This window comes from Squalius cephalus, assembly GCF_949319135.1.
Source record: "Squalius cephalus genome assembly, chromosome: 14".
NCBI lineage: Eukaryota > Metazoa > Chordata > Actinopteri > Cypriniformes > Leuciscidae > Squalius > Squalius cephalus.
The window spans coordinates 4773579-4917757 of record NC_137135.1 but is presented as its reverse complement, the minus strand read 5'-3'; the positions used below and the strand labels follow the sequence as shown (position 1 = coordinate 4917757).

The window sequence follows — 144179 nt, the reverse complement described above, 5'->3', positions numbered from 1 at the left end:
TTAATACATATACACGTGTGTGTGTGTATATGTGTATGTATATATACAGTACTGTGCAAAAGTCTTAGGCATGTTAATGTTTGGAAATGTAAACTGATATTTCCTACTGACACACTACAGCAAAATATATAAATAACTGACTTAAAGGAGACATATCATGCTTTTAAATCGTTCCTTTTAACATATAAATCATACATTTGTAGTCTATATAAAGCGGAACTGCAATGCTTGGGTCTGAATTCCTCATTATTATAGCTCCACAAGCCCCCTTTCTACCCCTTTTCTGATGTGCGTCTGAGAGCAACTCGTTTTGGTGCGGTCTCTTTAAATACAATTGAGACACGTCATACCCCGCCCCCTCTCCAGTTTGCAGAGGTTCAACTCCACCCCGTTCGGCCATTTTTGTAGTTTGATAGCAGAGATACGATTATAGCGGCACAGAAACTTTTTATTCACACGTTATTAACAAAATGTCAACAACGGAAGACTTGTCCAGCCAGCCTTACATGTTCGAGCCAGAGTCGGAGCCGGAGCGAGATGAAAATTAAGACGACGAACCTGCAGAACAACGTCTTCATATGGCTGTATCGCAATGGTGTGTTACTGTATTTACACATGAAACTTTGGTCTTCCGACCTTTTACCACCGTGTCGATTTATTTTGATTAATATGTGCGAGGGAGAGAGAGCAAGACAGCGTCTAGTTTGGAGACGGTGTCTTGTTTACACTTTCGCCGGGCTCCGAGAGAGAGAGAGTGTGCGCGCGAGACCGGGTCTCTCTCTCTGCTCGTTCTTTCAGTTAAACATGCGCCCTGTCACAAGCGCGGCAGTTCATCTACATTAGACGGTGTAATGAAGCGTGTGGGTTACTACATCCAACAACCGAACATTTTAACTTACCCTCTCGTAACTTCTGCATCTTTTAGCTTGGACTACAAAATTGCAGCGAGAAATAAAAATGGCGGATTGCTCGAAGTGTTGGGCTGGAAGTCAGTGTCCTTATTTGGCAGTTCCGCTGCAAATACTGTGACGTAATAGTTCACAAAACGTCATAGATAACAGAAAAATCTGAACAGGTTGAAAAATAAGGCCAAAACAGAATATAAAGATATCAACGAAGCACCTGAAGAGAATAATTTCAACTTTTCTGTACTTCTAAACACTCCAAATATACAACAAAATGCATTTAAGGGCTAAAAAAGTGGATTTAGCATGATATGTCCCCTTTAAAACCATTTTTTTTATATTAACGAACATTAACATTTCATATTAACATGCCTAAGACTTTTGCACAGTACTGTATATATACACACACACACACATAAGCCATTCCATTTGTTGTCCATCATTGTGTCTAGATTTTCATTACTAGAGAAATTGCAAACGAGAATTTTGAGAGGAAAAAAATGTTTAATTGTCATAAATCAGAATGCAATAGTTTTAATAAATAGACTTCATTTCTTTATTTTTGCTCTTGTGGTGGAAATGACCAGCACATTTCTCTGTGAGATTCACCTGCTTATTGCAAAGCCTTAGTTCACATATCAAGTTGACATTTCGACTGACTAATCAAAAGACTTTTGTAACAAAGAAACACGTCCAACAGTTGCACTTCTGCATCTGTGTGGAGAATCTTTCCATCATGTAATCGAGAGCTGACGTAACATTTCCTCTCTGTAAACCCAGACGTTTGGTACCTTTATTAGCTGGAACACACTATCCAGTATCAGAATGAACAAGTTCAGCAGTTTGTGTACAGGAAACACAGTGTTGCATCTATTTCCATTTCACAGTGTACCAACAACCATGTGATGTCCGTCAACAAAAACTAAGTAACAACAAACATGTCTTGTGTTTTACATGTATCGCAGGCAAGCGGAGGTGTGTAAACAGAAACACGGCTACATGTGACGCATTAATGCCAGTGACAGAAAGCTGTCAGAACATCAGGCTCTCTCTGGTTATACTGAGAGCTGTAGCACAGGTGTAGAAAACATTCATATTGGGCGGAAAGCACTAGGAAATGAGTCAATATTATAAAAGATAGAAGTGAAATAAGTACCTATTAAATGCACTAAAATAAAAAGTGCCCTCTAATCAGGGTCAAAGGTCAGTGCAAGATACTGGGTACCATGTGCTTTGGTTTCATCTCAACACTGAACTGAAACTGAGGAAAGGATGGATGCGAGTGATCAGCTGACCTCTCCGAGTCTGCTGTCGACGGGTGTTGTTGAGCGGTTCAGAAGCGAACTGTGCGTCTCCTGAGAGTCCTTCAGAGAGACAGATGTGAAAGCCCAGAGTACACTGCGCTTCTTACACGCGTGTGCTTACGCCACTTCATACTGCGCTCTGGGAAGTTTCATCTTCGTCCAGCGTCTGCGCTATTTTTCTCCAGAAGTTATGAGCGTTAAAAATGTCTTTGTATTCTTCTAAACTAGAGTTGCGTCTATCTCATATTCATAACCCCCCCACACACACAAACACACTGCGGGCGTCCGGTGGTGTTGCAGTCTCCAGGATTTTGTTTTTGTTGTTTCCGCCACAGAATAAAACATTTTAAAAGATAATTGCGACTTTTTATCTCACAATTTTAAGTTTATGACTTTATATCTCGCAATTCTGAAAAATAAAGTCAGAATTGCGAGATATGAAGTCAGAATTGCAAGAAATAAACATAATAAAATAAGATAAAAAGTTTATATCTCACAATTCTGACTTTATAACACGCAATTGCGACTTTATATCACACAATTCTGACTTTATAACACGCAATACGCTGATTTCACGCAGCCGCCATTTTGAAATCGAAAGTGAGGCTCCGGTGGGAAGAACCCCGGAAGTAAAGATAAACAACAATGCCTTGGACTACCAACCTGAAGCTGCTGCCGCGATTTACACTATTGGATGTTAATATCCATTATAGGATATGTATATAGTTCATTCCTGCTTCGTTTTTTACATTCTGAATTTCTGAAATATTTTATTTATAAATGAATTTCACTGTATATAGTCTAAAGTATGAAAGAAATGTATGTCCAGTTTTAGAATTGACACAACATCATTAAACACAACAATACGCCATCGCATTCACGACTCTCCTGTGATTAAAGGCGACACTTCCGGTTTTCTTCCCACCGGAGCCTCGCTTTCGATTTCAAAATAACGGCTGCGTGAAATCAGCGTATTGCGACTTTATATCACACAATTCTGACTTTATAACACAATTCTGAGATAAAAAGTCAGAATTACCTTTTTTTTTTTTTTTTATTCTGTGGCGGAAACAAGCTTCCATACTTTAGTTTAGTTTTCTTCTGTAAAAACAACGGCCCGCGACAGTGTTGCCACCTAGTGGAACTTTTAGTAAAAAACAAATTCAGTGTGCATGTGCGTACAAGTAACGCACGGTACAAAAATCTCTCGGTGCGCAAACTATTCTAGTGACAAAATTTGCGTTACGCGCACTTTAGGCGGACCCTCGCATTCATGTAAAAACCGCAGTATACTTTGGGCTTCACCCTCAAACACACACACACACACACACACACACACACACACACACACACAAGACTTTCTCTCTACAGCACAGCCTTCAATTAGACATTGTAAAATTGCTCAAATATACACAACACAGGCTGACAACTGAAACTAAATTATTTTTAAAAAAAATAAAACAAAAACAAGATATTTAACATCTAACACCAACTCTCTGTACCTCACAAAACCAAACAAAAAAGGATAACTTCGATCAAAAGAAAAAGAAACCAATTATTTAATCTTTTGATATTAGAAGAAATTCCCTTTCTGTCTAAAAAAGTAATGTTGTACCGATGCATCTCAGACAGTCTGTTAGCAATGTGCTAACCTGAGGTTGTGTGTTTGACCACACGTACCATAATAGGGTGAATCTAACGAAGAAATGGTCATATTTCATCCCAAAATCAACTTTGCATGAAGAACATTAAGGTTTTTCTTCCTATAATTCATTCATCCTGTCTGGACACAATTATTTTTTAATAATTACTGAAACCAGCATAAATTTAAGCCAATACAAAAAAAAAAAAGTTTAAATAATGGTATGAAACATTTTTTTTTTCATATTACAGTAATGATCATGTTTTTTTTTTTTTTTTTTTTTTTTTTTTTTTTCACATTACGATAATGAGAATGTGGTCAAAATGTGGTCAAAATGTGTTATGATAAATAATATCACAACATGTGGTGAATTTGTGGTGAAATATGACCCAAACAAATTCTCGTCAGACTTCACCCAAATAACTTATGAGCAAAATAAATAAAAAATGCCTTATTTCTTTCAATAACACATAAACACCCTTTCTCTCAAGCAATATTATATCACTGACAGCAGCGGTCAGCAATGTGTCACTCTCTGGGGTTATGCATTTTAAAACATCAGACAAAACGAGTACCACAACATAGTAAGATGGTGCATTTAACACAGCAGAATGTAGAAGAGCGGCCGGATCTGCGGTGAGACTCGTCAGACACCAGAAGAGCCTCCGACTGGGGAATGATCAGGGATTGGGCGCCGGGCAACGATTCATCGCGATTAATCGCATCCAAAATAAAAGTTTGTGTTTACATAATATATGTAACTGTGTATAATTATTTTTGTATATAAATACACACGCATACATGTATAGCCTATATTTAAGAAAAACGTGTTATTTATATATAAAATATTTATTTACTTTTATTTTGGATGCGATTAATCGCGATTAATCATTGCCCAGCGCTATTGTGCCAGACTGAGGAGAGGTGAGTTTGGGTGAAATACATGTAGCTCACGAGACGCGTCCGGTCCGGAAAGCTCTCAGGCACATCAGCAGGAGAGTGTGAGTCCACACGGACTAGTGTTGCCAAAAGTACCGACTTCGGTACCAAGTTGATACTGAAATTTAAAAATTGTGACTCTTTGAGCGGTGTTAAGCGCCTCTGATTGGCCATTGTACTCGCGCGCTCATTAAATATGTCTGTGATTGGCTACAACGATCAGCGTTTCAAAAACATGTTGTAAATATAAATCAATGACTCTCTTCAGCGAGCGCTTGCACAGATTCACACGGGAGCGTTGTAAAGCAGGCGTCCATCAGCAGATCGGTCCTGCTAGTGCTTTCAAAACACTTCCAAACGCTCCCGTGCGCTGATCATTGTAGCCAATCACAGACATATCCCATGAGCTCGAGAACACAACGGCCAATCAGAGGCCTTTATGACTCCGCTCACAGCGCTCAAAGAGTCACATTTTTTTAATTTGGTACCGAAGTCGGTACTTTTGACAACACTAACATGGACAGGAGCAATTCGAAAGAGACCTCAGCAACAGGACGAGCGAGACACTTTACGGTTCCCGTGAAGGTCGATGGAGCTGCTCAGGAGAGCGTGATCAATGGGATCCTCGCTGGCCAGGACTTCCCGAACCGCAGCCTCGAAAGCCGCCCCCACGTTCATGTCGTCTTTAGCGCTGGTCTCGAAGTACGGACAGCATCCGTTCTCCTCGCACCAAGCCCTGGCCTCGTCCTCCCCGACCTCGCGCTCGTCCTTGTCCACCTTGTTTCCCAGCACCACGAAGGGGAAGCGCTCGGGGTCTCGCACGTCCGAGTAGTACATGAACTCCTTCTTCCAGCAGCCCAGGTTCTGGAAGCTCTGCAGGTCGTCGACGGCGAAGGTCAGCAGGCAGCAGTCGGCGCCGCGGTAGAAGGGCGTGCGCAGGCTCTTGAAGCGCTCCTGGCCCGCCGTGTCCCAGATCTGCAGGGTCACCAGCCGGCCCTCGATCTCCAGGTCTCGGTTCAGGAACTCCACGCCGATGGTGTGGAACGACTGCGAGTCGAAGCGGTCGGTCACGTAGCGGTTCATGAGGGAGCTCTTGCCCACGCCGCCGTCCCCCAGGAGAATGACCTTCAGCAAGAGGCTCTTCCCACTCATAGCGGCACGCGCTCAGTGCAGCCTGACAAACACACGCAGACACAAGCATACACACTACATGAAGCACAAGTGCAAACACAGGGACACAACATTAGCCAGTTTCACACATTAAAGGAGTAGTTCACTTTTCAATTAAAATTTCCTGATAATCTACTCTCCCCCACGTCATCCAAGATGTTCATGTCTGTCTTTCTTCAGTTGTAAAGAAATGAAGGTTTTTGAGGAAAACATTCCAGGATGTTTCTCCATATAGTGTCTTCAATGGGGTCCAACAGGTCGAAGGTCCAAATGTGAGTTTCAGTGCAGCTTCAAAGTCTAGACAAACCATCCGCCATTTTATAATCACGTTGATTATATTCCGGTTCAAAATTCTAGGATAGGGTGAAAAACTCCATCTCATTTTCTCCTCCAACTTCAAAATTGTCACCTTTTATTTATTTATTTTTTTGTAAATGGCACTTCACTTAGCCTAGTCTTTCCACATTTGCTTTGTAAACACTAGGTCTGTTCTTCCGCGTGACCTTTCAACGTGATTACGAGCATTTGTGGTTAAAAAGTATATAAATGTGTATTATTTTAGAAAACGAGCTATGGTTTGTCTAGATAAGACTCTTATTCCTCGGCTGGATCGTGTCGAGACTTTGCAGCTGCACTGAAACTCACATTTGGACCTTCGACCTGTTGGACCCCATTGAAGACACTATATGGAGAACAATCCTGGAACGTTTTCCTCAAAAACCTTCATTTCTTTTCCACTGAAGAAAGACAGACATGAACATCTTTTAAATGCAAAGCTGTTTTCTTCATTCATCATTTAGAGTGACAGGTGTAAAGGCCCGTTCACACCAAGCACGATAACTATAAAGATAACGATAAAGATAACTATATATGCGTCCACACCAACGACCGATAACGGTCTTTTTATTCTAAGCACGCGAGCGCCCGGATGATCCAGATCCATTTTAAATGCGCGAGACCTTTAAATTAGAATGGATTCTGATTGGCTGTCAGTGTTTTATCGTTCGACAGCTGATCGTTCTAAATCGTTCTGAAAGTGATCCCAACGATATCGTTCCTCATATCTTTATTGTTATAGTTGTGGTGTGAACTCTGTTATTCTTTAATATGGAGAACGATTTTTAGAATTATATCTTTATCGTTATCTTTATAGTTATCGTCCTTGGTGTGAACGGGCCTTAAGTGATCACACAATGTGGTTTTAAAGAAAATCCAGCTTTTAATGTTGTTTATGTGTCTATGTGGTGTTTTTAATCTGCTTTAAGGCAAACCATGTGTAAATTCATAAGTCGACACCATTGCTGAGTATTTCCTCCTTAAAACTGCAGTGAACCAAAGACAGTCTCAAAAACACGCTTTGAAATCGCTGGTGTTTCTGACGTCACAAACTACCTTGTAACCAATCAGGTCAACCAGTGGATCTCTGAGCTGAGTGAGTGAGTTACATTCAAGATATTTTATGGCATGAAGAATTGTTTTTCAAGGAAAAAACGTTTAAATATGCCATTTTGGTGATCAAAGATGAGTTTTAATGGATAAAATTATTGACTACAGGGGGACTTTAAGTTTAAGGTCCTTACACACTGAGTCCGAAGTTTTCGAATTAATTATCGTTTTAATTAATCCGTCGCGAAAAAATTCACAAAACAATAGAGTCTTCAAGTAGTGAGGATGATTTTGTTGTCCTCTCTCTTTCTAAAAAGAGAAAAAAATGAGGACATATTGGGTCCATCATCCAATCCTGAGATTGCACAGAGAGGAAGGAGAGTACACTGCCGGATTATCCCGAGCGATTCAAGGTTCACTTCAGGATGTCAGTGGCTCAGTTTGATGCTTTGCTAGCGATACTGGAGCCACATATTAAAAACAGATCCTGAACAGCTCTGGATTTTGCCGTTCGCTTGTACGGTGACTCTGCATTGTCAAAACACCTTTTAAAATGTTTGCTACAAATTGTGAAAAACGCAGAAAATGTAATCCGATCCGAATTTTTTTATGACGGACGAAAGTTTCGGAGGAAGTATGTAAACGGCATTGACAATGTGAGGTCGTATTTATTTTGAAATGTGCGAAAACTTCGGACTAGAGAGTCTCGATTGTGCGAATCTCGAGTGCGAGACGCTGCGTGACAGTCAGACATCCGACTAACACCTTTATATAAAAAGACTTTTATCCACGATAACTTGCTGTTTAGTATAAGCAAGCGCTGCAGTTTCATCGCCTGTCTCTTTAAATGCTCAAGCTCAGAAGGTGAATTCTGATTGGCTGTCAAATACCTCAATAAACTCCTAAAAACTGCTTATTAAAAGTAAGTAAGGTAGTTGTTAAGTTTAGGATTAAGGGATGTAGAATAAAGAATAAGGCATTAATATGTGCTTTATAAGTACTTATAAACAGCCAATATCCTAGTAATATGCATGCTAATGATCAACTAGTTAATAGTGTGAAGTTGACCCTATGGAAATTGGAAAATGCCAGAACTGATTTACCTGTATTTTCGAAAAGGTCCTGTTCACACAAATGATCTCTAAACTCTAATATATACAGTAATGTAAAAAGTCTATGTGTTAAAGGCTCATATGACTTTCCAGTTTAAATAAACAGACATTGATTTGACCGCAGATGAACTCTGAACGATCTAAACTTCTTAAAACAGTGAAGAACAGATAATGGCTGGTGTGGGACAGATGCTCTATCACTGACCCTGAGACTCTGGCCAGGACAACGCCTTCTCTAAGAGCACACGGATTGGTGAAACACGGGATTGTCACCATTCTTCTTTCATTTCACCTTATAAAGACATTTTTTTTCTTTTATATCTTGTGCAAGGATGAATTAGGGTAATTTGCAACCAATAGGATCTGCTCCATCACAAGAAAGACTATTCTAGCTGTGTCACCATGTGATCGCAACAACAAAAATCAAAAAATAAATCTTTGATTACCCTAAATGCCAAATCACACTGTACAGACCAACGCGGACCGCCACCAGATTACAGTACGTCTCTTCTCAGACATTCACGAACCGATAAGTTATTAGAATCATTACATTAATGTTACATATTGTTCTTAGTCCTTTATTGTAGGCTACGTTTAGGCAGGCCATTGCTCTGCACTGCATTATCCATCAGCAGGCCCTCAGCGCCAAATGCCTGAGGTTTGACAGTGTGATGTCTGCTGTTGTGAAATGCATCAACCATATCAGATCTAGGGGCTTAAAGCACCGGCAGTTTGTGAGTGCTGCCTATGACAATGTGAGGGCATTCTCCACAAAACTTGTGTAATGGAAAGCCCAAACCTCTGCCATTTTCCAGCATGCACGGCACTCATGGATGTGGGCACACCGTTCAGTGGTGAGAAGTATGCTGATGCCATTATGAAGCTACAGGAGGAATTTGATCGCAGACTTCAAGACATTTTCAAGACAATTTTTGCTGACCCCTTCTCCTTCGATGTGCAAGATACTCCTCCTGTGCTTCAAATAGAGCTCATGGACCTGCAGTGCAATTCTGAACTCAAAGCCAAGTTCAGGGAGGTGTGAGTGGAAACGCAGACAAGCTTGGACATTTTTTGAGAGAATTGCCACCCACCTTCCCTGAGCTCTCCAGGATGTTCAAGCGGACCGTGTGCCTCTTTGGGAGCGCATATCTATGTTAAAAGCTCATCTCCACCATGAACTTCAATTCAAAGTTCAAGTCAAAGTACAGGTCCAGACTTACTGATGAACATCTCTGGGGGTTTCAATTGTTTCCTCCCTCAAGCCAAATGTGTCTCAGCTGTGTGAGAGGAAGCGCTGCCAAGAGTAGGCAAGAGAAGCCTATGCTCATGAAGAACCGTTCATGTTCAGAAGGAATGTTCAAATTCAGAGGAACAGTTCATGTTCAGAAGAAACATTCATGTTGAAGACCTGTTAATAATAAAGATTGAGAAGATTGGATCAGTTGTACTCCTTTCTGTGTAATACTTGATGCGGCCCAGCCTGACCCAGACTCTCCCTCCGGCGGCCCCCGGGTAAGTTGAGTTTGAGACCCCTGTTTTAAACCTTTCAAGCCAAGACACATTGATCGAGTTCTCTTTTGGCTTGAAGTTGAACGAACACACGTTTTGTGGAGTATCCTCATAAGAGCAGACTGAGCTGTCTTAAATTAGTTAAATAAAGTCTTAACTGAAGGCAGAGAGTTGTGAGAGAATGAGACGCGTGTGAGATCTGCGTCTCTGTCGGCAGCGGATGGTTTTAAAGTGACAGCAGCCAATAAAGCTTTCTGTCAGTGAAGTTAATCAAAGAACAAACGTAACAGAGAAAAACACTCGCTGCTCTTGACTAAAGAACTTTTGTAACTTTAATAAGGATTAATCTATATATAATTTAAAATGTATGCAGTGCAAACTGTTTGATAACTTTATTCAATTTCTGTATATTTCCTACCAGTTAGACAAATATTTAAAATATACTGTCTTTATGTTGTTTCTACATTCATTTAGAGATTAACTGTGAAATTGTTACATTATAAAATATATTAAAAACGTAAGTTGTTTTAATCTACTTCATTTTTGCAATCGATAAAAATAAATAAAGAAGAAACATGAATAAGTCTTATTCATGTTTATTTTTATTGAATATTATGTATTTATTTGTTAATATCTGTGCAATTAATGTGTATTTAGCCTGCCTCTGCCATCCAGCACCCCCATAATCCCCCCAAGTCTCCCGTATTTTGGTACCCAAATGTTGACAGGTATGAGCGGGACATAGGGCAACGCTCCATCCTTTTAAAAATGCCGCTCTGTCCAAAATCCGGCCGCTTGCTCCCGCTCCACTCCGCTCACATGCTCTGGTCCCAGGAATCCAAAATATGGATGCGGACATGCTGTCCCGGGACAACACTCCCCCCGGGGTCCCTTAACCCCGAGACAGTCCATCTGATCTGGAGTGTGTTCGGCAGGGCGGAGGTCGACCTCTTTGCCTCAGAGAGCAACACTCACTGCACAATGTTCTTTTCGAAGAACAGGGATGCTCTGGCCCATGCCTGTCCCAGACGCCCGCTCTATGCGTTCCCTCCCGTTTCGATGATTCCTCAGGTCATCGAGGGACCAGAAGGAGCAGATGCGCAGTCCTTCTAGTAGCCCCCCTCTGGAAGACCCAGGTATGGTCCCCAGAGCGGGCGCAGATGCTGAACACAGCCCCCTGGCCTATACCTATGAGGAAGGATCTCCTCACACAGGTCAACGGGACGATTTGGCACCCTCGCCCCGACTTGTGGGCTCTCCATGTGTGGCCCCTCAACGGGTATCCTGGGACCTCCCAGAGAGAGTCCTAGATACTATTACTGAGGCTAGAGCGCCGTCTACGAGGCTCTGAAATGGTCGTGTTCACCAGCTGGTGCACTGCTAGGGACCTCGCACCCCATTCATGTGAGGTACCAGTGGTGCTCTCTTTCCTTCAAGAGCTTTTGGACGCGGGACGCACCCCGTCCACGCTCAAGGTGTATGTGGCGGCCATTACAGCCTACCACGCTCCTGTGGCTGGCCAATCACTAGGAGAAGCGACCTCGTCGTTCGCTTCCTCAAAGGGGAGGATGAACCCCCTCTGCCCCCTTCTATACCGGCTTGGGACCTCTCCACGGTCCTTGGGTCCCATTTGAGCCACTTCAGTCGGCTGACCTAAAGCCACTTTCGTTGAAAAACTGTAATAAAACTATAATATGGAGGTACCCTGCTTACAAGCTCGAGTCCTCTCCGTTTAACGAGTCTGACCTGACGGTAGTCTGGTGTTATCGATCTAAACACAAATTTACTGTCCATAAGCACAAATCTGTCCTAGGAAGTAATGTTGTTCACACGGAGCGAGCCTGGCCCCCGGAGGCTCCTGCCCTCCTTATATGTCATAAGGATCCGACTCAGGTCTGGACCCCGTTGAGTTCATATCCCTATCCGGAGTTTTTTATTAGTGGCTCGTGTCTTACTGTGAATCTCGGGCTTGTTGCCCTAGGCTCCAATTCAGGACGGAGTTAGTTGCTAATAGTGCGGTGTTTTACATTGCGTCCCCACTGCGTATTAGCTACGCGATACGAAGTGTCCGTTCTCGAAAGCGCAGGGAACGAAATACACAGGGACTGTTATTTTGACATGTCTGATGCTTTGCTAATTCCAGCTGCTCATTCAAAAGGAGACATAAAATAAACAGAAGATATGATCGACATTAAAATGCGCACTCTTACAACCATCTAGAATGTAAAAACCATAACGTAAACATTGACAGCTCATCAAAGCTATCGCTTGACTGTTGGCATAAATGTGTTGTATTCACTGCCCGCAAAATGCTCTGAAACCACAAAGCGCTCACATTTATTTAATGACATCATAGACTTCTTAAGTACAATAAACCTCTGTTTTGCCGTCCCGAAATACTTTTTAATAGTTTTATGGCCTTAAATTTGATCAAACCAAATTTAAGACTTTTTAAAAACCTAATTAGTTTATCAGGTACAATAAATAACGTTCAATTGCTTTTATACACTATATAGTAAGTTATACATATTTTAAATTAGCCTAATATCGTTCGTATGTAGGCTAACGTACTTAGTATAATCATTAACCGACAGTTGATAGAGATCAGATTTCATGGGAGGACCCAATTTTGACCTGACACATTATTACACAGGTTGAAATAGCTGATTTCTCTGGATTTAAACATTTTTGGGGACATTTGGGATAATGAAAATATACACAAGTCAAAATATATAACACCGTTTTAGTGATTTATTGGATATTTTAATCCAAAAACCTTGTATTATGCCTTTAAATACACCAAGAGCAGGAAACATATGATCGCTCCCTGCGCATGCGCACACGTGCATGACAGCTGTGTTTTTAGCATACGAGTGTTCAGGCTATGGTTTATCTTTATTACTCTGTCTGTTATTACCCCAACTCAGCTCGTACTATGACTAATAAACACAACTGATATTTTTATGTTCGCCTTTAGTGTCATTAATCATTCACACATCCTCAGCCCCGTTAGCTAGATATAGCTCCATGACTAGCACAGTTTTGGATGCTTTATTAAATTAACTTCATCACTGTTACACATACGCGACCTTACACACAGGAGAAATAAGACGCTGTGGAAAATAATCACTCTGGTTTCAAAAGACTTCAATGATGTAAAATACTCTCTGAATTACCTCATATTGTACCGCGAGCAGTGCTGCTGTCTGCAGAGATTTCACGCGCTTCGTGCGCGTACGTGTGTGTGTGAGAGAGAGAGAGAGAGAGAGAGAGAGAGAGAGAGAGAGAGAAAGAGAGAGAGAGAGAGAGAGAGAGAGAGAGAGAGAGAGAGAGAGAGAGAGAGAGAGAGAGAGAGAGAGAGAAGAGAGAGAGAGAGAGAGAGAGAGAGAGAGAGAGAGAGAGAGAGAGAGAGAGAGAGAGGTGTGTGTGTGTGTGTGACTGAGTGCTCAGCAAATTTCAGAAACTGTGGTTAAAAATCCTGTAATTCAAGGAAGGTTTTTCTCCATCATGTTGTTTCTGTACAGATCAGTCAGAAACAATCTTACTCTATTTTTCAGTTGCACTTATAAAAACATAGTCCAAAAGGCTCATTATTTTCATTAATTTTGATGTTTTTTTTTTGTTTTGTTTTTTTACAATATCATGGTCCTGTTTATATAACATGATTCCGGTTTATTGGAGATGGACAATATAATACATTTTTGAAAATAAAATCATGTCAGTTGTACCAAAATAAGACACTGTTTCCACTGACTTTAATCTTTAATTCCACTGACACAATAATCTCGATAAAGAACAAACGTAAAGTGAGACCTCTCTGCTGTTGAAAAAGATAATTTATGTATTAGATATATGACCGATTTTGGTAAAAAAAAAAAATAAATAAATAAAAAATGAAAAAGATTAGATTTTTTTTCGCTCTGTTTTATCCTCCTGAGGCCCAGAAATTTTTTTTTTTTTTTTTAATTATTTTTTTTCTTCATGTCATCACATTGTTTAGAGCACAAGAAACAAATGGTAAAAAAAAAACAAAAAACATTTTTGAACAATAATATTTTATTCATACATTATGCTATGTCCTCTGTAGTGGACACCAGGACTAAGTTGTTTAAAAAGAATAAAATGACATGAAATTATATGTATAGGCAAAAACAATGGGATTTTTTTTTTTCAATCACCAATAAATTTGGGGGTTTCAGGATTTTTTTTAAACAAAATTTGTATAAAGATGATTCTCAACTATGTTATGAAAGATATAACGGAATGAATTGATACACCATTTTACTTTATGCAATATGTGGGTAAAATGGCCATAAATTAATATCCCCATTCAATGCAATGTATCCATACACTGTATCTAATTTGCACATTAATGTGTTCTTGGAGCAACATTTAATGAAAAAAGAAGTGTAATAATTGGAGTAATAATTGGCAACATTTTAGGAATATTGATGTATAATTTATTTCCATATCCACTTGTTGTGTCTCCTAAAATGCCTGATAAACATGCTTTAAGTCCTGATGTCTCTACAGTGGACACGTATGAAATCAATGCCCTGTTCTGGAACAGAAAGTCATTTTTTGATTTGAAACCCCTTAACATTTTCCTGAGATGTTGGTTTATGAAATACAATTTGAAAAGTAGTCTGATTTATATTATTATTACAATTTATTATCATATTTCCTACATTTGATCACTAAATTAATGTCAGACATTTTTAAAGACCAAGGAGTAGTTGTTTTCTTGTTGAAACCTCCAAACATTTGGTGTCTCTGAAAAGCCCTGCTGAATGTGCTCTTTACAGGACACCCAGGTTGTGTCATGTGACATGTATGATGTCAGAGAAATTCACTAAAATATAATGTCCACTACAGTGGACAAAAGTCTATTCCTGGGTCCCATAGCTTTATGTGTCTCCAGCTCATCCAGAACTGTAGGTGGCAGTAATGCTCAGCTTTTCCCTCTGGCATTCCTCAAAGCAGGAAGAGCACTCACACGCCACAGCATCATTCCTGATCCTGATCCTACAGGAGGAGAAACAGTGGGAAAGCAACAACACAACATGCGTCGGTCCTGAGCTAAAGTAAGAAAGCATGGAAAACGAGCGGCTGTGTTTGTGGGAGATGTGTTTGTAGATTCTTCTTTAGCTGTGCTTGTAACACAAAAGGCATTTTTAGAAATAATAGTTGCATATGATGCCCAAAATTATTATTATGTAGGCTGATTACTGAATTTTGGTAGTGTGATACTCAAAGATGTTGACTAAATGCGGCACCTAGTAGGTTTTGAGAGCACAATGCCCAAAATGCTGTAGGACAGATGACTGTGTTTACACATCTTCTTCTGTTCGGTCACTGCATGTTTATTAAGTCACTTCATTAAAACACTCTGAATGGTTAACAGTGCTCAACGCTAAGGGTTATTTACTCACACGGATGGGTCAGGGATTCAGATTTTTACTTGCCCAAAGTTTTCACTGGCCCTGCTAAAAATAAATAAATAAATAATTTAAAAATTTGTTTTCGTTGTTTTTGACCCATGTAATCTTGTATCCTGATAAATAAGGTTGTTATGACACTAAAATGTTAGATACCAGTGTAATTTCTCAATTCTTTATTTCGATATACCAAGGCAAAAACTACTAGGCTAATATGGTTAAAATGAACAAATTACAAGAAATAAGACCAATAAATACAACAGAACGAAGATGCAAATTAAATAAACAGTGTTTTAAGTTCTTCAGGTTAATCTAACACTACAGAAATGAGGGAACGAATTGTTAAAGGGGCAGTTCACCCTAAAATTCCAACCTGTCACTCACATGAGATCCACCAATAGCAAACCACAACCATACAATCTATTCCCCACAGACAAAATGAAGCCCCGCCCACATTTGTTCTTGTTTGAGAAGCACTCAGTTTCTCTCGGATATACGGCATAATAGTGCAACTTCTGTTTCATGCTGGCTTTAATAATATTCACAGTCTGGTGTAGATGAAGTTTAAGGGTGCAGGAAGTGTGACTCGCGTGTCCTTTCCCTCCTCAGGTTGGCTATGGCGCTCCGCCTGTGGATCATCGTGGCGTTCCCGCTGTTCTGCGGGGCACAGGGGCCGGTGGACGCAGGGGACGGGGGTGTTTTCCAGCCCCAGAGTGCCCTCACTGACATGGAGTTCGCCTCAGTCAGCTCCTACCGCGGCCCTGGAAACACTGACCCTCGGCCCAGCAAAGAGCTGCCCATCCTCCTGTGGTGGAGCGCCAATCTCTTCCCACACTTCCCAGGAGACACGGAGCGCGTGGACTGTTCCCGCTCGTCCTGCCTCGTCACGAGCAACCGGAAAGTTCAGTTGTATCGTCGCACGGCATCCGTTATTTTCTACGGCACAGACTTCCGTGCGTACGAGGCTCCGCTGCCACGAATGCCCCATCAAACCTGGGCGCTTTTCCACGAGGAGTCTCCCATGAACAACTACCTTCTGTCGCACAGTGTCGGGATCAGGCTGTTTAACTACACGGCCACGTTCAGGCGGGAGTCGGACTATCCGCTGACGCTGCAGTGGTTGCCCTCGCTGGATTATCTTCTGGCGCCGACGGCTGTCCCCCTGCTGGAGAAGAACCGCTGGCGACGGGCCGGTCTCGCCCCTGTGCTCTACATGCAGTCCCACTGTGATGTGCCTTCAGACCGGGACCGCTTCGTTCAAGAGCTCATGAAGCACATAGAGGCGAGTACTCCCTGTAGTCAATCAGTTATCCCTTAAAACTCCAACAAAATTACATATTTAAACGTTTTTCTTTAGAAAAACAATTATTCATGCCTTAAAATATCTTGAATGTAACTCGACACCCTTGCCTCATTTAGTATGCGTGGTTCTATGAATATGCAAATGAGCCCCGCCTCCACCCACTCACTCAGCTCAGAGATCCACTGGTTGACGATCACACGTTGATCTGATTGGTTACAAGGTAGTTTGTGACGTCAGAAACACCAGCGATTTCAAAGCGTGTGTTTGAGACTGTCTTTGGTTCACTGCAGTTTTAAGGAGGAAATACTCAGCAATGCTGTCGACTTATGAATTTACACATGGTTTGTCTTAAAGCAGATTAAAAACACCACATAGACACATAAACTACATTAAAATCTGGATTTTCACCACAGGGGGACTTTAAGAGATTTCAAATGCAAAACATCAGTTTTTATTTTTTCATACATTAGTAAAAATATTTAAATGGAAAGTGCCTTAGAGACCTCAAGAACACCTTAGCCCCAATTTGCTAGTTTCCGATTTTTAGCTTCAGACTTTGAGTCCATCCAGTCAGAGGTGATCAAATATGTTTTTGTTTTTTGTCTTAAAACACTAAAAACGAGTTCACACCAAGGAGGGTGACTATTATGATAATGATAAATATTTAGGGCCAGATTTACTAACATCTCGCTCCAGTGCAAACCCTCTTTTGGCGTTCGAAAACCACTGTCAGGGTTTACTAAAGAACGCAGTGTAACTTGTAGGGCTGCACGATATTTAATATATTTAAAATTATATAACCTACATATGTGTTTCACATTCTTTTTGTGACAAGAAAACATCTCTACAACTCCTGAAAGTGAAGATCAGTGTTTTACTGCAGCATAAGAAGTGTTATTTTAACATCAGTGTAAACCACAGGGTTCAGGGCTTCAGGTTATCCTACATTAGGATTATTTAACAACACAAACTGAATAATCAAATGTAAAAATAAAACACTGCTTAGTTTTCACATTATGCATTATATATATCCTGATTCTTATTAAAGCTATAAAAGTTATTCATCCAAAAGCAGTGAGTGATTTTCTCTTTGTCTTTTGATCATGACCCCAGTTATTACAAGCCGTTGTGATATGCATATCACTATACATTTGCAATATTTCGATATATTGTGCAGCTCTAGTAACTTGTGTCTCCTCCTCAGATTGACTCGTATGGGAAGTGCCTTAACACCAGACCCCTGCCCGAGCACCTGGAGGACACGAGCACAGCCACCGGGGAGGACGCGCGCTTCATGCGCTTCGTGAGCCGCTATAAGTTCCACCTGGCGCTGGAGAACGGCCTGTGCCCGGACTACATGACGGAGAAGCTGTGGCGGCCCATGCACCAGGGCTGCGTGCCCGTGTACCGAGGCTCGTCCTCGGTGTCCGACTGGCTGCCCAACAACCGCTCCGCTATCCTCGTGGATGACTTTCCCTCTCCTCGAGAGCTGGCGGAGTTCATAAAGGCTCTGGATCAAGACGACGAGGCGTACTCGCGTTACCTGGAGTACAAAACGCCCAGTCGCATCACTAACCTGCGTCTGCTGGAGGGGCTGGAGAGCCGGGAGTGGGGCGTCAATGACATGAGCAAACCCAACTACCTGAACGGCTTCGAGTGCTTCGTGTGTGACCGGGAGAACGAGCGGCTGGCGGCGGTGAAAGCGCACCGGAAGAACCCGAAGCTGAACCCGCCGCCTCAGCCGAAGATGGCCAACAGCTCACACATGGGCTGCCCGCTGCCCAGTCCTGGACACGGACCGGTGGAGAGCCTCGACCCGAACGACAGGTGAACACCGCTCTCAGAATCACCATATGATAAATCTGTGCATTTCACTCTTAAAGACCCACTGAAGTGTCTTGACCGCGCAGCTCTGTGTGAGGCGTTGACGTAATTTCCACTGAAACAGGAAGCTAAGGTGTGACATATTGAAATGGCTCCTCCCCCTTTTCAAATAGCCAATAGCGTTTAGTTTCCCTCAGTAACGACAGCACCATGGAGGCGAATCCGAGCGCTGATGATACGCTGGATTCAATAGTAGAGGTGAGAATAAATTCTAGTCATTTCATTCTTAACCAACGAGTCGGAAAACTGAATAAAACTCGAGCGCTTGAGCAACCGAACACACACTCCAACACATGTGACCCTGGATCACAAAACCAGTCACGAGTCGCACGGGTATATTTATGCCAAAAATCATGAGGATATTAAGTAAAGATCATGTTTCATGAAGATATTTAGTACATTTCCTACCGTAAATATATAAAACATTTATTTGTGTGAGTGAATGCAGCACAATCGGCAACATAAATGCACAACTTTAAAGGAGATTTTCTCAATGTTTTGATTTTTTTTTTTTTGCACCCTCAGATTCCAGATTTTCAATAGTTGTATCTCAGCCAAATATTGTCCTATCATAACAAACCATACATTAATGGAAAGCTTATTTATTCAGATTTCAGATGATGCAGACATCGCAAGTTCAAAAAAATTTACCCATGTGACTGGTTTTGTGGTCCAGGGTCACATATTTCTCTGTGACGTGTCAACGGTCGCTTTGGCCAGGTGGTGTTTATAGCAGAGGGGGCGGAGCTTTAGACTCTAGAGAGCATTTGATTGGACAGAAGATCTGATGAGAAGCTGAAGTCATAAAACTCCCTGATCCTTTTTAGCAGAAGTGAGGGACTGTAAGTTTTGAATGTCTATATTATCTCCTAAATGCAAATGTTGTCATTGTTTTGTAACACACCTGATTATTCATAACCTTAAGGCTGACATATTCATACTAAAATTTTAAAAAAATGACATTTTTATTTCAGGGGGCCTTAAAGGGTGTGTGCATGTTTGGTTGGATTAAAACAAACTCTGGTGCGATTGCTCTGTTCTTTTGAAGAAGTGTGAACGCTGCCATCTGAACCCTGGTGCGCACCAGACTAACTCTGGTGTGGTTCGAATCAAATATGAATCCAACAATGACCAAAGACACCTAAACGAACCAAAAACAGGACGTGATGTCACAAGATACGACGCTAAAAAGGACAGAATGCTCAAACATACCTGGTGTTTCTCATCATTGGCGCTACTAGGGGTGTGCGATTATATGTTGTCTGCGATTAATATATATCATTTAATATAGTTAATCAAAATCAAAAATCACACTGAGTGCCAATATTTTCTCCAAATATCAACATGTGATTTTGATTCACAAGCTCAATAAACAAGTTAATATTAAGTAATATTAACATTTTAGACACAATATTGCATGTTTTTGCTCCATTTCACTGTTTTGCGTCTCTGAGAAACACATTACTGAATGAGCGAATCAATAGGCTTTATGCCCAGCTCCACTACTTCCTGAACTTCAGCCAGCTCCTTTGTTTCCTGTCTGCCATTATTGGACAAACTGATTAATCCAGGTGTGCCTGACCTCAGTAGTCCCAACAACACTAATCAGACACACCTGGATTAATCAGTTTGTCCAATAATGGCAGACAGGAAACAAAGGAGCTGGCTGAAGTTCAGGAAGTAGTGGAGCTGGGCATAAAGCCTATTGAATGAATGATTCAATGACTCACTCATGAACAATGAATTGCTGCCACCTACTGGCAGTTTACATTTCACATTTAAAGGATCTTTTCAATATTCAGCATTTTATGTTTAAAACATGAGAACATTATTTCTGCCTGTGTAAGTGCAGGTTAAACACATCGATGTTCCTCTTCATTAAACAGTCTGAACTTCAGATGCAGCGTCTGTGTTTCCCTGCAGTGCAAACATGTTGTTAAAACTGATTTGATTTGATTGGTAACAGCACTATAGTGCCTTATTATTCTAATAGAATTTATTGATTAAATAAGATCTTTATTTGAGATAAAGATGATGCATACATTTAATTAGGTTAAAAAATGGCTTTATAAAGGTAAAAGATCTATGTAATCTCTGCTCTGACCACCTCACAGAATATGAAGGAGATCAGGAACTTTAGGAGTCTCCGTCCATGACAGAGGTACAAACACAATAACACTCAGCAAATTATGGATATTGATAAAATCCCAGAAAGTATTGAGATATAATTTTTTGTCAATATCACACACACCACTAGGCGCGATGTTGCCCATCAGAGTTCGGTTCAGGCGTCAGAAACGAGTCTCGTCGCAGCAAATCTTCATTTGTGAGCAAATGTTTTACTCCTTCACACATTTTATAAGCTCTTCTTGAGTTCTCGATCATATGAACATGCATATGAGCAGCATCGTTTTGGACATTTGTGTGTGTGTGCTCTGTGTTAAAAATGACAGTGGATGCTAAGAAAAACACGACAATGTATTATTTTCTTTTTTTGGTCCTGATCAGAAGAACCAAGAGAGCTGAACTACTACAAGTGTGAACACAGCCTAAAACACATGTTGTGACTCCTGTTTGATGTTGCTGTGAAGCATTGGCAGCTGATGAGTCTGTGGTGTGTGTGTGTGTGTCCTCAGCTGGCTCCAGATGTGGCCGCAGGACTACTGGCAGAGTCTGGATCAGGCCGAGGGTCTGGAGTCGCTCATCCGACACAACGAGTCCGAGCCGTCGCTGCTGTGGCAGCACATCCAGAGCATCGCCGTGAGGAGAGCCAGGCGACCCTGAGGTCACGCCTCGGGTCAAGCTCAGGACAGGGGAGTGTGTCTGGCAGCGGTCGTGATTCGGCACCCATGGCGGATGAGCCTCTCTTCAAGTTTGTGCACATATTGTGATATTTCTAACTAAACGGACACACTCACAATCGGTAATCTCATTCCATGCCGATATTTCCCATCAGTATTCTGCTTTATATTCACTATGAACGCATATGTTGCTCTGAGGGCGTCTCAGTCGCTCAGGCTTGCTCACAGAAGGATCTCAGTTATGATCAACATTTATTTGCATGATAGTTTTTAAGAGAATCTCACGAAACGCATCAGGTCACATTTTTAGGGATGCCATGTCACCATATCGGTATCGGCTCGATAAGAAAATTTGTCCGATAAATAATGGATTATTTTCTTCTCTTCAGATGCGCACTGTTCATCATGATGGTTTTAAAATGCTTGAAATATGATTGAAATCACTTCAAAAAAAGGAAAATACAGTTCAGTGCAACATGAGCAGCGCAAGTCTGTCATATCGGCTGCATACAATAATAATGAGAACATCATAATTGTGTGTTTGGGACATGGATTTTAATGGTGAGACTTTTATAAAAACAAAATAATCCGTTTCTCAAAAATGATATAGCCTAAATATTTGGAATTAGATTTATCGGCTTACAAACATAAATAATTATCGGTGTTGGACTAAATGTTCATATCGGTGCATCCCCACACATTTCACTTCAAAAATCAAAAGGAAAAGATTGTTTTTAGGACTTATATGTGTGTGTGGAGAGGGGGTTGACTTTGTCATGAGAGTTATATATTATAAAATAATAAAATGCGTCCTTTATGTATTGTATCTGGATTATTTTTTTTAATGGTGATGTTCGTTTTTGAAAAATGCAGCATTTCTGGATTTTTTGTTTTTTGTTTTTGTAGCATTTTTTCCACATTCCAGTAATGTAGATTTGTTGTGGATGAGGGGGAGGTTGTATATTAAAGTCCTGAATAGGTGTCAATAAGCAAAATGTACTTTTTCCTTTTGATTTTTGACTGATATTTGACCTGCAGTTGTTGAATTATTCATGCGATTTTCCTATGAAACTCCTGAGACCTGTTGTTTATATATCTTAACTGTTTGCATACCTCAGTATTTTTTTATATTTATATATTTATATTTTCTACTGCACAATCTTGTAACAAAACAAATAAAATGAGAATACAACTTTATTCATGAGAGTGTTGCTTTACAGTAATTCTGATTAGCGATGCAGGATACATATTTTCATAATGAATCATGACATCAATAAGATCATTTCTTCAAAATGGTTTCTGATGATTAAATAGGACGACGACACATGCATTCTTACTGTCTTGATGGCTAAACATTTAAAGGAACAGAATAAAAAATATCCAAAATAGCGTTCCTACTATCCTAGCTCTAGAAAACCTTGTAATGAACGTTCAGAAGCTTCTCCACAGTGTTACAGGATATGCAGTCTCTCGTATCAGTGAGGGAAAGGAGGGTCAGTAAACAGTCACGTGTGTGTGTGTGTGTTGTGGAGATGTTTGGGGCAGATCTCCTCACACATTGGAGTAGCAGCTCTCGCAGTGAACCGTCCCGCGGTGGAGGAACATGTTGTACAGCAGATCTCCCATTGGTTTACTGCAAATGCCACACTAGGGTGGGGAGGGAAGACATTCAATACATATTTTCATTATAGCATGATGTCATGTGTACAGGGTAGTAGGGGTGTAACGGTACACAAAAATCACGGTTCGGTACGTACCTCGGTTTTAAAGTCACGGTTCGGTTTATTTTCGGTACAGTAAGGGAAAGAAATGCAAACATTAAACTGCTGGTTGTTTATTACTATAAACTTTTTTTAACAATTTGTTTGCACTTTTTTAAACACTTTTTAATAAAATATAATAAAATAGATATAAAATAAAAAAAAAGAATAAGAAATAAAATAATGCTGCAAAGTTCTCCACTAAATAAAATACTCTCAGTCTCAAACCAATATCACATAATAAAATATAATGAAAAATATAAATAACTATGATTACAGTGCAGCATTACCAATCCCAGCTTGTAGGCCTGCTCATATTTAAAAATTAAGGCTGGGAATCGATAAAAAAAAAAAGAACCAATTTGCTGTAATTAATTGCAATTCTTCCAAGCTTGTAATCATCAATAATTAAACTTATAATCACCTAATTAAATGAAACATGGGGAAAAAAGGAACAGAAAATAGCCCTATATTAAAATAATATTAAGCATAAATATATCAATGTATTATTATTTTTCAATAATCAATCAACATAATCAATTTAAGATTTTTTTTTTCCACTTTTTTAATAATTATCAAAATAAAATATAGTCCAAAGCTATAGTAGCCTACGAAGCTATTATTACCAGAGCATGTGATCAGAGCAGGTCATTTTACCATTGTTGCTAGCATGACTATACCAGCTCAGCAAACAGAAGTGTACTACTGAGAAATTTCACCTTATTTGAGCGGACTTTGCTTTTCCAGTGCGTGATCGGTACATGACTGGAGTGTTTGGGCCGTTAACGACAGAGCAGAACGCGCAGCGCAAACACTGACTCGAACATTGAGCAGAGAGCGCAGCGGGCCGACACACACACACACACACACACACTCGCGCGCGCGCGGAGAGTGCGGCGGCGCACACGGAGCGGAAAAGCTTTTTTTCGCCCTGCAGTTGATTTCATTGGTTTAGGTTACAGTGACGACGGATAAAACTTTAGAATCTAGAATCAGCTGCAGGGCGGGATTTGCGCTGAACGCGGAGACTTCCGCCACTTAATATGTTCGTGTGGAAACACGAAAATGTACCTATGTTCCGCACACAAAATATTGCATTCAGTCATTCGGTACACACGTGCACCGAACCGAAAGCCCTGTACCGAAACGGTTCGGTACGAATACACGTACCGTTACACCCCTACAGGGTAGTGTATCTCAAACAAGCATCCAGCATATTGTGCCATACAAATGAGAGCGGAGTCCGGGGAAGAAAGCGGATATGGGATCTTACCTTAAAGCAGGACGGGTGACAGGATATGTTCAGGTGTTCAATGGTGATCTTAGCGTCGTTTCCCACCGGCTCTCCACAGAACGTGCATGACGTCACATCTCTACTGAAGACAACATGAGGGCGTTAGTTCGGGCTCATGTGACTAACTAAAAGACACTTTCTATGAAGACCATGCTTAAATTATAGCTCCGTAAGTATTACTATTTTATAAATCTATTCATTAAGACCTATACTGCATTATAAGAACAGTTAAAGTTACATTTATATTATTTTTTATAATTAGTTTTAATGCATGCATTTACTTTTTTAATGCGCATGCTCATAATCCATTATACACTGATTTATGAGTATTAATTAGCCAGTCGTATGGTTCCATGAATGCATTTATAAAGATGCAACCTGCAATGCTATAATGTTATTATATTATAGTTACAATGACTTTTTTAGTAATTCAGATTTTGGGTCAAATAAGTGAATATATTGTTATTAATAGCTGTGTTGTGTTCTTATAAATACTTATTGTGAGTGATAATGCAGTTACTAACTCTATAAATGCATCATTAATGACTTTATGTAAAGTGAAAACATATGCAATTTTCCTAAAGCAAATGTAAAGAACTCATGAAGATGTGCTCATCATACATTTAAGTTGTTTACTTGTAAAATGAACAATACTAATGAACTAATGAACAATAATTCTTGTAATAAAAGAAAAACTGAAATAATTGACAATTTACAATAAATTGATAACTAATTGGTACAGCAAACAAGTGTCTCTGGATCTATTTTCAATATCAATGTATAATGGATGAGCATTTGTATTAAAAAAGAAAATGCATGACTTATAAGTAATTATATAAATAATATAAATGTAACTATAACTGTTCTTATAATGCAGTATAGGTCTTAATGAGTCTTTATAAATATATAAATAGAATAGTAATACTCATAAGTATATAGTTCATTATAAGCATGGGCTTCATAGAAAGTGTAACCAAAACAATTTCTCAACCAATTTCACCTCAGAAAAGCCATTCAATGACCATAAACTCAATGTTTAACAAGAAAAATAACTCTAGAGAGCATTATTTTGATATTATTTTGACATTATTTGGAGCACTATATTGCATATTCATTGTATTTTCATCTTCAATATTTAATGTATATTTGAATAAATCTGTAATGTTAACCACCATTCAAACATTTATTTTCCAAAAACATAATTATGTCGTTAAAAAGTTATTATTATAATGTTATTATTATAAAAACTTCCTTATGTGTAATTTAAGTGCCTATACAAATCAGTTTAACCTTTAATAGTGATGTACCAACTGGGGTTCCCTGTCTAGTCTACAACATTAGTTGAGAGAGTTTCTGTACTGTACCTGTATATCACGATTAATCAACCTTGAATCAAACTATATCGGGACTGAATCGAATCGCAAACTTGAGAATCAAAATTAAATTGAATCGTGAAATGCATATTGCAGTCTGTATAATCATACATAATACTATATTGTGCATTTCCCACAAAAGGCATGAATGTGCGTGTGTGTGCATTCATAACTCCGTTGAATGTGAATGTGTGTGTGCATTTCTGGAGCTGCTGTATGTTATAGAGGTGTACCTGGAGTAGTGGCTGCTGGGACTGCTGTAGTTGTAGCTGGAGGATGTTGAAGACACATAGTCGGAGGAGCTGCTGTATGAGGGAAGAAGGGAATATGGTAGATGACACTGTATTGATCCAGCATGATGTATAACAGTCAAGATAAAAACAGGTCACAGCCCAGACAGCAACAGGCTGCGTTCACACTGTCAGTCAAAATCCGATTATTTGTGTATCCGATTGGAATCTGGGGCCGTATTCACAAAGAATTTTAAGGCTAAAAGTAGCTCCTAACTGGCGAATTTAGGAGCAACTCCTAAAAATAATGGGCGTGTCACTCGTAACTTTAGGACTCCTAATTTTTTTGACTAAGAGTAATTCACGAAGCATTTAGCCCTAAAAGGAGCACCTAAGCCTGGGACAGCTTAAAAGAAGTCGAGAGGACTCCTAACTCACTAAGACCTTCACAAACCGCTTTTGTGGCATTTCACGTTACGATGTTTTGAAATGCGTATGCGGCGCTACAGGAGCTTCCCATCGCGAGGAACAATTCTGCATTGTAGGCATAACTAGGGATGCAATAACGCCACCAACAACAACCAAAACTAGGCTACTCATTGCATGTAAACTAATTGTAACGTTTCATTGTGAATCAAATTAAAATGTTCTTCTCTTTGCAAACGTAGGCAGAGGCATATAGTGACAGATTAATTCAATAATGTTGCAAAGATATTGCATCAATCCATATGTTTCATTAGGCTACTAGGCTATTTGTTTAGCCTTACTCTTTATTCATTTAGGCTATTTATTCAGTTATTCATCATCTTCCGTCCTTCGCACTACTTGTGTAGCGCACGCATTCTCAGACCTGTCACCTGTCACTCATCCTCGTAGGGGCGGGGTTTGAATCATTCCCGCGTTACAATCATCAGCCAATCAAGGTGGTCACTTCAGTCAAGCTCGTGCACGAGTAATGACGTCATCCATAGCAACGAAGACTCACTCTTAGTTTGGGAGTTGTCATTTTTCTTTACTAAGAGTAGGTCTGAAAGGCGTTGTGAATAACTTCTAAGAGAAAACTCCTAGCTAAAATCTTTTAGTGCGATTTTGGCGTACTCCTAGTGGTAAGATAAAATGCTTTGTGAATACGGCCCCTGCTCTAAAATGATTGATGTCCACACGTAGACAGCAACAGTGTCGGCCCAGATCCGGTACACGTGGATTCCTCACAGCCCAGATGTGGGCCGGATCTGGGCCGACACTGTTGCTGTCTGGGAAGTGTGTATTGCAACTGCTCAGATCCCATTTGTGTGTGCATGCAGCTCTTTCGTTTTCCGGAATATCTGCATTGGTTTCTATGGCCATGACGTTGAGTTGGTAGGAACATGGCAATAACAACAACAACATGGAGGAGTTTGCAATAGAGATGTTGTCTTGTTTTACAGCATGGACGTGTGAAGCCGGCGCTGGACTACTGTGTTTCCTGAGGCAGAGCGGCTTATTCTGCGCTTGTCTCCGTCAGTTCACAAATATGTCTCCGTTATAGTGTCATTTTCTGCTCGTCCGGCTCTTTGCAACAACACAGCATTGTTTCGGCGGTGAAACTATTTCCTATAACAATGTTTCCTATAACAACGTCTGACATTTACGTTTTACGTGTCGTGAGAAAGTCACATAAACCACATGAAATCCTATCAGAGCGGTCAGACTGATACAGATTTCCAGAAATGTGATTTAATAAGGATTGCAAAGCACATATGAATGAGCTGTAGCTCGAAACTGATTTTCTGCTGTTCACATTAGCTAATTCTGATTCATTCGGATTTCAATCGGATATGCACACAAATCGGATTTCTTCACCCATGCATTTCATGGTCATTTTGATTCTGATTTTTTGAATATTTCTGTTACTTTTGTATCAAATGCAAGCCATTTTTTGGTACTGTGTTGAGTCTTAAATCTGGATCCTGAAGAAAACCAATTGAGAACCGAATTATTCTAATAAAATAATGCCTTCAGCTTACCTGTCATCAGGTAGTGCATTATTCACATATTCCTTAACAAAGACAAACCCCCTAGAAAACAGAGAGCAAAGGAGATCAGGCATTCAACAGGACAACAATAATCCGGTTAAACAATCGGCTTTCGTTGGAAGAACACTTACTTCCTGGACTCAGATTCGGGTAACTTCTCCGGGACCGAACTCGCCACTGTTTTGGAGCTGGTTTTGTTACTACAAGACAAAACAGTGAGTTTGTGAGTGATCTGGTCTCAGACAGCACGACACATGCACTCACACACACAACTGTGAAGCTTCTCCTGGACTTTTATGTAAATCATGTGTAATCACGCATAACTGTTTAGTTTGACTGCAAACATGCGATCTATGGTGAAGATAGGAGAGAAAGGCGGCATTTTTAAAGTGTGTGTCTCTGTCAAGGCATATTTCAGTGAGATCCTTGAAGAAACAATGAGTAAGCCAAGGCATAAAGCAGGGCTTTACTTATGTAGCTGTTATCCAAGTAAACCTGGCCTACATTTCTCCAGTGCTAAACAGGAAAAGCTAGTTTAACCCTTTTTAACTTCCAAGGAGGACATAAAAAAAAAAAAAATGAAAACTCCCCCCCTCAATGATTATTATTTTTATTGAAAAACATATAAATCCAAATCTTGAATCTTAAAGAATCTCAAAATGAATCATGTTTAATTCATTTATTATATCAACACACCCAGTTTATGTTGATAAGAAAGTTTGACGATAAAAAGCAATGATATAATTACATCAAAAGTATCAATTGCTGTGACAGCATGTGTAGTTTTCTTCAATTACCCATATGATTACTGGGATTTGCTTGCATTATTGTTTTGGGAAGTTAAATAGTGAGAGATAAAACAATGTTTTTATGAGTTATCAAAGACTTTGTATCATAAGAAGAGCCTCACTTTACCTGTCCATGACTGTGCTCCAGTCGCTCCTGTGAAGAAAGAGTGCAGTGTTATTCCCCGCGAGCGAGAGCACACATGTGAACGAGCGCTCGACAGTGTGTGTGTGTGTGTGAGTGTATCTGCCGCTCAGGTGCAGTGTTAGGGTTGGGTTTGCCTCTTCCACCTCCGGCACTTTAACCCATTATGTTATTGACTTTTCATAGCAAAGATCTCAATGCAAACAATATGAATCAACACAGACATGATTCTCAAGAAATGAGTTGTGCTAATAATAATTAAACGAATTACCTTTTAGTGTCAAATGGAACGACATCTTCATCCAAGGAAACCAAAACATCTTTTGGCAAACTATTAATACAATACAAAACATCTAGATTAATATTACTGGTTAATCAAATGCATAGTGTATAATGACATTCTGAACTTTAATATTATAAACAGGGCTTGACATTCACTTTTTTGCTCATCAGTCACTGTGGCTAGTGGTTTTCTAAAGTTACGAGCCACTCAGTTTTGACATCAATACCATGGGGCAAATCTGCCACATAGATATTTTTAATATTATCACATAATTTGTCAGCAGGAATATTAGGCTGCTGTCACTTTAAGACCTGACTCACTGATCCATTATACTGTTACACGTGTTTTCTTTCTCAACTGTTTACATTCATTTAAAACACTTAAAACTGACTGTGTTTACGTGAATACTCGCCAAGACCGGCATTTTGACATTATTTTGAGTGTATTTCACCGTTTAAGTGCAATAAACAGTGAAAAAGAGCTTAATTTAGTCCTGAGAGGCGGCTTTATGTGTGTGAACTTTGGGTTTGAGCACAAAAGCTGCAGGAATGAGTAAAATTATGTGCAAAATACACAATCTCACGCCGAAATTCAATCCCTGTAACAGCAACAATATTCATCCGGAGCAAATGAATGGAGTGAGTGAGGAGAGGCGGGTTTGTGTGTCACTCGCTGTCGGAGAGAGAGAGAGAAAGAGACGCTGGGATCCTGTATATTCTGTGGAAAATTAGCGTTTCAGATATTCCAGTATCGATATGTAACGAAAAATCTATATCTTTGACAACACTACATTACACTTAGTTTATTATTTCAGATCCTTTTTAAAAGACTACAATTGAAAAATGTATATATTATATATATAATTCAACCCAACAAAGTGGCTAGAAGGAGTGACTGCATTACACGCCACTGCTGAAATACACACGCGTTTGGCGGGTGTTAATGTCAAACCCTGTTTATAAATGAAATAAGATAAAATATAGTCCATGTGAATTGATTTAAACACTCACTTAGCAACCAAGTCTGTAGGATTCTGAAAATCATTGAGTGTATCTGTGGAACTGAACATTAAAATATACACTATTATGACAAACTGTATCATGGCACACATAATGATCATGAAGTTATTAAACTGATCTGCAGAATCACCTCGGGTCCAGTACAGGAGGACGGTACCATTGAGGACTGAGAGACACAAGCAGACAGAGAGAGAGACGTGAACACACAAGACTGATAAACACTGGGAATACACACGTTCACGTCAGATTCATTACCTCTTCGTGGGCTCACCCTCCGTCCGTAATGGATCGAACACATCAGCTGAGCTGAAACATAAACCATTTCACACAGATTTAATGCTGAGCTCAGGAACATATGCAGAGTGGATGTGTGATGTGTTGAAAAGGGTTAATTGTGCTGAGGCTGTAGTGTGTGATCAACGTATCATCTCTATAATAAAGCCAATAGATCATGAGAATCTGTGTATGTTTGGGTGGGTTTTATGGCAACTTCTGAGAGAGGGAATATGAAACTATTACACTTCAATGGTTCGGCGAGCTTCTTTTATACTGTTTTTGCACAATTCTTCAAAGTGATGAAGAAAAGGTGAAGATGAGCAGAAGAATCACCTGGTGGTTTTAGTACTGAAGGGAATGAGTTCATCAGCAAGCAGATCCAGACTGTGTTGAGTTTTCTCCGTCTGAGGAAGAGGACTAGAGGAGAAACATCCAGATCATTCAACTGATGTGTTCTATACAACTAGTTTGGAAGATTTTACCCATGTAAATAATGTGTTTGTGTTAATAATTACTGCATTATGCCATCTCAAGCATTATGAATACATGTCAATATACTATAAGTGATTTAGTAAGAGAATAGGGTTGACAGTTTTAGTTTCATTTAACATTGTGCTCAAGTGTCAAAGTCTATAGTAAAATTTAGCCTCAGCATTCGGTTCAACTCATTTTATACACATATTTCTATGAAGCATCCATTTTGCAGAATGACCATAACCTGTGCTTTGCATATTACACTCCTCGGGCTTGTAAAATATAATGTAAATAATAATCATAAATGCACACAGCCCCTCTCACCTGTTGTCCATGAGCAGATCCCGACTGAGCAGATCTATTCCTGGATCCACTTGGCCAGAACTGAAGGAACAAGAAACACAGGAATAATCAAGTCTCTGATAAAACTCTTGTGTCCTCTTGTGGTCTATTACAGAACAGCACGTTTTAAAATGCTCTTTAAAGCAGGGGTTCCCAAACTTTTTCATTCTGGGACCCACCTAGACAAGTATAATCAATCTCAAGACCCACTTGCACTGGTGCTACCAACTTTCTCAGTTGGTCGCACCAGCATGATTTGGTCGCACCTTTTTTTTTTTTTTTGCTACATGCCATGGGATTAATCAATGCATGCTGATGGTCTTAATCTGCATACCCTAGTTTTGCACTGATGGAATAAGACTGACAGTGACACAAGACCTCATGTTAGCAAAATATTTTAAACTTTTAACTCTTAAAAAAAAATTAAAAAACATGAATGTTCTTTAATGTTTGATTATAATGTTACCGTCTACACATAGGGATGGGAAATGATAAGATTTTATCAATAATAATGCCACTGACGATTCTGATTATCGATCCAATTCTTTAACGATTCTCTTATCGATTCTTGATAGCACTGTGTGGAAAAATGTAGTCATATGCTTTTCAAAAAAAACAAGGAGTTTTATTTATTTTAAAGCTTATGCTTGAGTAAGCAAACTGTACTTTTTATGTAATTTATGTAATAAATAGAACCTTATTGTAAAGTGTTACTGATTATACACCGATTCAGAGTTCACTGTTGGAAAGATCAGTTGTTTTATCCGTTCATTAAAATGAATCGGTTCAAAGGAGTCATTAGTTCGCGAATTGGACGTGTCGTGCGCGTTGTGTGATTATCCCAGCAGTTAGGACATGGACATCCAAGATTTGTGTCAACACAGAAAACATTTCATCACTGGATAGTTTTATTCGTTTAATTAAAGTGTTGTTTTATGTCAGCTGAATGTCGGGGACGCCTTTCAGAGAAGATAAGGCAACAACTTATTTAGCACAATTCACCCAGCGGTAATTAAGGGAAAAAAATCTCTGAATGATCCACATGAAACTTTGTCTTTCGACATTTTACCCCCGTGTCGATTTATTTTGATTAATATGTGCGAGGGAGAGAAAGCAAGACAGCGCTTAGTTTGGAGACGGTGAAGACTTGTTTACTCGCCTGGCTCAGAAGAGAGAGAGAGAGACCGCGCGCGCGACCGAGTCTCTCTCTGTTTGTTCTTTCAGTTAAACATGCACTGTGACTGTCACAAGCGCAGCAGTTCATCTACATTAGGCTACTCACCAATCAAATAAGACTTTGGCGGGACAAAAATTAACTTTGGCGGGCGCTAAAACTCACTTAAGAGTTGTTTGGTCATTAATCGGACTGGTTTTGTTTCACTCATCATAACGTAAATTTAGCTGCAGCTAAGTGCCTTTGTGCGACCCACATTTTCTCACTGTGTGACCCACAAGTGGGTCGCGACCCACAGTTTGAAAACCACTGCTTTAAAGTCATGCCAGCAGACCTATTGCTACATAATTATAACATGTCTGGCAAATATTTAGAGTAGGCCTAGTGAATTACAGGTTCAACCCTGTTACAGTAAAACATTTTGAAGTGATACCTGACACTAAAATTCTGCTAGAATCACTCCAAAACAAAATATTAACCCACCACAATTATCACTGAGTTGAGCTTATCAATGCTATGATAAAAAAAAAAAAAAAAAAACATGCGGGTTTTCCCGCGGAATTGGGCTTCTTTAAACTGCCGCGGGTTGATTTTTATAGGTGTGTAAACGGTAATAATGTGACATATCTCTAAAACGCTGCAGTAAAATTGTTTCATGTGAGGTGTGCATTTAGTATGGGACATCTCCTATAAGAACTTATAGGTATACTTGAGCGAAACGATCGAGGGCGCCGCCATCTTTAGAATATTGTCATTTAACTTCCGTTTTTGCGGTCGCTCTGTAATGTATATTTCTATGGCATTGCTGTCCAGGAGTAATTAGCTTTTGAAGTGGATTTACTTAATGTAAAGTTAACGAAAGTTATCATGAGGATTGTAATGTTTAAAGCAGATGTCTTAACAAATGTCAGTCGACCGGGAAGATTTTAAAACGAGCAGTTCATTCACGCAAGATCGCTGTGAAAATACAGACCGGAAGTCAAAAGACAACGAGCGCAGCGCTGAAAAGGGGCGGGGCTACATATTTTCTACTTGTTAATAATTAGGTCTTTATAGGTGTATTAAGCAGGGCCGGAGTGGGGCCACTTTTCAGCCCGGGAGTTTCAGGCCCAAGACCGGCCCACTTTTTCCATGGTGGAATTCCAAATTAGCACTTTTTCTAAATTGGATAAATGAAGCAACAGTTCAGCTCGTACTATTGTGTAGTTTGTATCAATACCATGGGTTAACAAATAATGTAGCCTAAAGGTTAAATAATAATTCACTTAGACTTTAAGCAATTGCGACTTTATTTCACACAATTCTGACTTTATATTTCACAATTCTGACTTTATAACACGCAATTGCGACTTTATATCACACAATTCTGACTCTATATCTTGCAGTTCTGACTATAGGCCGAAGCAATTGCGACTTTATTTCACGCAGTTCTGACTTTATAACACGCAATTCTGACTCTATATCTCGCAATTGCGACTTTATAACACGCAATTCTGACTTAATATCTCGCAATTCTGACTTTATAACATGCAATTGCGACTTTATTTCACGCAATTCTGACTTTATTTCACGCAATTCTGACTTTATATCTCGCAATTCTGAGAAATAAAGTCAGAATTGCGAGATGTAAACTCGCAATTGTGAGATAAAAAGTCGCAATTATCTTTTAAAATGTTTTATTCTGTGGCGGGAACAAAGCTCCTGGCCTCTTCCTCCCATCCATCCTCCCTGACGCGTACCGTTACGGTAGGGCCGGCCCAGCTATCGGTAGGCGCCGGCGGTGCCGCGGTAGCCTACCTGAGAAAACGTTTTGGAAAGACGGGCTATGGACCCAACCAACTCTATAGGAGGGGAGGGGAGAACTCCCTCACATGGTACAACCCATGCAGAGGCTGCGCGCTGCGGTGTCAGAATGCGGAACGTGTGTAGTGTGACATCATGTAAACGTGACATTATGTAAACGTGACATTGAAATGTGAAAAAAAAAAAAAATTAATTCCTCGACCGGCCCAAAAGTGAAGCGGCCCACCGGGAATTCTTCCGATTCTCCCGATTACCCACTCCGGGCCTGGTATTAAGTGTAATAATGTGACATATCTCCAAAACGCGCCATTGGCCACTCGTTTTTTTTTTTTTCGCTAAATAATACATTATATTTCGGATTGTTTTTTGCCAAACCCTATCACACGTCTTCAGAACACTTGAAATATTAAGCATGGGATCGTTTTATATACAGTAAAAGAGGGTCACCGTATATGAACACGCACAAGCAGGGCATTTTATAAATAAATAAACTCTCCTTTCGTGTTTGAAAAAAGAAAGAAGGTCATATGGCTTCAGAGTAAACAATGACTGAACTTTCATTTTAGGCCTTTCCTTTACAAAAGAAATGGAAAACCATATAAAGCATAACAACGAACCTATTGTTGGTAGTATAGCTGTACAAACTAAAGCACTAGCCTATTTTCTCTGAATATGTTTGTGCATGAAACTAAATACACATTTCCACAATTATAACTAATGCTGCTTATGGACAGTGTATCCATATTCATATCTCTAAGAGTGAGTGTGTGGATCTGACTGCATTTTACTATCACACTGCAATAAATGGACATGACAGTGGGGTCAGAGGTCAGCAACAATATCAGCGCACTCACTCATTAATACTGTATGATGTATGAAAGCCCTTTACACATGAATGACACTGAGATTAATGAACGTAATCTTTGTATGACGGGGATGATATATATTAATGGGATGATCTTGTACCTGGCCGGCTCTGTGCTGAAGGATATCAGCGTGTCGGACAGCTCGATCAGGCTCTTAGCACTGCTAGGGATTCAAGAAACATCAGGAAAATGCATCAACAGGATGTAGTGCTGGATGAGTTTATCTATAGACACATAGGCTTATATATTTACATTAGATATGCAATGATTTAAATTCAGTTAATATGAATATTTATAGAGCAAACCTGTTCTCTGGAACCGGCTCCGGCTTGGATTCAGATGCTGGTTTTGTTTGCGTCACTGGTTTAGGTTCTGATGTGGGTTTAGGATCAGTTGCTGTGTTAGTTTGTGTCGTTGGTTTAGTTTCAGCTGCTGGTTTTGGTTCAGGTGCTGTTATAGTTATAGTTGGAGGTTTAGATTCGGTTGCTGTTGTAGGTTTAGTTTCAACTGGTTTAGGATCAGTTACTGTTGTACTTTGTGTGGTAGGTTTAGTTTCAGCCACTGGTTTAGTTTCAACTGGTTTAGTCTCAGTTACTGTCTTAGTTTGTGTTGTTGGTTTAGTTTCAGCAACTGGTTTAGTTTCAACTGGTTTAGTCTCAGTTACTGTCTTAGTTTGTGTTGTTGGTTTAGTTTCAGCCACTGGTTTAGTTTCAACTGGTTTAGTCTCAGTTACTGTCTTAGTTTGTGTTGTTGGTTTAGTTTCAGCCACTGGTTTAGTTTCAACTGGTTTAGTCTCAGTTACTGTCTTAGTTTGTGTTGTTGGTTTAGTTTCAGCCACTGGTTTAGTTTCAACTGGTTTAGTCTCAGTTACTGTCTTAGTTTGTGTTGTTGGTTTAGTTTCAGCCACTGGTTTAGGTTCAGCTGGTTTAGTCTCAGTTACTGTCTTAGTTTGTGTTGTTGGTTTAGTTTCAGCAACTGGTTTAGTTTCAACTGGTTTAGTCTCAGTTACTGTCTTAGTTTGTGTTGTTGGTTTAGTTTCAGCCACTGGTTTAGGTTCAGCTGCTGGTTTAAGTTCAGATGTGGGTTTAGTCTCAGTTACTGTTGTACTTTGTGTTGTTGGTTTACTTTCAGCCACTGGTTTAGGTTCAGATGCTGTTGTAGGTTTAGTTTCAACTGGTTTAGGATCAGTTACTGTTGTACTTTGTGTGGTAGGTTTAGTTTCAGCCACTGTCTTAGTCTCAGTTACTGTCTTAGTTTGTGTTGCTGGTTTAGTTTCAGCAACTGGTTTAGGTTCAGTTACTGTTGTACTTTGTGTTGTTGGTTTAGTTTCAGCAACTGGTTTAGGTTCAGTTACTGTTGTACTTTGTGTTGTTGGTTTAGTTTCAGCCACTGGTTTAGGTTCAGATGATGTTGTAAGTTGTGTGGTAGGTTTAGTTTCAGCCACTGGTTTAGTTTCAACTGGTTTAGTCTCAGTTACTGTCTTAGTTTGTGTTGTTGGTTTACTTTCAGTCACTGGTTTAGGATCAGTTACTGTTGTAAGTTGTGTTGTTGGTTTAGTTTCAGCAACTGGTTTAGGTTCAGTTGTGGGTTTAGTCTCAGTTACTGTTGTAGTTTGTGCTGAAGGTTTAGTTTCAACTGGTTTAGGATCAGTTACTGCCTTAGTTTGTGTTGTTGGTTTAGTTTCAGCAACTGGTTTAGTTTCAACTGGTTTAGGATCAGCTACTGTCTTAGTTTGTGTTGTTGGTTTAGTTTCAGCAACTGGTTTAGTTTCAGGTGCGGCTGGCTTGACCTCCTTCACCACTGGTGCAGTGGGTTGTCCAATGCTCGATTTAACACTGTAAATACAGTAAAATTGCAATTGAGACCGTGTAAAACAAGAAATAAGAGCCTGCAGTTGTATAACTGACAGATGATGAGTAGTTTACCTTTGCTGAGGCACAGACTGCACAGATGCTGTAGTGTCATCATCCTCACCACTGATAACTACCCTACAATCACGTCAATCATATGCACAAGGAATGAGGATAAGGGTAAACGTAATAGAATACAGGGGTTATACAGTGGGACACTTGAACTCATTGCTCATTTTTATTAATGGAAACATATACACATAATGATTCAGCTTAATTTCTGCCATATCATCAGCTGTGCCATTTCACCTCTTTCAACCCTATTTCATTTAGTCAGTTTGTCCTGTTTAACTCAGAAATTTCCCACATACCTTTTGGCAACAAAGGATGTGCTCGTCTCATCAGAGTTGTCTGGTTTCTCCAAAGATCTGGAAATATTAGATGTGAACATTGTGCAGTGAGGGATGGGATGTGCATTCATCCTAACATTTTCACCAATTACTAGTGGTAGTGGAGCGGCTAAGTGCTTATGTTTGGCAGAATCGTTCTGTTTATGATACAAGCGTGAAAATTGGCATGAGCAGTCTCCATGGGTCACTTGACAAGAAAATTGTCCGAGCCACTTGAAATTTCAAGATGGCGGCCATTTTTCAAGATGGCCGACACCTTAGTGGAGCAGTTAAGTGATATAGTGGTTTATTTGGTGATACAAGCATGAAAATTGGCATGAGCAGTCTCAGATGGTCACTAGACAATAAGCCACCTACAGCTACTTGAAATTTCAAGATGGCGGCCATTTTTCAAGATGGCCACCACCTTAGTGGAGCAATTAGGCTTAAGAAATCATTTAGTTGGTGATACAAGCATGAAAATTGCCATGAGCCTAATTGCTCCACTAAGGTGGTGGCCATCTTGAAAAATGGTTGCCATCTTGAAATTTCAAGTAGCTGTGGGTGGCTTATTGTCTAGTGACCATCAGAGACTGTTGATGCCAATTTTCATGCTTGTATCACCAAATAAACCACTATATCACTTAACTGCTCCACTAAGGTGTCGGCCATATTGAAAAATGAAAAATCTTGAAATTTCAAGTGGCTCGGACAATTTTCTTGTCAAGTGACCCATGGAGACTGCTCATGCCAATTTTCACGCTTGTATCATAAACTGAACGATTATATCACTTAGCCGCTCCACTATGGTATCTACTATCCAGAGTGGCGATACACTCTCAAGATACAACAGCTGTTATTAGAGAGATACACATATTTACTTTATTTAGCCCTAAAGGGAACATATTATCACCTAGAGTGCAGGACACAACCAAAAATTATGGCATTACCCTGGTACATTTCCCCAAAAAACATTTCATCTCTGTATTTCAGCGATTTCAGAAGACATATTTTTTAACAAGGCACTTACCCATATTTCTTTGCAGCAGATGTTACGTACGAACGGCGATTTGATGCCGAACTTCTCAGCACACCGATGGCAGCCTCTTTCCTACACACACACACACACACACACAACAGAAAGGTTATTTTATGAAGAAGTCATCTTGGATTAATCAGCTTGTAGTGTGTGGACTCTCACCGCTTTTCCATTTCTTCTGGATCCAGAGCTGGTTCAAAGAGCGCTGTCTTTTCATTGCTGGGCCGGATCGTGTGAGGGGCTCTGGGAAATTAATATTTATGGAAATAAATCTTATTAAGGTGTTCTAAAAATGAGCTTGAATGTTTTTTGTGCGTGACCCATACGCTTGAGTGTTTTCGGCTCACTTACATTTTCTTGTAACTATCAGATGGCTTTTTGGTGAAGCTATTTACTCCGCTAAGGGAGGAGAAACAAACAGCATACTATTAAAATTCATGTACTGACATCCACATCTTATATTAGCAATGCAGTTTATTTGCAAACAAACTACATCTATATGAATGTAATGATGAATATGATGTTCTGAAGTCAATAGAAACTAGTATGGTTTCTGACATGAAAAGCGAATGCTCTTACGCATATCCGTTGGTGGAGGGAGTTGATGTTGGCTTGGTATCGGTTTTTCTGAAAACGCCTCTGCAAAAGTAAATCATCACACATGAGGGAAAGCGATACACAAGCAGTGTTAACCAAACTCACTCGATAGACTGAATATTCTCATTACCTGATTATGTATCCAGATGTAGGTGTTTTTGTTCTGTGAAATTGAAAATTGAAAAATAAATATTGACATTTTTAACATGTAAACAGACAAATTTTAGGGTTTACAGAACATCTTTACATCACAGATTTATTGACCCTATCCTCGCATTTTCTACAAGCCATATCTCCTAGTATCAGGTATCCACTACTTAAAAAGCACATAACCTTACACTAATAGGGCATTTCAGACACTTTTTTTCACTTTCTGTCCTCTTTCTTCTCATAGAAAAACCAGCTAGACAATTATCAACCAGGCTTCAAAAGCAGATATTCAATAGAAACCTCGCTATCTGTCAACAAAGCCCTGTGGTTAGCAAGAGCTTCCTCTCAATCATTCATCCTCATTCTGCTGTGGCAAGATAGCCTTGGACACAGTAATTCACCAGGGGCCTCATTTATAACCGCTGCGTCACACAAAACAGGCCCTGACAGAGGCGTACGCCACTTCCCACGCATAAGTTGTGGTTTATAAAAACTAACTTGATGGGAAAATTCGTGCACATGCACACAAACTCTGCGCCATGCGTACGAACATTTGAGACGGAGCCGTTTGGCGACACCGATGGTGACAACAGATGAAGGAAAACCACTTTTAACATTCATTATGAGTCCTAATCATAAATATAGTGCATGTTCACAATAAGAGTTTAAATAAATAAAATAATGATTTAAACTCTGTTTTACATCTGATATACACATTTATATGCCATTCTCATTAATGGGGTTAAGCACTTAAATTACGTGAAATCATTACCGAGAAGTTACAACATTTTTTATTTTCTAATAAATAGAAATATTTGTAGTGGATTTTGAACACTTTTTCTGTGGCATGCTGTGTTTTAATGTTTGCTTAGCGCATGATAATATCGGAAATAATGGTCTGAGAAAATATTGTCGCGCTCAATAATGCACAATAAAGCCCATCTGTTTCCATTAAAAATATAAAGCAATTAAAAATACTATTTGGCCAGTGGAAAAGATTGAGAAAAAATTTCTCTGAAATGTATTTTATACTATTTGATTTATTTATTCAAAAACAAGGCAAGGATAGGCTACTAAATGATTTTTAGCAATGTGACGCACATCCGTATCTCTTATTTTCCTATAATGTCTTGTACCAGTAAACGTGGTATCACGTGGATGAATATACATGTATGAATATATGCAAATGATATGCAGATGAGGATATGCATAGTAAAACTAGGCATTGTAAGCTCATATATGGTTATTTCAGGGTGGAGACGCATGTGCGCACAATCTTCTGCTGACTGGGATTTATAAAGGGAATTTTACGCAAGTTCTGGCATTTTTTGACGTACGCCATTTTTTGTCTTTCGGGCGCACATACACTTTTAGTAAGTGTTTCCTACGCACAGTTTATAAATGAGACCCCAGATCCTTCTGTCCACCTTATTGTTCAGAGAACTGCAATCTGCTGGTTTGAGTATTACTTCACAAATCCATTCTTCATGGCATCTTGGTGTTAACTAACTTCTGGAGTACCTCAGGGTTCGGTTATCTGCCCCTTCCACTTCTTGAAATACACAATATCGATGTGACCTATCATCTAAACACATCGATTTTCACACTCATACTGGCAATTTCCACATTGGCTCTGGCCTGCTAATTGAATACATGTAAATGTAGAGCTCATGGAGACTAACAGCACATACTTCTCTGTGTCGGATCCGGGCTGGGGTGCTGCATTAACCGTGGGTGAAGATTCAGAAACAGGTGTTTCTTCAAACACACCATTTGAGCGGGTTGCTCGCACCTCAGCGACCCTAAAAGGGAGAACGTGTTAGAAATATTGCACTGTGAACTTTTAACTTAGGGTAGTTTTTCAAGCTTTGTTTCTTTTTTCACCATGGTTTCTCCTTCTTCTCCTCCTCCTCTCTCTCAAGCTTTGCTTGCTGTTGTCTCTGAATCCAGCTGGCGTCTCCTTTCAGAGCGGTGCGGACCTTTGTGGTCCGTAAAACCGACTGTCTGTCCCCCTCTGAAATCAACAGAAACATAAAGACATCTTTTGAGATCGTATTTAGTTTTTCAGGGGCCATTGCTTCAGGGGTAATACACGCAGTTGTTTGAGTATTTAAAAAAAAGAAGTATGGCTGAAAGTTGAGTGTGTTAAGCAATGTGTGACATGTGGCACGACAGGATTTGATGCTGTGACGCAGGACATAATTGTTTTGGTTGTAAGAGTGGAATGCCATGATTAATAGCTGCAGTTTATGAACAAACGCTGACAGTTTGACCCGTGTGAAACTCAATAAGATAAGACAGTGGATCGAAACACTGGACACTGTAACGTACCTTTAGACATTGTTACTGTCAATCAAGTGAAAGATCTTCCTGAGAAGACACCTGGACATTAGAAAGACATAAAAAAATATATTATTCATTGTCTTTAATTTTTCATTTTCATGTGGTAAAACTTGCTTTGGAATGCATTGACAATATGATATGCATTGAGATTGATATATAAAGATATAAGAATTTTAAACGAATTTGTAATAAATTACAATATAAAAGATTTTAAATTGTCAAAGCTGACCCCAGACTTTTGAATGGTGGTCTATGTATATTAACCCATTTAATCCCACTGGTAACTTCCATTTTTCTATAATTTATGTCATTTTGTCATCATTTTATTTGATTAGTTGTGCCGTACTGCTGCATAGAAATGCTATTTTGTCCTATTTGAAAGTGAGCCTTCTTTGTTAATGGAATAAAATCCTCATTTCAACAATTTAACCCAGTCTTTGAACTAATTGCTGGAGGTTTGTGAGTTTGTAAATGCATTAACACCATAGACCTTGACTCTCTTCGTTCTACTACCGGTCAAATTTGTAACCAGACAGAAAAAAAAAAAAAAAAAAAAAAAAATCATGGAATTTTCAATTATTTTTTTACATAATTGTTTAATATCCTTACAAATACCATACAAATTCATATATGTAATCTCTGGGAAACATTTGGAATTAAATGGGTTAATATGAATTATTATTATTGCTGGAAGCACTGCATATTTTGTAAATAATGTAGGCACACTATTTATTAAATAAAGGCGTATTGTTGGCAACTTAGGCAACCACCTACACAAAAAGAAATACTCATTGTGGGAGTGTCTCACAACTTTCCTTCAAGAAATTCCCACGAACTGAAAAATTCATTCAGGTAATTCTCCAAGAAACTGACAGATTCACAGAAAACAGGGAAGCTGAGGAGCCGTGTTAATGGCAGTCTCAAAGAGTTTCAGTTACATAAACCAGATTACTGAAATAATTCATTCCTTACTACATCATGAATATCTCAGTTTATTTAACAGATTTATTTTGAACCTAGGAAATATATCTAGAGATCTGTAACACTGAACCATTATGCAAAATTCCTGAGTTTCTTTTCTAAACCATGTAGAAGAGCCTGTCCATCCAGACAAAACACACACACACACACACACACACACACACACACACACACACACACACACACAGTCTCTCTCTCTCTGTAAACCATGATCTCCGACCATCTGATCATATTTACATAACACTTCCCTTACGTTATATCCTGAACATTAACTCACCTAATCTGATGACACCATTCATTAATAATAGTATTATTATTATTAGCAGGATTTTTTGTAAAACTGACTTAAAAAATCAACCACCCTTAGTGTCCATAATTGTTTGTTTGGTTGCCAAATGAATATCCCAGTGTGTACATAAAGCCCAACAATCCTCCTGCACCACGGTGACACAACATGACCTTCATGAGTCAACAGAGCTTGAGCAAGAGGAAACATGTCTGAATAGTGATCGTGACAGTGACAGTGTGAAAGACAAATCAACGATATATGAGGGCAAAAACACTTTCACTGCACCGCACATCACAGTACAGATGACACCAGCAGATATTATATATATATATATATATAAGAAACTGAAATAAAAATGTCACCTCAAGCTTGCAATACTTCAGATCAGTCAAAGATTTGCCAACACCAAATAGCCACATTAGAAATAAACAGTTTGTGGATCTTAATGAACATGAAAAGAGGACTTACCTGATGAATATGAGTTACGCTGCAGTCGAAGGCAGATGCACTGGTGATTTCAGCTGACTGATTGAGAGCTCACACACACACACACACACACACACACACATTGAGGGAGGTGTTGCAGGTATGGGCGTAGGCACAGACCTGCCCAGCCAGTCGGGTAGGCCAACCAAACCTATAGGTGTGTACCTGCATGTGTGTGTGTGTTTCTATGTACTTCATGCTTTGGTGTGATTCTCTCCCACCTTTATTTGTTGAATTCTGTTTTATCTGCGTTTCAATACAGGCAAACCTGAGAGCAATTACTGGAAGTGATGTCACATGACACTGGTGCCCAGAGGGATGGTGCGAGACCATAAAGAGGGACCGTTCTAGAAAAGCTCCCAAAAATAACCACTCGTGCCTGAAAATGCACTCTGAAGACTAAACATTTACTGTTTAATGTATTTTTTTTAGTATTATTTTTCTTTGTTCATTTTCATAATAATTTCAGAATTCATTTTGTGAAGTCAGAGTATGTTGTACATGTGTGCTGATGAGAGCTGGGAGAGTTATATATATTGCTTAGAGGTGTGTGTGCAATGCAACGTTCACTGAGAGATGTCCACTGATGATGATACAGAAAATGTGTAAAGTTGGTATGTTCTTTACAAGCAAAGGAATGTTTTTCAGCTGATGCAAATGTGCCACTATATACACCGAGGAATAGTTTCTTAATGTGGAAAGTGGATTGTATCATGTGTAAGCATGAGGTATACAGTCCAGTTTAAACATAAGCAACATGTTTCTCTACCTTACAAGAAAGTTGTAAGTCCCTCAGTGGTGTATATAAGCTCAATCTTACTGTCCCACCTCAGAGAAACAGAGAGGCGTGACGGGGTGAGAGGAAAGAGAAACATAGAGGCAATATCAACAATATTTTTGGGTATTTGAAGAGAAAAACAGAAACAAGCTAAGCTTTTGAACAGAAATGTCTGGTGTTAATGTGGAGATGAAAGTAGATCATTGTTCATTGTTACAAAATTTAAGTTTTGTCTGAAAAAGAACAAGAGATAAAAAATAAGATCATAAGACTGAAGTTAAGGAATTACTTTGAGGTAAGATCTATGATAATTGTTTTTTATAGTTAATTGACAAGTACAAGCTGATGTAAATTATAGATAATGACTCCAAAAGACGAATATAAACAAAGATGTTTATTTGAAGAAAAAAAACATGTAGAATGAAATTATAAAAGTTATGAAAATGCAGAATTACCAGTTCGAGGCATTCTGGACTTTCAGTTAGATTCTGCTATTTGAGCCCGAGTCATTAGTAACAAGCTATTTATAGTAAAGCACAGTATCTCAGTTGGAGTTGGAAATTATAGACACAGAGATGTTAAAAGAAAGTCATTTGGTAGTTAAATGTTTTAATAAATAATAATATACCTTAAATATTGGTTGTAATAACAACCCGGTTGAAATAACTAAATTCACTGAGTATAAACTCAGCATTGCTATGTTGATGTTTGAAGATGTCTAATGGATTTTAGTGATTAAATACTGTCATTAATTTGTCTCCATGTTTACACTATTAACATGTGCATTCAAGATGGCTCTTGAATGCACTTTCCTGAGCTCCGGAAAATACCAGTTAGAAATGTCCTAATAGGAAAGAGTGGTTACCAGTGAGCATGAGGTGATTTCTCAAAGACAGGTAAGATCCTCTTTTGCAGAGGGCAACCCAAGGCAGGGGGTCACCGCCACTGGGCATCTCCTGACGGGGGTTGTTAGACGTGAGATAGGTACGGTTGAGCGGATGTTTGTCAGGCCAACAGCATCACTGAGGGTTCTGCCCAAAAAATGTGAGCTCTTCATGCCTGATCAACAGAAACCGCATTCCTTGGATGGCTTGTTTATCATTGTGACAAGTATCATAACTTGATGTATCTATGCTAAGGGAACACCCTGAGGAAAGGAGATTGTTTACAAAGAGCTGATGTGAAGGGGTTTTCAGGACCTAGCTGAGACCATGAGGGTGACTGTCATTAATTCTGCGGAGACCATAACAAAGCTTATTAATTGATTTTAGAAATATGATGTTGGTTGCCTTATGGACAAAATTGGCTAAAAGGTTTAGATCCTGAATCTGTGATGGCTGTGTGATACTGAATTAATATGTCTACCATAGTTTTCACTTTTGCCGATCATTAGACATGGCATTGAATAATTCCAAGACATGGTGGTGTCTAAAGATGAAGATCGTTTGCTAATTCAAGAGAAGTCTGGATAACAGGGGATACATTAATTCACCATTCACACTAAAGATTTCTTTAGAAATGCTCCTTTTGATAACATATGGATAAAACCGAGAATGGGAATAAGAGTGAAATAGGAGATTTTATCTTACAAAACACAACCTCATAATCAATGAACAGTTGTTTACTGATTTACAACCCCAAGGGATAGGATCCTTTAACATCAATGTTTGTTTTAGTTTGTTGGTTTGGCCAGGAACTGGAGGAGTTAAGCACTTAACGAGTCGAGGCACTGGTGGAAGATTTATTAGTTTTTCTTAGAAGTGTGTGTGCAATGCAACGTTCACTGAGCAGAGATGTCCACTGATGATGATACAGCAAATGTGTAAAGTTGGTATGTTCTTTACAAGGAAAGGAATGTTTTTCAGCTGATGCAAATGTGCCACTATATACACCGAGGAATAGTTTATTAATGTGGAAAGTGGATTGTATCATGTGTAAGCATGAGGTATACAGTCCAGTTTAAACATAAGCAACATGTTTCTCTACCTTACAAGAAAGTTGTAAGTCCCTCAGTGGTGTATATAAGCTCAATCTTACTGTCCCACCTCAGAGAAACAGAGAGGCATGACGGGGTGAGAGGAAAGAGAAATGGGGAACAGAGAAATCTGGAATGAAGACCACCTCTCATGTATGCCTGTTTCTCTCTATTTTGAATTTATGTACACAATTATGTATATTTACATTAAATTCTAGACTCCCCAATATATAGTTTGTAATTAAAAAAAAAAAAATGTGTATTGTTTTATACAAATAAACAATCTGTATTTGTAAACAAAGTGTATTTTATTTATTAAAATAATTTCATATATAAAAAATAAATAGTTAACTCTACTGTTGGGTTACTTTTAAACCAATGCATTGGGTTAAAATAACCCACAGATAGGAAGGCGCTACACCACCCCATAGATGGGTTACTCGTTGGGTTATTTTTAACCCAACATTATTAAGTGAGTAGACTTGCACAGTTGGGAAACATTAGGGCAGATCTTATGAAGGCGAAAGTAAGTGCTGTAAATGAACAAAGTTTGGCTCATGATTCGATATTGAGGCGCCTCTAAAGATGAACAGACGGATAACCTCTCCTTCAAGTCTTTCTCCCTTTAAATGGTAAATGGACTGCATTTATATAGCGCTTTCACAGACCTATGGCCACCAAAGCGCTTTACATTGCCTCACATTCACCCATTCACACACCGACGGCGGTCAGCCATGCAAGGCGCCATCCAGCTCGTCGGGAGCAGCTGGGGTTAGGTGTCTTGCTCATGGACACCTCGACACTTGGTCAGGTGGAACCGGGGATTGAACCACCAACCTTTCGGTTTGTAGACAATCTACATGAACCACTGAGCGCACTGCCACTAAACAGAAGAATCAGAGTGTTTTCTATCTTCCTTTAGAAGAGCTTCAGAGATTTCTATTCTCATTTCTAAATATCATTATTAGGTAGATTACATTTCTGTGAAAATGATATTTTAAAACATGCCAAATTCTTAAAATGCTTCACAGGTTTTAACAAAATTGAACAAAAGATCTGATTTAATGACCCTGTTGTGCTGCAAACGTGTTTCACAAAGTATTTGTAACAAATGAAAAAGTTTTCCTGAGGTTATTCTCACATCTGGTCTGCAGGAGGAGCAGGTCAACAAACATTTTTGACATTTTTCAGTCTTTATTCAGAATTCTTTAGTGAAACTGAAGATTCTAAGGATTCTCAATAGCAACGTGTACGTGTGTACGTGTGTGTGTGTGTGTGTGTGTGTGTGTTTTCACATCTGTGTTGTGTTTTATTCCCATTATTTTTTATACAATTTAATTTTTATAATTTACTATCACTTGTCATTTATTTGATTTATCATTATTATTTGATTCACATCATATAATTATTATTAATTTGTCATTTTATGTTGTTATATTATTTTACTAATTTCCTTACTCTTACAAAGCTTGCTATTGTTGTTTAATCTTGTGATTGTGTGGTTTGTAAGAGATAAGAGAATGTCTCCAGGTTTTTAACTTCACAGGACGATGTTGTGAAGCTGTCATTTTCCTTGTTGGTTTGACAGTCAGATGAACATATGCAACGAAGAGTATTACAAAAGCTCTCTTTATCATCATCACTTCATGTCCTTCTGCTCCTCCTCGTCTTTCTCAGTCAAACTCTCAGGCTGACAGAGACTGAGACTAGAGCTCTGATACCAGACTGGACTTTGTGTTGACAGGTTTTACTGGTTTTGGACACCAGATAAAACAGATCTTCTGGCAGGGATTCAGCATCAGATATATCAATATATTTCTGACGTGGAGATCCATTCGATCTAACAAAACGTAGGAGAACTAGCAAACCACACATAAACGAGAACCGACAAAGAACTAAACTGAAACAGGAGTATATATCCAAAGCAAACAAAGAGACCAGTGCAAATCATAATCAACCACAGAAACAAACGTAAACAAAAGAGGAAACCAAAACTGAACAGAGTGGGGAAACAGGAACTAAAGGAATTAAAACAGAACATGAAGATGAAGATGAAGCATTTAATGTGTGAATTTCAGTAAATTATCAGTCTGTTTTATGGTTGTCCTGTCATATGACAACAACACAGCCTGGTTACACAACACTGACGTCAGAGGAAATCATTTTGATGGACAATTTTGTATTTTTTTTTTTTTTAAATATTAATATTTTAAAACAAAATTGCTTCACTACATATTAAAAAATCAATATCATCAAAAATATTATTTTATTATTTATTATTATGAGAACAGTAGAGCTATACAAGCTTGACATTTTTTACTTCATACCCCACAAAAAAAGGAAATAAACTTTTTTTTTTTGGTCAAAAAATGTATTGTTTGTAAGAACATGTTTTTTTTTTTTATGAATTAATAGATTCTAGGGGTGTAACAATATATCGCAATACAAACATGAATCGCAGAGGTGTATGGATCCCCAAGGAAGAGAATTCAAAGGACATCAGTCAGTTCAGTGTCGTCAGTCATCAGACGTGTCCACTAGTCTCTCCCTTTCTCCTTCCCTTTACCTCTGTAAACGTTGTCAAAATAGTTCTGGTTCACATGGCTATGCGGAAGCGATAAATAATTCTGTATTATACATGTTTAAGGCCAGACAAGTAATTTGTTGAGGTCAATTTGTAAAGAAAGACTACACGCCTGCGCACATATATATTCAATCGCGCATAAATCGCAGATCTGGAGTGCGACAGCCACCAATAAGGACAGAAAGACAATAAAGACCTGACAGTCACCACCACATCCGTACCGGGCAGCAGTGGATCCTCCAAGGGCCAGAGAAGCTCATCAACTGGGCAGGGATGGGCAAGATGTGACCCTGGATCACAAAACCAGTCACATGTTGCACGGGTATATTTGTGGCAATAGCCATCAATACATTGTATGGTAACACTTTAGAATACTGTATCTTACTTACTGCATAACTAATAAGTAATTATTGAAGAACTAATAGGTAATTATTCATTAACTACTTCTTCACTACTGTTAACTACTAAGGAATTTGTGTTAACTAATCAGTATGTAATATATTTTTATGATTGTGTTAAGTAACAGTTAGTTAATCAATAAATAATTAATTCTGTCATAACTCTTGAAGAACTACTACTAATTATCTACTAATTAAGGTTCAAGAAAAATAACTAAGAAGTAACTACTAATGAACAGTCATACAAAACTAACCTCAGATTAGTTTTTATATTTTATATACAGTACTGTGTGTGTCTGTTTTCCTCAGCATAGAATGCCATTGAGTAAATTCATGTTTGAGGCAATGACTGAGGGAAACTGAAAATATAGGGAACTTATTAGTAATTCATAAATAATTATCAAATAATTCTGCAGGAATTACTTAGAACCTGGAACAGCATTAGTAATTAATAAATAATTATCAAATAATTATCTAGGAATTAGGCTACTTATAACCTGAAACAGCATTCTAAAGTGAACATATAAGGAAATTAATTGGTAATTAACAAATAATTATTAGATAATTCTTCAGGAATTACTTGGAACCTGGAACAGTATTCTAAAGTGAGAATATAGGGAACTCATTAGTAATTAATACAGAATTACCACATACTTCTGACTCAAATCAAACTTACTGTAAAAAACACATTATTAACGGTATTATCTAAACCTTTGTAAAATAGATAAGTTATCATACATTATGATACATTTTGCTAATTAAATAAAAAGTTTGCTTATTTGCAGATCAATATATAGCCTAGGAAATGTCTGCCCTTATCTTTCTTATTAGTGCTGAAGAATGACTAAAACTGGCTAGAAAATAAAATAAAAAAACATTGATCAGTGCTTTTTACTTTTCAAGTAATTACCTTATACTTTTACTAAGGTAATTTTGAAAATGAATAGGCCAATAGTTTATCATTTTACTGGAGTAATATTTTATTGGGTTATCTGTACTTTTACTCAAGTACTTGATTTGTGTACTTCATCCACCACTCCACTGCTAAAATAAAACGGTTTATTGTAGTAACCCACTGTGTATGACTGTTCATTAGTAGTTACTTCTTAGTTATTTTTCTTGCACATTAATTAATAGATAATTAATAATAGTTCTTCAAGAGTTATGACATAATTCATTAGTTATTGATTAACTAACTGAAACTTAACACAATCATACAATTCTATTACATACTAATTAGTTAACACATCTTCCTTAGTAGTTAACAGTAGTGACTTAAGTGTTAATAAATAATTATCTATTAGTTCCTCAATAATTCCTTATTAGTTATGCAGTAAGTAAGATACAGTATTCTAAAGTGTTACCCATTGTATGGGTCAAAATTATCGATTTATATATTTTTCTTTTATGCCAAAAATCATTAGGATATTAAGTAAACATCATGTTCCATGAAGATTTTTTGTAAATGTCCAACCATAAATATATAAAACATGTATTTTTGTGAGTGAACGCGGCACAATCGCCAACATAAATGGAAAACTTTAAAGTAGTGATGTAGTACTCGAGTCCAGTCTGCTTTCTCGGACTCGTCTCGGACTTGTTCCTTCAAAGACTCGGTCTCGACTCGGTCTCGACCCTTCAAAGACTCGGTCTTGACTCGGCCTCGGCATAGGCAGTCTCGTCCCCATCATTAGTCCACTAGAATACATACCACTAGAAACTTTTAATTTGCTCTGCATGTCCTAACTATGATTAAAAAAGTCAGGGTGGGCTTAACATGTTGATGACAGAGCAGCACTGTTGAAGCAGTTTAGAAAAATAGGCAGAAGATGATGCATGTGGTAGGGATTTTTTTAATGATAGTAAAAGCATAGTCCATATTAAGACGTTAAAACTGCTCCTCTAAACAATTCCCAATCTAGCTTAGTCTGTAGGCCTAACTGTTGATTATTAACTGGGGTGATATTAAATCATGAATATGAAAACTGACATGTTTTATGGTCTTGGTCTCGACTCCTAAAGACTCGGTCTCGACTCGGACTTGCTTCCTCAAAGACTCGGTCTTGACTCGGACTCGACTGTATTTGAAAACCAACGGACTCGGTCTCGACTCGGTCTCGGCATAGGCGGTCTCGTCCCCATCACTACTTTAAAGGTGATTTTCTCAATGTTTTGATTTTTTGCACCCTCAGTTTCCAGATTCTCTGACAAATATTGTCCTATCCTAACAAACCATACATAAATGGAAAGATTATTTATTCAGCTTTCAGATGATGTATACATCTCAATTTCAAAAAATTTACCCATGTGACTGGTTTTGTGGTCCAGGGTCACAAATGGGAAAATGTTCGGCAACGTAAGATCAACTGGGCCGACATCTAATGGGTCTACGAATGTCCTTCCAAGTCCAGTAAACCTCCATATCTGGGGCAAAACTGAGACACCTTCCTGTCCCCTGTGTTCAGGAGGGGGATCCCTAGAGCACCTCCGTAGTAGCTGTCTAAATCCTTTGGAGACGGGCGCTATCGCTGGCGCCGAGACCAGGTGCTTTTGCAGAGCCACAGACGTTAATGCCACAGATCAAGGACCATCACGTTTCTCAGAGCCGGAGAGAAAGCCCTTCCACAACGGAGAGCAAAGTCTGGCCTCCTCACTACCGCCACTGACTGGCAACTGGAAGTGGATCACGGTAAACAGCTAAAGATAATAACCCCAGGATACTTCACTGAGGATGTGTCTCAGCGCATCTGCATGGTGTATACATGTATAACTCACCCAAAATGAAAATTACTGTGTGTGGAAAAATTCAGGTTTTCAGAGTTTTAGTGTCAGTACTACATTAAACTATTGTATATAATGTTGAATATAATGTATAATAATGCACTGGGGGAATATGTGTGTGTCCTGATAATGCCAGATGTCTGATGTTACCAGTAAAAGTGGCCGACATTATTTTTAATATATCTAGTCAGTGAAAGAGTTCAAGCATATTCGTCTACAATAATCCTGTACTTTCATCTTCATCTTCAGAATCATGAATATTGTTATTCTGGTGTCTCTATTGTCCTGTGCTTTGGGTTTCAGCACCAAGTCCAAGAATATTCATTTACACACACAATGTAACACCAAATTTACCATTTTAATGTGCATTATTTGTTAACCTTTTATCATGTGTCTTGAAGTATCGCAATAATATCGTATCGTGATATGTATCGAATCGTGACATGAGGGTCTCGTTAATAGATTCACATCCAAGTGAGTTTTTATTTTTATTTTAATTCATTTTGAATTCAGTGATAGTGAATCAAAACCACTCAGACACAGACGTTTTACAGTGATGCCTGGCTAAGCAGTAACCGCTTACATAAACTTGTCTAAATGCTAACTGGAGGATGTTCAGTGGAGGGGAACAGCTGAGTCAGAAGATGTGTGTGTGTGTGTGTGTGTGTGTGTGTGTGTGTGTGTGTGTGTGTGTGTTCGGTCTCCAGGAGACTCACTAACCCAGTGCCCAGTGTTCTGCAGACTCATCAGCACTGGTTTCACCCTGGGTTACACCTACAGCTCTGGGACAGGAACAGGTCTGACCGCTGTGAGTCACACTGATAGCGATTCACATCTGCGGGTGGGGAATGCGAGCTATCCGAACGAACAACACCCCTATCCCGTCCAACGCCTGCTGGAGGAATCACAAACATGCGGCACTGGCGAAACACTGATGGTGTAATACTGTGCATCACTACAGCACGACTGGCGTAACAATAGTTCACTGAACCCAGTGATGGGAGACACTGTATAGCAGAGGAAAGTAGGTAGTAGTGTCTATTCATGGAGTAATTACTCTAACGGATACAAGATGGGTCCTGCATTATAATGACTACACTCGTTATAACTGTTAACCGCCTGTTCCAGTTATATTTCCAGTTGAGCTTGGTTCGGCCCGTTCACACCAAGAGTGATTACTATAATGACAACGATAAAGATTTAGTTCTAAGAATCATTCTAAATAAATTATAAAGGAATATTAGAGTTCACAACACTATAACTATAACGATAATAACCATTGTGAAATTATATCATTATATCGTTGGAATCAATTTCAGAACGTTTTTTTTTCCAGCTGATCGACGGTTAACTGACAGCCAATCACAATCCATCCTGCTTTAACGAGCTCGAGCATTTAAAGCGACAGAGGTCAAAACTGCATTCAATCCCAACCATAACTTACATTAATCTTTGAAACACAAAATGTATTTTTATTATTCTCTCATTCATTCATTGAAAGCTCCACGCTGCAACCCAAACTTTAATGCATTCAAAAAGTACAAAAATTATATTGTAAAATTAATCAAGAGACATTATGGGATGAGCAGATTTAATGTATGCTTTTATTCATGTATAAACAGTGATCAATGCACAGAGCACATCAAATATACATCAAATATGGTAAACAGAAGTTCAGCCGTACTTGCATGACCTCAGATGCACTGGATCTTGTGCCAAGGAGAATGTTTGAGCTTCTTGTTTGCGTGTTCAAGCGTGCCGCACAAGCCCTGAAAAGTGAAGCCAAAGCGTCTCGATCGCCCCCCGGTGGCTGGTCCCAGTATAGCTCATAAACCCAGAGTCTCGATCGCCCCCCGGTGGCTGGTCCCAGTATAGCTCATAAACCCAGAGTCTCGATCGCCCCCCGGTGGCTGGTCCCAGTATAGCTCATAAACCCAGAGTCTCGATCACCCCGGTGGCTGGTCCCAGTATAGCTCATAAACCCAGAGTCTCGATCGCCCCTCAGTGGCTGGACCCAGTATAGCTCATAAACCCAGAGTCTCGATCGCCCCCCGGTGGCTGGACCCAGTATAGCTCATAAACCCAGAGTCTCGATCGCCCCCCGGTGGCTGGACCCAGTATAGGTCACAAACCCTGAGTCTCGATCGCCCCCCAGTGGCTGGACCCAGTATAGCTCATAAACCCAGAGTCTGAATCGCCCCCCGGTGGCTGGTCCCAGTATAGGTCATAAACCCTGAGTCTCGATCGCCCCCCGGTGGCTGGTCCCAGTATAGCTCATAAACCCAGAGTCTCGATCGCCCCCCGGTGGCTGGACCCAGTATAGGTCATAAACCCTGAGTCTCGATCGCCCCCCGGTGGCTGGTCCCAGTATAGCTCATAAACCCAGAGTCTCGATCGCCCCCCGGTGGCTGGACCCAGTATAGCTCATAAACCCAGAGTCTCGATCGCCCCCCGGTGGCTGGACCCAGTATAGCTCATAAACCCAGAGTCTCGATCGCCCCCCAGTGGCTGGACCCAGTATAGCTCATAAACCCAGAGTCTCGATCGCCCCCCGGTGGCTGGTCCCAGTATAGCTCATAAACCCAGAGTCTCGATCGTCCCCCCTGGTGGCTGGTCCCAGTATAGCTCATAAACCCAGCGTCTCGATCGCCCCCCGGTGGCTGGTCCCAGTATAGCTCATAAACCCAGAGTCTCGATCGCCCCCCCGGTGGCTGGTCCCAGTATAGCTCATAAACCCAGAGTCTCGATCGCCCCCCCGGTGGCTGGTCCCAGTATAGCTCATAAACCCAGAGTCTCGATCGCCCCCCGGTGGCTGGTCCCAGTATAGCTCATAAACCCAGAGTCTCGATCGCCCCCCGGTGGCTGGTCCCAGTATAGCTCATAAACCCAGAGTCTCGATCGCCCCCCGGTGGCTGGTCCCAGTATAGCTCATAAACCCAGAGTCTCGATCGCGCCCCGGTGGCTGGTCCCAGTATAGCTCATAAACCCAGAGTCTCGATCGCGCCCCGGTGGCTGGTCCCAGTATAGCTCATAAACCCAGAGTCTCGATCGCCCCCCGGTGGCTGGTCCCAGTATAGCTCATAAACCCAGAGTCTCGATCGCTCCCCGGTGGCTGGTCCTAGTATAGCTCATAAACCCAGAGTCTCGATCGCCCCCCGGTGGCTGGTCCTAGTATAGCTCATAAACCCAGAGTCTCGATCGCCCCCCGGTGGCTGGTCCCAGTATAGCTCATAAACCCAGAGTCTCGATCGCGCCCCGGTGGCTGGTCCCAGTATAGCTCATAAACCCAGAAACTCGATGGCCCCCCGGTGGCTGGTCCCAGTATAGCTCATAAACCCAGAGTCTCGATCGCCCCCCGGTGGCTGGTCCCAGTATAGCTCATAAACCCAGAGTCTCGATCGCCCCCCGGTGGCTGGTCCCAGTATAGCTCATAAACCCAGAGTCTCGATCGCGCCCCGGTGGCTGGTCCCAGTATAGCTCATAAACCCAGAGTCTCGATCGCCCCCCGGTGGCTGGTCCCAGTATAGCTCATGAACCCAGAGTCTCGATCGCTCCCCGGTGGCTGGTCCTAGTATAGCTCATAAACCCAGAGTCTCGATCGCTCCCCGGTGGCTGGTCCTAGTATAGCTCATAAACCCAGAGTCTCGATCGCCCCCCGGTGGCTGGTCCCAGTATAGCTCATAAATGCAGAGTCTCGATCGCCCCCCGGTGGCTGGTCCCAGTATAGCTCATAGTCTCGATCGCCCCCTGGTGGCTGGTCCCAGTATAGCTCATAAACCCAGAGTCTCGATCGCCCCCCGGTGGCTGGCCCCAGTATAGCTCATAAACCCAGAGTCTGAATCGCCCCCCGGTGGCTGGTCCCAGTATAGCTCATAAACCCAGAGTCTCGATCGCCCCCCAGTGGCTGGTCCCAGTATAGCTCATAAACCCAGAGTCTCGATCGCCCCCCGGTGGCTGGTCCCAGTATAGCTCATAAACCCAGAGTCTTGATCGCCCCCCAGTGGCTGGTCCCAGTATAGCTCATAAACCCAGAGTCTCGATTGCCCCCCGGTGGCTGGTCCCAGTAAACACTACGCACTTATAGACTGAACGAGTAACACGCATGATGCCACCGTTTTCACAAATTCACGTTTTTGTAGTTTTACACGGAGACAACAACAGGATCATTTTCAAAAACTTGCACTTTGAAACACGTTTTCAAAAGTTTGCAATTCAAGGCCTCCAAAACACAGTTGTCGTGTAAATAAGTAAAAAGATTTCAGCTCTTAGTTAAAAACGGTGTCATAACAAGAAAGTCTCTTCAGAAGACGTGTGGCTTGCTTCATATGGATTACATTAGGGTTGCACGATATATATCGAAAGTTTTAGGTCTACGCATATAACAGAGAATACACTGGGTATGCGACTGTTACTTGATGTTAAAGTTATTAAGCCCAATAAGCCGCCTCTGGGACAGTGTGTGATCCCTCTTTCGCACGGTCAAACACACCCAAGACTATAGAACAGCACAAGACGCGCCACTCGTGTGGTTTTGAATGAGGAAAGTGCCACGCTCAATATGGCGGAATAAGCCCCGCCTCCTAAATGAGAGCCAGTTGTTGTCAGATTTCATTGGTGATTTCAAACATTTAATCGAACAGTTTTGTAGATTGACGTTTCCCCGTTCAGAAAGACAGGAGCTGCACTTGAATGCCCGATAGGCGACTCAAAGATGGCCGCCGGGTGAAATGACTCGTCTTAAAGGTACTTTGAAACACACACAGTTGTGTCGAAATGCCTGTCTTGGTGAGCATTCATGTAAACACAGTCGGTTATGTCTTCAGTGAATGTAATCAGTAATCAGATGCGTGTCAACAGGACCCGTGCATAAGGTCTTAAAGTGACAGCAGCCTAACACAGTAAACCTGCTGCTGTCAGTCAAACACCAAGAGGACATGAATCGCTGAATATTTAATTCAAGTGAAGACTATGCAGTGTTTTACTTTTACATTTGATTATTCAGTTTCTGTATTGATTCTTATTACAATGCTACGGTTAAATCTAATGTACATGAAAAACTTAAAGCACTGTTTACTTTGTTATTAAAAATAAGAACAAAGAGGCAAATAAAGATAAATTAAAATAACAAAATTAAGTTTTCAGGTTGATATAACTATACATTACCAAGTTGAGCAAAAGGATTTTGATGTTTATTTTGCCATTGTCAGATTTGAGACTACTGCTAAAACACTGCTGTTCACTGTGAAGATGTAGTGATGCTTTATTTTTCACAGAAAGAATGAGAAACATTTTTCATTTTCAGTTTTTAATTTAAATTGAATTTACACACTTAAAGCAATATTATATTGCATATAGATTGCACATTATTTAAGTTAGTTATCACACATCACATTTTTCCCTAGATTACATTAACACTTAATGTCTTTGAGCATTTCTGAAGAGTCAAGTTTTGCGGTAATTAACTTTCAACTGGGGAACAGAAACCTCAAGTAAATCTAATTAAAAATATCTTCCGTGTTTTGAAGACAAAGGAAACTCTTATGGGTTTGGAATGACAAAGTACATTCTTAAGTGAAATATCCCTTTAAAAAAAAAAAGTAAAACAGGAAGTGAATGCCATTTCATGTTGTACTGAAAAAGGAATGTGACAATTAGAAACTTGATTTGAAATTTATACTGACAAGTTTCAGAAAACTGAATAGCTCTTACATAGTCGGAATTCTTTCGGACCAAATTTGGAAGAGACAATCGTCCATATCTACCATCTGAATCCAACATCACATGCTGTTACGTCCCGGTGAAGAGGCACGTTTAGCATAGGAATGATTAAAGGAGTAGTTCACTTCAGAATTAATATTTCCTGATAGTTTACTCTCCCGCATATCATCCAAGATGTTCATGTCTTTCTTTCTTCAGTGGAAAAGAAATGAAGGTTTTTGAGGAAAACCTTCCAGGATTATCTCCATATAGTGACTTCAATGGGGTCCAACGGGTCGAAGGTCCAAATGTGAGTTTCAGTGCAGCTTCAAAGTCTCGACACGATCCAGCCGAGGAATAAGAGTCTGATCTAGACAAACCAGCAGACATTTATAACAAATCATTCATTCATTCATTCACTTTTTAACCACAGATGCTCATAAAAATTATATAAATGTTGTTTTTTTTTGTTATAAAATGTCCGCTGGTTTGTCTAGATTAGACTCTTACTCCTCGGCTGGATCGTGTCGAGACTTTGAAGCTGCACTGAAACTCACATCTGGACCTTCGACCCGTTGGACCCCATTGAAGTCACTATATGGAGATAATCCTGGAAGGTTTTCCTCAAAAACCTTCATTTCTTTTCCACTGAAGAAAGAAAGAGAGATGAGCATGACGTAAATGATCAGGAAACTTTAGTTCTGAAGTGACTCCTGTCAGTGCGCTGCTGATCCCGCAGATCCTCGGCTCTGCTACGCCCCCTGGCGCAGGTGCGGGTAGCTCTCCACGGTGCGCGCGATGGCCTCCTGCAAGCTCACCGGGGGCCGGTAGCCCAGGTCCTGCTTGGCCCGAGCGCAGCTGTAGTAGTGGTGTGTGCCGGCCAGGGCGACCCGCATGGGGGTGAAGGTGGGCTTGATGTGGACGAGCGGGCGCAGCACGAGCGTGATCAGCCACAGCAGCAGAGCTAACCCGTACACCAGCGCGTAGGGCAGGTGCAGCCGAGGAGCGCTGTAGCCCAGACCCACCAGAACCTGCGACATGAAGTCCCAGAAGCGCACTGGCTCGTCATTCGTGATGTGGTAAGCCTGTTAGTGCGAGAACAGTGAAACTGGATGAGGTACAGCTTTGGTTTAAAGGGTTAGTTTACCCAAAAATGTCAATTCTGTCAGTAATTACTCACCCTCATGTTGTTCCAACCCCGTAAGACATTCGTTCATCTTCGGATCACAAATTAAGATATTTTTGATTAAATCTGAGAGCTGGATCACTGCTCCATAGGCTTCTAGGTGACCGAAACTTGCTGGCCCAGAAAAGTTATTAAAGACATCGTTAATATAGTCCAAGTGACTACAGTGGCTCAATCTTAAGTATATCAAGCGACGAGAATACTTTTTGTGCGCAAAAACAAACAAAAATAACGACTTTATTCCACTATTCATTTCCTTCTCTCTGGGCCTCGAGTTGGTTCACGTAGTGTTTTTGCGCAGCGCGTCTGTGTTACACGTCAGACGCATCACACACATGACCAGCGTCGGCCAATAGTGAGCCTACGTGGTGACGTGCAACACAGACGCGCTACGCTTAAACACTACGTGAACACACTCGAGGCCCAGAGAGAAGGAAATGAATAGTGGAATAAAGTCATTATTTTTGTTTGTTTTTGCGCACAAAAAGTATTCTCGTCGCTTGATATACTTAAGATTGAGCCACTGTAGTCACTTGGACTATATTAACGATCTCTTTAATAACTTTTCTGGGCCAGCAAGTTTCGGTCCCTTAGAAGCCTATGTAGAAGTGATCCAGCTGTCAGATTTAATCAAAAATATCTTAATTTATGTTCCGAAGATGAACGAAGGTCTTACGCGGTTGGAACAACATGAGGGTGAGTAATTACTGACAGAATTTTCATTTTTGGGTGAACTAACCCTTTAAATAAATGTCTTAGGGCGTTTTCACAACTGAGAGTCCGCACCAAAGTTCATGTTTTTATACATTTGATACATTCGATTAGTTTTGGTTTGGTTTCACATTGCAATTATGCGAGCACACTAAAACACACTTGCGTCCTGTCGTCATCATCTATATGGGCTGCATCTTGACATTGATTGGTTTGTAGACGGACGTGCGTCTGACGTCAGCGTGTTGTCAATGCGCCGGGTAACTTTGACAAGAATGAATGAACAGACCCATATCGTTGCCACTATACTGTTATTATTACGGCTTTACTCCCAGCAGCACCAGCTATACTCGAGGCTAGTTCACATTCGCCAAGCGAACGTCCTCGTTGTGCGAACATTTTATGGTCGTCGGCCGGAAAGGAGGAGAAGACTGCAAGCAATCCTGCGGGAACATCCGGAACTTCCTGTGAATGGTCAAAGTCCGAACCAAACAGAAAATGCGTTCACACTAGAAACGAACCAAACCTTTGTTCAGTTTGATCCGGACCTAGACTACCTCTTTTCATCGGACCAAATTTCGTCTGTTTCCACACCTGTAATGTCCACACCTGAAACACCTGGGAGAGGTTTCACACCTGTCATTTTGATTCAGATCAAACTGAAAAGTCAGAAAATCTGGACCAAACAAGGTAGGTGTGAAAGGGCCAAACAATATTTTCCAAACGTTCACACAAGAGCTGTTTGCTAGTAGTGTCATAATGTTAATGTGTTAAGCCACAAGTTCCCCAAACATAAAAAGCTTTTGTGAGGCTCTCAGATACTTTATGTGAGCAACACCTGTAATATTTAAGCACTTTCACACAGAGGAAGTTCTGCCGTGTCATGTTTCTGGCACGCTGTAGGGCAGCATTTTTCAGCAATGCTCAATTAGCCATTGCTTAATGGGTTTTGCTACTACTACTACTAACATGGCCTCTCTCATGAATGAACAGCTCATATTAGTTGCAATAGGTGAAAGAGCATTTATGATGATATAACATGCTACTGGTAGTTCATTAGCCAGCTAATGTGGGTTACTGCAAGATTCAGATCATACACTCTTATGCCCTATCCGGACGGGATTAGCTTTACAAGGGTTGATAGAGTGATGTAATTATACCACAGGACGTCTGTAATATTAATGGCCAATCCGCACGGATAAGATATCTCAGTTAAACTAGCAGAAGTGGAGAGTAACTCGATTTACACACCGGCGTCCCCCTCCTGTTGTCACTTGAGTTTTGCCACAGACTCATCCCAGCGTCTAGAACGCCACTGAACGCTTCAAGTGTTCTCCATACTTGAAAAATCACGGAAAACTACTTTTAAACATGAAATGACTAGATATTTATAACCTGAGGTCATTTTTCCGGATCTTTTTACTGAAGGTAAAAGTCGCCGTAATCTTTACTGATATTGTCTGTAATGATCACGGAGATGCACATTCAGACGAGACTAAAATCACGAGAAGCTCTGGTTAGTTAGTTACTTTACCCCTCCTTTAACATGTTACACTAGTCCCGTCCGAATAGGGCTTTAGTGGTGAAAGACAGCTAATCAAACAGATATTTTTATCTGTTCCAAGCTCCTATTGGCTGTATCTTACAAAAAATAAATAAATAAATAAATAAATAAATAAATAAAACACACCATGTTTGTTTTCCAGAGCATCTAGGAAATCCTCATGTTCCCTGACTGGACAATTGCATGACAAAACTCAAGGTCTCTCCGGTTGTGCTAAAAATCTGCAAATAAAGAGACTCATTGACCGTGTCTGCCCTTTATGAATGACTGAAAACCCCTATGAGAGAGTGTTTTATCACTGCATTTCCCTGGATATGATAGTCAAAGCTTTCTGCATCAGTAATGCGGGATGTTTACACAGTACACACACACACGTCCGTGGGACTAGATCTAAGACAGCGCGTCTGGAAGCTCTCCTTCGGTCTCTGGTCCACATACCTGAGCGCAGAGCGGAGAATCAGCCTTCAGGTGTTCAGCTGCTAAGATATGCCCATGAACCACATTCTCCACATAGGTGAAGTCCACGAGATTGGATCCGTCTCTGCAATCAGAGTCAGACAGCACTGAATTTATTCAGCTTGAAAACTTGAATCTGTATCTTTTAAAACTGGATATTTGCAGTCTTGAATTGAGAACAAAAAAACAGCTGTTTGAAAACACGTCTATAAAATTCAGCCATAAAACATTTCAATTCGTTAAATTTCAAATGTTCAGTATAAGTTTGAAGAAATCATTTTGTTAGATTACACTTGTCAATAATTCAAATTTACAGAGAGTAAAGAGAGAGAGAGAGAGAGAGAGAGAGAGAGAGAGAGAGAGAGAGAGAGAGAGAGAGAGAGAGAGAGAGAGAGATTGTTTCAGACAGCGCTCGAACACTGAATTGATTCCTCTTTCACGTTTTCTTGCCCTTGAACGGACACATAAACACCAAATTGTGTCTAAATGCCGTCTCTGCAAGTATTCTCTCGGTTCTGTCAGAAGTGAACAGCTGAGAAAGAAACGGATGTTTGTCAGTTTTCTCAGTCGGTCTTAAAGTGACAGCAGCCTAATATTCCTCCGGTTGTCTGTCATTAATATTAATAAAACAACAAAATACAGCTTTAATAAATATGAAACTATTTAATTTCTACAGTGAACAAAGTGTTATTTTACATTTAGGCTTAATTATTAATTTCTGTACCTGAATACTAGTGTTAGACTGTTATTTAGTTTCATCTCTGATGTAATTTGTGTATTTGTTCTTATTTTATTACTGACTGTTCACTTGTTTTTAATAATGTGTGAACTTTATCAGTTAGGCTAGTAGTTTGATGTAGTATCAAAGAACTTCAAATGAGCTTCAAGTAATAAATGAAAAGCAAAGTTCACGGTTTGGATCATTTACGGTTTGAGCCAGTGTTCGGATCAGCAAAAAAAAAAAAAAATATATATTTTTATGTGAAGTATATATATATATATATATACATACACTTCACATAATAATGTGTGTAATAAATGATCTGTGGGGTATTTTTAGCTGAAACTTCACAGAAAAATTGTAAAGGACACCAGAGACGGTTGTTACATCTTGTAAAAAGGCGCCAAAACGTTATTCATTGCTTGAATTTCATAATAAAAGGGACTTGATTTGAAACCAAGTCTCAGCTTTCAAATCATAAGCAAAGCACAAAGCTTGTTGCGATTGATTGGATGTGAGGAGCTACAACACTTTGTTCATCAACTGAAGAGCAGAAACTGAAAGATCGATTCTTAGGATTTTTTAAAAATTATTTTAATGTTCCTCGAGGTTCTCTTATAATGTAAGAAGTTTAACCCTGATTCTGATCCGTTTTTAGTGTGCGGCTCCTTTAAGGCTTGTCAGTAAACGGCCACTGTTATGATTAGCTAACGTCACTGTATAGGAAACAGTATCAACACCCACTCGCTGTTGCATGCTTTGAAAACATTCTCCATATAAAACAATTTTCAGAAAGCATTATGATGAAGCTGCTGTCAGATCAGTGCATCTCACTGCTGCTTTCGTCAGTAGACGTGTCTTTGCCAACTCTCGTTTGCAGTCAAACGCTCCGAACAAACATATGAATCCAGGACGCCATTATAAATAAGCCATCCGCTTGTTCCTGATGCTGGGATCCTTCTGAAGTCTGTCCAGAGACCCAAACCAGCCGTATAACAGGACACTTCGAAGCGAACGTTCCTGTACACTTCTGTTCAGTCCTCCACCTGTCCTGTTGTGGACAGACTCGAGCGAGTGGACACCGTCAGAAACTGAACACACACATCTGTGTAAGTGTGTGTGTGTGTACGGTGTCAGTCATTATAAAGGCTTCTGTTTGCTTTTGACCAGCGTAGGCTAATATCAGCCGTTAAGTGGGCGGGGCCTATGGTGCGATGATTCAAAACTATTCGCCAATGTCTAGCTCTAGAGGCGGGCATATGCAAATGTGTTTGCCCGTGTGACATCACAGATCCCACAATATCCCAAAGAGCCGTTTTTGGAGCTTTATTAAATAAATGCTTTGATCTTGCAGGATGTTTTGTTGGTACAAAAACCTCTTACACAGTGTCCTAACTACACGCGATAAAAGCTTCTTCTCCATGTTGATCAGAGTGTTTGTCCTAACCGGCCGCGACACGTGACACGACGACACTATTGTAGAAGCGGTTTCTATTTTTTCGCGCTGGAACAAACAAACACAAGTGTGGCGATGATAATGTCAGGCACTGTTTATGTGCTTTATTTAATGTTAAAAGCGTGTCATGTGACTCTGAATATCATTTAGTGCTCCAGCTTTGAAGCTGTAAAAGCAACAGTGGATAATTCACCTCAGATCCTGAAATTAAACAAATGGAAACAAGAACGTTCAAACTGTGAACAAACAAGTGTATTATTTGACAAAGATTGTTTTAGTAACTCAGTAGTCTATGTATTTGAATAATGTTTAAATGGTGTTATATTTGTGAATTTGATTATGTAGCGACTTATCCATTTTCTTGTCAAGATTACTCTCTGATGCCGCGCACTCGCCGAGAGACTCCGCCCACACAGTGTTCTGATTGGCTGACTCTGCCCACACACTTCTGATTGGATGACTCCGCCCACACGCTGTTCTGATTGACTGACTCCGCCCACACGCTGTTCCGATTAGATGACTCCGCCCACACGCTGTTCTGATTAGATGACTCCGCCCACACGCTGTTCTGATTGGCTGACTCCGCCCACGCGCTGTTCTGATTGGCTGTGGGTTTTACGTCTAATGTGGACAAATTATTTGTCGCTGGAATCTTATCGCATGGACATGGTGTTAGATGTCAAAAGATCAAGGCAAGTTTGATTTCTCAGTTTGATTTGATCAGTTCTTCAAAATACCCAACAAAAGTGTAAACTCTACCTCGAGTCAACTGGACAGTTTACCATCAGCATCATCAGTGGATAAATCAGGGTGCTTTTAAATATTCCTAATTAGATTAGAAAAATAACTGAAATGAGTAAAAGTGTTTAAGTAACAGGTGTACACTTGAGTGGCTTAAACTAGCCAGCTGCTCTCTAGCCAATGGTGTCACTGAAAATAAAGCATTTGGTAGCCATTGAAAACCCCATAACTCGTTTATCTCCATCACAATGCGTGGTCACAGTGAGCAATAAGCCAAAGAGAGGATTTTTTTCGTTGTCTGTTTAGTTCCCAAAACAAGCGATTGCTCCCGGCTGTGATTGAGGAACCCAAACTGTGCAGTGCGGGACCGTTACCTCAGCTATGGGCTGAACTTTACAGTATCAGAGTAATCTAACACATCTAGAGGGAACTGGTTCAGTAGAGACGCTCTTTGGTCTTATTTTGTTGATTTCTTGCTCTGAAACCGATATTCTTCATCGTTATGTTCCTACTGCTGTGTTTACACTAATATAACATGGCATTTCATGTCAGACAAATGCTGACAGTCAAGGTAATACTGCAGGTGTGCTTCTGCCACCTAGTGGACTAACCCGCTCTGCGTCTGAGACCTTAGAGAAGCCTTTTTTCTTTGGCATTCGGATCAGTGTAGTTTAACAGCAATTTTTACCCATTTTTATTCCAATCATTAGGACACATTTCTCAATAGTTAGGTCACTTTTTATTCTGATATTTGAAATGTTCTTAACAAAAGCCTAACATCTTCACTAATTTATCAACAGGGTTAACCTCAAATTCAAGTCCAATTCCCTCAAACTCAAGGACTCAACCCTCTGGTCCTCTTCATTTAGGGGTCACACTTGGCTCCGTCACGGTCAAAAGTGGCCGAAACCTAGAAATGTAACTTTTTTTCCAGGAAAACCAATGCAATATATTTGTGTTCAATAATATTTTTTGATTATTATTTAGAATTTTGAAGGGATTTTATGATACTATGCAATATTTATACAATTTTTATGAGCTTTTTTTCCCATTAGAACTAATATATATTTTATTATTTTTTTCAATAAATGCAATATTTCACTTTAAAATAGAGTGGAGGCCTTAAAAACCCATTTTTTGAAGTGAGAAAAGTAAAATCAGATCAAAAGCACGCACATCCAAGGCAATATGTTGTTCAAATTGAGTGCTCGACAAGAAAATTAATAAAAAAGGAAAAGTCGGCACATCATGGCTCCAAAAATGTGAAAACTTAATAATAGACTCACACACAGGGGGTAACGTTTCGAGCGCGTAGGCTCTTCATCAGACTTAGTCTCACTTAGTCTGAGTCTTATTAAATGTTCACATTTTTGGAGCCATGGTGTGCCGACTTCTTTTCCTTTTTTTGAAGTGAGAAAAGTGCCATCTGGAGGAGTTAAGGAAAAAACACTTGTGTAATGTCCTGTCACCAACTGTATAGCTCCCTATATAAAGGCTAGGACGGCTCGAGGGGAGTAAATCATGGGCTAACTTTCATTTTAAAGTGAACTACTCCTTTAAAGTAACGCGTAAATGCGAGTCACTAACGTAAACCAAGCAGGCTAGTGTTTATAGGCCGTGAAGTGTTGGCGAAATAACACATTAGCCCACCGGAGGGAATAATGTGGAATGTTTTCCAGAAAACTTCTTGCACAAAATAAATTCGAGCTCTTTGAAGGACCCGTATCTGTGTGTGTGTTTGTGTTCAAAAACTTTCCAGGGCCTTGAATTTTTCTTTTTCAGATTAACAAGAACATTTCAAGGACCCGTGGGAACCCTGTACCAAAGTTCACTTAAGCGTTTGAGCCCAACATCCCCCTCGCTCACCCGATGATGAACTTCATCTTTCCTCTGCGGGCCGAATCGACCAGGATGGGCACTAGCTGAGGGTCCCGGGGCCCGAAGATGCCGTGAGGACGAATGGCGACAGTGAGGAAACCCTTCTCTTTACTGCAGGCCTCCAACACCAGCTGAGCAGACGAGACAGATCACCGATCAATCATTCAGCACATCAACCAACATCAGGGAAAGGGCTCATTTCAGAAGAGCTAAAGAGCAAGACTCTGGAAGATGGTTTCCACCACAGAATAAAACACTTAAAAAAACATAATTGAGACATTTCATTGACTTTATTTCTCAGAATTGCGAGATATTAACTCACAATTGCGCGTTATAAAGTCCAATTCTAAGGAAAAAAAAAACTTTCTCACAATTCTGACTTTATAACAAGCAATTAAGAGTCGCAATTACCTTTTTTATTTTTTATTCTGTGGCAGAAACAAGCTTTCATACAATACTGAGTAAAGTAATGGAGAGAAATAATGATGTGATTCATACACACCTTCTCCTGCTGGATTTTGGTCGCTGTATAATAATCGATTGGCTTTTTTGCATAAGGCAAATCCTCTTTGCCATTCTTGATGTCAGTTCCTTCAAACACCACACTCGCACTGCTGGTCAATACCAGTTTCTGTGAAAACACAATTTAAAAGATTATTCCAGATTAAACAGACTCAATGCTGCCAACTACCACAGACACACACATGAAAACCCTTGTTGGACAGAGAAGGAGCCACTGTGCATATCGTACAAGACTATAACAGTATTGATGAACCAAACGAATACATGATCATACTGCAGCATGATTGCAGAAACATTACAATAATGATTTTTGATGTACAGAGTGAGTCGTGTACTTTATACTTGGGTTGATGTTTTTATTTTTATGTTTGGAAAGAAGTCTCTTCTGCTCACCAAGGCTGTTTATATCATCAAAAATACAGTAATTATTTTGAAATATTACAATGTAAACTGGCTATTTCTATGTGAATATATAGATAAGTGTAATTTATTTGTGTGATCAAAGCTGAATGTTCAGCATCATTACTCCAGTCTTCAGTGTCACATGATCCTTCAGAAATCACTCTAATATGATGATTTGATGATCAGAAACATTTATGATTATTATCAGTGTTGAAAGCAGTTAGACATCCTTCATATTTCTGACCCCATCGGCACAATTTGTTTTAAGCATAAACTCAATTAACTTGAGAAAACTTAAAAAACAGACTTAATATCTTCAGTCATTTTGCTTTTCAAGTAAATGCATCTTGTTTTAAGAATGTTTAGATATTTGTGCTGAAAGAAAAAGGGGAGGAAAATCATTTTTAGGGATTCTTTAATGAACAATGTTCAAAAGAAAATACATTTATTTTATTAGAAATCTTTTATAATATTATAAATGTCTTTACTGGCATGTTTGATTTAATGCATCCTTGCTGAATAAAAGTATTGATTTCTTTCAAAGGAAAAAAATAATACTGACCTTAAACATTTGAATGTAAGTTACATTTATTTACACGATACATTGTAATATGGGATGGCCAGAGAAACGTTTAGTTGAACTTTAGCTCATTTACTTTAGCCTTAGTAGACTAAGTGAATATTATGTGTGTGTGATACCATCACTTACCAGTGCTTTCTGTGTACAGTTATATCCAATCTTACACACAGTTATATCCAATCTTACACACGATGTGGAATCTATTAGGGGTGTAACGAGACCCTCATGTCACGATTCAATACATATCACGATACCATATTATTGCGATACTCCAAGACACATGATAAAAAGGTTGTTTTTTTTAAATTGTTGATTAAAAAGCTAAATTTGGTGTTACATTGTGTGTGTAAATGAATATTCTTGGACTTGGTGCTGAAACCCAAAGCACAGGACAATAGAGACGCCAGAATAACAATATTCATGATTCTGTAGATGAATATGCTTGCACTCTTTCACTGACTAGAGATATTTAATATAATGTCGGATACTTTTTACTGGTAACATCAGATATCTGGCATTATCAGGACACACACATATTCCCCCAGTGCATTATTATACATTATATTCAACATCATATACAGTAGTTTAATGTAGAACTGACGCTACAACTCTGAAAACTTGAATTTTTCCACACACAGTAATTTTCATTGCATATTGTATTGCGATGTATTGTGACATGATGTATTGTTACACCCCTAGGAATGATAACACACACCTGGACTCCGGCCTCGAGGCAGGCCTGTATGACCGCCCGTGTCCCGTCGACGTTGACCCTCTGGAACAGAGACCGGTCGTCGCTGCCCGGAGCCGGAGAGGCGCAGTGAAACACGATAGACACGTCCTTCAGAGCCGACAGCAAAGCCTGAAGAAGACAAGAGGAGAACAGCTGAGAGCGAGGAGACCACGGGGTGCCGGCGGCAGACAGGGGGCGCTCTCGCACCGGGAGATCACCGGCTCCCGAGAACTAGCGGTTCCCTTAGGAAGGTTTTCCTGGTTGCGTTCGCACCGCCAGTAGGAGCTCTCACAGCGCTCACATTCTCCGTGTTCATCAGTTCACGATCTGACTAACAGTCTGATACGTTATTAGACAGAACTGTTATACACAAGTAGACAGTGATGAAGAGTTATTAGCGAATGCTGTGTGCTTGATGTCCAGTGTTGCTGAGCAGAAACACATGATCATGTTTCTCTTGCTCTCCTCAAAGTCGCGTTGGGTTTTCTCCTCAGAGTAAAGAGCTTCATCTATCACTGTTTTACATGTAGTAGAGTTAGTTTGTGGAGTAAATATATAGACTATAATCTGTGTGTTCACAGCCTTTTTAATAATGGCGGGTGCCGGTGTTTCAGTGCGTTCGGCCAATCAGCGAACACTGACATCACTGTAGTTCTTATAGCGCTGGTTTAGACCGACTCTGATGGAGGGGTAAATTAGTTCCTCTAAAGGAGTTCCTAGAGCTAACATCGTTCCTAGATCCTGTGGTGCGAACACGCCGACATCCGGGAACTTCCGCCTACAGTTCTAGGAACTATGAAGAGGTTCCTCCAGTGCGAAAGCCCCTCGTGTCTCTGTGTGTGTCTGTGTGTCTGTCTGTGTGTCTGTCTGTCTGTCTGTCTGTCTGTCTGTCTGTCTGTCTGTGTGTCTGTGTGTGTGTGTGTGTGTGTGTGTGTGTGTGTGTGTACTGAACGCTCCTCACCTGTTTGTCACACAGGTCCCCCAGGTGAAACGTGACTCCTGGAAGCTCGTAGGCCTGTCTGATGTCGAACACACTCACGGTGTATCCGCGGTCCACCAGCCGCTCCACGAGGTGCCGGCCCAGAAACCCCGAGCCCCCGATGACGGCACAGCGCTTGCTGCTCTGCGGAGGAACACACCACGCGCTCACAAACAGCTGAACCAGCGCCATGATGTTGAACAATTAACACCGTTTAAACACAAGTACACAGAGCAATACATACTAACATCCACAAATGATAATAAATAAAACTGAACGGAGTCCATGATGGTCTGTGCAGTGATGTGGGGCCATACAGTCAAAACAACATTATTCAGACACCAGATATAATTGTTTATGTTTTTTTTTTACTAGTGTGTGCAGGACGCTATAGTTCATTTCTGTAAGTGAGGAGAGATAAATAAAGTAAACTGTGATGTATTATACACATAAAGTCTTCATACAGCGACTACCAGTGACATTTATAAAACAATTGGGACCAGAAATGATTCAGACACTTTGAGCTGATCATGTTTTGCTGAAGTGTGTTTTCTTTAATAACTAATGCTCTTTTACACACAGACTGAACACAATGAAGCATTGCTTGGTGATTGGTTGAGCTAAACTGGTATTATCTAATTGTGTAGTTAAATTTAACAGCTGACAGATATTCAACATAATTCATGTGTGAGACAGTCTAACAGAAGGACGGACAAAACCAGTCAAATATCAACTGATCTGAGAACTCTGAGATCTGCTCATATTTTATCACCATTTTCTAAACTATAGCGAATAAACTGATCATGTGAGAAATGTTGAAGTGTCTGAATACATTTGGGTTTGACTGTATGTTACAAAAGAGAGCAATGAGGAGAGTTTTACACTGCACAGATAATGTATAAAGTATAGAATAAAATTACTTCCAAATTGTATTCAGAGGCTGTTCGTAATAAGAGAAAGTCTGTGTAAACTAAGAGGAATGGATGTGTTTAGAAACGTAAGGACAAGAACTAACACACAAAAAAATCTGTCAATGGGGTTTAACTGTGGGATATTTGTGATTAAAAATTAACACTGTAAATTCAACACGTAAATAATTATATAATTCAAAATGAATGATTTGTGAATGCAATATTTAAACTATTGTAATAATATATCTGAAATGTGTACCTTTGTAATCATGAATGTACATTTTGGAAATTTTCTTATGTAACCGTTTGTTTGTTTTGTATGAATCAAATCCAGAGAGAAAAGTGGGATTTGTTTTGGACAATACTGATTAGACAATTATCTAATTATCATTAGATAATTATGTATAAAGGGTAGGCATTATAAGCAACACCTTTTTCGGTTATTATGCACACACACACTATTATTAGAGTATTACAGGCTTTCTTTTCTCACTGATTTGAGAACATTATCCTCAGATCAACGAGGCTCAGATCAGTCAGGCTAAAGCAAACACAAAACCTGTCCTAATATTAAACAAGCTGACAAAAAGATTGAATCCAATAATTGGTGATAAGGTGGCATAAAGAGAGATTTATAAGCTATTTTTTTCAGGCTGGTGATTTTTAACCAGGAACATCACAAGTGTTATAGGGTTATATATTATATACACTTATTATTCAACAATATTGTTGATGTGTGGGAACTGAGCTGAAGGATGCTGTCACTGTTTTCTGCTGTACAGATAAACTAATGTAATAACTGATGATCTTTACTGACTTCAGCTAATGACACTAGTTTCTTTTAGAGCTTCTGTACAAAATTAACTCTGTTTGAAACACTGTGAAGCTGCTTTGAAACAGTCTGTCGTGTATAAAGCGCTATATATAAAAGCAAAGGTGACTTGACTCAGGTGATAGTGAGGAGCTTCAGGTGTTCACACACACACTCACCGGTCTGACACGAGTCGCCATGTGTGTGTCTCTCAGCTCCCGACAGCCGTCTACACAACAATCACACACACACTGCTAATTACTCTTACATGTTAATTACACACACTGGATAACCATTCACTGCACACTTTATAAGTTACTATATTAGGTTTTACTCCGAATGAACAGTTCGCTACAACCAAACTTACTTTTACAAACTAGTTATGCTCGAATCCCAGTACACAAGATATAGTTTGTTCTAGTTCTGTAAGCTTCAGTTAGCAATAGCAGCACTCACCTGTTGAACTCACACCGGAGTTTCAGCTGTGATGAGCGATAATGAGGGAGACACGAGAGCCGTATGAGCAGAGAGCGGAGGAACTTCTGATTGGTCGAGCCCACTATCAGGAATCAGCCTGACACGTGAGCTTAACCAATGAGAGAAGCGCTACGTCAAAGAGCGCCACTGCGCGGCCCAATCAGTAAAAAGAAAGTTTTTACCTCCTCATGACATCACCAATCAGGTTCCTACATGTTCTTTGTATTATTTATATATGGGAACATTTTAATTTAACATAGCGCGTTTGTGTATTTGTTTACAAGATACTTTAGGAGATAAACAAATAATACAATATAAATAACATGACCAGTAACAACTCTGAGCCAATCAGAAATCAGTGCGCTAAAAGATCTGTGTGCGCGCACTCATTAATTAAAAAAAAAAAAAAACAACAAAAAAAACACATAGGTTAACTTTATATATAAAGCCCCCAGGTTATGGGATAAAAGCAGAATGTGAACTGGATATTATTTAATTCTCAAAGTTTGTTTAAAGAAGCGTTATAATCGGGATGAGATGCTTTTTTACGGTTATTACGAATCTTACTATGGCGAAAAGACTTGATTAATTAGGCTGTGTGGAAGTTGCTCCCTGCAGCTTCCTAATTATTATTCATATCGAGTCAAGGTTTCCGCCCATTTGCCAACGTCTTCCTTTCAGCCAATCAGTTGGGCCTACAGACCGAACGTCACGGAACGTCATTAATATTCATAAGCCAAGCCTTCACCATAGTGTGGTTTATATTATTCTCCTCTCGGTGAAGATGGTGAGTCACGACGATTTATGCAACTGTCGCAATCTGTGTCTTCTGTATATTTATTATACAAAGTAGTGTCACTCCCTTTCAGTGACCGTTTAAATGCCATTAGTGTTTAAAAATGTCCTTCTGCAGGTTTGTGTTACATATGTTATCGCATGTGTTGCTTATTATTGCTACTGGTCTTTCTTTTTCATCGGGAAAAAACATACAGAGAAAATGGTCATGGTATTTAGGAGTGAATCTACAACCTTATTTAAAAGCAGATAATTTTATATTCCTCTTATTCTCTATTTCTTTCACCTTACAATCGTATTCTATCTAACCTGTAATATCTCTTATGTGCAGTGTTTACAGTATGTGTCTTGTATTCATAAACTGTATTGTAATGTGTATTGTACTGTAACTGGTCCTGTTTTAATAGAGGTTCTATTCTATTCTGTTCTATTCTATTCTATTCTATTCTATTCTATTCTATTCTATTCTATTCTGTGCTATATGACACAGGCCACTAGTCCCAAAAGACCCTCTCTGGGTGCCGTGGCCCCCCGTAAGAAAGCCAACCCCAAGCCTGAGCTGACCGAGGAGCAGCGGCAGGAGATCCGAGAGGCGTTCGAGCTCTTCGACACCGATGCTTCTGGGTATATCGAGGTGAAGGAGTTAAAGGTGAGCTATATCATTAGAAACATGAACACAGTTTACATCCCAGTGTTGCACTGTCTCTATTTAGTGGCGTATATCTCTATACAGAGGGGTCCTAAACCCTGAGACCACATCGGATATATTATGATTGTCTTTTAAAGTCAGCATAAAAGTTGCGCCTGTCTTGTCTTCTCTAATATGATGTATATCCGTGTGAAATGCTTCAGGAACAAGAACTAATGTGGGCGGGGCTTGATTGTGTCTGTGAGGAATTGATTGGATGGTTGTGGTTTTCTATTGGCTGATCTCATGTGAGTGACAGGTCAAAGCCCCGCCCTCGTCATCAGAGAAGAGATGCTGCAAGAGGAACAGAGTCAAGATTACCAACATGAATTTAGAAAAATAATGATGATGACATCAATCGTTTATAATAAACATGTCAATATTCCAAAAAAATAATAAGAAGTGTCAATTGATTTCATGGCGACTTTAAACTTGGATAGGATTTTGAAAGAAATGTAAACTATTCAAACGAATACAAAAACTGAATAATGTTTGATAGGATATGATGTCAGATAGCCAAACGTCAGCTGTTTACACTCTATAGTCTCAAATCATATCCGTAAAGAAGATATAAACATAACAGAGTGGTTGAGTGAGTCATACAATGACTAGATTTTGTTCATTTTGTTCAATATCTTTCTTTATATGAATGAATCTTATGTTTCAAAATAAAATAAAAAATAAATTTTGCATTAAAAATAAAGCTAGTTTTTAAGTTTTTTGAAAAATATTGCAAAAATGATAATCAAAACATAAATGAAAAGTACGATATATGGACACGACATATAGAACATGGAACTTTTTGGAGAGAAAAAAATGAAACAAAAAGTCTTTGACTAATGAAACTAATACAAAAATGTAGTAATTGTCACTAGTGTATGACGTGTGTGTGTGAAGTTCCCCGTGAGTAATGAGGGTCTGCTCCAGGTGGCCATGAGAGCGCTGGGATTCGAGCCGAAGAAGGAGGAAATCAAGAAAATGATTGCAGAGGTGGATAAGGAAGCGACCGGGAAGATCTCGTTCAGTGACTTCATGGCAGTGATGAACCAGAAAATGGTAAGTTATTTCTTAAATAGAATTATTCCAGTTATTCCAGGCAACTCTGACCGCTGTTGGGAACATCTCTAGGCTGAAAAGGACTCCAAAGAAGAAATCCTCAAGGCTTTCCGGCTGTTTGACGATGACGAGACTGGGAAGATATCGTTCCGGAATCTGAAGCGAGTGGCCAAAGAGCTCGGGGAGAACCTGACGGACGAGGAGCTGCAGGTACGGGATCACCCTCTCACACACACACACACACACACCTGCTCCTGATCCTGCACAGATCACGTCTCAACTTCCCCTTTTCCCGCTGTCTTTAGGAGATGATTGATGAGGCGGACAGGGATGGGGATGGAGAAGTTAACCAGCAGGAGTTTCTCCGCATCATGAAGAAAACTAGTTTGTACTGAATGTTCCCAGAAGCACAGAAATCCTTTCAGTGTAAACATATTCAGTTTTTAGGGATGCACCGATATGAACATTTTGGCCGATACCGATAACCGATAATTCTTTATGTTCGAGAGCCGATAACCGATATATCGGCCGATAAATCTAAATCCAGATATTTATATAATGTTTGAGAGCCTGAATACACAAACAAAATTCTCATCATTAAAAGCCATGTCCCAAACACACAATTATGATGTTCTCATTATTATTATTATTGTATGTAGCCGATATGTTGCACTGACTGTATTTTCCTTTTTTGACGTGATTTCAATCATATTTCAAGCGTTTTAAAGCCATCATGATGAACAGTTCGCATCTGAAGAGTCTCAGCTCAAGGAAATAATACATTATTCATCGGTTATAATATATCGGCCAAATATTCTTATCGGGCCGATAACGATAACATTAAAAATGACCATATATCGGCCGATACCGATATGGTGGCCGATATATCGTGCATCCCTATTTTTTATATAATTTGACTGTTTTATGCACCGTACCATTCCAAAACCTCGATGCCTGTCAGCCCCAGTGATCCGATCAGATCCGGGAGGGTTTGCCAAACGTCAGCTGTTTACACTCTATAGTCTCAAATCATATCGGGAAAGAAGATAGAAACACAACAGAGTGATCATACAATGACTCAATATATATCGTCAATCTGTCATTATATGAGCTAAAAAATACATTTTGCCTTTAAAAATAAAGCTTGTTTTATTTTAGTTTTTAAACTATTTTTATTTTACAAAAAGATAAAAGATACATGGACACTTCATTTGAAATGGGAATTTGGAGGGGAGAAACCCAAAGTCAGAATTGGGCTACACTTTATTTTAAGGTGTCATTGTTACAGTGTAATTATATATTTAAGTACTGAGTGATATTAAACAACTTCATGTATTTACTATAGGGTTAGGGTAGCATTAGGGTTTGATTGAGGGTTAGTTGCACATAATTATGCATAATTTACTGTTATTACTATGGTAAATACATGTAACATATGTAACAAGGACACTGTAAAATAAAGTGTTACCCAGAATTGCATATAAACTTGCAATTCTGACTTTATAACTCGCAATTGCGACTTTAGCCTATATCACGCAATTCTGAGATAAAAAGTCAGAATTGTGAGATAAAAAGTTGCAATTACCTTTTTTATTCTGTGGGGGAAACAAGCTTCCTAAACATAAATTATTGTCATGTCAATCTAAAATTCTCCTTCCCCTCATCATCTGTGAAACAGGACAACACTGTCCCATCAGCCCTTGCGTCCACAGATCCTCGTTTTAGGCACGATCGGGGGTGTTTTACTGCAGTTCATGTGCTCGTCCTCTTCAAATTAGGACCCGAAATATCAATATTAAGTGGGAAATAGTGTGAGCATGTCAGAAGATCTTGTTACATAAAGCACACATCAACCTGATCACTTATTTAGCGTTCATGTGAAAACTATGTTCGGATTCGTCAAGCGGAAATTAAAGGTGTCCGTGTAAACGTGGCAAATTCAATTATCAGATGTATTTTTCCACATTCACTCATATATATATAGAGGCCTACTTTACATTTATGTTTCCGCCTCGTTAGAGTATATATCACTGATTAAACCTGTTGATGATGATCTTCTTCGGGGACGTCCTCTCTGTGCCTGGGCTTCACACACACTTCTCTGTGCCTGGGCTTCACACACACTCACACACACTCCACTGCAGTTCTAGTAAACGCTACTGTGATCTGTGCTTGTGTTTTTCCTCTTGGGTTTCCTTTATTATGCACCATGGATTTTGTTTTGTTTTGGACATATGTTTTGTATTTAAGTATTTGAGATGCTATTTAAGTATTATTTAAAATAAAATAAATTGTATTAAGCTGGTGATGACTTTTGTCAATTTATTTCCTTGCCCAGTTTTTAATTATTCAGTATTTTATTTTTGATCGAAGGTGACAATATTACAAAAGATTTCTATTAAACACTGTTCTTCTGAACTGTGAAATATGAAGAAATCAGAAATATGATGCAGCACAATTGTTGATAATCAAATGTTTCTTGAGCATCAAATCATCATATTAGAGTGATTTCTGAAGGATCATGTCAAGTCAAGTCAAGTATATTTGTATAGCGCTTTTCACAATACAGATTGTATCAAAGCAGCTTCACAGTATTCAATTAAAATAATACAACAAGGTTTGTTTCTAGTGGAATTTATTGATTGATAAAATAAAATTAAATATCCCCAAAATATCCCCAACTGAGCAAGCCAAAGGCAACAGTGGCAAGGAACCGAAAAACTCCATCAAGTGACCTAATGGTGACCTAAAACTCCATCAGGTGACCTAATGGAGAAAAAAAAACCTTGGGAGAACCCAGGCTCAGTCGGGGGCCAGTTCTCCTCTGGCGTTTATGAACTAGAGGCCGGATTGTAGTTTGAACTGTAAGATTAAAAATATTATATGAATGCCTGGCCGAAAAGATGCGTCTTTAATCTAGTTTTAAACTGGGAGAGCGAGTCTGAGCAACGAACAGTATCAGGAAGGCTATTCCAGAGTTTTGGAGCTAAATGTGAAAATGCTCTCCCTCCTTTGGTGGATCTGGATATCCTAGGTATGACCAAAAGCCTCGAATTTAGTGATCTTAAAGAGTGCGATGGATTATAGGGCGATAGAAGATCGGTTAAATAGACTGGAGCTAAGCCGTTTAGGGCTTTATAAGTCAGTAGCAATACCTTGTAAATAATACGGAACTTTATAGGTAACCAATGCAGTGATGATAAGATCGGTGTTATATGATCATATTTTCTTGATCTGGTAAGAACTCTAGCGGCGGCATTTTGGACTAACTGTAGCTTGTTTATTGAGGATGCAGGACAACCAGCTAATAAAGCATTACAGTAATCTAGTCTCGAGGTCATGAATGCATGAACTAACTTTTCTGCATCAGAAACTGATAGGATATTACGTAGCTTAGCAATGTTTCTAAGGTGGAAAAAGGCTGTTTTTGTAACATATGAAATATGATTTTCAAAAGACAGGTTACAGTAGAGTATAACACCCAGGTCTTTTACTGTAGAGGATAAAGTAACAGGACATCCTACTATGTTAAAGTTGTAGTGTGAGAGGTTTTGTGGGCGGTTTTTTGAACCGATGATTAGTACCTCTGTCTTGTCTGGATTTAATAAAAGAAAATTGTGCGTCATCCAATCTTTTATATCTTTAACACACTCTGTCAATTTGGATAATTTAGCGTTTTCATCCGGACGTGATGAAATATAGATTTGAGTGTCATCAGCATAACAATGGAAACTAATTCCATGTTTCCTTATAATATTTCCAAGTGGCAACATATATATTGAGAATAACAGAGGGCCTAACACAGATCCTTGCGGCACTCCATAGTTTACTGGAGTTATGGTAGATTTTTCTCCATTTAAATAAACAAAATGGTAGCGGTCAGATAAATACGATCTAAACCAGCTTAATGCTTGTCCTTGAACACCAGTATAATTTTGTAGTCGATCTAAGAGTATTGTATGATCTATAGTATCGAACGCAGCACTAAGATCAAGTAAAACTAGTATTGAGATACAGCCTTGGTCAGAAGCTAAAAGTAAATCATTTGTGATTTTAACGAGCGCAGTTTCAGTGCTATGGTGCGGCCTGAATCCTGACTGAAACTTTTCATATATGTCATTTTCTTGCAAGAAAGAGCCCAGTTGAGCGGATACAACTTTTTCTAGTATTTTAGACATAAAAGGAAGATTTGAAATGGGTCTATAATTTGCTAGATTATTATGATCTAATTGTGGTTTCTTAATGAGAGGTTTTATAACTGCCAGTTTAAATGTTCTTGGAACATGACCTAAAGATAAAGATGAGTTAATAATATTGAGGAGAGGCTCTTCCACTACAGGTAACACTTCTTTCAGTAGTTTAGTGGGTATAGGATCTAGTAAACATGTTGTTGTTTTAGATGAAATGATAAGTTTATTTAACTCTTTTTGTTCTATAGTTGTAAAGCACTGTAATTGTTCTTGCGGGGTGATAATTGAGGCCGAATTATAAGGCGCGATTGAAGATTGAACGTTTACAATTGTGGTTCTGATGTTTTCTATTTTCTCAGTGAAGAACTTCATGAAATCATTACTACTAAACTATAACGGGATATTTTGTTCGGGTGATGTCTGTTTATTTGTTAGTCTAGCCACGGTGTTAAATAAAAGCCTTGGATTGTTTTGGTTATTTTCTATTAGTTTGCGGAGGTGCTCAGCCCTGGCCGCTTTTAGGGCCTTTTTATAACGTGACATACTGTCTTTCCACGCGATTCTAAAGACCTCTAAATTAGTTTGTTTCCATTTACGCTCTAAATTACGGGTTTCTCTCTTTAGAACACGCGTAGTATTGTTGTACCAGGGTGCTTTAATTTTCTCTCTAACCTTTTTTAATCTAATGGGTGCAACAATATCCAGTGTTCCAGAGAGAATGGTGCTCATAGTGCTGGTTAGTTCTTCTAATTCATCTGTTTGTTTGGGTTCAGGCAGCAGCTGAGACAGATTAGATAAGCAATTTGAGAAATTATCTATGGTGGATGGAAGGATTGTTCTGCCTGGTCGATAACGCGGCGCCGCATGGCATATTACAGCAGTACGTAATATGCAAGTTACCATATAATGGTCAGTGACATCATCACTTTGTGGAATGATATCTATCTCGGTTGGATCGGTTCCATATGATATAATTAAATCGAGTGTATGATTAAGACGATGAGTTGGTCCGGTGACGTTTTGCTTGACCCCAAAGGAGTTTAATAAATCTGTAAACGCAGCCCCTAACGCATCATTTGGATTATCTACGTGTATGTTAAAATCTCCAACAATTAATGCTTTATCGACATTGACCAATAGATCTGAGAGAAAATCTGCAAACTCTTTTAGGAAATCAGCGTAAGGCCCAGGCGGTCTATATACGGTAGCCAAGGCTAAAGATAATAGGGATTTTTTTCTAACATCTAAGAGCGTAACATTTAGTACAAGTACTTCAAACGAAATAAACTTATAGCCCGTTTTCTGAGTAACATTGAGAATATCTCTATAGATTGTTGCAATACCGCCGCCACGACCAATCAGACGGGGCTCGTGCTTATAGGAGTATCCTGATGGAGTAGACTCATTTAGACCGAAATAATCATTTGGTTTAAGCCAGGTTTCAGTAAGGCAAAGTACATCGAAGCTATTATCTGTGACTATTTCATTTACAAAAACTGCCTTAGGTGTGAGTGATCTAATGTTTAGAAGACCTAGCTTTAGAAATGGTTTTTGTTTACTAATAGCAACATTTTCTGTTTTAATAACAATTAGATTTTATCCTGCAGTAGATTTATGATTTGATCTCACTAAACGAGGAATAGACACAGTTTCTATGCAATGTTCTACACTAGTATTTATATCAGTTAAATTGGTGCAGCAGAGACTATGATTTGGACTTTTGGTAACTAGTCATCTAACGGTATTTAACATTTTGGAGATGTTATCCGACAGAAGATCCACTCCGAATCTGTTTGGGTGTAAGCCATCGGCACGGAAAAGCCTAGGACGCTCCCAAAACAGATTCCAATTATTTACAAAGAGCAGTTTCTGCTCATTGCACCATGACATTAACCATTCATTTAGCGCGAATAGTATACTAAACTTTTCATGACCTAGTCGGTACGTGGGAAGCGGCCCTGACACAATGATCGTTATATCAGGCGATGTGCTGCGTACCGTATCGATCAGATTCCTGAAGTCTTTCTTCAGAACCTCCGTCCGGCGCAGCCTGATGTCGTTCACTCCCGTGTGCAGGACCACAGTTCCGACGCGCTCGTCACCGTTCAGAATCTCAGGAACGCGAGCAGCGATTTCAGAAACACGAGCACCAGGAAAGCAGTGACTATGTACCTTACTTTTATTTAACGTAGCGTGTACATGTCGAACGATGGAATCGCCGATGATCACAGCATCGCGTTCTGTTTAGTGAAGAGGGGAGAAGCGGTTTTGTGTGGATATCTCGAAAACCGGGAGGGTCGGAGAGAGTCTTGGTCTAGACCTGACTCGCGTCTTTCGCTGCGGAACCATCCAGGCTTCGTGGTGGCGTGTTGGAGCCGGAGTGAACGAGACCATGGCTGATCGCGACCTCGGCGCTCGGGACCGATGCTGAGTAACGCACGGAGTAGACGAGATCGGAATCAGCGGGTTAGTAACGTTAATCTCTGATTTGTGTGCATCGGCGCGTGATGTTTCAAGAGCTAACCGCCGGTCTATCAGCTCGGCCTGTCTCACTAAAAGGTCGTGGATCTGTTTCTCAACAACTTCCAGCTCAGACTGCACCGCGTGCAGCTCAAATGTGTCCTCACCTGCACCAAAAGGTAGACTACTTACATCTGATATATTCGCCATTTTAACAGATGGACAGTACGTTAGCAACGACGCTACCAGTGATGCTATCAGTATTAATACTAATTTATGACTAAACTCTTGGATATAATCCGTCTTTTTAGTGGTAGGGGGTAGAGTAGACGCACGATAGGCGAAAAAAAAAAAAGTTTGTTTGTAAGTGAGTGTTGAGAAGACGCGTTCAGCCGTGATCCACGGACGTAACCTATAGGAGTATCCAGCGTTGGATCACTAATAGGCTTGAGATGCGTCTGCTCAACAGTCCGCGTTGTAACTATGAGGTTTGAGCAGTAGTGCTTCTCAGTGAGGAAAAGTGGAAAATGTTCGTTGTAAGTGAGTTTAAGGAGAAAATCAAGAATTATAAATCAAATCGATAGAGCTCCAAAGACAACAACGTGTTCAGACGCGACGCATGCGCAAACAAGCCCATGTCAAGCCCAAGGCCAAGCCCAAGGATCATGTGACACTGAAGACTGGAGTAATGATGCTGAAAATCAGCTTTGATCACAGGAATAAATTACAGTTAACTATATATTACAAGTTATTTAAAAAAATAATATTTCACAATGCTACTTTTACTGTATTTTATCAGATAAATGCAACCGTGGTGAGCAGAGGAATTCAACATCTGTTTATATTCAGTGTTGTGCACAGAAGAGGAACAAAGGAGAATCAAATAACTCATTTGTTTATTCTGAAAAAATATAAAATAAACATCCAAACACAAATACAGCAGAAGATAGGCATAACTAGCGGACGCGACACACAGACACAGATGAAGAGGATTACACACTTCCCTTCAGGCTCGAGGTTTAACAGGGAACAGGAGTGAACGAACACAGCTCATGTCATCAGGCCTCAGTGGCCTTTATCCAGAGTGACATCATTTCACAGTAGAAAACCAGTAAAACTGAAGAGATATTTCAAGTAAGTTAACGCTGCCCTCGAAGCTGCGCGTATGAACAACTCAAGCTACGGTTGGAGGTATTTGAGGTTTGTGTGTGTGTGTGTGTGTTCAGAGATCAGCTCTGACTGAGACTTGTGTGTATGTGTGTGTGATCAGCTCTGACTGAGACGTGTGTGTGTGTGTGTGATCAGCTCTGACTGAGACGTGTGTGTGTGTGTTCAGAGATCAGCTCTGACTGAGACGTGTGTGTGTGTGTGTGTGTGTGTGTGTGTGTGTGTGTGTGTGTGATCAGCTCTGACTGAGACGTGTGTGTGTGTGTGTGTGTGTGTGTGTGTGATCAGCTCTGACTGAGACGTGTGTGTGTGTGTGTGTGTGATCAGAGATCAGCTCTGACTGAGACTTGTGTGTGTGTGTGTGTGTGTGTTCAGAGATCAGCTCTGACTGAGATGTGTGTGTGTGTGTGTGTGTGTGTGTGTGTGTGTGTGTGTGTGTGTGTGTGTGTGTGTGTGTGTGTTCAGAGATCAGCTCTGACTGAGACGTGTCTTGCTGGCGAAGTCGGCGCTGAGTTTGCGCATGACCTCTGCGTGACCCTGTCCTGCGAGCTCCTGTCTGGCGGAGCTGTAGTTCTCCTTCACGAAGCTGGCGAAGGGTGCGGGCGCGCGCGGCTTCGAGGGCGTCAGCAGCACCAGCTGTCCGGTGCACAGCGCACACACAAACTTCGTGGTGTCCAGAGACTTCGAGTGGCGGCCAATCCTGTGAGGGACAGAAACACACACAGTCATCATGAGTGCGGGACCCAGCAGGAGCAGACTAGCCGTTACTCTAGTAAATCAATCGACTATTGTGACAATTAATCGGGTAATGGAAACGGTGTCATTTCTCAATATTTCTTCTTTATCGACATATAAAAAAAAGTTTTATAAAAAAAAGTTTTATACGTAATAAGTTACATACACACATATATTAGTAAATGTGACAGCACCATAAAAACATGCCCAATAGCAGCAAAAAGCAGGAGAGTTGTGTACTCACGAGTTGTTGCAGCGGTTACACTGGTACTGGTACTTGTAGTTGATGTCGTAGCTGTGGCAGCGGGTCACCATCGGGAGCTCGGGATGAGCCAGCATTGCTTTACGGGCATAAAGCCTCCAGAAGGGCCCGTGCCCGTCACGAACGCCGTTGATCAGCCACGTGGCGGCGTGACACATCTCATGGACCAGCGTGTCCCGTAGACGATCTGTCGGGGGAAACACAGGTTTACTGCCAAGCCTCTGTTGAGCTGTTGAGGATCTTAACACGGCGAAGATGAGCACCTGCAGAGTCGCACACTTTGTCGGACAGCTCGATGCGGGCGTACCGTGTCCCCGTGCCGCGCTCCTGGCCCGAGACGCAATACCCCGCTGTCTTACGCATCTTCTTGTTCCATGTGACAGACATGTCCGTGGGAAGCTGAGGGGAGGGAAGTCATATCTGAGAGTAATGATTTTAAAAACCAGACACCTTTTTCCCCATTCCTCTGCCCTGAATCCTCTGGGTTTCGTTTTAAAATGCATTCTGGGTGAATCTGGTGGTTGTGGCCGTTGGTCAGTGTCTGTTGGAACGGTGTAAATTAGCCTAAAAGTGCCGTGACTGGCTGCCAGTGCAATGCTATACAATTGCTGATTTTTAAAAATTGAGTGTTCATCAGAGGGGTCCGAGACCCCAGGACTCATGTCGCACTTGAACCACAAATATACACAAAAAACAATTGAATGGATTCGAGGAGTTTTGTGGTTGAAATATGTGGTTGAAAACATAACAATAAATCCTTCCCTCACGGGTCAGTTTGACCCCCATAGGAATGAATGTAATGCAAGGAATGCTTCAGTACACATAGAAAAACCTAAAAATGCTCAAAATTCTAACTAAAAATGGTAAAACGTTACCACAAAATGACATGTGTAATGTCTACATGTGTATCTGAATGCAAACTGAAGAGAACTGACTTTAGGACCCAGAGGAACAGCTCATTTGCTCCATATAGAGCTATAAGGCCATCTAGTGGCAAGAGTCATCAAATATCATCTTATATTATTATTTTTCCACAAGAGGTCGGCAAAGACGCTGAATTAAAAGGGTTATGCATGAAATTGAGTTATTTTGAATTTTTAGTAGACAGAATGTGAGGATTGTCCTTAAATTACTATTTATTTATTTATTGATCAAATCTAGTAAATAAATGTAAAATTAAAAAATATTATCAAAATGAAATAAAATGAGCTTTCTGGACAAAAAAAAATATTTAAGTATAATTTTAGGGCTTTGGGTCATTTTAACCCACGAGGGAAAGATGCGTTACAAAGTGCGAGGGAATGAAGGTTAAAGAGTGTTATGCAGTGGCAGATGGTTGATTTCTGGCTCAGGTCAGAGGTCACCCTCAGGTCTCTATAATATTCTGGATTAGTGGTTGATCGATACATTGCCACGGTTACATGCTCGTTCTTAACCCGATAATGCTTAACCCGACAACGTGTGTGTGGTCATGTAAACGCTTTAAACCATGTTTTCCTCAAAAACCTTCATTTCTTTTCAACTATAGAAAGAAAGACATGAACATCTTGGATGACGTGGGGGAGAGTAAACTATCAGGAAATTTTAATTCTGAAGTGAACTAATCATTTAATTTAATATGCAGTGAACATGACGTGAATACGATGTGGGTTTAAACCTCGAACCCTAGACATTAACCCTGGTGATACGAGAGCCTGAACACACACCGCTCATCATCACGTGTACCTGACTGTCGAACACGCTGGTGTTGTAGAGCTGGAAGAGTTTGCCGGTCAGCTCCTCTTTCTTCTGTTTGAAGCTGCGGCAGAACGAGGATCCCGGATCAGCCAGAGACTGCAGGAAGCATCCGGGAGTTTTACACACCAGCGCTCTGGCAAACGGGAACAGAAGAGTATGAGCTGTTGGGCATGCAGGGTCATGCAGGGCATGCAGGGTCGGGTACAGAAACCCGGAGCCAATAATGAACCGGTACGTAACCGGGCCGAATCAAAACGCAGATGTCGGAGCCTCATTCCTGTGCCACTTAAAGGTGCAGTGTGTAATTTTAGCGGCGTCTAGTGGTGAGGTTGTGAATTGCACCCAACAGAAGTGGACCGACTGGAAGTGATGTCGTCGTCTGAGACAGCAGAGAGTAGCCAGTTCAGCAATGAGCTTTCTTTACAAAGATAAAAAGTAAGAAAATTATATTTACTTTATTCAGTAAAACGATGTTATTGCGAATATTATTGTCACCTGTTCATCATTGTGTCAGTGTTTTATTCGCTGACTTTAGCTATAGCTTCTCTGCATGAAGAACAACATAGTGACGAAACACGTTTGTCCGTTCAGGGCCACTGTAGAAACGTGTCGATGTAAGGCGACCCGCGGTGTGTGTAGAGAGAAATGGCTCATTCTAAGCTAATAAAAACATATTGGTTCATTTCATGTGTAAAGGCCTTTACACACCACTGAAAACACAGTTCTGTATATGATATTGCATTTGTCAACAGATCCTCCTAAATATTACACACTGCACCTTTAACGTCATTCACCATCGTTTTGAGGCTCTTTCTTTTAAAGTATCGATTTGACACCGGTATCGTGAAAAACCCGAACGATCCCCGACCCTGCTGGCGTGTGTGTGTGCGGCGCTCAGATGTGGAGGCTCATCAGTACCTGCTGCTGGGAGGAGCTCTGGGCTCGGTTCGGCTCACGGGTCTGATGACGGGACTCTGGGGCACCGGGGTCTGGGTTACTGACGCGCCTTTAGCCGGTGCTGGCCGGTTAACCGGTCTCTTACCCACGGCAGATGGTGTCGACAGACAGGGAGGTCGTGGTTTGGGTTCTACATGCAGAGAGAAAACAACAAGAATATAATAAAATATGAATACTTGGTTCAGTTTGCAATTATAACTGGAAATCATTCAGATTTAATTTCGCTCCATGACTGCTGTGAACTACACTACCAGTCAGAAGATTCGGATCAGCTCGATTTTTAATGTTTTTAAAAAAGTCTCTTCTGCTCAAACTCATTTACGATGGAGGGAAGAAGAGCCAGATCGCAGAAGCTTAGTTTTATTACTGATATTTTCCACCAGTTTCCCAGGAAGTGACGATTTTGTTCTCTTGGAAACACTGCTTTATTCGCAAATGTTTTATGTGATATTCCAATTTTTGCGCACAAGTTTAATGTGCAAATTTGAATGTAAACGATAAACAACAAGCAGTAAACCGTCTCCGTTCATACAGCACATATCAAATCAAACCTGCTCTATAAATTAGTATTATCCAGTAATACTAACACTTTCTCTCTACTACTCTATTCTGTTCTATAAAAAAAAAAAAAAAAAAAAAATGCGTTGAATTAAACTGAGAAGGGTCATAGCACTTGCATTTTGTTGTCCTACTGCTAGTTTAACTGCTTCTATTGTTCTCATTTGTAAGTCGCTTTGGATAAAAGCGTCTGCTAAATGAATAAATGTAAATGTAAATAAATGTGCTGGCGAATCCTTAATTTAGCCCTATTCAGACGGGATTATCTTAACGAGGGTAGATGGAGTAATGTAATTTTGCCACAGGACGTCTGTAATATTAAAGGGGTGGTATAATGCCCTTTTCACAAGATGTAAAATAAATCTCTGATGTCCTCAGAGTGTGTGTGTGAAGTTTTAGCTCAGCACATATTTTTATATAGCATGTTAAAGTTGTCACTTTTTGAGGGTGAGCAAAAACACACCGTTTTGCGTCTGTTCCTTTAAATGCAAATGAGCTGCTGCTCCCGGCACAGGGGGCGGAGCTACAACAGCTTGTGTGCTTTTACCTCACAGACACACACTGAAAATGTCTAAACTTTTAGCCTTTTATATTCAAACCAGAGTCAGACAATGATGGAGAGACTCAAGAAGAAGAGACAACATGTTGAAGCAAACAGGACATTTCTGAATGGTTAGTTGATGAATTTATGTTGCCGATGTGTAGTTAACTGTCTTCTAGTCACTGATTAGCATATTCTGTCTTGATAATCTATAAATCGTGTTCAGGGGGCGGGGTTTATGTATGATGTCACTAACCCGGGAGGAATGTGGTGTAGTCTCTACCAGACGTTTGTTGTAGTCCTTAAAAAGTGATTTCTTTAAAAGCAAATATCTCCCTTTGCTCTGAACTTTGAGCGTTGTAACTTTGCAGATGTTGTTTATGCTCAAACAGCAACATCACACACTAACTAAAGTTAGAAAAGTGAAATCATAATCAACCACCCCTTTAACAGCCGATTCGCACGGGATTTGAGATCTCAGTAAAACTAGCAGAAGTGGGAGAGTAACTTGATTTACACACCGGATATCACGTGCACAAACACACATAACCTATATTTATATAAAGCAGTTATGTCCAGTTGAACGATTTATTAAATAAATTCTGATTTGATTGTGTTGGTAATAGACACTTATTTAACACTAAAAGATATTTCGTGCCTCTAACAAGTGCTGTCGATCTCCTCTCTGATGTGAATTGTGTGTGTGAAACACTTGAGTTTTGCCACAGACTCGTTCCAGCGTCTCGAACGCCACTGATGCTTCAAGCGTCTCCATACTTGGGAAACAGCGGAAAACTACTTTTAAACATGAAATGACGGAATATTTACGTACATATTTACAGCGGGTCTATCCGCACGGGATTAGTATCACCTGAGGTCATTTTTCCGGACCTTTTTACTGAAGGTAAAAGTCGCCGTAATCTTTACTGATATTGTCCGTGATAATCACTGAGATGCTCATTCAGACGGACTAAAGTCACAGAGAAGCTCTGGTGATAATGACCCTACCCCTCCTCTCCATGGTAAACTAGTAAAGATTAAATATTCCTCAAAATGAATAAAAATCACTGAAATGCAGAATACTATGCAAACCTCCAATAACTAAAAATGTTAAATAAAAAAATAAAAAATTAATTTAATCTCACTTTATTGACCAATGTACTTGCTTCTGACCTTCCATGACGATAAGCAAAAATAACTATAGATTTTTGGGGTTTTATTGGTGTAAAATATAAGTTTATAAGTGTTCAACTTTTTTCATCTGCATCCTATTCTCCCGTTATCCAGAACAGCAGCAGATGTTTTGTCAGACGTAAAAGCGTCATTTTGTAAAAAAAACAAACAATTGACGCGCCACATTAAAAACTGGTCGACCAATGAGATTAGCGTCTATTAGTGATATTATGTCTATGGTACTCGGTGGAGCTCAAGCACAAAACGATCTTGCCGAGCACACATTGATAAAAGACGACGACGAAGAGGAAGATGCAACGAGATGAATGTAGAGCTGCTGGTGTCTTTGGTGTCTGAACACAAAGAACTTTATGACAAACGCCACAGCGACTACATTTCAGAGAGTGTAGCATCACTCGGCGCATCGCCAGTGAAAATCGCTTGGTGAAAGTCACAAAGACACCCCGAAAAACACTAGTGATAAGTGCGCGCAATAATCGTCCCGTTGTGCACGGGCCTTAACGCAATACTTTCCTAAAAATGCAATTAGTTACTTTTTAAAGGAGTAACGCAATATTGTAATACATTACTTTTCAAAGTAACTTTCCCCAACACTGGTCTGACTGGTCAAGACTGAGCTGGTGTGTGTGCGCTGTACCTGCAGGCGTCCTCGGGCTGGCCTGGGCTCTGCCTGCGAGACACTGGTTCTGCCGGACCCGGTCCAGTAAGGACTGGAACTCCTCCTCGGAGCTGCCGGTGTCGTCTCCAGCGCTGGGAGTCAGCGGGACACGAGGCTCGTCCTCTCGGGTGTGTCTGGTCCTCCAGGTGCTCCTGATCACAGCGCTGCCGTCCTCATCACTGTCGCTCAGGAACACTGGGGGATCACAGCGGGGCGGGGGACGCCTCTCGCTCTTCGGGGCGGATTTAGGAGTTCTAGCAGGCTTGGCTTTCCCTGTGCAGAAGCAACAGAACAGGGTTCAGCAAAATAAAATAAAAAAACCCAAACCTTGATATAGTGGCTATTTTATATTAAAGGAACAGTGGTTGTGATCCATGAATTAATAATTCAGAACTCAAATAAGCATTCGTTTTTAAATATGATGGCTAGACATCAGAAGCAAATCCAATTTATATGCAGATGTCAGAATTTATTAAAGTCCCCCTGTGGTGAAAATCCAGCGTTTAATGTTGTTTATGTGTCTGTGTGGTGTTTTTAATCTGCTTTAAGATAAACCATGTGTAAATTCATAAGTCGACAAGTCGACATAAGTCGCTTTGAAATCGCTGGTGTTTCTGACGTCACAAACTACCTTGTAACCAATCAGATCAACGTGTGATCGTCAACCAGTGGATCTCTGAGCTGAGTGAGTGAGTGGAGGCGGGGCTCATTTGCATATTCATAGACTAAATGAGGCAAGGGTCTCGAGTTACATTCAAGATATTTTAAGGCATGAAGAATTTTTTTTCCAAGAAAAAAAAGTTTAAATATGTCATTTTGGTGATCAAAGATGAGTCAAGTAGGGATGCACCGAAATTAAAATTTTGGGCTGAAAATCGAAACCAAAAATGATTTAATATTTTTTTTTATTAATTTCTTATTTTAAATTAGTTTTTTTGTATAATTGTATTATTATTAGACTTTTTAAATTAAATTCAATAATTTTACTGAATCTGAATTTAAAAAAAAATACAAGCAAATAAAATAACCACACTTTTGTTTAAAGTAACACAAAAATTGGACAGAAAATAGGCCTATATTAAAATAATATTACATATCAATCTTTATATCAATAAATTATTCTTTATTCAGTTCTATGCAACAGGATCAGATTTACCACATTTATTTTTTGATCAATATTCAAAATGTATAATCCAACAAAGCTATTATTACCAGAGCTTGAGTTCGACCAATAACCGGAAATGACATTTTCAGGTCGATAAATTTCGGTGCATCTCTAGTTTTAAGGGATAAAATTACTGACTACAGGGGGACTTAATGTTTAGCTGTCTGCACGCATACAAAGACAGATATTACGTGTAGTTTGTGCATTTCAAAGTTGGCAAGAAACAGAAATGCATCTTTTCTTCTCTATTGTGACGTACATCCAAGTGAAACACTTCTGGAACAAGAACAGATGTAAAGAGATGTCGTCGCTGATAGAGCGAGGGGAAGTTATCCTGATTCATGATTACCAGGAGCATGAGTTTAACACAATAATGATGTGCACCGATAAATAAACACTGCTAACATGCCATTAAAAAATAAGATTGTCAATGTTGATTTCATGGTGACTAAGCAAACTCAAAGATGAGCATACCTTTAATGACAGAAGGCTTCCTCTCAGCCACAAAATCATCATCAGATGAGATGACGTCCACTATGAAGCGCTTCAGACTGAGGGGTGATAATAATAATAACTGATGATTGACAGGCATGACGAGTGATGATGATTAACAGAGAGCTGATCTACTGAAGAGCTGTAGTGTACACTGACCTGTCGTCACTGCTGCTCACCGACTGAGGCCGGCCTTTGAGCTTCGGGGTTTTCACTCGATTTAAAACTGGAAAGAAAAAAAATGTAAATGTAAAAGTAAAGTGTGTAAGTGTAAATGTAAGTGTAAAACATCTTATTTGATTTGAAAGCAGTTGATAAAGAACTTACATATTTCAAATTCATCATCACTATCTGAAGACAAAACTGGGATCGGTTCTCTAGGAGGAAGAAAAGGTGATTTAGTTTGATCTGATTTAGTCATGATGTGAATATACAGTATGGCCGTCTCTATATTCACCATATAAGCTCTACAGCCTCCAAGCGTGGCCTATTATGGTCTATTGTCTATTACGTGAAGCACAATTCACACAGAAATCACTGTTTCAGATCCAGCAGTTTTCTGATGGCCATGTGAACGAGCCCACTGTGAAGTCTGCATCGGGGAAACCCTTCGCCCGCATGTGGAGCTCCCGCGCTCAAGGACTCGTATCGAAATGCCTGGATTTCGCCCTTGAACAGTTGAAAGACAGCGATATATGTGGCCGCAGCTTTATTGCTTTTATAAAACATCAGTCAGTAGATAACACTATTAAAGAGGATCTGTTGTGCCTTATAGCGAGGTCTTGTTTCAGGCTCTACTAGAACAGGTTTTCCTGCTTGAATGTTGATTATTTCCTCATATTCTCCATTGTTGCGGCTCCTCTCTTCCCAGTCTGCCAGGAACGCTCTGTTTAGTTCCTGTCTCTATGAAGCCCCTCCTTCTGAAAAGCACACTGTGCTCTGATTGGTCGGCTGGAGCAGCGTGTTGTGATTGGTCGAGCGCTTTGAGTGTGTTTGGGAAATGTCCCGCCCCTTACCATAACCACCAGTTTAACACACTACTAACTCAACCAGGCCCCGCCCCTTTATTCTGCGCATTAATTATTCTAATGAGGAATATTGTGACGTGTTAATTTCAGGAGTTCAGAAACACTGACACTGATATAGAGAAGAACTGGAGCTTGTTCATGCTCAAACAGCAACATCACACACTACACACAGATGAACATGGAGAACAGCAGAATAGGTGTCGAGTGCAGTCCTCCTGCTAGGTGCTATCATGCTAGCATAGTAAAGTGTGTTTCAGATATATAAATCCTCACCGTGGCTTCTGGGCAGATGATGCGGACTGCTTTAATGTGGATTTTGGTGTAGCCTTTGCAGCAAGAACTGGAGAAATAAAAATCAAACAGAATTCATTCATTCGCATAACATAAGAGTCCATGCAAGCAAATAAAGTGTTCAACCGACACACGGCTGCATCTGACATCATGTCCTGCTATAGAGTATCTTCTGTCTGACTTCACAGTATCCATTAAAGAGTAGGATAAAGTGTTTCTGATTCTGAAGTGTTCCTCTGATGGACACTTTACTGTCCCATGAGGCCACAGGAGAGTGTGTCTGAATGACAGTGAAGCGACGCAATCAATGCTGGTCGATCACATGATAATGAGAACATGAATGTAGTGCGTCCAGATTACACTCATACTTTAATGATCGTGAAGTAATTACTTATGCAAAATCAGAGCCCGTTCAGGAGAGTGTGAGATTCAGACGCAGCCGTCGCCTTCGCCACTACCGTCCAGACGATCGGATTCACTCAGAGCTTAATGTGTTTAAAAGAGCCTCTACTGCTCACCAAAGCTGCGTTTATTTGATTAAAAATACATTTTATTCCTGTGATCATTTTCATCATCATTACTCCAGTCTTCAGTGTCACATGATCCTTCAGCAATCACTCTGATATGATGATCTGATGCTCAAGAAACACTGAAGACTGGAGTAATGATGATGAACATTCAGCTTTGATCACAGGAGTAAAGTACTTTTTAAGAAAAAAACGCTTTCTAAATTGTCATAATATTTCACAATATTACTGTGTTTTGCTTGTATGTTTAATACTTGGTGAGCAGAAGAGACTTCTTCTAAAAACATTAAACTCTGAGCGATCCCGAACGTCTGAACTGTGTGTACAGTGGTGTGTGATGTGGTGTGTGCAGTGGGGAAGTGTGTGCAGTGAGGAAGTGTGTGCAGTGGGGAAGTGTGTGCAGTGGGGAAGTGTGTGCAGTGGGGAAGTGTGTGCAGTGGGGAAGTGTGTGCAGTGGGGAAGTGTGTGCAGTGGGGAAGTGTGTGCAGTGGGGAAGTGTGTGCAGTGGGGAAGTGTGTGCAGTGAGGAAGTGTGTGCAGTGGGGAAGTGTGTGCAGTGGGGAAGTGTGTGCAGTGAGGAAGTGTGTGCAGTGGGGAAGTGTGTGCAGTGGGGAAGTGTGTGCAGTGGGGAAGTGTGTGCAGTGGGGAAGTGTGTGCAGTGAGGAAGTGTGTGCAGTGGGGAAGTGTGTGCAGTGGGGAAGTGTGTGCAGTGAGGAAGTGTGTGCAGTGGGGAAGTGTGTGCAGTGGGGAAGTGTGTGCAGTGGGGAAGTGTGTGCAGTGGGGAAGTGTGTGCAGTGGGGAAGTGTGTGCAGTGGGGAAGTGTGTGCAGTGGGGAAGTGTGTGCAGTGGGGAAGTGTGTGATGTGGGCCGCAGCCTTACACAGGTCGAAGTCTTCATCCTCTGAGGTCAGGTGTCCCTCCGGAGTCCAATTCTCCTTCCCCGAGCTGCCCAGCGCTGGACGCCGGCTCTTCCTCAGGCTCTTCCTCAGCTGGGAGAGAGGGACGGGCTCTGGTGAGACGGGTCGTTTTGTGAAAGACGTACATGTTGATTATAAGCACTGACCTTCTCTTCAGCTTCATCAAGACCCCCGTCTCTGTCCCAGCCCAGCTTCTCTGAGACTCTCTGAAACAGAGACACGGTCCCGGCCTCCATCGCCACCGGGAGACTGCGGATCGGCTCCTGGACACACTCCTGCGGTCACGTGACTAATCAAAGCCGAGCTGAACACACTCTCCTGCGGTCACGTGACTAATCAAAGCTGAGCTGAAGGTGTTCTCTTGATAGAAAGCCCACAGGTTTGACCTGGAGTGAATGTGAGTGAATCTGGAATGAGCTGCTGCAAATCATGATGTTTTATACTCAATCTGGGCTTTTCATGTGTTTGCATTCAAATAGATCAATAAAATTAATCAAACATGTTGAATACAATACATTAACTTTTAAAAAAACGTGTAAAATTATTTGTGTTTGCATTGAAATAGATGAATAAAATGTAAAAAAATATTAGATGCGGGATAAATACAATATATTTCCTTTTCTTTTTTTTTTAAAGAGTAAAATTATGTGTTTGCATTGAAATGGATGAATAAAATTAATAAAATATTAAATATTAGTTGAATACAATACATTAACTTTTAAAAAACGAGTAAAATTGTGTGTTTGCATTGCAATGGATGAATAAAATGATAACAATATTAAATATATGGTGAATACAATACACTAGATGAATACAATTAATAAAATATTAAATGTATGTTGAATACACTACATTAACTATTAAAAGACGAGAATAAAATTATGTGTTTGCATTGAAATGGATGAATAAAATTAATAAAATATTAAATATATGGTGAATACAATACACTAGATGAATACAATTTATAAAATATATGGTGAATACAATACATTAACTTTTAAAAACGAGTAAAATTATGTGTTCGCATTAAAATAGATGAATAAAATTAATAAAATATTAAATATATGATGAATAATACACTAACTTTAAAAAAACGAGTACAATTATAGCAGTATTAAACAGTACAACTAATACAAAATTGCTCAAGCTGGATATCTATGCAATAATTGATAATAAACATTAATATAACATAAAACTAGAATTAAACATACCAAATTACAACATTTATGAGCGTTTGATATCTTAGTGAACACATATCTACAGATCGTATTAATGATTAGTGTATGTGGTTTAAACAATCGAGCATGTGACAAACGCACACGCTTACTAACAAACCTAACAGAAGTTCAGCTTTAGACAAAGTGTTTTGTTTGTTCACCATACCTTATAAAAGCGGGTTGATATATATCGCGCCTTCAGTCAGAAAAGCAGAAGTTTATGAGCTTTAGACCATCATCAGCTCAGCGCACTCGACACATTCAAATCCAGCACACCGGAAACCGTCATCAGTGCGAGGAATCAAAACTTCCGGTCTCAGCAGCGCTCCTAGAGAAGGGTTTATAATGTACAACACAACCCTACATATTCGCTGATTTGCAAAAAGGCCCAATATTTCATTAATAGTTAATTTAATAATCAAAAAAAATTACATCACGAACAGTTCTTTTTTAAAAGACGTTTCTAATTATATCTGCATGCACTGATCAAACGTTTCCTTAGCAGCCTATTCAAAGTGTATAATTTAACTTACAATCTGCAAAATAATGTGTAGAGTTATGTGCGTATGTTCCTTTAAGCCCCTCCTCCCATGACGGGTAACAACCAAGTGTACAGAGCAACTGTGTGTCTCCTTTAACACAAGTTACATGGTGTCAGAAGTGGGATAAAATAATAGGATAAAATGGCCCAGGGACTTTGCCGTATCGATCCGCTGGTCTTTGATGACAACATTGTCGATAACTGGAGAAAGTTTGAAAAGGAATGGCGCATATACTGCTATGCTGGCCTGTCAGATAAATCAAAGAAAGTACAAGCCTACACTTTGTTAAACCTTGCCGGTCCTGAAGCGGTTTACAAGTCTGAAACATTTGCGTATGACGACAGCGAAGATCATGAGGATCCAGAGGTAATACTAACTAAATTATCTGAATTGTGCTTAAACGTCATCGTGGATAGACACGCGTTTAATACCGCTGTGCAAAAACCAGGTGAACCTGTGCAAGCATACGTTTCCACTTTGAAAAGGCTGGCAAAGAAATGTGAATTCGGATCACTGCAAGATGAACTCATTAGAGACCGCATAGTTTGCGGTATAGAAAATGACACTGTTCGCAAACAGTTACTCCGTGAAAAAAACCTCACCCTGGACTTGGCTGTTAACATATGTTTGCTGCATGAACAGTCTGAGAGAAGTCTGAAAGAGCTGAGAAAAGACACAGAGGTAAGTTATGTGCTCTGCGGAAAACACGTTGCTCAAACTGTAATGGCCAACATCCTTCACAAAAAAACAAATGCTATGCATACAACAAACGCTGCAACAACTGTGGTAGACTAAACCACTTTGCGAGATGCTGCAGGTCAGCACCAACACAGCAAGCAGGTGCTAAGTAACGGATAATGTATTGCGAGGCGGTTGTTATCAACCCGACAGGCTGAACGGGACTTGAATCAGCCTGAAGGGGTTGTTATTCGCTATAACAACCGCCTCGCTATACATTATCCCGCTTATTACATGGCTACCTACAAAATAAATTAATAATTTGACACAAAATATTGATTTTAAAAGGAGTTTATTGATTTAAAAACGATTATATTGCTTCCGCTAAAGAAAATAGCCCGTTCCGCGTCCATAGCAACGCTCTGTTTTTCATGGCAACGGTGTGTTATAGTTCGCAGCGGTCTGTTTGCTTGAATCTGATTGGTTGAAGACGAACGTTCTAAGGTGTGCATTATTTTCAGGGAAACGCACAGCTAAAGTAGTTCCAGGCAGGTCTTGACCGCATTACAGTTCCATATCACTTCGCGTAGTTAACGGTAATAACGGAAAATAGGATACAATTCATAACAAGAAAAAACATAGCCCCATGCTCTTGATCTGCAATTTTCAATGTTTCAATGTCACAATCAATGGAAACATGCAGTTTAATTTGAATAAATAAAGTATATAGTCCTATCTATAATCAATAGGAAATTAAACTGAATAAGGCTAAATAAATGGATAGTACTGCAGCACGGATTATTATTGCAAATAATATAACAAATAAATAATTATTGATAGGCCTACTTGTTAAAAGGGCTTTGTGTTTCATTTATTTGGCTAGTCTGTCATCTGTCAATAATAGAAAAAAAAGAATGAATTCGAATTAATTAAAAGGAATTGAATTAATAAATAAATAATAATATTGACGCACATGCTTTTCTGTCTCATTATTGCAACATCTCTCTCTAATAACTGCATTAATAACTGGGGACACACTTTAAGGCCTGTTATGAATGTAATTTGATACCTATGACTGATCATGCCCAAACGCGTGTTCAGTGCGTTCAGTCTGTGTTCAAAGTCAGTGTTTAAAATCTGCTGCGATGAAAACAGTCAGAGAATGTGTCAGCTAGTGTGTGTCCCAGCATTAGTCTGCTATCAGTGGCTCAAACCTCCGTTACTAACTCTAAAACGACATTTTGGAATTAGCAACGGAGGCATTAGATTAGATGCGTAAGAAATTAGTCCTACATACAAGAGCGTTTTAATGACAAAAACTTTACAAACGTCTTGAAATACATAATCTGAACAATGTTTCGAGGTGTGGTAACTGTAGTATAAGCGGAATAATTGACTTCAGGCCGTTGAATTATTAGAAAAATAATGCACACCCGAGGTGGTAATGCGGTCACGACGCGAAGCGGAGTAACAGACCGCTGCGAAGTATAACAGACCGTTGCCATGAAAAACAGCGCGTTGCTATGGACGCGGAACGGACTATTTTCTTTAGCGGAAGCAATACAATCGTTTTTAAATCAATAAACTCCTTTTTAAATAAATAATTTGTGTCAAATTATTTATTTATTTTGTAGGTAGCCATGTAATAAGCGGGATAATGTATAGTGAGCCGGCTGTTATAGTGAATAACAACCCCTTCAGGCTGATTCAAGTCCCGTTCAGCCTGTCGGGGTTGTTATTCACTATAACAACCGGCTCACTATACATTATCCCTTACATAACACACCGCATTCTACATTATAATTCAACCAAGCCATGTAATAAAACAACATATCAGCCCAGAACCCAGCAAAGAGATAGAGTACATGAGCTGGATGCACAACCTGATGAAAATATGCAGGACACTTTTTTTTTCTGTGACCCTGTTGAGCTCTCCAGTCAGAAGGGTGAAATTGCCAACTGAAAGTAAAGGTTGATACAGGCGCCAAGTGTAATGTAATATCAAAACGGATGCTGAAAGGTTTGAATCACACCATACCTACCAACATAGCAGAAAAAGTCAATCTGGTGGCTTATGGAGGAGAGACAATCGACACTGAGGGAACAACGGTGTTGCAGTGCGTCCGTGGGGAATTTAAATTTCATGTGGTGGATCGTGATGTAAAACCCCTCCTTGGCCTACAGGATAGCATCGCTATGGGACTCATCCAACTGGGACCTGATGTACACATGCTGCAACATGAGGCACCGGAGGTACGTGAATACAGAGATCTTTTCGATTGTGATGTTTTCCCCCTTGATGAAGCTTCATCCAAATTAACCACATTTATGTCCCCGTTTGGCCGTTACAGGTTCTTGAGGATGCCATATGGAATCTCAACAGGCAGTGAGGTCTTTCAGAGATCAATGGAGCAATTGTTTGCTGGAGAGCCTTGTGAAATTGTAGTTGACGAATGACGACATTCTCATCTGGGGCCGGACACATGAGGAACACGATGATCGCTGCCGACAGGCACTGAACAAAATTCATGCCATTAACATGAAACTCAACCCGGACAAATGCAGATTCAGAATTCGATCCAGTTCGTGGGCCACCTTCTGACTGCTGATGGTGTCAAACCTGACCCTGAAAAAACTAAAGCAGTGTGATATGCCAACACCTCAGCAGCTCTGCAGCAGTTGTTGGGCATGACAAATTACTTATCCAAAGTCATTCCACAGTACAGAGACATCAGTGGTCCTTTAAGACAGTTGCTTCATCAGGATGCGGAGTGGTGCTGGCATGAGACTCATGACAAGGCTTTTGCAAGACTGAAACAGGCTTTGACAAACCCCCGAGTTTTACAGTATTTTGACATGTCCGTACCAGTAGTTCTCTCTGCAGATGCCTCCCAACACAGGGTTTCCGCGGGGTCTTAAAAAGTCTTAAGTCTAAAATTCTGAACTTAAAATTTAAGGCCTTAAAAAGTCTTAAAAATGGCCAGATTTTCATCCTAGGTCTTAAATTTCATTTAGTCAGGTCTAAAAAAGTGTTTACCCTCGTTCATTTCCAGAAGAATGAATCACTGATGCTTTGTCCCGGGCCCACCTCTCCACAACAGACCCACAACTCACTGATGGCCTGCTGGAGGTCATGACTGTCCAGGTACTGTCTTCCCGTCGTGTAGATGAACTCAGGACTGCTGTGCAAAAAGATGTCACTTGCCAACAGCTTTCTGGCATGATTGGAAACGGCTGGCCAGCCACCTCAAAAGAACTTCCATATTCCTTGCGTCCCTTCTTTTCAATGAGAGACGAGCTGACCATTCAGGATGACTTGCTGCTTCGTGGGGAGAGATTCATTATCCCACCTGCGCTGCAGAAATTTGATGTAGGCCAGTTGCATCAAGGTCACCCTGGTATTACAGCAACAAAGCACAGGGCTAAGGAAATGATGTATTGGCCATCGATGTACATTGATATTGACGCTGAGATCTCTCGTTGCACACCCTGCAATGCACTCAAACCTCATCAGACAAAAGAACCCGTAGAAGTCCCGGATCTTCCCTGGTCTTTCACGGCTGCTGACCTGTTTGATTGGCATGGAAAGACACATCTAGTCCTCGTGGATTCATTCTCTGGCTGGTTTGAGCTGGATTACCTTCCTGACATGAGAAGCATCACGGTTATCGCAAAACTGAAAAGACATTTTGCAGTACATGGTGTCCCGCACACTTTAATGACTGATAATGCTACTCAGTTTGTGTGCTAGGATTTTGAAGATTTTGCATGCACATGGGACTTTAAGCATATTCGCAGCAGTCCTCACTATCCCCAATCCCATGGACTGGCTGAGCGTGCAGTGGGATCTGCCAAACATCTTCTGGAAAAATGCTACCGCGATCATACTGACATCCGTGCTGCACTTCTCCATGTTCGTAATCTTCCCCGAGATGGCTTACCATCCCCTGCACAACGCCTGCTTTCCAGACAAACGAGGACCTTCCTCCCAGTGACCAAGGCAATGCTTCAGCCCGTTGTTCACACAAACGTAAAGGACACCATCACAAAACAACGACTGAGGGGAAAAGACTATTATGACAGAAAAGCTATGACAAAAGCTCTTTGATAATCATCCTAATGAAATCATTAGACGGTTTCTGTGTCTCCTTAACACAAAAGCTACAGATAGTATGCTCAAAAATGCCCAATTTAATGTTTATATCTTTACATTAACACAAATTTGTAAGTAAATAAGCCGTTTTCATATAATCTATAATGTTCTGCCACTGTTTGAATGCAGAAAACATCTGGCTCATGCTTGCATCTTCTGGCTATATAATGTCATTGTCAACTAATAGTTGTCAGCGGGGTCCAGTTGTCTTCAGATCGAGTGTGACCCACTACAGCAGTTCATCAAGGGACAGTCAGGCTTACTCTTCTGGTAGCAGATTAGGGTACACATGTAGGGTACACCGGGGCTTCACTACTCCCATAGACTGAAGACAGAATATGAGTTTGTGTTGAACATTGATGGAGCAACAGATTTTGTGTGAAAATAAATCATAAAAGTGGTTGATTTTGTTTAAATATCGTATTAATGTATGATGTGGCGAAGAGGGCCTTTTACCCCACACACACACGGGGCAAAACACACACAGGACTGATATAAACACGTTAGCTAAAAAATATATGTCTAGGTTTATACTTCTTCAAAACAATCACTTTAGCGAAGTTTGCACTTTTTATGTTTGTTTTGATCAATTAAATAATTATTTTTTGTTAATTAAATACTGTCATTAGTAATCTTTTAATAATTTCAAAAAGATTATGAAAGCATGGAAGATTCCATAATAATTTAATACAGATTTACAGTAGTAAGTAGACTTTTTAACTATGAAGATTCATTGAAAACTATATGATAAAAAAAATATATATTTTGATATTTCAGTGAAATCAATTCCTATCAATAGTTATATTTACACCAGACTGCAGTTTTGCCACGAGTAAAGTTTAATCAAAAGTTAGTGTTTCCCATTTACCAGAGAGTTTCTGTGAAGGTGAGAGATGTGTAGAAAACAGAATAAATAAAAGCAAGGTAAATTTCACGTATAAATATTTTTGTTTTGCAGCATTTCTATCAATTCTGTAGGCTAATAACGCAAAGACCTACAAATATTGTTTGTTTGTTTTTAATAGTTTGTAAAATGTCAGTTTCACTCCAGAAATGTTTCGAGTTGACGCCAATTTTAAAATGCATGTTTGCCAAACTAGTTTCATAACTCAAATATGTAGTGCAATATTTAGAAATCGAATGTGAAGAGTGTTTTCCACACGTGTCATATTACAACTAGAAATAGTTGTCAAACTAGTGACTAAACACTTTTATTCTGAGGCTGCAAACATATAAAATCACTGGATTAACTGCATTAACCCCTTAACGCCCACTGTCGCGAATTTGCAACAAACCCCTTCCATTCAGACTGCAGGCGAGATAGCGTGTGTTTTCCCCCAATGCCTGTTTGTGCACATTCGATACATACCTAGGAACATTTTGCACGCACTGGTTTCTCGTAGGAGCGGTCGGAGTGGGAACTACATCCGGTTCACCGAAGCTAATATTTTGGTTTGCAAAATCCGCATATCAAGTGCGCAAATGTGGAGAAATTGCCCAAAATGAGTTAAGTTGTGCTAAGATAAAAATATGTACCAGCTTATTGATTGCTTCTATAGCTATGTTATTCATATAGGCTTCATGTGACGAATATTTTTTACGTACTTTGTAGATTTCTGTTTGTAGCAAATTTGCGACATTGGTCCATAACGGCTGGATTGGGCTAATGGCTACATATTATAATAATGCTGTATTTAGATGGTTTCAGCCAAAATGTTTTTAATTTTTTTTTTTTTTTTTTAAAACAGCATGTAAGGATATAACACTATAAGAATATATAATGTATGCACTGGAGAAACAAGGAAAGAGTTAAACAGAGTGTAACATGGAATGTATAAAAACTACTGTCAATGTTAGGGAGTAGGAGAGTGTTTTGTTTCTTGCTGTTGACAAGATTCATTAATTTGTCAATTAAAGTTTATAAGTTCTAACAACTTTGTGCCATGAATAAAATCTACAAACCTGAGATGGGAAAATGTGTTTTATTAATTTTACCATTTTGTAAAAAAAAATTACCCTAAATGCCTGTTGTCGCAAATTTGCAACATACCAAAATTTCTATTTATTTGTTGTGCAAAAGTGAAATTGATAATCTCAACATTATTTACCATCTACTTAAAGGCAAAAACACACATAATTTTTTTTTATATATATACAGCTATATAAATTCAGGCGTTAAGGGGTTAAAAGCACACATGAAAACAAGTTATGTATTCATCAGCATGAACGATGATCAATCAACAGATGCTGGACATGCGGAGTATGACATACAGATACACAATCTTTCATTAATTTCCAAAGTGTCTAACTGAAATGTTACAGATATGCAGATATGGTGGATGGCACTGAATCACCAGGATCTGTTGTCAGCCTGTGGACTCATGCACGTGTAGTTCAGTCCTCCTGCAGACTGATGAGGTGTAGTGCAGGTGTGTGTGTTCACCGTGACGACTGACTCCTGTAGACGCTCATCACACAGGAGAAGCAACATGACATTACAGTGATGTGTGGATGGACAACAGCTCGAGTGAACAGCTAAACCTAGATCCAACAATGCATGACGGGGTTTTCCTCCACATATTGGATTACACCTTACAAGGAAATAACATATAAACATTTCTCTTTTTTCCCTTCTCCCTTTTCTTCAGATTGCTAAATCATTGATATGTCTGTTGTTCCCCCTGTCTGTTTGTTCGAATGGATTTGTTATATCTAAAAATAATAAAAAGTTGATCACAAAAAATAAAAATAAATACAAATTTTGCTCACAAACAAGTTCTCTGCGAGTGAACACAAAGTTTCCCAGTGAAACAAACCCCCAACACTTCTTGCGGGAACACAGAAGTGCCAGCATCTCTTCCCCCACGCAGGGTCCGCACCGGGACTTCCAGCACTACTCTCTCGGCTTTAAGGACAGAGATCTCACTTATCAAACTACATCTTTATTAGCTTTTCAATCATAAAAAAGGTAAACAGATAAACAAAAACTAACAAGACAACAGTACAAATGATAAAGTGCAGCACATGCGATGACTGTGGAAACTTTAATCACTGAAAGGATCCTATGCTTTCCTAATTCAGACGGATTTATTCCATGAATATATGATTGAGCTGAAGAATGAAAGCTGTATCATTTACTTGGATGTTTATGAGCAATATCACACTCATAACCTTGAGAAGTGGCTCTAGATCTGTGTAAGACGGGCTTCAGCATTCACTCTGTGTGAACAGTATTAACACTAGTTAAAACAAATGTAAAATTAATGTTACATATGTAGATGCCATCTGAAATGTTCTTCTAGAATGATCATTTTTATCAAGCTTGTATAATTAAGTTCAGTTATTTCACTTAAATGACAATTAATAGGTCATCTTCACTGTCATTTAAGTGAAATTACTGAACTTAATTATACAAGCTTTATAAAAATGATCATTCTAGAAGAACATTTCAGATTTCAGAGTTCACTATCTGAACTCTTCATATATGGTCTTAATAATTGAAGCAGCTCTTCCTGAATATGACTGATTACGGGTTTTCCATGAAATCCGAGAACTTGTACGAACCCTGTCCATCACACTCTTAAGGGCTCAGTAATAAAAGAGTTTAACCCAACGTGAGGGATCTAGGAGAGGCCACCCAAGTGTAGAAACATCGTCAGCATTTCTTTATTGAACTAAACTGAATACAGCGATCAAATTTACAATGGGTGCACATCACAGTTCAGTCAGCAACAACGTAACAGCAATATCATCACAATAACCAGTATGTCACTATTGTTAGTTTCATAATGTGTCGGCTCCTGAAGGGACTGGGAACGGTGAGAAACAGAACAGAAAAGAAACCCGCAGCCAAGCATGTGCAACTCTCCTCAAGGTTTGCCACATCTCTTTATTTCAGTTCATGTAGAGCCTTGCAGAACTGACACGCGCAGAGCTTAAATAAAAGCAGTTCAGAGGAAGACAGTGTACAAAACCAAACATCTTACAACATACTTACCTACACCTTTCCTGGTAAAACCATAAAAAATCAAGAAGAAGCGGGAGTCAACACTCGCAGGGCTTGAGTCAGTGTGTGTAATGAGACACTCCTCTGGTTAGCGTGTTCACAGAAACAAGAGAGGATTATTTTCTATTGACTGCATACGGACACAGAGTTGGCATTCATCGGGGGAGAACACTGCAGATCCGAGGTGTGCATCCGTCACCCGGGTTTAAGCCATGATGACGAAGCTAAAAGAGTTCAAGACGCACATGACCTAACTAACTAGCTAACAAAAAGAGGGCCTATCTGCGTTGATTACTTTTGTGTTGACGGATACATTTCAGGATCGTGTCCGTATTTCAGATCCACTTCAAATCAACCACAGAAAAACAAAACAAAATCAGCGGAGCCAACGAACATCGAGGGGAAGAGTGCGAGGTCTCGGTCCGGCTGTCCGGGGTGATCGTGACGTGCTCACCTGTGAGTCTCTCATCGACTGCCACACACACACACTCACACACACACACATGCTCAGGTGCTCTCGCTGCTCTCCACAGACTGCATCTTCACCAGGTGGTCGGGCTTGGCCCCGGCGGCGTGATGCTCCCACATCTGCAGGTACAGTCTCTCCAGCTCCTGCGTGTACTGTTTGGTGTTGAAGAGCGGGCTGCAGATGCGCTGCTTCCAGACGCGGGAGCGCACCTTCTTCAGGCTGAGCGGGAACAGAGAGGAACAGCGGGTTTAAGGTGCGCTCATCCCAAAGGCTCATCAGATGCTAAAGTCACTTTTATGTGGCGTTTGCATATAAATGTGTGTTTGCAGTGTGAGGACACAACCACTATACAATGGAAAAAATCCATTCACTCGTTTATTTTATCCTCAAAGGCCTAAACACTCAATAATCAGGCCGTTTGGCTTTTCTGAGCAATGTGATGTCATAATGCTCATGCTCCGCCCACAACCACTGACGGACTGTCCCGTATTAGCATATTTCCCGTATTAGCATATTTCCCGTATTAGCATATTTCCCGTATTAGCATATTTCCCCCTCCGCCATATGTATAGACCCCTATTGCACCGACGTCACAGTTACGTCACGGCGCTAGCTGGAAGCAAAACTGAAGGCGGCCAATACAAACCAGCACAGATTCGGCTACATAATAAGGAGCTTAAATTATTATTTTTATTATTAAATGTCATCTTGTTGTGTTGTTGGGTGCAAGAATCGATGAAAAATTAGTATGCTGTATCTGGAATTTTTATTTCTAGAAAATATTCATATCATTAAAGTTGCACCGTAGTGTCACTCTTTACATTGTCGTCTTCTTGGCGCTGGCTAGGCAGAACTGCGGATCGTACCACACAAGTCTTTACATGACCATTCAGCACATAGTTGTATTATAGGCATCTACATATATATATATATACCCTCAGTTTCTCTTTACCCTCGGTTTCTCTATCGGGTCGGTGTAGAAGTCAGGCCACTCAACCGGAGGTTAACGTTAATCCTGTCAGATCGTCCATTAAGTGAGCGTGTACGGCCATCTGGTTCCGGCCGTTAAGATTAACTTTTGCAAATAACTATCGCGGTCCTGGACAGTGAGTGACCTTGCACATTAAGATAAAATCGGATTTTCTACAGTCATTGTTAAAAAAACAGCTAACATAGCATTAGTGAAGCGGCCAGAGGGATCGTTCTGCCTCCAGCTAAGCCCCGCCCACACAAATACGTCACCATGTTTACCAACTGTAAAAGGGTCTATACTGTCCGCCAAGGCAACACTTTACGTGTCTTGTGTCGACACGGCCCATGGGGGGCAGGGGGTGGGCAGTTGCTCATTATCATTTAAAGCAGGGTTTCTCAAACTCGGTCCTGGAGGGCCACTGTCCTGCACAGTTTAGCTCCAACCCTGATCAAACACACCTGAGCAAGCTAATCATGTCTTCAGGATCACTAGAAACTCACAGCTCGGTGTGTTTGATCAGGGTTGGAGCTAAACTGTGCAGGACAGTGGCCCTCCAGGTCCAAGTTTGAGAAACCCTGATTTAAAGAGACGCACTGAAACGGGTCGCTGTGAACAGAGCTGTTTTTGAGGAGGTAAAAGGGTCTTGTTTTACACACCCATTGAGGAATTTTAACCCAAGTCTGTTACACACTTTACAGGAAGACCCTAAAGCAGGGGTTTTCAACCAGTGGTCCGTGGCCCCCTGGTGGTCCGCGGCGGGATTGCATGTGGTCCGTGACATGCATTCCAGCCTACGTAATTTCACTATTAAAATATTTCCATAAAAAAAAAAGTTTGTCTTAAAAAAAAAGGCAAGTCAGTCAGTAATAAATACATTGGCATTCAGTAAAGTGTCGAACTCATAAAAAGTAGAACCATTGTCCGCTTTACATAAAACAAATCACGACATGACCTTGTGTGAGTGAGTGAGTGGCGTTCACACCAAACGCGAATAGAGCGTCTGGCGCAAGCGATTTTCATGTCAAGTCAATGTAAAGACGCGTTTACGCGCATCTGGAGGTCCTGCGGAGCAAATGAGGTGTTTAGCGCGGCGCGGACACGTGAATGAGGCTAATTGAGCGTCTGGTGCGATACGCGCGAGTGATTTGAGGGTGAGAGAGAGAATTCTGATTAGTCCAGAGGATGTATCGCGTTTAGGCTAAAATAGGTTTGGCGCTTATCGCGGTTTGGAAAGAAACTGCATCTTGCAGTACATTTTAAACAAGAAAATATAGCGATTTGGCATGAAACGCTGATGGAGCAGTGAATTGGTTCAGTACACAGCAAAATGACATGACAAACTTTTTTTTTTTTTTTTTAAATGCCATTTCCTCAATTCGACGTCCGACTGTGCTATCTGACAAAGGAATCCACACACTACACACACACACAATAGTGGGCCGCCGATTACTTGTTAGTCAGAATGGTGGTCCCTGGCACAGAACCAGTTGAAAACCCCTGCCCTAAAGAGTCACACCAACTTGTGGACAATGGGCAGCCGATGACCCCTTTAAACACTAGAGCTGGGCGATGTCTACCAAAGTGGCGCATCTTCACATTCAGACATCGCGATGGCCGATGACATCAGGAGGGGAAACATTAAACATTAAAAACGTAACGTTCTCATTTTCCACTAGATCGTTTCGTGTGGATGTGGGCAGGCTGTGCATCAGCTGACCTCTGAGGAGCGCAGCGCTGATCTTATCTCACTATTCAGGGTTTTCAACCACTTAAGGTTCACTTTAGGGTTCAGACATTTAAATGCACATAAGTACTAGCAAAACAATACATTTATAGTTTGTAAATACACAATGCTGTAGTGGGTTTTTGATCTGCCCTTGAAAAGATGAACTGTGGAATGAAACCCGATCTTTTCTTAAAATCTTGAAGCCCATTTTTAGATTATTTTAAGGAGACAAACTCTGGATAAAACGTAATTTATTTATTATTTTTGCTTCTGGTTTATTTAATTGTTTATATGTCTATGCATATATTACTGTGATTATATGTTCATTTGTATGTGAGCATTTATTATGCTTGTTTTTTGTTTGTTTTTTGCTTTTTTCCTGATCATGATGTCAACATCTATCAGCCCAACTATTAAACATGTCTGGTTTTGAAAGCGGAAATTGGAAAAGTGAGCTTACAATTCCATATCCGTGCCGAGCTTCACGGCGACGTCCTCGTACTCCTGCCGGCTCTGAGCGATGAGTTCGAGACAGCCGAGACACGTGAGCTGAGAGGTGGCGACCCGCGAGGCCAGCGTCTCTCCTGCAGGACACAGGAGAAACATTCACACACACTCTGGAGGAAACATCAGGTGTCTACATCCCAGATACTACAGTAACATTCAACTCTACTTGCGTTACATACTGTTTTTCACCAACTATTGCAACACGTGTTCGACTGTGTGCGTATCAGAACTGAAGTATAGGCTTGAGGGTTTTGCTAAAGACTTGCTCGTGTGTTCTGGTTGGTTGCTAAGATGTTGATGTCTCTATGATACATGATTCGGGTCCCTCTGAGTCTGAGGAGTTTTTTCTTTTTTTTAGTCATCCAAACAAACCACTACAGCAGAAGCAGTGCCAGTAGTCACGCTTACAGAACACACTGATAATAAGAAATGGGTTGATGCCTGTGAATTAAAAGGCATACATTTTTTAGCATGTGCTCTAGTAGGGGTGTAACAATATATCGTATCACAATACAAAAATGCAACAATATGTATTGTGTATAGTTCAAAATGAATGTCCATGAAAAAATTCAAGTTTTCGTGTCAGCACTGCATTAAACTACTATATATAATGTTGAATATAATGTATAATAATGCACTGGGGAATATTTGTGTGTCCTGATAATGCCAGATGTCTGATGTTACCAGTAAAAGTGTCCGACATTATTTTAAATATCTCTAGTCAGTGAAAGAGTCTAAAATAATTCAGTATTTTCATCTTCAGAATCATGAATATTGTTATTCTGGCGTCTCTGTTGTCCTGTGCTTTGGGTTTCAGCACCAAGTCCAACCCTTTTGTTAATCTTTTATCATATTTCTTGGAGTATCGCAATAATATGGTATCGTGAGTTCAGTATCGTGATGTGTTTCGAATCGTGACATGAGGGTCTCGTTACACCCCTCGCTCCTAGTGTGTGTTACCTGGCATAGTGACCATGGGGGTCCCGGCCCACAGCACATCCATGCCTGTGGTGTGTCCGTTGCAGAGCGGGGTGTCCAGGCACACGTCGGCCAGCTGTCCTCGCCGCACGTGCTCCTCCTTCGGGGCCACCGGAGAGAAGATGATGCGGGACGCGGGCAGGCCCAGGTTCTGGGCGTACTGCTGGATGTTGGGCTCGCCCACGGCCGGGAAGCGCAGCAGCCACAGCACACTGTTGGGCACGCGCTTCAGGATCTGCACAGCGGAGAGAAGCTGCTTTACCACCAGCACATGCTGTGCGCTTCAGTCAACCCATTATAAACACCACGACTTCAATTTACTCTGAGTCAAAGATTACAAAGATTTGAGGTTACTCAAAACATGTCTGCAGAAGCCTCTGCTGCTCACTACAGTTGCGGGCCTTATTGTAGGTGCATATAAAAACTAAAATTATTATTTAAATTAAATTTTTTTCACATTTTGTGAACGTTTTGTACATTATTCATTTTGAATGTGCTTTGCAAAAATGGCTGCTTGGTTGAAATAATTAAAGTCACCCTGTAGTCAATAATTTTATCCCTTAAAACCAAAATTGCATATTTAAACGTTTTTTTTTTCCCTTGAAAAAAAGTTATTCATGCCTTAAAATATCTTGAATGTAACTCGTTCTACACGGTTCACGGCAGTTTTAAGGAGGAAATACTCAGCAATGGTGTCGACTTATGAATTTACACATGCTTTGTCTTAAAGCATATTAAAAACACCACACAGACACATAAACAACATTAAAAGCTGGATTTACACCACAGGGAGACTTCAAAATTGAAAACTGCTAAAACTTCAGTATTAATGAACAATGATATTATTTAGCTGGAGAAACAGCAGCGAAACAGTTACGTAGATGTAATGCCTTTAGCTATACCGCCCTAAACTATGTAAATAATACAGAAATAGTTCAATAAGTTGACAGATTTAACTAGCTTTGTATTATTAATGTTAGTATTGTGTGTAAATGAGGAAATATGTACATGTTCTCTGTGTTCTCTGCACCCAGATACCCCTGTTAATAGTCAGCAATGACCTGTTTTGCATCATCCAGCAGATTTTGACAACTCTAGGGCTTTAGTTCAAACTACAGACTGAACTTCTGCATTTTTGTATCACTGCCCACGGACAGTCGGATAGACAGATGGGCAGCGCCAAAATCAAAAGTGCATTATGGGTGTTTTTGTCAAAAGGAAATGCCACAGCTCTTTTTGTCTGTTTTCTCTAATCATGTAGCGCTGATTCCAGTTTGCGTTTCCACTGCATAGACAAGTGTTGTTAACAAAAGCCCATCTTCCCCCTGTAAATCTTACATTGGCCCACATCTGCAGGGTGGGAGGGTCAATCTTGTAGAGCTGGTTGAAGTTGCAATAGACAATAGCGTCTTCAGGAAGGCCGTATTGCGAGCGGGTGGTCACCACAATGGTTCGGGGAACTTCTTCTCCGGTTGCTGCCTTGTTGTTAATCTAAACAGAAAGGTTGAAGAACACATGAGTCGCTAGTTTAGGTACTGAGAAGACAAGCATGTTCCCTTAAACAGTGTCGCCCATCCCAGCTTCTCCGCCACCGTGTTTGTGCCCTACAGCAGTGGTGTGTGAAGGCCCAAGTGAAGGGGGAATGCCTATTGCACATATCCTTGCTCAAAGCGTGCTTTTCTCAGCCAGCTCGAGTGTGCCATACCTGCAAGGCTACAGTCCCAGATACTACAACCTCCTCCAATGTAAAAATCTGAAAAACAACAACATGTGGTAATATTCTGACTCCGCCTACTGTCATCAAATCGTCTTTTTGCCAGATCTTCCCTTAAAGCAGGAGTCAATCAGGAGCTGATCGAAGGAGGAAACTGATCTGAGATGATTAGAGTCGTTTCATCACCAATCGGAGTGAAATCAAGGCTCTCACGTGCGAGTACAAACGCAGCCGCGTTCGATAAGAACACCCCAACACTGCTTTAATCGCCATAATGAATTAGACATTGACGATTCGGGCATGATTGAGGTGTCAGGGACCACATTTACATACAAAGCCATATTCAGAAGTATTATTAATTAGAAAGTGATATATTCTGTTTGTGCGCATGATTCATGTGAACACATTAAATCCTCCAGTGACACAAATCAGAATTTTGTCAAAATGGAGGATCACAAAAGAATGTGCATGTAACCCTCTTTCACAGATGAAGGCTGGTGTTGTGCATGTAAACTAGGGATGTCCCGATCCGATCCACGGCATCGGTATCGTGCCGATACTGGCCCAAAACGCTAGATCGGATATCGGAGGGGAGAAAAAAAATTATCCGATACCTATGATCCGATACCCATTAGGGGTGGAACGGTACGTATTCGTACTGAACGTACGTTCGGTGCATGTATTTACACAGAGAATACACGGTATAAAAATAAATAAATCTCGCGTGCACATTAATTAATGTAATACGGAACTAACGTTACTGTTAGATACGCGCATATGCGGGTTCTTTAGGGACACCTAATCTGTAGCCCGCCTTAGCTCTGAACGCGCGTTTATATCGCTTCAAACGCTCACTTTATCATTATACGCGCGCGGCGCGTCCTATTCGCTTTGGACGCGCGAATGGATTCAAACTGTTCAAGCATCGAACTAGACGCGATAGACGCAAATTTGACGCTCTATTCGCATTTGGTGTGAACGCAGCAAAATGAACAGGCTGCGATGTCAAGATTGCAATGCTGGAGTGTGTGTGTGTCAGAGAGAGAGAGAGGCACGGGCGCGATCGAACAGTGGAAACATAAAAACATACTCCGTCATTTTCATACAGGACATCATTAAAACTGCAAAAAGTGTTTAGCCTACTTATATTTGTGTAAAACACAACATTGTGCTTTTGTCAAACTGTAAACTCTTGTCAAACTGTAACTGTCACCCAACCAAAATCACACACACACACACACACACACACACACACGCTGTTTAAAAGCAAAAATTATCTCATCTTTTGGACATTCATCATTGCATTGGTTTTCATTTCTTGTCCTAAAACAGAGCACTAATATGTTTATTTTTAAGTTACACATTCTACATTGAATAAAAAAGAAAATCAAATGTGTTTTTAAAAGTAGTATTATTTTATACAGAAATAAATTATTTATAATTCAGATGAGAATAAAGTTAAAGTTAATTAAAATTTTAAGGAAACAAATATATTGATCTGAAATATAGCAAATTAATTTTAAATTCATTCAGGTTACCAAACATATCTCAAGGTCTTTTGAATAAAGGCTGGCAGTCTTTCATTATCAACTGTTGTTGTGGACTATATACTGGAGAAGTATTTGTTCTCCATTTGAGTGAGATGTTTTTATGTGGCTAATTGAGCAAAGTGCTTCCATTATATTTTATTATTATTAGTATTAGTTCAAGAATAAAATAAAAATATCGGATTGATATCGGTATCGGCAAATAGCCAAAGCTGCGGCATCGGTATCGGAAGTGAAAAAGTGGTATCGGGACATCCCTAATGTAAACGTGGTCAATTATCCACAGATCTGTCATGCTGAGAATGAAGGACAGGAGTAAACGCAGTCGGAGAGCAAGCCAGGACCCGCACAGCCAGGAAGAAGCAGGGAAATCAGTGAGAGGAGTCCCTCGGGCACGTTAGGGCCGTACCTGAGTGGTGGCCAGGCCGTTGCTGACGGTAAAGCCGTTGATGGTGACCTGGATCTGGCCCTGGTTGATCATGTTAATGATGGCCTCGGCAGCCGTGTTCATCGGGATGACGGGCATGGAAAGGGCACCGTTACTGTCAGCCACCTCTTGACCATCACAGTCCATCTGAAAGCAGGGGAGGAAACGTTAGCATGTCTGTTTAGCAGGGTAAAAAGGGTAGATTAAAGCTGTGATCTCTTGACTAACCTTCACCACTTTGACATCCGGCAGGCTTTCCAGAAAGGCTTTCAGATCGATGCCGTTCAGCACTATGCGGTTGTCAAAAATGTGTCCATTTGACTTGAAGTCTATCACTGCTTTTTTCTATTGGGTAAAGACAAAAACGTGAACCTTCTTTTCTGTAACAGATCAAAATAAAAGCATGTGGTGCGAGACTGAACGTTACCTTGAGGTGAGGGAACATGTTAGCATGATCTCCAATGAAGAAGGTGTTGGGCATGTAGGCCAGTTTCTCAGAGTATTGCTCTGCGTACTCAATGGGCGACGTGTCCTTGTCACTGATGATGTAGTCCATGAAGGGAGCACCACTGGTGCCTGGGTATCCGAGCCACATGGCCTGGCGGATTGGAAAAAATACAGTTATTATTCAACTAAATCTTTATGTATTATCTGATATACTAGCCTGGTTAAAACCAGACCATTCTCAGTAGTAACTGAGTTATGGTCTGGCAAAGCTTCTTTAATAACTCATTTCCAAAGGGGCGTCACCAACGGACGTCGCTCAAATGCCTCTGGGTACAATTGGATAGACCTAAAACCAATCAGAGCGATCGTCATCGTGTAAAGCCATATGCTGCGTCCCAATTCGCCTAAGTTACACTACGCCATAAAAGTATGTACTCTTTTTGTGAAGAAAAGGTATTTACTTTTGAATGTGTAGCAGAAAAGTAGGCAAGCTTTGGGACATACTACTTCGTCATCTTTATCGGACTGATCTGTCGCGTGCGTCCTGTCACTTAAACTGCCCTGTCAATCATCGTGTCACAGTTAAAATCCTCTATTAAATCTAATTTAATTTCCTACCGTTTCGGAGAGAAATGTAGTAGCACGTTCATCTGCCAGTGGGTCTTTCATGGAGACTGTCCTCATGTGTTTGCAATTTGAATATGATAATGCATTTAAAAGTTGAACAGACGTCGCTCAAATGCCTCTGGGCGCATTTGGATAGACCTAAAACCAATCAGAGCGATCGTCATCGTGTAAAGCCCGCCTCAACGTTTCTGATTGGTGCCGCGATTTCTAGGCCATGGAAATGGGTTTGAATGAGCTCTTTGCCAGACTACTTCTCGAGCAAATCTGAATTTGCCGGAAGTTGTCTGGGTTTTCCCAGGCTACTGATATACTCTACCGTTCAAAAGTTTGGGTCCAAAAGATTGTTTTATTTTTTATTTTAAAGAAATTAGTACTTTTATTCTGCAAGGACACATTAAATTGATCAAGCGTGTCAGTAAAGACATGATAAAATGCTGTTTCTATTCAACAAAGAAACCGGAAAAATGTCACGGTTTCCTCAAAAATATGAACTGTCTTCAACATGATCTCTGAAGGATCATGTGACCCTGAAGACTGGAGTAATGATGCTGAAAATTCAGCTTTAAACACAGTAATGGCATCTTAAAATATATATTACAATAGAAAATGGCTATTTTAATGGTCACACAAGATGCTAATCGTTCTGGCTGTCTGAAGCCAATATGCAAGACAATCCTTATTATAATTGTAAGAAAATGATCACTAAGCTTTTTTTATTTAAGGAATTTGTTGCACATGGCTCCTCTAAATATGGCCCAGATCTCTCCATCAATGCAAGTCTATGCCTGTTATATCACCAACACGGTAAAAATATTCCAATCACATATGCACACATTATATTAACTTAACATGAAAAAAATGATGTGGATTAACACAGATGCCATTCTGTAAGCTGGACTCTGAAAGGCTAACCTGAATGGGTGCAGGGCGCAGTGCGAACAGCTCGTTGCGCGCTCCTTTAGTATAACCATTCATGTTGACCAGGATGTGGACTCCATCTTGAAAGATCCTGTCGGCCGCTTTTCCATTACAAGGGATCTGTGGAGAGATGAAAGCATGATGAAATCAAAACAGATCCCCTGAGAGGAGGAAGATGATGCAATGCCTAAACTCACCTGTGAGAGGTCGATGAAGTGATGAGACTCTGCCAAGACTTTAACTCTGAAGTTGGTGCTGTCATCAGGGCTGAGAGCGTAGCAGAACACCTGCACAAAACACCACAGTATGAGCAGGGCAGGGGATTGTTAATCGTGAAGTTACTTTAATCATTAATCATTACTATTTTTGCATTAATAAGTGCAGTTACTATTAATATTACACATTTGTTTATTGGCAATTTGACAAAGCACTGAGCACGAATTGAGATGAAGATAAAATTAACTTTTATTAATTGAAGTAACTTGCAAAAAACTAATTTTTATAGGGAAAATGTAAATATTCTACTCTTGTTAAATGAACCATTGTTCTTTTAGAGTATCATGCTGAACTGACCGACAGATATAAAAGAAGCGCTCTTTACTTGTTTTCTGTGTAATTCAGTCACAATGTGAAAAGTTTGTGCTTTTCATGAGACTTTGTGACTTACTATTTATTTTCCATATATTAGAACAGTGGTTCTCAACTCCAGTCCTCGGGACCCGTTGCTCTGCACATTTTGTATGTCTCTCTTATCTGACACACTCAGTTCAGTTCATGGAGTCTCTCTTAACGAGCTGATGGTCTGATTCAGGTGTGTTAAATAAGGGAGACATACAAAATGTGCAGAGCAGCGGGTCCCGAGGACTGGAGTTGAGAACCACTGTATTAGGGAGTGGAAATAATAATCAATAAGTGGTCCTCTCCCACCATCTACTGGTTATAGTGGTTATTTCATGTCTTTATAAAAAAAGTTTTACAAACCATCACATTAAAAATAACATTAAAATTGTATGTGTGTATATACACATTTATATACATATACATACACACACACACACACACACACATACATACATACATACATAGAGAGAGAGAGCTTTGAAGTGCTGGAAAAAGTGTGAAGCACTTGAAAGCCCTTGAAAAGTGCTTGAATTTCACTCTCAAAAGGTTATACGAACCCTGAGATGAATAATGTCAAAACATTTGACTATTTCTGCCACAATACCATGGTTACACTTAGCGTTACTACATTAAATCCATGGTGAATGTTGGTGATTTGTGGATTGAAAAGCCTTCTATAACTTGTTCGCGCCAAATTTGAACACTTCACTAGATCTCGCTGCGATGTTATTAATTATGCTGTGAATTCAAACGCATTCTCACTGGATCTCCCAGCACTGTGTAGTAACGGTGCTGTGTGATCGAGATTGGCCCGTGAGTAAACCTGTTCTGAGCTCAAACGAGTAGCTCGGTTTCATTTCACTTTCGTTTCTCATATGAAACACAAATGTCAGCAGAAATCTGCTCAAAAGAAAGACCTTTACATAACAGACTCTTCACCTCAAACTTCTCGGAGTTGTGCATGCCAGGGATGGACTGCATCAGGTGAGAAGTGGGATGGTTGCCGAAATCTGAGCTAACGTAACCCACACGCAAACGGCCTGCACTGGCCTTCAGGTCCTTCGGATGCTCATAAGCAGGTTTGTGAAGAGCATTGATCTATAAAGCAAGAAAAGTATTACACTGATGCTCATACATTGAAAAATACACTTTCAGCCAAGTGAAAAATCTGACATTACAGCAGAATAGGCCAGTGTAAATCCCTGTAATATACACACCTTATCCAGACACAAGTTGCCGTGTCTCTCTGCAATGGCCTTGCGGAAGCCGTGCGAGAGGGGGTACAGCATGCTGTGGTGGGGGTGCACTGACGGCAGGCGGTTCTTATCCAGCTGATCCGCCACAATGCTCACCAGCTTCTTCATACGCTCATCATAGTCGGTCCAGTCACACACGATCTGAAGAGCAGAGAACAACACAGCATCACACAAACGTTCCCACCTGAGAGCAGAGTGAGGATGTGCACGTTCAAGATGCTTACATTCATATGTAAAGATATTTTGTAAAATTTCCTACTGTAAATATATAAAACGTGTATTTTTGTGAGTGAATATGCAGCACAATCGCAAACATAAATGGACAACTTTAAAGGAGATTGTCTCAATGGTTTGATTTTTTTGCACCTTTAGAGTCCAGATTTACAATAGTTGTATCTCAGCCAAATATTGTCATATCAAATATTGCCTAACAAATCATACATTAATGGAAAGCTTATTTATTTAGCTTTCAGGTGATGTATAAATCTCAATTTAAAAATATTGACCCATGTGACTGGTTTTGTGGTCCAGGGTCTCATATACAAATCACAGTTAGCTAAAAATGTATTAATTTAAACTATGTAATAATGTAAGGCAGAAACCATGAGCTCATTGAAGTAATGCACACTTGTCTGTTAACGAATGATTATGACAGACCTGTAGACAGTGAGCCAGGTTACAATAGGCATCAGGGAAGTCGGGCTTGAGCTTCAGGGCAGTGCGATAAGATGCAATCGCCTCAGGAATGTTCCCAGAATCCTTTAAGGGGAGAGTGACACCATTTGAACTCAAAATAACACTGAAAATAAGTATTATTCTTCATGGCTCAAGATTCATACCTTGTGTATGGAAGCCAAGTTACTGTGCGCATCGGCGAAAGCGGGGTTGATCTGAATGGCTCGGGTGTAGCATGTCAGCGCCCCCTGAACGTCCTGCATCTCTTTAAGAGTGTTACCCATGTTGGAGTAGGCATCAGCAAACGTGGGGCTGATTCTGTTCATGAAGCACAAACAGTCAGTGAGACTCTGAAAGACGCCAAGAGAGGGTATGCGTGTGACGTCACCGTCGGCCAGAGTGACTGGGTCACACACACCGAGTGGCAAAAACACTGAGCGGTAGCATTAGTTTTCAGCGTGAATGCCGTGAAAAACACACAAAACACATCTAAAACGGGAAACAGCTTTGAGATTGACTGTACAATTAGATTTGACAAGAAATATCAGGTATATTTTTAACTGGATCCAGGCAGAGAACGGTGGATTTGCAGTTATCATTTTTGTGTCAATATGCTGAATTTAGGGGTAAAATCACACCCTATATATTGTATTGTTATATATTGTATTGACAAGTCATCAATTAAATATTTACCATCGTATATTCTGCATAATTGTACATTTTTAAATAAACACTGACAAAAAACTATACAAGTTTTAGGGCTGGACGATATGACGATATATATAACATTGATATAGTGATCACATGGATTTACACCTATATTGTATTTATATAAAGCGTTCACAGGCAAATTTGCTTTATTTCCCAGGTGTTGAAATCAGGCTCAAATAAATGTCAGGAAACAGGATTCCTGAGTGCATGTCGATATCCATGGATCACTGGATCTTTAGTAAATTGTAAGGAACACTATATCGAGATCAGCCTTTAGTTTAAGCTGATAATGGTTTGTTTAGCTCGTGTTTTCGCAGTTTCCCCTGTTAAATCCAGTCACACAGCAGCTCTTCTGCCACTCAGTCCGGCTGAGGGAGTGACGTCAGTGCAAACCCTCTATACTAAACAACATATGAGTATATCTAGACACAAGAACATGCCTGATGGCCTCCTTATAGTGCATGAGAGCCTCCTGAAGTTTCCCCTGCTGCTGCAGGACACTGGCCAGGTTTGAATGGGCAGCGGCAAATTCAGGGAAAACCTTTACAACAAAGAAAACCAAGACATGATTAAAATCAATCACTTTTTTAAAGGCACATAATAACGTATGTGTGTTTCCAGTGGACTTCACTGGTCCCCTCACCTCCAGTGCTTTCCTGTAGAGCTGCACAGCATCCTCAATGTTGCCTTGCTCGCGCTTGATGTTGGCCAGATTGTTCAGGGAGTCGGCATGAGTCGGGCACAGACGGAGAGCAGTGTTGTAACACTCCTCAGCTTCAGAAACCTAACAGGAAATGTGCAAGTTAGCGGCTGACTTTAAAAGCACCAGACTGTTCATTTACCGCTGTTCTGAAAATTTTCACGGGCAATTTTCATTCAACAGGAATCCACACATTTGAGCATTTCATGAGAACAAAAGATTTTGCAACGGGTTCAAGCGGATTCGCCGTTGACCAAAATAAATCTGCTATCAGCAAGATGAAGACATGAATGCAGACGTCAGGGGTTAGGGGTGCAACGGATCGCAGTTCATCCGTACGGTTATTAATGTTAATAAAACAACAAAATACAGCTTTAACAAATATGAAACTATATTTACTTTCTACAGTGAACAAATAGTGTTATTTTACATTTAGGCTTAATTATTAATTTCTGTACCTGAATACTAGAGTTAGACTTTGTAACTTTGTTATTTAGTTTCATTCTAATTTGTGTATTTGTTCTTATTTTATTACTCACTTGTTCACTTAATAATGTTTGAACTTTATCAGTTAGGCTAGTAGTTTTTGATGTATATATATATACATTTTTTTGCTGATCTGAAAAATGACCCGGCTCAAAAACTGCAAATAATCTGAACCGTGTATTTTGTGATCCGTTGCACCGCTATCAGGGATCCAGGACACATAAACGTAGGTTCTTACATTGCCCTTCTCCTTCAGCGCATTAGCGAGATTGCAGTACGCATCAGGAAAGTGTGGCTGCAGCTCGATGGCACGGCGGTAGGTGTCGATGGCCAGGTCGATCAAACCCTGCTCGTAGTACACGCAGGCCAGGTTTCCATGAACGACTGCATGGTTCGGGCTCAGGCTGAGGGCACGCAGATAACCAGCCACAGCTCTGTAGGGGAAATGATGTCAGTCAGACTGGCTGAAAGAGGCAGAGAGGTTCGCACAGACAAAATTCTAGGACTTTCAAGCACTACTTTTTTGCTTTTCAAGGAATACAATCAGAGATCTCACTAAGCAAACAATATTTTTATTACCTTCAGATTCAAATAAAAAAAAAAGGAAACAGATAAATAAAAATATACCAATTAAACAAAATGGTACAAATTAAGTGCAGCACATGCGATGACTGTGGAAAAGGATACTAGATATCGCTTTCCTTATTCAAACTGATGAATATATGATTTACCTGAAAAATTAAAGCTGTATCATATACTTGGATATTTATATGAGAAACATCACACTCATAGGCGTGCAGAATGGCTCTTTATCTATATCAGATCATTTTGCGTGAAAAGATTGTTTTATCAATAAAATAAACACTAATTTCACATATATTGTCTTTCAATAATTCAAGCACTTTTCAAGCACGTCTTCATAAATATGGCTGTTTCCAGGACTTCAATTTCAAAAAGTCAAATTCAAGTCCTTCAAGCGCTCAAGCACCTTGTATGAACCCTGAAGTGACTGTTTACCTGTCAAAGATACGAGCCTCTTTCAGAACGTTGCCCAAGTTGATGTAAGCATCCAAAAAGTTTGGGTCCAAGGTCACTGCCTGTAAACCCATAGAACAGCCCATGTGAACATGCGTTCATTCATATCATTTACCAGAGTGGGATTGTCATACACAACCAACCTTCTCAAAATGATGTATAGCCAGCCAGATCTCTCCCTGGGCGTTGAACACGCAGCCCAGGTTACTCCAGGCCACGGCGAAGTTTGGCTGAGTTTCGATTGCTTTCAGGTAACAAGCCTTGAACAGGTTAACAGTGAAAATAAAAAATAAAAACAGGAGGAAGAGGAGGAGGAGGAGGTAGAGAGAAGAACGGAGAGTAGACAGGGGAGGGGGTTGAAAAAGAAAAAAAAACAAAAGATCAAATAAAAAGGAAGAAAAAACAAAAAGGGCAGACAGAAATAGAGTTAGTATCTATTCTCGCCAAAAGCAAAAAGTGAGTCTGCAGCATGGGCTCGCGTGCGCCAGATCTGCCGCGCTAAGCTGCACACTTTTCCTACGCTGCGCAAATCCAACCAACACCTACACTCAGACTTACATTCTTCAGTTATGCAGTTTCACATTAGCTTTACATGACTAGAGAAATTAAACACATTGAGTGCCGAGAAGACGGCTTTAGATCATTGACCTTACACGCCCTCAGTAAATTCCCACAACCTTAAATGCAAGTGCGGTGTGCAGGTGGAGGTCCCTGTAATGCAAGCGCACAAAGCCACGCGGGCAACCCGCACTGAGATTGCCGCTTGCGCAGTTTCCGCTAGCGCCCGCATTCGCCTGCGCTAACGCCAGCTCAGGGTGAAGACTGCAGACCTGGAGCCATCCCACTCCCAACCAGACTGGCACACGAAACTATGAAACTCTCTACCCTTTGAGGCACTCGACTAGAGTTCGTTTCCCACGGCCGAATCCATTAAAACCCTAAAGGTGATATTCGTCATGCCAATAGAGTCATGTTCAGGGCTGTGTAGCCACTGGGTGCCATGCTAGCAGGAAAAGGGCGTGCAGGTCTGCAACCCGCAAGCCGGGGGTCGAGGGGAGGGGAAAGTGCGGTTCAAGCGCGCGCGTTTTGGTCGCGGTTTTGTCGCTGCGCAGCCCTTGCGTCGCTGCAGACTCACAGCGCATCATCTGCAACTCCAAATAAAGGAGAAAAAATAAATCATAATCCAAAAATGAACAGGAAAAAAATATCAACAAGTAAGAGAGTTAGAGGGTTCTTACTGTGCTTTTTGTTTTTGCATACAGCATCCAATCATTGTTCTTTGCTAATAAAACTTGGGTTTTGTTACCAATACTATGGTTTTGTTTTTCCTTGTTTTTTTGTTCTTCTTCAAAGGAAGCCACAAGACAGAAGAACTCAGGCATTGGAGTAAGGTGTTTTTCTTTCTGTTTTGTTACAAACCCGTTACCATATTTTGGGACTTTGTCTGGGGGGGGCGGCCACAGCTGGAAGAGGAGAAGACTGATAGTCCTAGTGTTCCTGTCCACCGGACCGCACCTACGCAGGAATACTGTCACCCACCTGAAACCTTCTCAATAACAATATCAGTGGTGGAAAACCAAAAGAGACAAAATAAGAAAACAAGAGCGTTAGTAAAAGTTTGACATTTCATATCGATATCAAAACTTGTATTGACAAAGCAAAACAAGTAAGACAAAAAAACGAGAAAAGGAGAAAAAGAAATATAAAAATGACCTAACATCAGTTTAAACCCATGCAATGAAAAGGGTTTTACATTTTTTACAAACAGGAATATATGTTCGCAAGGGAGTGAAGAAAGGCTTTGAGTTGAGATTTACACACTTGTTCATAACCGTTCCACATTTTCAAGTACAGGTATAAAAGAGGAAGGCGAACTGGCTTGATCTTACCCAAATGAACTGATCACATTGCTCTGGGAATATTATTAATAAATCAGAACATACAAGGGGGAAGAAATGGAATCAAAGATCTTTTTCCTTTTCTGTATTCTTTGTTTACATGGTTTAATACCTTTATCCTTTCCTGCTTTCTTGACTCCTGGCCAATGGATAAGGGGGGGAAAAAAAGCCTTGGTGTTTAAGGACTTCATACTCATCTAGAAGCCTCCACAGCTCTGAAATAAAGAGGTCAACGCTTGTGTCGCGCGTGTATAGTTCTCTCTCTCTATCATGGTGTCTGACGCGTGCAGTGGAGTGCAAATAGCGATCTGTCTGCCTGGCACAGCCCAGGGCTGATGCACAGTGTTGGGAACACATAAACCCTCCCGAACCCAGTTAGACGCATTACAGAGGGGAAAAACAGGGGAGCGTGAAGTTGAACTGAGGGAAAACAGGCCGAAATATACAAGAGCTCTAGTCGAATTTCACTGTGAAGGCCTTGAGAAGCAGCTTTTGGCTCGACTGAGGGGTCAGACAGACAGTTCGACGCGCGCACACTCCACGGGCCCTAAGCGAGCGCGCGGGGTTGGGAGCGACAGAGCAATTGGGGGGCCGCTGGCGCCCTCGTACTCTTCCCCACTCCGCACCCCTGGGCACCAAATAAGAGGGCTTCAACCCATCAGGAGGAGAACTCTCTCTACAACATCAGGTTAGACTCCCAAAGACCCACCGAAATCATTAACGGCCACGCTGCCTCAAAGAAGGCGTTTACTAGGGCCTCGTAAAGCTGGAGCAGCAAATCCAAATCCAAGCTTATCTCTTCAACTTTTGACGGCGATTAATGGTTAATTTGAATAACCTAAATTAACAGAATTACATGGTTACGGGTTAGAAGCCATCTTATTTTTTGCACAGCAAATACCACTACCTTCATCAGTCCATTTATTTGCCCCCCAAAGACCGAGCCAGCGAAATCCCTCCGAGAGACTACAGGGAAGAAGAAAAAGCATGCCAAAACTGCAGCATGTGTTTTAGGAGCCCCAGTTTGGCAAGACACAGAATAGCCCAGCCTTTCTTCCTTTGTGTGTGGGGGTGAGCGAGGGCTGGCCGGGGCCAGGATGAAGAAGTGTTTAGACTGAGAGAAGCGTTGGAGTGAGAGAGGGCTAAAAGAAGGGGTGGACAGAGGGGGCGTGTCTCTAATCTAGCCATCCAAAATGAGTAACACAACCAAACAAAAAAGAGAGTGAGAAGAGGGTAAAGGGGTCTTTAACCTTGTTTAATTATAAGTAAATAAAAAGAGATTGATGTTTTTGACTAGTTAGGTGAGATGCAGGTGGCTTTGGTTCACTCTGCTGATCTAGTGAGGCCTGTAGGATGGTAAAGAGTGCTGATGTGGGGACATAAAATGAGCAGCACGCTCTTGAGTGTGCTGACAAGCACTTACTGGGGGAGGGGGAGGGGGAGGGGGAGGGGAGGGGGGTAGCTCAACACTCACTCCCCAAAGAACAAGAATGGCTAGGTGTCTGACAGGGGATTATGATCTAGAGCTATGAGTATACTAAAAAAACAAAAGAAATCATTATGTAAACGTGCAAGGGCCGACATATTTAGACATACCTTTGCCTCTTCAAGACGCCCAAGCGCCTTCAGCAGGTTCCCCAGGTCACTGCGCACACAATACAGATCCTGCAAGAACGAGAAACAATAATCAGCTATACAAAACACACTAGGGCTGGGCAATATATAATATTCTCTTATATATATATATATATATAAAATGGACTATGATTTTGCTGCTCTTTTTATAGGTTGAAATTGTTCAATTTGAAACCTGGCAAACTCCCTGTATGTCATTTAAAATGTTTTGAAATATTATTTTAATATAAATAATAATACATTAGTGATTCTTAAATGGTTAGATATCATTCTCATTTTGTTTATTAACTGAAAAACGGGATGACTATCTTTTTAATTAAGCAGGGTTCGACATTGACGCTTGTCTGAGACAAGTGTGTTTTTGAAGAGGCAAGTAATAGTAAATTTTACTTGTATGACTACAACGTCAATAACAAAAAAAAACTGAGGAATCACCAAAACACAAGAATTACTCTGATTTTATTTAATTTAGTCCAAGTGGTGATCGATAGTGAATAATAATATATGTGATAGGGATGCACCGAATCCATATTTTTTGGGTTCGGCCGAATCCGAAACCGAATACCGAATCCTTCTCGCATCCTTATTCCATTAACACAGTAAAACACATTAATGAAGAAAACAACATCCACAGCAGTGTATTTTTATTTCATTTTATTTTATTTATTTTATTAACTGTAAAAAAAATAAAAAAAGAATAAAAAAAGAATAAGCAGCAACATTATGCCAGGAAGACAAGTGGGAAAAACTATTTTGACAATTACTATGCTTACCCAAGTTCAAACCAAAACGTGTCAATAAAAGTGCAACAATGCAAAGAAAAGTGTTTTTCTTTTTTCTTTTTTAAATCAGAATATGTTTGATTTAACTGAAATTAATGTTATTGAACATTTAATCAATAGGAATTAACGATTAGAACAGTAGCCAAATAAAACGAAAAATATTACGGAAGATCACACACATGTCCTGCATCATAATTAAATTAACGGAAAAGCTCTAACCTTTCACATGAAATGAGAGTTTCCTTTAAAAAAAAACAAGACAGATTCTCACAGCCTACTACATTCGAACGGTCCTATGTAAACACATTCACGTAATAAACGGCCACGTGACGTCGACCAGCGTAGCGCAAGCCTAGAGTTCGGTTCGGCCGAAACCAAACCCCATCAAAAAGCCCAGGATTCGGCCGAATCCGAATCCGAATCCTGGATTCGGTGCATCCCTAATATGTGACCCTGGATCACAAAACCAGTTATAAGTCGCACGGGTATATTTGTGGCAATAGCCAACAACACATTGTATGGGTCAAAATTATCGATTTTTCTTTTATGCCAAAAATCATTAGGATATTAAGTAAAGATCATGTTCCATGAAGATATTTAGTAAATTTCCTACCGTAAATATATAAAACATTTATTTTTGTGAGTGAATGCTGCACAATCGCGAACATAAATGAACAACTTTAAAGGAGATTTTCTCTGTTTCGATTTTTTCGACATTCCAGATTTTCTAATAGTCGTATCTCAGCCAATATTGTCCTATCCTAACAAACCATACATCAATGGAAAGCTATGTATAAATCTCAATTTAAAAAAATTGACCCATGTGACTGGTTTTGTGGTCCAGGGTCACATATAATGTATAATGTACTGACGGTAACTGAGGCTCGCACAGCCTCTCGAGGAGAAGTCGAAACAAACGAGCGCAGCTCACACAAAGAAACTCAGCGAACATCCTGCGCTAACAATTCAAAATGTGGAGTTTTTACATTTATAACTTATGATAGAGTTAAGCTACATCACATGACCAAGAGTGCTGTTTTCCTGAATACCATCACGATTGAAAATGTGACACTGATTGCATACAACAATTCAATAAACTAGTAGTTTCACACAAAGATCACAGCGCATCTCACAGCAACACTCAACCGTGTTTCATTACTGAATAATTCTGAATTTTGAACCAATGGGTTGAGTCAAAGACTCAATGACCCATTCATAAACAACGGCCTCATTCCTGAATGAGATATATGCTCTATATTCTACATTGGTTCAACATTTATTTGTTAAGCACATTTAAAAACAGCACAAGTTGGCCAAAGTGCTGTACATGTCTAAAAATCACTCAAACACTCAACAAACATTACTCAACACAAAACAATGGCTCAATACACAACACTGATCAGTCCCAAAACCTAGGGGGCAATTGTGTGCCACAGCGTAGAGGTGTGTTTCCAGCATAGACTTAAAGCATCCTAACGAGTCACAGGATCGGATATGACGTGGAAGACTATTCCAAAGACGCGAGGCTGCCACAGAAAACACACCAGCTCTCCCTGGGTTTTCAACCGTGATTTGGGAACATGTCAGAGCAAACTCTGGGATGACCTTAGGGGTCGAGCGGAATAATGATGCTGTAACAGACGTGCTGTATACTCCGGAGCAAGACCATGCAAACCTTTACAAACCATAGTCAAAACTGTATATTGGACTCGAGAGGCCATCAGCGGAGAAACTCTAGAGCGTTTCCCTGTGCCTGTCAACACTCTGGTGTCTGCATTCTGCACCAGCTGCAACCTTAATAGCAACTCTCTAGACAATCCCAAATATAACGAGTTGCAATAATCCAATCTGGATGAAATAAAAGCATGAATGACAGTTTCCATGTCCTTAAAAGACAGAATTCTCTTCAATTTGGCGATGCTCCGCAGTTGATAGAAACTAGACAGGTTACCTGTTCCTGTCTGCATCCAGTATAAAGATATCTTGTTAACTTTTTAATGTCTTCAAGGACTTGCTCCTCATTATTTATCTGAACTTCTGCACTATTATTAACCTCCTCGCTCTTTCCGGTGATCGGACTTAAAACTGCTTACTGTACCTCGTTTTCATCTTCCAACACCGGGTGGATCATTCAGTGCTGTCACTTCATCAACTCTTTGTGACTCTTCTACTATATCCTCATTCAAATCTTTTCATACAGTATTTCAAACTAGTGATTGACCGATATTGATTTTTTTATAACCGATACCGATTATTTGCATGTTTATGTGCCCGATTACCGATATGCAGAACCGATATTTATTTACTGTTATACTTCTGTTTTTGACACAATTATGACAACACAAATGAACTGAACAAACCATTTTATTTATAACAATCACTCCCACTCCTTGCATACATTTTTTTTATATTTATACACAAATAAATAGAGGGGTCCGAGTCCAAAAAATAAAGTGCACTGTTACTAAGTGTCTTTGTTTAAAAATAAAAGCTTTGATGAGGTACAAAATAAAGCACAAAAATTATTCTAACATATATTCAAAGATAGTTGAGTGATGTATCTTTAAGTGGTTCCACATGTTGGAGGTATTTTTTGTATTGTATTTTGTATAGAAATGTAATTCATTTTAAACAGTTTTAGAAGGTTTATGTGCCGTTTAATAGGTTTAAAGAGTGAGGAATAATTCACTGGGTAATATTAATTCACTGAATAATATTAGCTTGAATATAACATTGCCAGGAAAGTAACAAACAAAACAGCACATTTGCATTTTCCAACTAGTATGTTATTAATTATTAATAATGTTTTTGTCTGTCTAGATCATGAAATCCTTTCTGACAAAGTGCTGTTTATCTATGCATTTACACAGAACTATAACTTAGGCTACTCAACCGCGATCGCGCGTGGAGATAATAAATAATTAATTTCCACAGAGCGGTATTTATTTAGACTTGTATTAGCGAAATAATGGTTATTTAGTAAATGATAATATAATTTAGGGTGTTTAAACGAGATAATCTTGTCAAAAGTTTCATTCAGTGGCCGTACTTGAGCATTCCTGTCATCAACCCAGTATGAACAAACTTTTTTCTCGAGACTAATGGTGATCAACAGATAGAGAATTAAATTCAGCGCTTTTATTTTCAACATTCACTCATTCATGTCTGTTTTATTTAATTAATGTAAAGTTACGTCTTTATTGGGGCAGGACATGACGGATTACGCTACGTGACTCCATGAGTTCGTCTCAATTTTTTAGAGCCAAGCTGCATAACTAAACTATATCAGGCATTTATGTCTCAAATCTCATTTCTGCATGTCTGTTATGTTAAATAAAGTTGAATAATTACAGCAAAGCAAGCAGAACATATGTTTTACCTGTGCACAGAGTTGTTGTTGACTGATCTCCTCAGACGCGGACTGCAATGGCGGAATTCTCAAAACGGCCACAAGATATCCGATATTACAAAACCGATACCCGATTATGGGAAAATGCTTAAATATCGGGAAAAATATCGGTAAACCGATACATCGGTCGATCACTATTTCAAACCCTCCTCTGTTTTGTGTTCTGCTGTTTTGTTACTGTATATTTGTAAGTGTGTATGTGTATGCATGTACTATTATATGATGCATACTTATTAGGGGTGTAACGGTTCACAAAATTCACGATTTGGTTCGATACGACACAGTGGTGTCACGTTTCGGTAAAAAATATATACATTTTTAAATACTTTTTTTTTTTACGATATAAATTACGTTTGCCATTTGATGTTGGGCAACGTTGTGGTGGTCACGCCAGCGCAACTACTAACCAAATTTTGGTCGCACCAGCAGATCACAGCAACACTAAGCCATGTTTTATTACTGCGTTTTGAACAAATGGGTTGAGTCAAAGATTCAATGACCCATTCATAAACAACTGCCTCATTCTTGAACGAGATACTGCATATCATCAAAATGATCATTTCTAGCTTCATCCCACCGTCTGAAGTCAAGTCAACTTTATTTATATAGCGCTTTTTAAAATACAGATTGTTTCAAAGCAGCTTTACAGAGATAACAGGAATATAATGCAAAAAAGTTTGTTTCTAGAAGAAAATAGTCTCACAGTCCAGCTTAAGTAAGTTCAGTGATGGTTCATTTCTGTTGTAAAACAGTTATTAATTTAGTTCATTTATATATATATATATATATATATATATATATATATATAGCCGATCTGGAGAAAACCGTGTCATCGGTTCAGTTCTCATATAATGGTGTCAGTGCAGGCAGATCAATAATGCTGTTGAACATTAAAGCTGCTCTAAGCGATGTTGGGTGACGTCACTTCTTGTTGACGTTCAAAGTACTGTCAAACAAAACGGAGGCTAGCTCGACCCTCCCTCCTCCTCATCCCGTCCCCTCCCCCTCCCTTCCGTGCTTCCTTAAACACTCATGAATTAAAAATTCTCAAGAATATAAAATTTGAACGTTAGTCGTTGTCTAGGACATCTCTCCTCTAGCTAACTTCCCTCTTCATGCTTCTCTCTCCTCCACTCCACCCTCCCCCCCCCAAATCCTTCTTATCGGTGATTGGCTGGAACACTGTTTGTTATGTTTCGTGGTCCAGGCTGTCTACAGAGAACGTGTTTTCTACAGTGTGTTCAGGGGACAGGCAGCCAGCGGATAGTGAGGAGATGTTTTCTGTATGTGACAAAAAATGTTTTGGCCTAAAAAAGGCGTGACATCGCTTAGAGCACCTTTAAATGAAATGTTGGATTGAAGGCTGAACTCACAGGGTTGTACTGGAGAGCGGAGACGTAAGCTTGAACGGCTCCCTCCATGTCTCCTGCTGCCACCAGCGCTGCTGCCAGGTTGATGTAGCCGTCGATGAAGTCCGGTTTGAGGCGGAGCGCGTGGCGGTAGTGCTCGATGGCCTCCTGCAGCTGACCCCGCTCCTTGTACACATTGCCCAGGTTAGAGTACGCCTCAGCCAGCATGGGGTTCTGCTTGATGGCCAGTGTGCTGAAGTGGGCCGACCTGCACACACACAACCAAAATTAAGACATGTTCCCGTTATATCCAACAAGCGCACTCCCTGTACTGTTCTCATAAAGAAACGCTCCACGTTATTTCTGGACATGCTATTAATTACAGCTATCTTTAAATGTTATACCTTCGGAAACTGTCTCATATTTTCAGATTTTAATCTTTTTTCACAGAGCTGCCCTCTTGTTTCTACTGCAAGTGTGCTTTCCATTCATTGTACAGTGTGGATGGATCATAATTATTGTCTGTGGAAACTGACAGCAAGTCATAGAAAAGAAAACGTGTTTGAATAGTCATAATTACTAGGGCTGCAACAACTAATCATTAAAATTGATAATAAAAGTACTAGGGGACGGATCGCAGTTGATCCGTACGGACCAGTTGCCCCGCGGTTCAGCATGCATGTGATTCGCGGATTAACTAAATTTAACCATCATAGAGTGAAAGTTACAATTTGGACGTGTTATGTCTTGCCAATTTAACCATAGAAGCAGTGGCGAAAATCGGGACTCGTGCACACACTTGCAGAGAGAGAATGAGAGTGACAGAGAGTGTGAGAGAGAGAGAGAGAGAGAGAGAGAGAGAGAGAGAGAGAGAGAGAGAGAGAGAGAGAGAGAGAGAGAGAGAGAGAGAGAGAGAGAGTGTGTGTATGTTTCAGACAGCGCTTGAACACTGAATTGATTCCTCTTTCACGTTTTCTTGCCCTTGAACGGACACAAACACAGCAAATTGTGTCTAAATGCCGTCTCTGCAAGTATTCTCTCAGTTCTGTCAGTTTATTCGGTCTTAAAGTGACATCAGCCTAATATTCCTCCTGTTGTCTGTCATTAATATTAATAAAACAAAAAAATACAGCTTTAACAAAGATGAAACTATATTTAATTTCTACAGTGAACAAAGTGTTATTGTTCATTTAAAATTAATTTATTTTAATTATTATTTCTGTACCTGAATACTAGAGTTAGACTTTGTTATTTAGTATTCATCTCTGATGTAATTTGTGTATTTGTTCTTATTTTATTACTCAATTGTTTTAAATAATGTGTGAACTTTATCAGTTTATCACTTTATATATTAGGCTATATATATTCAGCTTTTTCTTTTTTCTTTTGCTGATCCGAAAAATGATCCAATCCGTGGCTCAAAAGCTGTAAATGATCGTACCATGGTTTTTGTGATCCGTTCCACCACTAGAAAGTACCGGTAATCGACAACGAATTTGATTATGGGTTATTATCATCTGCACGTCAGTCACGTTGCTCTACAGTAGAGAACAACACATTTCTACAACTCAAGAACAAAATGCCTATGGAAAGCAGCGAGGGACACAGATTGAGCCGCTGCGGGAAAGATGAGCAAGTAAGAAAACGAGAGCTGCAAACAAAAGCATGAGCATTTCCCGCGGCTCACCCCATCGTGCTCTGTCCCGCATGCGGTTCAATTCAGCATATTCCGACATCAAGCGAGTCTCTGTTGAAAGGACATCATTTACTCACCCTCAAGATGTCCCAAACCTGTATGAGTTTCTTTCTTCTGCTGGACATAAAGATATTCTGAAGACTATGGGTAACCAAACAGTTGATGGACCCCATTATGAGGAGGAAAATACTATGGAGGTCAATGGGGTCCAGTGACAGTAAAGGAACTGATGAGTGAATGTGTTTCTCATACCTCCTACAAATGAACATTTTGTGCTTGTTTTTGTTTATTAACATTTTTAACACGGTCATTTTAACTTCTGCTTTAAAATGGCAAGCAAACAATTGTTTTTGGTTTAGAACGTAATCTTTTTTTTTTTTTTTTTTACATAATTTATAGCATAGCCTACATAAATACTTTCACTATGTTGGTTTTCATAGATTGTATATTGCACATTGTTTGGAGAACAACATTGGGGTTAGGATGTGGAATAAAAAATAAAAAAATGGATTGAAATTCATTTATTTGAATAATTAATTTGTTTTGGATTTTGCAACAAATTAATATAAAGAAATAATCAACAAATTAACAGATAATCGAAATAACTGTTAGTTGCAGCCCTAGTAATGATGAGATTATACTTCTATTTGAGCTTTTAGAAAAATAGTTTACAACTTCTGAGTTCAAAGACGAACAGACCATTAATTGAAAATAATCCATAATATTAATTTAAATTCAACATGAAACGCTGTCTGCAATTCATTTTGCTTCGGTAATGTGACGCATTTCCAAGTAAACCAGAGATAAGGAAAGTTGTTTCAAAGGCAGAGGAGTTTGTTTAATTTTGATACGAGATAAGAAAGACAACTTCTTTGGAATAATGTGCGCAAAAACCCCAAGAACAAGGGATGCTTCTCAATACTCAATCAGACGCTTCCTCGTTTCCTCGCTCCTCCGTCCTCCAGCGAGTGGAAACCCATAGAAATCAGCCAACCTGAAGGACATCTCAATACATCTCAATACTCGATGAGCGAGAATACACAGACGTATCGTATCCTATGCGGAAACCTTTCCTGTTGAGAAACCTGACGCTCATATAGACTCTCCTCTGCCATCACAACTGTCAAAATCATTTTTTAATGTAGGTTTTAAATTTGTAATTTAAATATACCATATATCTCACATATTTCAACATGGCATCTTGCTTTAACATTTATTTTGAATTTCTTCCCAGTAGTTCCCCTGTAGTAAATAACTGTATCCCTTAAAACTCATCTTTGATCACCCAAATGATATAATTAAACATTTTTCCTTGAAAAAAAAAATGTCTTCATGCCTTAAAATATCTTGAATGTAACTCGACACCCTTGCCTCATTTAGTATGCGTGGTTCTATGAATATGCAAATGAGCCCCGCCTCCACTCACTCACTCAGCTCAGAGATCCACTGGTTGACGATCACACGTTGATCTGATTGGTTACAAGGTAGTTTGTGACGTCAGAAACACCAGCGATTTCAAAGCGTGTTTTTGAGACTGTCTTTGGTTCACTGCAGTTTTAAGGAGGAAATACTCAGCAATGCTGTCGACTTATGAATTTACACATGGTTTGTCTTAAAGCATATTAAAAACACCACATAGACACATAAACAACATTAAAAGCTGGATTTTCAACGACATATGAGCAGATCCCTTGAGGCATCCTCGCGAGGCTGATGACGCTTTGAAGTGACAGTGAGTGATCAATTTGAATTCTCAACTCATGACCCCTTCAGGCATTAAGGCATTGATTAAAACCCAATCAATAGACCTCGAACACCACACCGCCACCGTGAAGCGTGACAGACGCCGTCTCACCTGTCAAGCCTGCGACACTGGAAGTGTATGGAGGAGAGCAGCAGCAGAACGCCGGTGTTATCGGGCTCCTGCCTCCACAGCTGCATGCAGTGGCGCTCGGCCGCCTCGAAGTCCCCCGACTGATACTCCCGGTGCGCCAGCTCTGCCAACCCTTGGAAGGAAAGCAAACGTTTGGTTGGTTCTGGAGCACCAACACAACCCAGAGGAGGGGGGAAACAACATGTTAGAAGAAATGAAAATGAGGTCAAATAATAAAAATAATAAAAAAAAGAACAGCGGTGCTGTTAAAAAAAACTTTAAAAAAACTAGTGAAACGATTAATCGCGTCCAAAATGAAAGTTTGTGTTAACATATTATGTGTGTGTACCCTGTATAATTATTTTGTATATATATATATATATATATATATATATATATATATATATATATATAGGCCTTTATAAATACACACATGCATGTATTTAAGAAAAATGTGTTATATTTTATATATTAATATATAATATAAATTGTGTATAAATATATATACAGTATACATGCATGTGTGTGTATTAATATATACACAATAATTATACACAGTACTCACACATATATTATGTAAACACAAACTTTTATTTTGGATGTGATTAATCACGATTAGGCTAATCCCAGCACTATAAATAACACTATAGTGTGGAACCATTTTTATGATGTGTTTTTAACAACAACAACCATCACCGCATAAAACCGCAAATTTTCTAAAACTAGCATTGATGGTTCCAGTAATGATGATAGCACTTCTGATGCACTGACATCAAAAAAATTTAATAATAATAAATAAAAAATATTACCAATGAAAGTCAGCAACTGATGATCTAAAATGATTTTAATAATGTTTCAAAATTGTTAATGAATTACAAATAATTTAACTAAAAGTTATAAATTTTAAACTCAGATGTAAAGGATTAAAAGTAATGAATGGGGATGGAAATGAAAAGCAGAGATGAGGACTGGTATGGAGGAGTATGATGTGATATTATGAACGTGCAAAGGACAGATTAACACATATATAGGTTGGGTAAAATTCAGAGTTTAAGAACTGGTTTCCTTTCATGTCGTTAGTGTAAAGAGGAACAGAAAGAGGAATTTCCTTGCAGTTTATAATAATTCAACAACACAATCACAAAATTCAGGAATTTCATTCATCCAAAAAAGCAAAACGAAACAACGACATGATCTTATTTTGATGCAGTTATTCTTTGGTATATGTTTGGCTCCACTTAAAATAAAGCATTCTGGGAAACGAGGTATCCATCATGGCTCATCAAATTAATAAAAAAATAATTATACACAAGAGGAACCGAAATTAGCCATTTAAACACATAATATTAACATTTAATGTTTCTAAATGTTGTATATAGTAACATATTTAAAGGTTTTCACACTGAAGAATGAAATGGGCCTGCTTATAACTGGACTACACTATAGTTTCTTCCCATTTCCATAACGTAAATTGGGCCCTCTTTTCTAACCTCGGTTTAAATTTAGGAATGGAAAAGTCATTTTCAATTCTTAATGGCACAATCCTGATTCACACACTGCGAATACTGTTATCGACTATTATCAGATGTTATGAGTGAACAAATGATCATATTACAAACAGCCGTCCATAAAGTAAACAGTAACGTTAGATGGAAGAGACTCACGCCATCCTAACCAGGTTAGTCATTACTACTCTACTTTCACTAGGGTTTCTGATATGGTTCATAACTAGCACTACCATTAATATCTGCACATAAATCTACCTGGACAAACTAATTGACAGTTTAATCATGACACGCATGCAAAGAGGTCAGTATCACAGAGTTATTAACCCTGCCGCAAATAAGATAGTTTTCAAATGAATAAAAGCGGGAGATTATAATCAACAAAAGCGAAAACTGCCGTTATTGTCATGGTTACCTGTGCTATCAGCCACGTTCCCCACCGAGCTCGCCATCTCTCCTTCGCTCTTCACCGAATCCTGCGGGGCGGCGGACAGTGTCGCGGTTTAATATAAGATGTAAAATATAAAGGTCTCGAATTTACTTAATGTGTTTAAAACCAGATTCAGTTATTATGGCGAAAGATCTTCGGTAAACAGCCTTCGGTCTTGCTGCTGCTAGGCTAACACACTACAGGAGAACGCGGACAAATTCACGGAATCTGACGCGCACGGCCAACGTCTTGAATCGTTTTTCTCGACGTCACTTGTTTAAATATTATATATCTACGAGTCTAAGAGCTCAAATATAGATGGCTAGTTAAACATGCGAATTTATGTTCGATACTTTCACCATGGCGGAATTTTTAGCTAACAATGGCTTTCCACTCTCCACCGAAATGGCGGATGTGACCGGAACTTCTTTTTCGAGGAGGAGGGGCGTGGATGTTGAAAAAGTAGAGCCATAGCGCGCGATTCCTACAGAACTAATATGAAAGCAAATATCGACAATTCTGCGTTAGTACATATATCAGATATAGAAAAAAAAAGTTTTATCATCTATATCAGTTTTTCTTTTCAAATCCTAATACTGTTTGTGTACTCTGCAAATGTACTGCTCTTGCGCTGTATCATTGCGCGAGCAGCACTACAGATCAAATTGCGGTAGATTAAACATGGCCGTGTTTAAGCAAGGGTGTGGGTGCAAACAACACAGTTTAGGCGGGAACTATTTGCTCTACATTCCCTCACACCATCTATGCTTGAATTAAAGCAAGATACTACATGTGAATGAAATAAACATTTAAATAATAGATATTATCTTACTTGCCCATTTGATTATAACAGCTGATGTGCCCTTATGACTGGTGGAATTAAAACAATGGAAGTCAATGCGGTCCATGAACTGTTTGGTTACCCATATTCTTCAAAATATCTTGTTTTGTGTTAAGCCTATTCACACAGGTTTGGAACAACTTGAAGATGAGTAGGCTAAATGATGACAAGATTTTCATTTTTGGGTGAACTATCCCTCTAATATTCAGCAATATTGTTGATTTGACCTAATTTCATAATTGATGATTTTTATACAGTTACTGAGCTGGAATTAATCAACAATTAACTGACTTCAACATAATGACTGTTTGTGTTTACTGTTGTCTTTTTAGAGCTGCTTTGCAATCATTTAATTGTTATTTTCCTGTTTATCTCTGTAAAGCTGCTTTGGAACAATCTTTAGGCCTATTGCATAAAGCGCTATCTAAAAAAACGTGACTTGACAGTTCACTACGACAATCGTTTTGTAATGCAAATTTTCTGAAATGTTATGTCTAAATAAGCAGCAAATGAGGCATTGCCTAATCAAATCTGCACTAATTTGCATGAATTTCCAGAACACAAACATTTGATAAAGCCAGATAAAATGATTGTTTCATTGACAAAGTTAAAGGTTTTTACAGAGGGGATTTTGGATTTCTCTTTCTATATCTCAACAAATCAGAAACTGGAGCAGATCTACGGTGTGAAAAAGCATTTGATTGAATAGATTGAAAAGTTTAAAAGACAAACTTTATGTCGGCTTGTGTTAAAGCTAACTTTAAATCTTGTCTTAAAATTTAAAATAGGTGAATTTAGGTTCAACCACATTTTTGTATATTTTATTTTATTTCAGTGTTTGTTTTATTTGCAAGTAAGGTAACGATAATGACCCAACAGACATTCACAAACTCAAACATTGTTTGCAAACTTATCCAGTCTCAGTGCTTCTTTGTCAGCAAATTCAGCAGTTTTGTTACTTTTACAAGGTCAGAGAGATTTAGAATTTGTTGATATGTTTAATATACAATGTCTTGACTTGGTGAACTGGATTTTGACATTTGATTTATTTTTAATCATATAAGTCAAGTCACCTTTATTTATATAGCGCTTATTTCTACAAAACAGATTGTTTCAAGCAGCTTTACAGAGATAACAGGAAAATAATGCAACAAAGTTTGTTTCGGCTGTACAGCAGATCTAGAAGAAAATAGTGTCAGTCCAGCTTAAGTTCAGTGGTGGACAGTGATATAAACCAATACATTAAGAACAATGCGCGCTTGTTTTGGTGCCACAGTAAAGTACTATTAAGTCATTTTTAAACAAACACAAATAATCAGTAGAAGTCACAAAAAATGGTCATTCACCAATTTAAACTTGTTTGAATCCATTCTCAAAGTTAAATCCTGAGGCCAGTACACATTTAAAAAAATGATTTTTTGCGTCTTGTTCAATTTAATTAATTAAAATAAGCTAAAGTAGCACGATTTTTAAAATTTTGTTGCAATGTGGTACATTATGCAGAAGAATGGTGACTGTGTTTAGGCACTCAGTACAAACTATGCCTGAAACCTCACACTTGGACCTACATAAGCCAATATTTATTGTTACAAAGTGGTTTTAATTTAATTGAACAAAAGTATTTCACTTTCACTGGAAGTAACTGTAAAGTCAAGTTAGAAAAAATTATAATGTTGGCAATTTTATCTAGACAGGACAAAATTTAAACGTAGTTAACATGAGAAAATTTGGTAACACTTTAAGGTTCATTAGTTAACTACCCTAGTTAACATGAACTAAGAATGAACAATACTTCTTCAGCATTTATTAATCTTAGTCAATATTAATCTCAACATTTACTAATACGTTATTAAAATCAAAGGTTGCATTTGTAAACATTAGTTAATGCACTGTGAACATGAACAAACAATGAACAGCTTATTAACTAACATTAACAAAGATTAATAAATACTGTAACAAATGTTTTGCTCATTGTTAGTTCATGTTAATTAATAAACTAATGTTAACTTATGAACCTTATTGTAAAGTGTTACCCAAAATGTTCTCTTGTAGGAATGGCAAAACTTTAGGAAATTACACAATAAATGATTTTAAGTTCATACAAGATTACAACAAATCATTTCAAACTAATTTGAGTTTGCTGGAAAATTGTAATTTAATTTTGTGGAAAAGTTTTCCTTAAAACAAGTTTGTTCAACAGTGTAATAACGGCAACAGTCAGCAGAGGGCATGGCGTACACACACGTCCGTCTGCACACACTCCGAGCAGAAAGCGTTGTGCACAGGGTCAATGCAATCAGAGCTTACACTCAAAAAAATGCTGGGTTGTTTCTGTAAACAAATTGTTGGGTTGATTGTGCTGGGTCAAAAAGTTGGGCTGTTTGGGGTACTGTAAACACATTATTGGGTTGATCATGCTGGGTCAAATGAGTTGTAAGGGGGTCATTCACAAATAAACCGCTGGTTGGGTTATTTTGACCCAGCAACTGGTTACTTTTTTCATTCTTTGCGGAACTTTCTGGATTCTTCACTTCTGACTCGAGGAGCACGCCACTCGGAGCAGGCAGTGTTTTATGGTAAGTTAATATGAATGTTTACCTATATTTTTAATAAGTTGTGGTGGTAGCAGCAAGCTAATTTCACTGTTCAACATACAGTCTTTGATATGGAAGTGTGAGGGGTAACTATTTATTTCTGTGAAACATTAAATAGCCACAGCTAGCCGGTTAGAATTTTTTGACAAAATGGCACGTTAAATCCTTAGTTGAAATTAAACCAGCTATATCAGCAGCCTTTTTGAAATATGCAGTTTAAATTCTAAATTCATCATGTAATTATCGTCGGCCTATTCATTGTGGACGTTGCGTATTTAAAAGTGAGATAAGCGTTTTGTATGAAATCCATACGCGCACTTTCCTCACAGGGCTCGCACGTAAAATCAGCGGGAAATGAGTCTCTAATGTAGGCTAGCTAGTGAGTTGTGAGTGAAAAGTCTGCTGGCGTAGTTTTAGAAATACTCGTCAGAAGAAGTGACTGAGGTAAGTTCCAGCACAGTCTGCCTGTGTTTTCTGTAATGTCTCGAACCATCGTTTCTGCCAAAAAAAGGCTTTCAAGAGCTTGATATAGCCTAGTTTTTATTATGTAGGATATGACTTGCAATCTTTATATAGCCTACAGCGACTGAGGAAAGGAGAAATAAATGGACAGGCGTCAGTTTTGAGAAGAAAATTATACCCGTTTAGTTGAACGAATGGTCGTCAATATTTAAAACTTAAAAAATGCAAACTTGCATAGCCTACCCGAAGTAATTTATTGTGTGTAACATCTAAACGAGGCGATCATCAGCGCCAGTCAGGAGATTACCGAGCAGCTTTGTGGGTTTGTGAGTTTTAACGTTAAAGACACTATCAACATTACAGTAATATTTTACTTTTAATAAAGTAATGTTTTATTTGAATGCCTTAATGTTGATAATATTTGTCCAAATTACTCTTTTATTACTATTACTATAATTCAGTTTGCAAATACTGAATACACATTTTGTTTCTTTTTCACATTTGGTCATTTAATGTTTGCAATATTTTAATTGCATATTCAATAATAAATTGATACTTCCACAAAAAAAACTTAACTTGCATGTCAGTTTTATTGCAACACTCTAAGTGATTGTCTGGGAAGCAGACACACTCTGTCAGTTTAAATCTAAACTAAAACACATATCTTTTACCTGGCATTCATATAGAACATTATACATTTCTATTATTCAAATCAGTTAAATGATTATTAGGCTGCATAGGTCAGCCGGAACCGAGGACACTTTCCTATAACACCTGATGTACTCATTATTTAATAAGAAGAATGGCATCTATGCTAATTTTTGTCTTTCTGTTCATTCTAAAGTTTACTGAAGTCAGCCGGATCCAGGCCATATCCAGATCAGAAGGTGGACCTGCGCCTGGACCCATCCATGACGCATCCCTGAAGGGCCAGCCTCATCAGCCCTGTGAAGGCCTCATCGACACGACTGATCCTCAACAAACTCGTCTCCATACCGGTGTGATGACTCCGACTTCCAACCAGATGGAACTGGATAAATATTCTGAATTTTCTTATTCAATCTGACCTCTGACCTGTAATGCTGCCTGAATCATAATCATATACTGTTCGCTCGATGGCCAGAGGAGAACTGAACGACTGAGCCTGGTTTCTCCCAAGGTTTTTTTCTCCATTCTGTCTCCTGATGGAGTTTTGGTTCCTTGCCACTGTTGCCTTAGCTTTTGGCTTGCTAGTTGGGGACATTTAATATTCAACAATATTATTGATTATTGATTTGCCTTAAGGTGGACAATGACGCAATTTTTCATCTAGAAACAAACTTTGTTGTATTATTTTCATGTTACAGTATTACTGTGAAGCTGCTTTGATACAATCTGTATTGTAAAAAGTGCTATATAATTAAAGATGACTCTACTTGACTTGTGTAATCAACAGGTGAGGACCAACATGGTTGAATATTTACAAAATGAGATGACTGGTGAATTGCTGCACATTCTGTGCCTCAGGGATGAAATGAGGGGGACATGTCAGACCTTTGACATTGATTAACATTTGTATTCAATAACGAAAAGTATTAAAGAAATGTATACAATTTAAAAAAAATTAAATGAGATTGAAATCACATATACTGTGGCCTCTCTGGTTTATTGTATTACAGAGATAATAATTATTTTACATTCGTAATATAATAAATATTTGTTACTAATTTTATTAAGGCACTGAGACAAGAAATAACCCAGCACATGAGTAAGACTTAACCCAGCAAGAGGGTTAATTTCACCCACTGGTTGAGTCAAATGAATGACCCAGAAATATGGGTTAAATGGTAAAACCCAGCACTTGGGTCAAACCAACCCAGCGCGTGTTCTGTCCAATAGTGACCCAGCGGTGTGTTTAAGGTTGGGTTATTTTTTAACCCAGCAGTTTTTAGAGTGTACTTTAAACGTTCTTCAGTCAATCTACCATGTTGCTTTGCCCCCATAAATCTTGTGTGGGTAAGTTGACCCAGTGCCCAAGTCATCCCGTGTTGCCGTTCTCAAGGCTTCATGTCTTCCAAAAGCTAAGGGAAGTAAACATAGCCAAATCAATTCAGCTTTCTCTGACAGATTGACGTGTCTAAAGGCCGAGCTTGTGATGCGAGGCTCATTAACTTTTCTCTCTCAAGAGCCGATCTGTATGGGAAAGGGTTGACATCACTGCTCGAAAGGCTGCCTCAGAGTGTGTTGGTTCAGTGTGCGAGTTTGCCCCACTTTACCCGGCCATCGCGCTTGGCTGTTGCCTTGGGAAAAGCTCTTGTGCACGAGTGATGTCATGGCCGTGTTTCGGGCGATTGTATCTGACATCTTTTATCTTTGTGCAAGCCGGGCTCCGATGGCCGAGGCAGGTTAGATCTCCCGTTAAAGGGTCCGGTGTCATTTATCCACAGGCTTTCACACAACCTCTTGCTATTTTAGGCAACACATGAATGGAAAGAGGGTCACTGGTGTAAGTCGTCTATCAGACCAGCTCACTGAAAGCAGAGTTTAGGGAAAGCGGGATTTGTTTTGGTCTTCTCTCAGATCAGGCGACCCACATATTTCAGGTCGTATCAGCTCAATGTTCCCATAAAACAATGACCATGTCTATTTCAGTTCTGGACTTTTTAATAAGCCCCCACTTTTGATTGTGCTTTAGTGTGAGGTAAACTGTTGGTTTAGAGTTTGATATTTGCATTGTCATGGTTACTACTGTGTGAGGAGAGCAAATGTGTGCTATACCAAAACAGTCCATTGCTACGCGCCCTTATATCTCCAGACCTCTGCTAAATACTGTGTTAGCTCTTCTCATGCATATTCCCATCGCTGCACATGTTTGCATAGCCTACGCTGTAAAACATCTTTCTGTGAAATAACGGTAATACACTCTAAAAAAGATGGTTCTTTAAAGGTTCTTTACACGTAGTAACAGTTCCATTTAGAAGCATATCGTCCTGAAGAAAGATGTGTCTTCAGCCGCTTCTTTAAAATGGCTACGGACTCAATAGCTCGGGTGCATATCCAGCATAAATGAACTCATAAATTAAACTAAGTTGAGTTAGCTCTTCTCATTTTAAGGTCTGGTATTCTGTAATGTTTTGGTTCCAATGAAGATGAAGATGAAAATGATCCAGAATCAAAATCTAATTTATTAAACTAAATCCGCACAGATACAAACAAAAGCGAGAGTCTACGAAACAGAGTGTGTTGCACAAACAAATTAGGGAATTATCTGAACAGAATGCAAACTCTTATTAAAGAGCCTTCCTTTCCTTGCATGCATTTCTGGTTTTGGCAGCAACTGGACTACTGAACACACCCATTATAATAATCCTTTTTTCTCCAATAGAATCTACAGTATCAATGAAATCTATTATAGTCCACCACAATAATTCTACTGTGGGCATTTTACAAAATGGCCCTGTTAACAAACTCTTTTTTCAAATGATGCGTCATTCTGTAAAGTATATACAGTAAGTACGAGTTGTTTAACTCCTAAAACTTATTTATGCATTTAAGTGCTTGCCTACTTACCTCAGATCAAGGTAACAGTGGTCTCTACTCACTTAATAATGTTGGGTTAAAAATAACCCAACGAGTAACCCAACTATGGGGTGGTGTAGCACCTTCCCAACTGTGGCTTATTTTAACCCAATGCATTGAAAAGTAACCCAACAGTTAAAGGGGTCATGAACTGGATTGTTTTATTATTTTATAATGTTGCCTGGGGTGCCTTTATAATGTTAGTATGATTTTTATATCAAAAATTGTCATAATTTATAAATAAAAGCCATTTTTCCAAGCCTGATTTCAGCCTCAGATTTGAACGCTCCGTTTTAAGGGGCGTGTCTGCTGTGAGACTGCAGTGCAAACGCCCACTGCTGTGATTGGCTGACATGCTTGCATATGAAATAGCTAGTATTACAGGAACTCTCTGGAAAACTTTTACTACGTTTTTACTAATACAGCTATCGAGATTAACAAATCGTGAAAAGTATCGTTTAAAGCATTATATTTAAATCTATTCCATCACATGAAAGGTTGCAGCATGATGAGCACTGAGCAGATGACAGACAGTCTGTTGATCGCGTGAATAAAGATCTTATCATTGCAACGCAATTTTTGCACTCTCACAAATGCTTACACCAAATCACAATGCAAACACGATGTGAATACACAGTAAGAGCTTCGTTGTGTAGTCTAAGTGTCATTATTTCATCACGAGTTTGATAAGTGTCCAGATAAGCTCTCGCGGCTCGCGCTGTGCTGTTTGATTGACAGCTTGGGCGAATGGAAAGGGATCGTTCTTTGATCGCTTTCTGTATATAATTTAATAACAGTTTAAAAAAGATTATTTTCATAATAGGCTACTACGAGAAATTATGTGAAGTTGATCGTTTAGTCACTGATGCATAAACAGTATTGAGCGATTTTAAGAGAAAGATATCTGAACTTGAATAATTACACCGAAATCACTGATCGCAGATCAGGCATTAGAATACACATGGTTACTTACATGTTGCTGGCAGATCCGTCGGGAAATTGTGATTGACTGATTTAATAAAGTTTAACCATGCTGGAATCCGAAGGAAGCTTATGACTGTCTTCTTCCACAAACAGGCACGCACAATATTTAGTAAACAGCATGTTTATTGCTTGGAAGTAGCTCGATCCGTAAGCAATCATCATGTCGTCCTATGTTATTTAGCATGTTTGTGCGAATCGGTGGGCGGGGCTAAACAGGCCGTGTTGAAGTAGGCGTTTATCTTCTTTTGTGGAGGCGGTGTTTTATCCTCTTTGACGTCATAGTTCCCCACTTTGAAAAACGAGTCGTTTGCTGAGCCTGATGTCTATAAAAGCTTTTATTGGACTAACAAGGTAGTTTTCAGTTCTGAAACTTACAGGATATTATTATAGTACTATGATCTCTTATATGTCAAAAGCTCAAGGAAAATTTGATTTCTCAGTTCATCACCCCTTTAAGTTAACTATTTATTTTTATGTATAACATTGTTTTAATCAACAAGATACACTTTGTTTTCAAATACAGATTGTTTATTTGTAATAAATATGTCTCAACAAATATATTTTAAAATTACAAACTAAAGTCTAGAATTGTATGTAAATATAGTCTACATAATTGTGTATATAAATTCAAAATATACAAGTGTACATACAACGTATATAACCCATCAGCCGGGTTATTACTAGAAATTAACCAATGAGTTAAAAAAATGACCCAACATTTTTGGAAAATAACCCAGCATAGTGACCTAATTTGTTAAAAATATAATAACCCAACGTTTTTACTGTGTAGTGACTCTAAGTAATTTTTGCAAACGATAGCATGAATGGGACATAGTTTGGAGTCTGCTCAAACCCCATAATAAAACCTCTCCTCATGACTTCATGCTGGAAGGATGTTCCTCTCGGAGTCTTGGGAATGTGTCCTCCTCCCAGTTTCTGCTGTTCTGTCCTTATAATGGATAACCCGCAGGAACACAGATGGAGGGATTATACCACTCGCCCATCATCACAACCACTGCATTGCTGTGTGAAAATCTCAGCTTCAGTATGAAAGGCACAGTGGCCTGTTCTCTGTGTTAAAGGGTTAGTTCACCCAAAAATGAAAATTCTGTCAGTAATTACTCACCCTCATGTTGTTCCAACCGCGTAAGACCTTCGTTCATCTTCGGAACACAAATTAAGATATTTTTGATTAAATCAGAGCTATGTCTCACTCCTCCATAGGCTGCTATGTGACCGAAACTTGCTGGCCCAGAAAAGTTATTAAAGAGATAGTTAATATAGTCCAAGTGACTCCAGTGGCTCGATCTTAAGTTTATAAAGCGACGAGAATACTTTTTGTGCGCAAAAACAAACAAAAATAACGACTTTATTCCACTTTTCATTTCCTTCTCTCTGGGCCTCGTAGTGTTTTTGCGCTGCGCGTCTGTGTTGCACGTCAACACGCATCACACACATGACCGGCGTCGGCCAACAGTGAGCCTACGTGGTGACGTGAACACAGACGCGCTGCGCAAAAACACTACGCGAACCAACTAGAGGCCCAGAGAGAAGGAAATGAAAAGTGGAATAAAGTCGTTATTTTTGTTTGTTTTTGCGCACAAAAAGTATTTTCGTCGCTTGATAAACTTAAGATC

At 39.8% G+C, this 144179-nt stretch overlaps 9 protein-coding genes across 17 annotated transcripts in view; 4 read left to right on the top strand and 5 right to left on the bottom strand.

The window, feature by feature from the left end:
• plp1a (proteolipid protein 1a) overlaps positions 1 to 3077 on the top strand; it is a 21305-nt gene extending 18228 nt beyond the window's left edge. The window contains exon 7 of the mRNA XM_079891920.1: positions 1 to 3077. This exon is cut by the window's left edge and continues 794 nt beyond it. The gene's annotated coding sequence lies outside the window, so the exon portion shown is untranslated.
• Positions 3078 to 3254: 177 nt separating this feature from the next.
• On the bottom strand, positions 3255 to 13281 carry rab9b (RAB9B, member RAS oncogene family). 2 transcript variants are annotated; one of them, XM_079891928.1, is made up of 2 exons: positions 13144 to 13216; positions 3255 to 5996 (listed from the first exon to the last, which is right to left on the bottom strand). In XM_079891928.1, the coding sequence occupies exon 2, from the start codon at positions 5940 to 5942 to the stop codon at positions 5334 to 5336; it is 609 nt and encodes a 202-aa protein (XP_079748054.1). In that variant the 5' UTR covers positions 5943 to 5996; positions 13144 to 13216; the 3' UTR covers positions 3255 to 5333. The 2 variants fall into 2 exon arrangements, with proteins under 2 accessions (XP_079748054.1, XP_079748053.1); XM_079891927.1 differs by having other exon boundaries at positions 3256 to 5964; positions 13144 to 13281.
• Positions 13282 to 14945: 1664 nt separating this feature from the next.
• pofut4 (protein O-fucosyltransferase 4) lies at positions 14946 to 22589 on the top strand. The gene is made up of 4 exons (XM_079891897.1): positions 14946 to 15051; positions 16015 to 16687; positions 17913 to 18535; positions 21229 to 22589. The coding sequence occupies exons 2-4, from the start codon at positions 16022 to 16024 to the stop codon at positions 21374 to 21376; spliced, it is 1437 nt and encodes a 478-aa protein (XP_079748023.1). The 5' UTR covers positions 14946 to 15051; positions 16015 to 16021; the 3' UTR covers positions 21377 to 22589.
• On the bottom strand, positions 22570 to 43530 carry znf185 (zinc finger protein 185 with LIM domain). Of its 6 annotated transcripts, XM_079891887.1 has the most exons (26): positions 43339 to 43431; positions 41589 to 41639; positions 41142 to 41271; positions 40949 to 41059; positions 39238 to 39270; positions 39090 to 39149; positions 38862 to 38909; positions 38673 to 38753; positions 38502 to 38582; positions 37454 to 37510; positions 37158 to 37220; positions 36661 to 37067; positions 35538 to 36462; positions 35333 to 35395; positions 31372 to 31431; positions 30907 to 30990; positions 30553 to 30603; positions 30428 to 30463; positions 30289 to 30339; positions 29267 to 29326; positions 28981 to 29007; positions 28197 to 28265; positions 28057 to 28107; positions 26054 to 26125; positions 24427 to 24529; positions 22570 to 23040 (listed from the first exon to the last, which is right to left on the bottom strand). In XM_079891887.1, exons 2-26 carry the CDS (start codon positions 41596 to 41598, stop codon positions 22945 to 22947), a joined length of 2829 nt encoding a protein of 942 aa, XP_079748013.1. In that variant the 5' UTR covers positions 41599 to 41639; positions 43339 to 43431; the 3' UTR covers positions 22570 to 22944. The 6 variants fall into 6 exon arrangements, with proteins under 6 accessions (XP_079748013.1, XP_079748008.1, XP_079748009.1 ...); XM_079891882.1 differs by having other exon boundaries at positions 35538 to 37067; positions 43339 to 43530; XM_079891883.1 differs by having other exon boundaries at positions 24427 to 24526; positions 35538 to 37067; positions 43339 to 43528.
• A 13646-nt stretch (positions 43531 to 57176) lies between these two features.
• On the bottom strand, positions 57177 to 71749 carry nsdhl (NAD(P) dependent 3-beta-hydroxysteroid dehydrogenase NSDHL). The gene is made up of 8 exons (XM_079891917.1): positions 71677 to 71749; positions 71400 to 71449; positions 69481 to 69642; positions 68502 to 68648; positions 66785 to 66913; positions 66271 to 66413; positions 61469 to 61571; positions 57177 to 58654 (listed from the first exon to the last, which is right to left on the bottom strand). Exons 2-8 carry the CDS (start codon positions 71418 to 71420, stop codon positions 58322 to 58324), a joined length of 1038 nt encoding a protein of 345 aa, XP_079748043.1. The 5' UTR covers positions 71421 to 71449; positions 71677 to 71749; the 3' UTR covers positions 57177 to 58321.
• A 691-nt stretch (positions 71750 to 72440) lies between these two features.
• On the top strand, positions 72441 to 76542 carry cetn2 (centrin, EF-hand protein, 2). Of its 2 annotated transcripts, none has more exons than XM_079891930.1 (5): positions 72441 to 72484; positions 72983 to 73141; positions 74108 to 74236; positions 74309 to 74446; positions 74542 to 76542. In XM_079891930.1, the coding sequence occupies exons 1-5, from the start codon at positions 72482 to 72484 to the stop codon at positions 74629 to 74631; spliced, it is 519 nt and encodes a 172-aa protein (XP_079748056.1). In that variant the 5' UTR covers positions 72441 to 72481; the 3' UTR covers positions 74632 to 76542. The 2 variants fall into 2 exon arrangements, with proteins under 2 accessions (XP_079748056.1, XP_079748055.1); XM_079891929.1 differs by having other exon boundaries at positions 72475 to 72610; positions 74542 to 76535.
• Positions 76543 to 82238: 5696 nt separating this feature from the next.
• Positions 82239 to 93498, bottom strand: gcna (germ cell nuclear acidic peptidase). Its single transcript, XM_079891896.1, has 12 exons — positions 93260 to 93498; positions 93077 to 93185; positions 91654 to 91720; positions 90680 to 90729; positions 90512 to 90578; positions 90335 to 90411; positions 88675 to 88968; positions 85706 to 85874; positions 84776 to 84920; positions 83314 to 83449; positions 83033 to 83237; positions 82239 to 82753 (listed from the first exon to the last, which is right to left on the bottom strand). The coding sequence occupies exons 1-12, from the start codon at positions 93347 to 93349 to the stop codon at positions 82522 to 82524; spliced, it is 1641 nt and encodes a 546-aa protein (XP_079748022.1). The 5' UTR covers positions 93350 to 93498; the 3' UTR covers positions 82239 to 82521.
• Positions 93499 to 94913: 1415 nt separating this feature from the next.
• Positions 94914 to 103955, top strand: LOC307170703 (uncharacterized protein). The gene is made up of 3 exons (XM_079891926.1): positions 94914 to 95553; positions 97735 to 97803; positions 97902 to 103955. Exons 1-3 carry the CDS (start codon positions 95014 to 95016, stop codon positions 97938 to 97940), a joined length of 648 nt encoding a protein of 215 aa, XP_079748052.1. The 5' UTR covers positions 94914 to 95013; the 3' UTR covers positions 97941 to 103955.
• Positions 103348 to 134513, bottom strand: ogt.1 (O-linked N-acetylglucosamine (GlcNAc) transferase, tandem duplicate 1). Of its 2 annotated transcripts, none has more exons than XM_079891880.1 (22): positions 134089 to 134513; positions 132151 to 132331; positions 128624 to 128867; positions 123021 to 123089; positions 119670 to 119786; positions 119509 to 119588; positions 118730 to 118925; positions 117949 to 118089; positions 117746 to 117846; positions 116759 to 116912; positions 116577 to 116678; positions 115881 to 116060; positions 115603 to 115761; positions 114240 to 114329; positions 114037 to 114162; positions 112478 to 112648; positions 112279 to 112395; positions 112033 to 112197; positions 109701 to 109853; positions 108345 to 108597; positions 107338 to 107461; positions 103348 to 104397 (listed from the first exon to the last, which is right to left on the bottom strand). In XM_079891880.1, exons 1-22 carry the CDS (start codon positions 134123 to 134125, stop codon positions 104217 to 104219), a joined length of 3141 nt encoding a protein of 1046 aa, XP_079748006.1. In that variant the 5' UTR covers positions 134126 to 134513; the 3' UTR covers positions 103348 to 104216. The 2 variants fall into 2 exon arrangements, with proteins under 2 accessions (XP_079748006.1, XP_079748007.1); XM_079891881.1 differs by having other exon boundaries at positions 132151 to 132301.
• Between the last annotated feature and the right edge of the window lie 9666 nt (positions 134514 to 144179).

What these genes read in the sequence shown, in the direction of transcription:
- rab9b (XM_079891927.1), bottom strand. Translation starts at nt 5,942, where the DNA reads ATGAGTGGGAAGAGCCTCTTGCTGAAGGTCATTCTCCTGGGGGACGGC.
- pofut4 (XM_079891897.1), top strand. Translation starts at nt 16,022, where the DNA reads ATGGCGCTCCGCCTGTGGATCATCGTGGCGTTCCCGCTGTTCTGCGGG. An exon ending in AGCTCATGAAGCACATAGAG is followed by an intron (nt 16,688 to 17,912) that starts GCGAGTACTCCC and finishes TCTCCTCCTCAG; the next exon opens with ATTGACTCGTATGGGAAGTG. An exon ending in AGCCTCGACCCGAACGACAG is followed by an intron (nt 18,536 to 21,228) that starts GTGAACACCGCT and finishes GTGTGTCCTCAG; the next exon opens with CTGGCTCCAGATGTGGCCGC.
- znf185 (XM_079891882.1), bottom strand. An exon ending in TTCAGCACAGAGCCGGCCAG is followed by an intron (nt 31,432 to 35,332) that starts GTACAAGATCAT and finishes TTGTTCCTTCAG; the next exon opens with TTCTGGCCAAGTGGATCCAG. An exon ending in TGGAGCACAGTCATGGACAG is followed by an intron (nt 28,266 to 28,980) that starts GTAAAGTGAGGC and finishes TTTGTCTTGTAG; the next exon opens with TAACAAAACCAGCTCCAAAA.
- nsdhl (XM_079891917.1), bottom strand. Translation starts at nt 71,420, where the DNA reads ATGGCGACTCGTGTCAGACCG. An exon ending in CCAAAATCCAGCAGGAGAAG is followed by an intron (nt 66,414 to 66,784) that starts GTGTGTATGAAT and finishes TCGTCTGCTCAG; the next exon opens with CTGGTGTTGGAGGCCTGCAG. An exon ending in AAGATGAAGTTCATCATCGG is followed by an intron (nt 61,572 to 66,270) that starts GTGAGCGAGGGG and finishes CTCTGATTGCAG; the next exon opens with AGACGGATCCAATCTCGTGG.
- cetn2 (XM_079891929.1), top strand. Translation starts at nt 72,578, where the DNA reads ATGCCATTAGTGTTTAAAAATGTCCTTCTGCAG. An exon ending in TCGAGGTGAAGGAGTTAAAG is followed by an intron (nt 73,142 to 74,107) that starts GTGAGCTATATC and finishes GGTCTGCTCCAG; the next exon opens with GTGGCCATGAGAGCGCTGGG. An exon ending in TGACGGACGAGGAGCTGCAG is followed by an intron (nt 74,447 to 74,541) that starts GTACGGGATCAC and finishes CGCTGTCTTTAG; the next exon opens with GAGATGATTGATGAGGCGGA.
- gcna (XM_079891896.1), bottom strand. Translation starts at nt 93,349, where the DNA reads ATGGAGGCCGGGACCGTGTCTCTGTTTCAGAGAGTCTCAGAGAAGCTG. An exon ending in GGATGAAGACTTCGACCTGT is followed by an intron (nt 91,721 to 93,076) that starts GTAAGGCTGCGG and finishes TTATTTCTCCAG; the next exon opens with TTCTTGCTGCAAAGGCTACA. An exon ending in CAAAGTGTGCGACTCTGCAG is followed by an intron (nt 83,238 to 83,313) that starts GTGCTCATCTTC and finishes TTCCCCCGACAG; the next exon opens with ATCGTCTACGGGACACGCTG.
- LOC307170703 (XM_079891926.1), top strand. Translation starts at nt 95,014, where the DNA reads ATGGCCCAGGGACTTTGCCGTATCGATCCGCTGGTCTTTGATGACAAC. An exon ending in AGCTGAGAAAAGACACAGAG is followed by an intron (nt 95,554 to 97,734) that starts GTAAGTTATGTG and finishes CTTGGCCTACAG; the next exon opens with GATAGCATCGCTATGGGACT. An exon ending in TGCAACATGAGGCACCGGAG is followed by an intron (nt 97,804 to 97,901) that starts GTACGTGAATAC and finishes TGGCCGTTACAG; the next exon opens with GTTCTTGAGGATGCCATATG.
- ogt.1 (XM_079891880.1), bottom strand. Translation starts at nt 134,125, where the DNA reads ATGGCGAGCTCGGTGGGGAACGTGGCTGATAGCACAG. An exon ending in GAACGTGGCTGATAGCACAG is followed by an intron (nt 132,332 to 134,088) that starts GTAACCATGACA and finishes TTGGTGCTCCAG; the next exon opens with AACCAACCAAACGTTTGCTT. An exon ending in GAGGCTCGTATCTTTGACAG is followed by an intron (nt 118,926 to 119,508) that starts GTAAACAGTCAC and finishes TTTCCCCTACAG; the next exon opens with AGCTGTGGCTGGTTATCTGC.